At 48.7% G+C, this 140,241-nt stretch overlaps 7 protein-coding genes across 15 annotated transcripts; 4 read left to right on the forward strand and 3 right to left on the reverse strand.

Annotated features, from left to right (window-relative positions):
• Window positions 1-3,451: 3,451 nt before the first annotated feature.
• Window positions 3,452-8,304, reverse strand: DBNDD2 (dysbindin domain containing 2). Of its 6 annotated transcripts, none has more exons than XM_032605649.1 (5): window positions 8,196-8,250; window positions 6,107-6,239; window positions 5,817-5,963; window positions 5,487-5,624; window positions 3,452-4,123 (listed from the first exon to the last, which is right to left on the reverse strand). In XM_032605649.1, exons 3-5 carry the CDS (start codon window positions 5,953-5,955, stop codon window positions 3,918-3,920), a joined length of 483 nt encoding a protein of 160 aa, XP_032461540.1. In that variant the 5' UTR covers window positions 5,956-5,963; window positions 6,107-6,239; window positions 8,196-8,250; the 3' UTR covers window positions 3,452-3,917. The 6 variants fall into 6 exon arrangements, with proteins under 6 accessions (XP_032461540.1, XP_032461537.1, XP_032461541.1 ...); XM_032605646.1 differs by lacking the exon at window positions 8,196-8,250 and adding an exon at window positions 7,622-7,761; XM_032605650.1 differs by lacking the exon at window positions 8,196-8,250 and adding an exon at window positions 6,617-7,630.
• Window positions 8,305-28,122: 19,818 nt separating this feature from the next.
• On the forward strand, window positions 28,123-31,614 carry TP53TG5 (TP53 target 5). The gene is made up of 6 exons (XM_032606062.1): window positions 28,123-28,287; window positions 28,488-28,618; window positions 29,292-29,298; window positions 30,103-30,665; window positions 30,882-31,003; window positions 31,382-31,614. Exons 1-6 carry the CDS (start codon window positions 28,213-28,215, stop codon window positions 31,477-31,479), a joined length of 996 nt encoding a protein of 331 aa, XP_032461953.1. The 5' UTR covers window positions 28,123-28,212; the 3' UTR covers window positions 31,480-31,614.
• A 4,775-nt stretch (window positions 31,615-36,389) lies between these two features.
• Window positions 36,390-41,554, reverse strand: SYS1 (SYS1 golgi trafficking protein). 2 transcript variants are annotated; one of them, XM_032605644.1, is made up of 6 exons: window positions 41,494-41,554; window positions 40,644-40,883; window positions 40,185-40,426; window positions 39,642-39,772; window positions 38,775-38,842; window positions 36,390-37,621 (listed from the first exon to the last, which is right to left on the reverse strand). In XM_032605644.1, exons 2-6 carry the CDS (start codon window positions 40,843-40,845, stop codon window positions 37,500-37,502), a joined length of 765 nt encoding a protein of 254 aa, XP_032461535.1. In that variant the 5' UTR covers window positions 40,846-40,883; window positions 41,494-41,554; the 3' UTR covers window positions 36,390-37,499. The 2 variants fall into 2 exon arrangements, with proteins under 2 accessions (XP_032461535.1, XP_032461534.1); XM_032605643.1 differs by lacking the exon at window positions 39,642-39,772 and having other exon boundaries at window positions 40,185-40,447; window positions 41,494-41,544.
• Window positions 41,555-54,058: 12,504 nt separating this feature from the next.
• SDC4 (syndecan 4) lies at window positions 54,059-74,573 on the forward strand. Its single transcript, XM_032606057.1, is given in 7 exon segments — window positions 54,059-54,173; window positions 66,955-67,093; window positions 68,196-68,216; window positions 68,219-68,241; window positions 69,059-69,257; window positions 72,526-72,570; window positions 72,573-74,573. Coding segments are annotated over 7 exon segments (600 nt in total). The 5' UTR covers window positions 54,059-54,104; the 3' UTR covers window positions 72,677-74,573.
• Window positions 74,574-79,875: 5,302 nt separating this feature from the next.
• Window positions 79,876-91,430, reverse strand: RBPJL (recombination signal binding protein for immunoglobulin kappa J region like). Its single transcript, XM_032607228.1, has 13 exons — window positions 91,412-91,430; window positions 90,074-90,182; window positions 88,680-88,805; window positions 87,415-87,485; window positions 87,130-87,245; window positions 86,686-86,860; window positions 84,324-84,461; window positions 83,800-83,909; window positions 83,393-83,545; window positions 82,511-82,666; window positions 82,275-82,378; window positions 81,888-82,164; window positions 79,876-79,957 (listed from the first exon to the last, which is right to left on the reverse strand). Exons 1-12 carry the CDS (start codon window positions 91,428-91,430, stop codon window positions 81,891-81,893), a joined length of 1,551 nt encoding a protein of 516 aa, XP_032463119.1. The 3' UTR covers window positions 79,876-79,957; window positions 81,888-81,890.
• On the forward strand, window positions 87,520-102,352 carry MATN4 (matrilin 4). Of its 3 annotated transcripts, XM_032607227.1 has the most exons (11): window positions 90,048-90,150; window positions 92,826-92,939; window positions 93,684-94,253; window positions 94,990-95,112; window positions 96,925-97,047; window positions 97,137-97,259; window positions 97,353-97,475; window positions 99,101-99,514; window positions 99,615-99,767; window positions 101,840-101,947; window positions 102,027-102,352. In XM_032607227.1, exons 2-11 carry the CDS (start codon window positions 92,861-92,863, stop codon window positions 102,083-102,085), a joined length of 1,875 nt encoding a protein of 624 aa, XP_032463118.1. In that variant the 5' UTR covers window positions 90,048-90,150; window positions 92,826-92,860; the 3' UTR covers window positions 102,086-102,352. The 3 variants fall into 3 exon arrangements, with proteins under 3 accessions (XP_032463117.1, XP_032463118.1, XP_032463116.1); XM_032607226.1 differs by lacking the exon at window positions 90,048-90,150 and adding an exon at window positions 87,520-87,554 and having other exon boundaries at window positions 101,840-102,260; XM_032607225.1 differs by having other exon boundaries at window positions 101,840-102,260.
• Window positions 102,353-114,430: 12,078 nt separating this feature from the next.
• On the forward strand, window positions 114,431-117,628 carry LOC116740407 (antileukoproteinase-like). Its single transcript, XM_032606063.1, has 5 exons — window positions 114,431-114,512; window positions 115,188-115,346; window positions 115,596-115,742; window positions 116,740-116,886; window positions 117,609-117,628. The coding sequence occupies exons 1-5, from the start codon at window positions 114,431-114,433 to the stop codon at window positions 117,626-117,628; spliced, it is 555 nt and encodes a 184-aa protein (XP_032461954.1).
• The last annotated feature ends 22,613 nt before the right edge of the window (window positions 117,629-140,241 follow it).

Here is a 140,241-nt window from a genome sequence, read left to right on the forward strand (position 1 = left end):
GGAAGAGCTCTTGGCCACCTTAGTGTTTCTGTTGCGTAAGCAAGGAGGCTAGCACATAGTGGGGGCTCAGTAATGTCTGAATGAACAAACAACAAAACATCATAACACCGTCCCATGTTGTCCCCACACCGCCGTACTGTTCACAGTATCAAGTTCTGTGCACCCCTGGGGACTGCTGAAGTGTGAGCCGTCCTGGGAATCTTCCCCTGAGATGTGGTCCCTCTTATTTCCTCCATAGCACAGGATTCTACAGGAGGAGTCTGTCTTCTTCCCTCCTCTCCAGAGTCTATGACAAGTCTATGCAATGGACAGAAGACACCACACTGTGGCTTGGAGACTGATAGCTGGGCTGCTTGCCTCGGAGTTGGAGCCAAATCATCCCCCATCTCCAAGGGCCCTGTGTGGCCTCAAATAAAACAGTCAGTTGGAGATGCTGGCTCTGGCTCTGAAGGCCAGCCAAGCCCCTGTGGTTTGGCAGAAGAAGAGGTCATTGTCCAAACAGGAAGTGGTCCTGGGGTCTCAGCTGACCCTAGATTTTCCCAGGCAGGGCTGGGGCTCATAGCAGCTGAACTGGAGGCTCCCCGTAGGCTCACAAACAATTCCACCTCTCCAGAGGGCTGCAGATCCCTCTCCCCGGACAGGCTCCCTGCCCCAGACCCCACAGATCTTAGCATTGTGTGCCTGGGGTTGTTGACATGCTGACAGCAACCAAGCTAGGCTAGCTTCCCATCATTCACCTTGGAGGAGAATGGGGAGATCCCAGGAGCTGAGAAGCCCTCAGAGCTGAGCTGTGGATATTATGGGGTGCACCCCAGGAGAAGGCTCAGCCGCAGTCAGACAGGAGGCTGAGCCTCGCTACTCCAAAGGAAGGGACAAAGAACAAGAGGACAGAGACCATGTCTTCTGTGTGCAGCAAAGTCATCGGCAACCCAGAAAACCCACAAAATTTAACATGAGGCTGGGCCCTGGCCCAGCTTAGTGGATGATCTCAACTTGGACACAGACACTTTTAGACAACAGGAACACAGAACTCCCACAAGTTTTTCAGTAGCGCTAGGAAAAGCACTTAAGAACTGTCACTTACAATGGCCTCCTACAGGGGTAGAAGCAAAATGGGGCTATTGGGAAGACTGCACCCCTGTCACTCAGCCTGGATGGTACAAAGAGCTTTGGGATTTAGGCCGAAGGTCACTGACTCCATGGATGGTTTGATGTATGAAGGGAGGTGGAATGATTTATTTTTTCTAATATGAAAAATGACTTGATGTTCCTTAAGGCTAGGTCCTATAACCCTCCCTTTATTCCAGTCTCTTCCTGGGCAAGCTCACTTGCACCCATTCCTAAACTTACCTCCTATGCACTGATAACCCACCTACTGATTTTCCAGCCCAATCCTCTGATCTAAATTCCACTCTCATGGGTCCAAGTGCCTACTCAAAATGTCCTCTTGGTCTCAAAAGCAACTCGAACTCAACATGTCCAAAACCCAATTTATGGCCTCTTCCCCAAACCTAGTGCTCTCCTAAACTCCCCATCTGGATGAAGAACCCTCCAAATTATCCTGCTACACAGGGCAGAAGCAAGGATGGCACCCCTGAGCCCTTCCTCTCTCACACCCACCTATGAAGATAGTTTGAAATTTGCCTCCCCAATATCTCTCCATTCCTTCCACTTTCCTACAACCACCCCACCTCCACCCTATTCCATTTTTACCTAGATGGCTACAATCATCTCCTGGCTTCCAGGCATCCATTCTGGTCCCCTCCAATCAGTACATCTCTACCAGGAGTCCTTGCACCCATTCTCCCCCTAAACTACTCCTACTCCACTTTCAGATCTCAGCTCAAAACCACTTCCTCCAGGCAAACACCTCTTGACCTCTCTTAATAGGCTATTAACTCCTTCCTAGCACTAGTCCTGGTTGCAGTTTTACATTTGGGTCCCCAATAGACCCTGAAATCCATAAGAGCAGGATGGGGTCTTTTTTTTTTTCCTTTTTTTGTGCCACTACCACATTCCCAAGGCCAAGCTCAGTGTCTTACACATGTTAACACTGACATTTAATATTTATTGAATGAATGTCATTTATTTGCTCATACCCTGCCTCAACCCAGTTAAGCTAATCATCACCACTATCTTCTAGGCCACCGTTGTCTCTTGCCTGGATTACTGTGTTACGTCTGTCTGGAGCCTGTCCTCTTCCAGTATGTTCTCTACACTGCAGCCAGAATTATCTTTTTAGGAAGCAACATCAACCACTTGTAATCCTTCATTACTCCCAATAAAGTTCAAAGTCGTAACGTGTAAACTGCTAGTTATCTACCCAATGACTGCTGTCCCCTTGTTTCTCAGTAACATAACCCTGATTTTATCAAGACAGCAGGGTGTCCTACCAAAGGACTATCCCAGCCTCTGCAGTAGCCAGGGTGCTTCTGAGAGGTCTGACAGGAAGTATAGGAATCAGACGCATTGGTAATTGAAACTTGAAGGGTTATTGTCTTTCCAAACGCCAGAATTTCCTTTCTTCTAGATAATGTTGTGTCCCTAAGTCTATAAAACATCTGTAAATGAAACATCCCTCAGGTTACCAAGTTCTGGCCAATGAGATGTAAGTGGACGCTATTGGTTAGAACTTCCAGAAATGCTGGTCGAGGTGGGACTCGGCAGCAGGCCGGGCCTTTTTTGCCCATCCTTAATCTCTTCTCCTTCTTTCTACCAGCTTCAGAGACATGATGGCTGGGGCCTCAACAGTCATTTCAGCCATAAGGTATCAATGAGAATTCCAGCCATGGGCCTTAGATGGCTGCGCAAAAAGAGCCAAGAAGGACCCTGGTGTCCAATAACTGTGGAGCGACCACATCACCCTGTGCTTTGGACTTCCTTTACATGAGGAAACCAGGTTTATACCTTAAGTCACTGATATTTTACTAGCAAACTGAAACTTGATACAGGCTTCAAAGCGTTCCACGACCTGAACTTTGTCAATCTTGCCTCTCCCTTCATCTGCTCAAATTCAACAATTCAGTCAAGCTGAATGTTTTTCAGTTCCTCGGGACTTTTCTCTCCATTTAAAGTCTTTCCAAGCTGCTCTTTCTGCCTGGGTTACAGCCCCACCTGGCTAACTCCTCCTCATCCTCTGCAACCCAGCTTAAAAGTCACCTCTTCAACGACCATAAAAACCAGGCTAAGATGCGCATTTTCTGGGAACAGAACAGTTCCTCGGCACGCTACTTATTACGCTGTGAACTGTGGTGTTGACTTGATTTTCTCCTCCATGAAGGCAGGCAGCCTGTCTTGTTCAAAACTGTATTCCAAATCGGCAGCTAATTCCAAATAACGACTTTTTGAATACATGGAGTAAATGAGTCATGGGAATATGGTATTGGTTAGAGAGCTAAAGAAATGTGTCGGGTTTGATATCTGTACAATGTGAACAGATGAAGTGGAATGGTTGGCATATTATTATCTGTTTATTATTCATACCGTGCCCTGTTCCGAAAAGGATGTAAGGAAGCAGGATGGCTGGAGTACTATCTCACTGGGAGTGTTAAGGAGTTCACGTCCATTTAGAGACACTGGTTTAGGAGACGCTATCAGGAGACTGCAGGATAGTTTGGAGGAGGGAAGAGTGCTAAGAAAGGCAGTGGCATCTTGTCCTATCTCATCTTCCATCTCCTCACTTGCAGGCCCTACCTCAGGAGTAAGCCAAAACCTGGCAGGGAGGTTGCAGCAGGGAAAGGTTAGCAGTAAAGCAGGAGCGGGTTAATTCCCAGAAAGGTACACCACCCACCGTCCTTTCCCCCCTCTGGTGCCTACTGCAGGTAAAGAGTCTGGTCTTCTCCGAAGCGCTCTGGCTGGGCCTGCGGTCTCAAGTGGAGAATAGGCAGCTCAATCAGTCTGTAGCTGGGGGCCCACTGCTAGCTGCAGGCTCCAGGCTCTGCCCCGCCATCTCCCCCATCCTCCTCCTCGTCAGACTGTGCCAAGGGCGTGTCTGCTCCGCCATCACTGACATCCGGGCTGTGCGGATTGGTGGAGGAGTCAGAGGACGAGGAGAAAGTGCGGGATGTGGTCCTGTCTGCCGTGGGCATTGGCAGGCTCGGCTCCTCGGGACGGTCGTCCACCCCTGCTCAGAGAGAAGAGCCCGTCAGGGCCACGAACAGGGCTTCAGAGGACTCTTAGAGGTGCTCTGGCCAGGAGACACTGAGGCCCAGAGGGGAGCAGGGACTTGACCAGTCACCCGGCCAGGCTCCTGACTCCCAGTTCCTTCCACTTCACCGCACCACATCTGGGATCTAGAGTCTCGTCAATCAAGTCAAGAGTTCAAATTCTACCTACGTCACTTCCTTGCTACTGAGTAGTTTTGGGCAAGTCACTTACTTTCCCTCTCAAGGACTCTGCCCCTCCTCCGTAATAAAGGGACCCCGAAATTCCAGAGGGTTTGAGGATGAAATCTGAGAATGCTCATAAACTGTCTGGCACATAGACCACCAATAAATAGTAGGTTTTCTTTTTTGTTTTGTTTTTGTTTTGTTTGCGGTACGCGGGCCTCTCCCTGCTGTGGCCTCTCCCGTCGCGGAGCACAGGCTCCGGACGCGCAGGCTCGACGGCCATGGCTCACGGGCCCAGCCGCTTCGCGGCATGTGGGATCTTCCCGGACAGGGGCATGAACCTGTGTCCCCTGCATCGGCAGGCGGACTCTCAACCACTGCGCCACCAGGGAAGCCCAATAGCAGTTTTAAGTAAGAGAATATCTATCTTATAGGTTAAGGATGTGGGCTTTGGAGTCAGATAGCTCTGGTTCGAATCCAGCTTTTCCACTTTCTGGCTATGTGACAACAATATCTCTGAGTCTAATGTCCCTCTTTTATATATATATATATATATATATATATATATATATATTTTTTTTTTTTTTTTGGCCGCATGCCATGTGGGAACTTAGTTTCCTGACCAGGGATCGAGCCCACGCCCCTTGCATTGGAAGCTTGGAGTCTTGACCACTGGACCACCAGGGAAGTCCCTCTAACGTCCTTCTTTATAACATGGGAATAATCCCACCTGCCCTCATAGGACATTGTAAGGACTGAGATAACACATGTAAAATAGCTTAGCACAGTATTAGAAACCTAATAAAGTGCAAAATAAATATTAAGATGACTAAAACTGCTTAAGTTGTCTAATATAAAAATCATATTTTTATGTAATTTTAATTATGTTAATTAACTACATTAATTTCACAAATATAAAATTGACAAAGGCTAAAGGGGTTGGGCCTTCCTAGAGTTTTGGATTAGGAATCTGTAACCCAGCTTCCCTCAAGGTCAACTTCCCTGAAATCAGAACAGACAGCTGTTTCATGGGTGGAAATGCCCACTCCCAGCCCCTACATGCATACTTCCCCAGTCCAGCCCTGCAACCTCACTTCAGAGCCCTGATATCCGACTCTGGCTAACCGGTGCCCAAGTGCCCGAAGTAAAGGGGCATACCAGATGTCTGGGGGGTCGGTGGAGGATCTTCGCAAGGCAAGAACACGTCAGCTCCGTCCTGATCCCCAAGGTCGATAAGTTCCACTTGCTCAAGTGTGTCCACATTCACCTCCATGGATGAGATACTACCTATGGGGGCTGCAGATCAAGAAGGGGGCAAGTCAGGAGAAGCCAGGCCAGAGCTGACAGGATGGTCAGAGACATATGTCAGGTCTGGAGATAAGACGTTTAGAGGGCCAAGAAAACCAGGGGGGAGGTATCAAGATTCAGGACCTATAGGACTTCCTCCCTGCCCCACCCTAGTCCCTCTCCCCAGGATTCAGAACTTACGTCTGTGTGACTCGAGATGCAGGTGGGACAGGGGGAAGACAAACTCTGTCTCAGGCTGTAAAATGTCCTCAAAGAATTTCTGCCGTTCCCGGAGGCGGAGCTGCTGGCGCTCCAGGGCTGCCCGCGGATTTGGGTCCATGTCAGCTCCTGGAAGAGCAAGTACAGCTATGAAGTTGAGAGGGGATTCCGTGGGGGCCTGGGCTTGGGGAGCCCCCCTGCAGCCAGCATCCCAGCACTGGGGCCTCTGGACTTGACAACCTCCTCCCCTTTCCTAAAACAAAGTCCATTACCACAAACTTCAAGTCTCACGCAGAGGCGGGGCTGACCCTAGCTCCACAAAGGGGATGCCAGTTCCAGGCACAGCAAAAGAGGCTCCTCTGTATTCAGGGAACGCAGTCAATGGCCAAGTCTCTGCATCATGCCCTTCGGAGAGGGGTTGGAAGGGCTGGTTCAGCTCAAATGGGGGAGGCACGTTTTCCTCTCAATGGACCCAGCCTCTCCTCAGAAGGCTGGGGAAGAGGACAGAGAAAAAGGTCCCTTCCTCCAGGCTGCAGCTCTGGTTCCTGGCCATTCTTCAAAACCCAGACGAAAGCTAAAGTACCCCCTCCCCTACTCTCCCTCTCTATACACACACACACACACACACACACACACGCACACACACACACACCCCACCACCAGCATCCCCTCCAAATCCTGCTCTTTAATCACAGACGTGACTTCTAGGCTTGGCTCTGCCCCTAAGGAAGTCAGCTTTCCAGCCTCAGTCTCCACATCTGAAAATGGCATCATACTCCTACCTGCCTCCAGCACAAGACACAGGCGGTGAAGGTGCTCTGGTCCCCGTGCTATTTAGAGGACACCATCTCTGCTCTGCCCCCCACAGCTCTTTCTTTGAGCTCCTCTCCTCTGACACATCTCAATGTCTGCTCTCCCCACTAGGCATCGAGTAGCAATCGGAAGGTCTGCAGTTCAGACCAGGCCTTCCGGCCCCCAGTGCTGAGAGCTTTCCAGAACGCCATTCACTCGGATTCGCTCCATTCCGTTCCTGAGCCCATCACCGGAGGCAAGGGAGTATCAAGCTTGAGGACCAGGTCATCATCCTCCGCCTACTGCCTTCCTTCCCCACCTCATCTGCACTCGGCATATCTGAGACCCTGGCCGGCTCCACCGGCGCTGGGGTGGGCCGCGAGAGACCCAAACCCAAGTGGGCCAGGCAGGGCCAAGGAAGTGTGGGCAGACCATGTGGCCGGGGCTGGGAGCGGAGGAGGGAGGCGCTGACGCCGATTCCTGGGAAAGGCTCTTAGCGCTGCCGCCCAGGTCACAATACTAAAAATACCCAGGGCCTCTGGGGCTGTCTGGGGGCGGGGAAGGGCGACAAAGAGGGTCGGGGTCGGGGAGCTGGAGGGGACCACGGGCTCCGGGACGCCCCCTCTCTTTCCCCCTCACCCCATCAACCTCAGGAAACTGGAGGGGCTGCCCCCTGGGGAGGTGCGGAGCTAAGCGCTGGGGAGAGGAAGGGTGTTGTTTACATAACTGAAGGTGCAGGGGAGAGGGGTGGAGAGAGCTGTAGAGATTTGGGTGGCCGGAGGCGGCCAGGGGCCCGGCCAGTGGAATGGAGCGCTCCCTCTTCGTCCTGCCCCACCCGCACTGGAGTCAGCGAGAGCGAAAGAATTCCCTAAAAGGGGACACGCCGCGACCGCAGGGGAAGAGGGGGAAGGCGGAGGGGTCCCCCGGCCGTTCCGCTCGCGCTCCGGTCCCCCCGGCCTCCCGCTGCACCTGCGCCCGCCCAGCGGAGCCCCTACCTGCCGCGCCCAGAGCCCCCGCTGACTCAGGCTGTCCGCTGCGGCGCGACGGCGGTGGGGGCGTGGTACCGGGCAGCGCCGGCCGGGGGTGGGGCTGCGCCTCCGGGTCTCCCCCGGGACGGACTGGCCCTGGGAGCCGGGAACGAGGAAGCGGCGGGAGGCGGAAGTGGGGGAGGGGCGGCGGCGGGCACACCACGCTTCTGCCGGTCGCCCGGCGGCCGCGAGGAGCCCCTGCGGGCGCGAATCGTTCGCAGTTCCAGGGCGGGGCAAAAAGTTCCCGGCACGCATCCCTCCTCCCCGCGACCCGTCGGGCCCCTCGGCGCTCCGCCCGGCTCCGCGCGCTCCCATACGCGGGCTCTCAGCCCCTACTCCCGGCTGCTCCCCGACTCCCGGGCAGCCCCGACGCAAGCTCCACGCGCCGGTACCCGGACTCCCCAGCACCCTCGGCCACGTTCGGCACGCTTAGACGCACACCCCTCGAGAAGGCGTATGCAGGGTCAGAGGGGCTGGGGACTCGCTGCCGCCCATCAGGGCAGGTGCACTGCGGCGGAGGCCCCCTGACCCTGGGACTCACCCCGCAGCCCCCGGTTCCCGGCTCCGGGATGGGCAGGGCCGCCGTCCAGCCTTCCAGCGCACTGGGCGGGGTGGGCGCGGGGACGGGGCGGGGTGGGGGGTGGACGCCGGCGGGGAGCCAACTCCTCCGGGGTGCCAAGAGGGGCGCTGCGCGTCCCGCCTGGCGGGGGTGGAGGAGCGAAGCGGAAACTGTGGGCCCAGAGGGGAAACGCTTGCCCCTCTCGCAGTGCCTCCTGGCTCAGACCAGGGCCACAAGTCTCCCGGACCGAGCACTGTGCTCATTTTCCTCCGCCCCCCTTCCACCCTGTGCCCGTACGTAGCTCCAGAAACCGCGGGGTGGCAGGGTAGGGGGGCGTCTGTCGGAGATGCTTCTGCCGTGGGGTCACTCGATCATTCATTCAACAAACATCCACGAGCAAGCCAGAAACTAGGAGTCATCCTTGGCATCTCCCTGTCTTTCAATGCCCACATTAAAACACATCTCCATTAACTGTCGATTCTCCTTCCTAAATATCTTTCCCATCCGCCGCTCCTCTCCCGTTTCCACCACCATCTCTCCCTTGGCTCCTACGGAAACCTTCTCTCTGATTTTCTTGTACTCTGGTCCTGCGGTGCTCCATCCCCACAGCAGTTAGTCGTCACTGTAGAATCGAGAGTGCTAACCATGGAACCCCACATCAGTCACTTCAAAAACGCAGGTCCGATGTGCCACCCCCTGCTTAAATCCCTCCTTTGTTAGAATGAAATCCGGGTGCTGATATCTGAGCTGAGTCTTAAAGAAATGAGTTCAACAAGCAGAGAAGAGGGGGAAGGGCATGTACAGAGGGACAGAGGTGTGAAAAGTCCGGACATATTCAGGCTTCCCTGTCAGGAGACCAGCACTCAGTACAAATACCTAAAGCTCTGCCTCTTCTATTGTTACTGAGATCCCTAAACAATCCTGTGAGATAAGTACAGCAAGCAGCTTTCCCATTATTTTACAAGCAAGGAAACCAGTTTGTGGGAGGCAAAAAGTGCAGTGGTTAGGAGCACAGGCCTGGGAGTCTCCTAGCAGTTTTAAGTAAGACAATATCTATCTTATAGGTTAAGGATGTGGGCTTTGGACCTGAATTCCTTGGGTGGTAAACCTAGCTCTGGTGTCTAGGCAGCTGTGTAAACAATTTCTCTGATCCTTGATTTCTTTGCCTATTAGGTAGGAATAATTAATCCCCACCTCCTATGAGATAATTCATATAAAATGCTTAGTACAGGACTTGGGCACTCTGGAGATGCTCAGTAAACAATAAACACTAGTTGATTTGACTGTAATCGATTCTGAGAAAGGGAGGAAACTGCTTTCTTCCATGAATTTCTGAAATTATAGGAAGTAGGCTCTAACCTTCTACAGAGCTTATTATATGCCTGTCACTGTTCTAAGTGCTTTGCATGTATTAACTCTTTTAATCCTCTTAATAATCCTGTGAGGTAAATACTATTTTTACTTCCATTTTACAGATACCGAAACTGAGATATAGAGAGGTGAAGGAACTTGTCCAAGGCCTTACAGCAACTAAGTGATGGAGCGGAAATTCAAACCCAAGTAGGCTGCTTCCAGAGACTGTGCTTATAACCATGGCTCCCAGCCTGCTCCGCTTTTATCCCGTTGCAGCTTTCATCTTCCGAGAAATGTTTTGGTCAGTCTGATTCTTATTCCTCATTAATGGATGGAGTAGATACTTGGTCCCGTTTTCTAGCACAGAGGAATGAGGCCAAGTCAAAAGTACGGTGGATGAGAGCTCAGCTCCCAAAGTCACCTCCCCCCTTTTCAGGCCTATCCCTGGGAACAGGACTGCATGGATTATTTTGAGCCGTCCCCAAGATGGTGACAGATCAGGAACCTCTCTGTCCCTTTGCCAGATATTTGCCACATACAAGGGTGGAAGGGGAAAAAGCATCCAAGTTAGAAATAATTCACAGGGCTAAGCTGGAAGGGTATTAGCCAAGAGAGAGGCCCAGGCAGCAGACCCAAGGGTGGATGGCAAAAGGAGTTGAAAGGATCAGTGAAAAAGTAGATGGCTTAGACTTCTGGGTTCCATCTAGGATGCCAAAGCTGGGGAGAGCATCATTACCACACTAATAATTTTTTTAAACTGTTAGGTAATTATAAAATTATTACTTTCGTCAAACCCAGCAGTGAGCTAAGGCTGCAGAGCAACCAATTAACCTGAATTCCAAAGAAGGACAGGCACCTCCAAGAAGAAATAGGATGTAGGCACGGCACACCTCTGAAGTAGGAGGAAGGCAAGGTTTCCGTGCAAACAGGTAAGAAGAGTTCAGCTACACTTTTTATTGCTAAAGGCCAGGTGTGGCTAACATGAGAGTATAGAATCCTTGGGAGTCACAGACACTAAAAGTAATCATAGAAACAACAAAACCAAACTTTGTTCAACTCCTGACAAGATTGGCTCAATTCTCAACACTAATGGCCTAAGAAAAGAAGAGATATGACAATTTCTAGGCAAAAATCATATTGACCTCAGCCTCTACTGTTCTACACATTATGTCCAGGAATCAAAAATTACAACACGCACATCAAAAGCAGTTTAAGAAAAACAAAAAAATGCTATTGTCAAGAGACAAAGCAATCAACAGAACCAGATAACTCTCTGGAGTTAACCTGCCAGAAAATTTAAAACAACTATAACAATATGTGAAAGGCTCTGTTGGAAAATATGGACAACATGCATAAACAGAAGGGGAGTTTTAGCAGAGAGATGGGGACTATAAAAAGGAATCATATGGAAAATGCTAGAAATTTTAAAAACCTGTAACAGAGATGAAGAATGCCTTTGACAGCCTCATCAGTAAACTCAACACAGCTGAGGAAAGAATCAGTGAACTTGAAGATAGGTCAACAGAGACTACCCAAACTGAAACAGAAAAGAGAAAAAAAGAGTGAAACAAAACAGAACAAAAACCCCAGAAGATCCAAAGCTAACATGTACATAATTTGAATCCCAGAAAGAGAAGAAATAGAGATAGGAACACACACACACACACACACACACAATTTGTAGAAATAATGGTCAACAATTTTCCAAAAATAATGAAAGAACCACAGAGCAAAGAAAATCATAGAATCAAAAAAAACTCCATTAAATACCAACAGGCACACACACACACACACACACACACACACACAATATGATCTATCATATTCAAACTGTTGAAAACCCAAGATAAAGAGAAAATCTTGAAGGCATCAAGAGGAAAATGACACAGTACCTACAGAGGAACAAACATAAGAATTACAGCAGATTTCTCATTAGAGAAGAAATTATATGACTAGAAGATAATAGAATGATATCTTTAAAATGCTGGAAGAAAAAAAAGACTGTCAACTTGCAATTCTATACTCAGCAAGAAACTCTCTCAAACATGAAGGTGATATAATAATTCTTTTCAGATGATCAGAAACAGAAAATTCATTACCAGCAGACCAGCATTACAAAAAATGGTAGAAGTTCTCGAGGCAGAAAGAATATGATACCAGAGAAAAACCTGGACCTACATAAAGAAATGAAGATCTCCAGAAATGGATGGAATAAAGGTAAATATGAGACTTTTGTTTTTTAATCATCTTAAAAGATAACTGGGCTTCCCTGGTGGCACAGTGGTTAGGAATCTGCCTGCCAATGCAGGGGACACAGGTTCGAGCCCTGGTCCCGGAAGATACCACATGCCGTGGAGCAACATGCCGTATGCCACAACTACTGAGCCTGCGAGCCACAACTACTGAAGCCTGCTTGCCACAACTACTGAAGCCCGCGTGCCTAGAGCCCATGCTCTGCAACAAGAGAAGCCATCGCAACGAGAAGCCTGCGCACCACAACAAAGAGTGGCCCCCACGGCCCCCACTTGCCGCAACTAGAGAAAGACCGCATGCAGCAACGAAGACCCAACGCAGACAAAAATAAAATAAATTTTAAAAATAAATAAATTTATTAAAAAAAAAAGATAAGTGTCTAAAGCAAAAGAGTAGCAATACGTGGTGGACGTAGAGCACATATTAAAGTAAAATGTATGACAATCACGGTAGTAAAAATGATGGGAATTGGAAACACTGTGAAAGAGTCCTTCTGCTATATAAGAAGTGGTATAATATTATTTGAAGATTGACTATGACTAATTGAAGATATATATTGTAAATGCAAGGGCAACCCACTAAAAAAATGTTTAAAGAGATAGATAACAAGCCAATAGTGGAGACAAAATAGAGTCATAAAAGTATTGGGAGGCATGCTCCCTGGGTCTCTTTGTGTTCAACATGTCAAGGTTGCAAGGATCTGACTTCTCTTTCACCTGGGCCCTTGCTCAGTATTAATACAGCTGGCAGCTCTGAGAAATAAGACCAGGTCTTTCTCAGACAAAGGCAGGCTTGCTGACTGCTCGCTATAAAAGTGCTGGGCCTGGGTTCCTCAGCCATGATGCAAAGCCACTGTGTGTGTACCGTGCATCTGGGACCGCTGTATCACTTGTTGAACTTCGGGCTGAAGGAATCAACACAAAACTATGCTGATGTTCATGTTGTTTGATGTTCTATGAGTAATAAACTGTCTTGATTGGATGCAGTAAGTCTTATTGTCTCTTTTTGGTACCCATGAGGTTTTTCTCTGACAAAGCATAATCAATTAATCCAAAGTAAGGGGGGAAAAAGAGGAAAAACCAAAAAAAAGCACAGATGAAAAAATAGAAAACAAATAGTGTGATGGAAGATTTTCATCCAATTGTGTGAATGAACAGCAACCAATTAAAAGACAGGTTAGTAGACTGGGGGAAAAAAAAGCAAGAGGCAATAATATGCTGTCTACAAGAAACCCAGTTTAACTATAAGGATATATATGAGGCAAAGGTAAACAGATGGAATAAGATACACCATGCAAACACTAATCATAGTAAATTGGAATAGAGATATTAATATCAGAAAAAGTAGACTTCAAAAGAAGGACTATTACCAGGGATGAAGAGGGACATTACATAATGATAAAAGGTGGTTCATTTCACCAAGAAGACTTAACAATCATAAATGTGTATGTGTACATCTGTTAACAGAGCTTCAAAAACACGAGATAAAAATAGACCTAAAATAAGAGAGAAAAATCCATAATACAGTTAGAGGATTCAGCGCTTCTCTCTCAGTAATCAATAAAACAAGTAGAAAAAAAAAGTAAGGATACAGAAAACCTGAACACTACCAACTAGCTTGTTCTGACTGACACTTTTATAGCACTTTTACCAGCAGAATAAACATTCTTTTCAACTGCACATAAAACATTCACCAAGATACATCTTCTGGGCCATGAAACAAACCTCAACAAATTTAAAAGAACTTAAATCATACAAAATATGTTTTATGACTATAAAAGAACGAAAATACAAATAAAAACAGAAAGAGATCTGGAAAACACCCCAATACTTGGAAATAAAACACAACACTTCCAAATAACCCATGAGTCAAAGATGAAGTCCGAAAGGAAATTAGAGAAATATCTTGACTGAATAAAAGTGAAATGTAGCAACCAGCCACCAAAAAAGCTCCCAATGTTCCTTGCCTTCTGTTTATTCATACTTCTGTGTCGTCCTCTTCTGCAGGTTACTTTATGTGTCAATAAGACATGGCAGATGATGGTACATCACGTCCAAAATTAGGATTAAAAAAATTGGAAAACCCAGAGCTTCCATCTTGGGTGTGTGTTCTCTCTATTGCTTGGATCACTCACTCTGGGGGAAGCAGGCTATTATGTTGTCTACAGCCCTACAGAGAGGCCCACGTACCTAGGAACTGAAGGTTCCAGCCAACAGCCAGTGAAGAACAGAGGCCGGCCAGCAACCCCATGAGTGATCATGGAAACAGATTCACTGGCCCCAGTAGAGCCTTTGGAATGACTGCAGCCCAGGCCAGCAGCTTGAGTGCAACCTCGGGAGAGACTGCGGCAGAACCATCCAGCTAGAGCAGTCCTGGATTCCTGATGCTCAAAACCTTTGAGATGATAATACTTCTTTTTTTTAAACTGCTAAATTTGGGGATGATTTGCTATGCAGCAATAAATAACACACAGGGATTTTGGTATTGAACAGGGTGCCACTATCACAGCGCTCTGAAATATGGGACTGGCAGTGGACTGGCCATAGACTTGGGAAGAGTGTACTCAAAGCCCAAAATGCCTTGAAAAAGCTCTTAAAAGAAGCCTCGTGCCTTTGATAAGATTGCAGCCAGGGTATACAGGAAAGTCAGGTAAACACTATTGGGAACTGGGGAAAGAGGGATTCCTGTTATGCTGTAGCACAGTTTAGCAACCCTGTTGCCTGTGGCAAAGCGGAAAGCAGAAAACGTGCGCAATGAGTTGGGATCTGGCTAAGGATATTTCCAAATCAAGTGTTGAAGGTGCCACCTGGTGTCTTCTTGCTCCTTATAGTAAAACGCAAGAGGGGAGAGAGAAACTAAAGCAGCAGCTCTCAAATGAGAGAGATGGCGCCCGGGGCGGGGAGGCAGCGGGGTGGGGGGGAGCGCGGTTGTGTGTGTGTGTGTGTGTGTGTGTGTGTGTGTGTAGGGACATTTGGCAATGTCTGGAGACATTTCTGGTTGTCAAAACTGGAGAGGGGACTTCCCTGGCCGGTCCAGTGGTTAAGACTCCGTGGTTCCAATTCAGGGGGCGTGGGTTAGATCCCTGGTCAGGGAACTAAGATCCCACATGTCGCATGGCAAGGCCAAAAAAAAAAAAATCTGGAGAGGTTGCTACTGGCATCTAATTAGTAGAGGCTGGGGATGCTGCTAAACATTTTATAATGCACAAGACAAAACCCTCTTACCACCCACCACCTCCTCCCTCCACAAAAAAGAATTATCCTGCCTGAAATGTCAGTAGTGCTGAGGTTGAGAAATCCTGAACTAAGAGGAAGGACTGTTAAATATGAAGGAGCCAGGACTTCATGGTAGAAAATTCTCACTCTCTCTAAATGGCAAATGATAGTAAAGTTAAAAAATGGTTTCCTAAATTGAAAAAAGAGGGGATATATGTATATGTAGAGCTGATTCATTTTGCTGTACAGTAGAAAATAACACAACATTGTAAAGCAACTCTACTCCAATAAAAATTAATTTAAAAAAAAAAAGGTTTCCTGGCAAAGCTCAAATCCAGAGCATTACCAGAAGAACGTGGTCCGAGAATGTGACTATCAAATCTTTTGTTTGCATCTCAGGAAGGTTCAAGACAATGCATCAGAGTAGTCTTCTGTCAGATAAAAGACCCCTAAAGAAATGATGGGTGTGCCTCACAGATCCTTTGAATCAAGCAAGAAGGATTCTAGAAAGCTTAAGGGTGTTGCCCCTTAGCCAATTCAGCAGAAGCCTAATAGAGAGAAGGGCTTATCTCAGAGAAATTTGGGGCATGGCTTTTGTCTAATAGTGTGGATCTGAATAAGATTCAGAGTAACCCACAAGTTCTTAAAAGGATTCTATATCCAGAAACATCTCCACTTGGACTTAGAGGGATAAGGAGAGTATAAAGTGAAAAAAAAAGGATTTCTAGTTCTGAACAAGATGGAGTAGATGCCTTCCTCTCTTTCCCTCCCACTAAGTGCAGCTTAACATGCTGGGCATTATATATATAAAACAAACGTAAACATAGTTGACAGACGAGCTAGGAACCCAAGAACACAAATGACATAGCAGTGAGTCCCTGGGTTTTCTTTTTGCTAGAGCTCTGGAGAAGCCAAACAGGCACAGACAAAAATTGACCCCATGAAAAGCCTGCTCTCTCTTGTCAAAGGATTGGGAAAGAGGCACCCTAGCAAGACAGAAATCTTTTGACATGAAGTGACCCCTCCAGCAAAATACTAGAGGAGAAACCTCACTCCCAGTCTTTGTCTCATGGTAACAAGGCACCTCTCCCTCTCACCTCCAGATGGTGTTACGTGAGAGGAGGCGGAATGGGGAGGCTGGGCTTCATCATGCTCAGCAGTAACAAGTACCCCTCCCCACAATTTCCATGATGTCAGTGGAGGGCATGTGGGGAGGTAGGCTGCCCTCCCCATCCAACAGTAAGGAGGCACCGCTCCCTCCCCTCAACATAAAGGTGGCCAAGAGTGGAGCCTAGATGTTCACCTCCGCCCAGCAGTAATGAGGGAACCAACCTTCCAACCCTCCCCTCCCCCTACAGGGTGGTGTCATGTAGGGGTGTCAGGGGGGCCATGTGAGCAGCCTGGACTTTCTGCACTCCCACCTGGTGGTAAAAAGTTGGTGCCCCTATCTCACTGGCCCAGGACAATAGAGACCTACCAACACAGAAGAGTTAAATGAGATCCAGAGTCTCACCACATAACTTCTGAAATATCCAGGTCATAAATGAAAATAATTCACCATACCAAAAGCCAGGAAAATCTGAACTTCAACAAGTAAAGACAATCAACAGATGCTAGTGGATCACAGTGCTGTTGGAATGACCTGACAGGGATTTAAAACGAGTCATTATAAAAATGCTTCATCAAGCAATTGCAGGACTTCCCTGGTGGCACAGTGGTTAAGAGTCCATCTGCCAATACAGGGGACACGGGTTCAAGCCCTGGTCCAGGAAGATCCCACATGCTGCAGAGCAGCTTAGCCCGTGCACCACAACTACTGAGCCTGCGCTCTAGAGCCCGCGACACACAACTACTGAAGCCCGTGAGCCTAGAGCCTGTGCTCCGCAACAAGAGAAGCCATCGCAATGAGAAGCCTGCGCACTGCAACGAAGAGTAGCCCCCACTCGCCACAACTAGAGAAAGCCCGCGCACGGCAACAAAGACCCAACGCAGCCAAAAATAAATAAATAATAATTTTATTTATTTAAAACAAAAAAAAACAAGCAAATTGCAAACTTTTTGAAATACTGGATTGGCCAAAAAGATGTTATGGAAAAACACAAGTGAACTTTTTGGCCAACTCAATAAATGAAAAAATAAAAATCTCAGGGAAGCAAATAGAAGATACAAAGAAGAACCACATAGAAATATTAGCACTGAAGAAAAAGTAACTGTACTGGGTCGAATAGTGTCCTCCAAAAATTCATGACTACCTAATACCACAGATTGTGACCTTATTTGGAAATAGGGTCTTTGCAGATGTAATTAGTTAAGATGGTGTTGTACTGGATTAGGGTGGGCACTAAGTCCAATAACTGGTATCTTTATAAGACTATGTGAAAACATAAAAAGACACACAGGCGAAAACACCATGTGAAGATGGTGGCAGAGATCAAAATGATAGATCTCAAGCCAAGGAATGCCAAGGATCGCTGGCAATCACCAGACGCTAGGAAAGAGGTATGGAACAGATTCTCCCTTGGAGATTCCAGAAGGAAACAACACCTTGATTTTTGGACTTTTGGCTTCCAGTACTGTGTGAAAATAAACTTCTGTTGTTTTAAGCCATCAACTTTCTCGTAATTTGTTAGAGCAACCCTATGAAACTAACATAAATTAGTTTAAATTAAAAAAATTTTAATTTAAAATAAAAAAAAACCCTCACTGGATAGGCTCAATAGAAGAATGAAAATAACATATGAAAGGATTGGTGAATTTCAAGATAGAACAGTAGAAATTACCCAATCTGAAAAACAAGGAAAATTAGATTTTAAAGAAGAAGGAAGGAAGGAAAGAAGGGAGGGAGGGAGGAAGGGAAAAAGGAAGGACAGAGCCACAGCAACCTGTGAGACAATAACAAAAGATTTAACATTTGTGTCACTGGAGTCTCAAGTGGGGGGAAAAGAAGTGGAACTGAAAAAGCATTCAAAGAAATAATGGCTGAAATTTCCCAAAATTTAACAAAGACCTACACCTCCTCCCTATTTTTGAATTCTCCCTTTTGAAAAGATCAATAAAATTGACAAACCTCTGACAATACTAACAAAGAAAAAAGAAGAGAGTGACCTAAACTCTCAAAATCATGAGTGCAACAGAAGATATCCCTACAGACTCTGCAGATGTTGTAAAGATAATAAGGGACCAATAGGAACAGCTCTACACACATAAATTCGACAACTTAGATGAAAAGGACCAATTCCTCAAAAAGTACAAACTGCCAAAATTCATCCAACGTGAAACAGACAATTTAAATAACTCTATAACTATTACAGAAATTGAATTTGTAGTTAATTAAAAACAAAACACCAAAAAAACACAACATTCTTGAAAAAGAAATCCCCAGGCCCAGAGAGTTTCACTGGAGAAATCTACACAACATTTTTAGAAGAATTAATACCAATTTTATACAATCTTTTTCAGAAAATGGAATAGGAGGGAACACCTCTCCACTTGTTTTATAAAGGTAGTATTACCTTGATACCAAAACCAGACAAAGACAGTACTGAAATAAAACAAAACACAATAGACACATTTCATCTAAGTTAACAGATTTGAGGGCATAGAGTTATTCATGATGTTCCTTTATTATCCTTTAGATGTCCCTGAGATCAGTAGTGATGGCCCCTCTTAAATTTCTTTTTTAAAAAATATTTATTTAAAAAATAAATAAAATAAAATAATTATTTAAAATAAAAATAAAATAAAATTTAAAAGAATTTCTTTTTTTAAAAAAATGTATTTAGTTATTTATTTGACTGCATCGGGTCTTAGTTGCCGCACTTGGGATCTTTGCTGCCATGTGCACTGGCTCTAGAGTGCGCTGGCTTAGTTGCCCTGTGGCACGTGGGATCTTAGTTCCCCGACCAGGAATCGAACCTGGGTCCCCTGCATTGGAAGGTGGATTCTTAACCACTGGGGCACCAGGGAACTCCCTTAAATTTCGAATATTGGTAATTTGTGTCTTCTTTTTTTCTTGGTTAGTCTGGCCAGAGGTCTGTCAATTTTATTTATTTTTCCAAAGGATCCGTTTTTGGTTTCATTGATTTTCTCTATTGTTTTCCTATTTTCAATTTCACTGACTTCTCCTCTAATTTTTATTACTTCTTTTATTTTGCTTGCTTTAGGCTTAAATTGCTCTTCTTTCTCTAGTTTTATAAGGTGAAAGATCAGATTGATTTCTGATCTTTCTTCTTTTCTAATATATGCATTTAGTGCTATAAATTTCCCTCTAAGCACTGTTTTCACTGCATCCCACAAATTTTGATGAGCTGTATGTTCATACTGTTCAAAATATTTTTAAATTTCTCTTGAGATTTCTTCTTTGATCCATGTGTTATTTAGTAGTGTGTTGTTTCATCTCCAAATGTCTTGGAATTTCCAGCTATCTGTTATTGGTCTCTAGTTTGTTTCCATTTTGGCTTGAGAACACACTTTGTATGATTCCTACTTTTAAAAATCTGATCAGGTAGGCTTTATGGCCCAGAATGTGGTTTATCTTGAACGTTCCATATGAGCTTGAAAAGAATGGGTATTCTGCTGTTCTTGGATGAAGTATTCTATAAATTTTATAGAATCTTATAGTATAAAAGCCAATTAGATCAAGTTGACTGACGGTGGTGTTCAACTATATCCTCACTGATTTTCTGCCTGCTTGATTTATCAAGTATTGAAAGAGTGGTGTTGAAGTCTCCAACTGTAGTAGTGGATTTATCTATTTCTCTATGGCATTCCACCAGTTTTTTGGGGTGTTTTTTAAAAAATATTTATTTATTTATTTGTCTGCGACGGGTCTTAGTTGCAGCTCGTGGGATCTTCGTTGCCACGTGCAGGATCTTCGTTGCAGCATGCGGGATCTTTTAGTTGCAGCATGGGAAATCTTGGTTGTGGCATGTGGGATCTAGTTCCCTGACTAGGGATCGAACCTGGGCTCCCTGCATTGGGAGCACGGAGTCTTAGCCACTGGACCACCAGGGAAGTCTCCGGAGTTCCACCAGTTTTTACCTCACATATTTTGACACTCTGTTGTTAGGGACACACACATTAAAGATTGTTTGTCTTCATGGAGAATGGACTCCTTTATTATTATTTAATGCCCTTCATCCCCGATAACGTTCCTTGTTCTGAAGTCTGCTTTGACTGAAATTAAGATAGCTACTCCAGCTTTTTTTTTTTTGATTGGTGTTAGCATGGCACATCTTTCTCCATCCCTTTGCTTTTAAACTATCTGTGTCTTTTTATTTAAAGTGGGATTTTTTTAAAGACAGTATATAGTTGGGTCTTATTTTTTTATCTACTCTGACAGTCTCAGTCCTTCAATATTTAATATTTAGGCCAGTCACAAAGTGATTACTGATATACTTAGTATAAACATCTACCATGTTTATAACTTCTCTATTTGTTGCACTTGTTCTTTGTTTCTTTTTCTTTCTTTCCCTCTTTTTCTGCTTCTTTTGTTTTAATTAAGTATTTTATAAAATTCTATTTTCCTCTCCTTCCTTAGCTTATAAATTGTACTTCTTTTTAAAAATTTTTAGCTGTTTCCCTAGTCTGTAACATATGTTTACAATTAATTTAAGTCCACTCTCAAACTATAACAGTTCAAGGGTAGTACAGGTACCATATAAAAGGACCTATATCCATCATACAAATAGACATAAAAATCTTCAACAGGGCTTCCCTGGTGGCTCAGTGGTTGAGAGTCCGCCTGCCGATGCAGGGGACACAGGTTCGTGCCCCGGTCCGGGAATATCCCACATGCCGCGGAGCGGCCGGGCCCGTGAGTCATGGCCGCTGAGCCTGCGCGTCCGGAGCCTGTGCTCCGCAACGGGAGAGGCCACAACAGTGAGAGGCCCGCGTACCGAAAAAAAAGAAAAAAAAAATCTTCAACAAAATATGAGCAAATTGAGTCTAGCAAATATAAAAAGAATTAAACACCAAAACCAAGTGAGGTTTATTCAGAGATGCAAGCCTAGTTCAATATTCAAGTCAGTTAATGTAATCAACCATAGTAATTAACAAAAGAAAAAAAATCACATGATCATATCAACTGATGCAGAAAAATCATAAAATTCAATGGCTATTAATGATAAAAACTCAACAAACTAAGAATAGAGGGTAACTTTGAACTTAATAAAGACCACCTACAGAAAATCTACAGCTAACGTCATACTTAATGGTGAAAGATAAGATGCTTTCCCCTTAGCATCAAGAGCAAGGCAAGGATGTCTGCTTTCACCACTTTTATTCAAAATGGTACTGGAAGTCATAGCCAGAACAATAAAATAAGAAAAGGAAATTAAAGGTATACAGATGTGGGAAGAAAATATTTGCACGTCACACATCTTACAAAGGACTCATATCTAGAATATATAAAGAACTCTCAAAACTCAACAGTAAAAAAACAATCCAATTAGAAAATAAGCAAAAGATTTGAACAGATATTTCACCAAAGAGGACATAGAGATGGCAAATAAACACATTAAAATATGCTCAACATCAATAGCCAGTAGGGAAATGCAAATTAAAAGCATGATGATGTATCACTACACATCTATTTTATACCAGTTAATTAAAAATTAGTGACCATACTAAAAAGCAGGTCAGGATGCAAAGAAGCTAGATCATCCAAACATTGCTGGTGGAATGTAAAATGATACAGTCACTCTGGAAAACAGTTCGGCGGTTTCTTAGAAAACTAAACATATACTTACCACATAATCTAGCAATCATACTCCTTGGCATTGATTACAGAGAAATTAAAACTATGTCCATGTGAAACCTGTTCACGAGTGTTCACGTCAGCTTTATTTGTAATAGCCCTAAATGAGAAACAACCCAAATGTTCTTCAGTGGGTGAATGGTTAAACAAATTGTGGTACATCCATACTGTGTAATAATACTTGGCAAAAGAGGAACAAATTAGTGATACACACAACTGGATGGATATCAAGGGCATTATTCTGAGTACAAAAAAAAGCCAAGCCTGCAATGTTACATACTGTATGATTTCATACATGTAACATTCCTGAAATAAGAAAAATATAGAAATGGAGATGGGGGACTTCCCTGGTGGCTCAGTGGTTAAGAATCCGCCTGCCAATGCAGGGGACACGGGTTCAAGCCCTGGCCCGGGAAGATCCCACATGCCGCGTAGCAACTAAACCCGTGTGCCACAGTTACCGAGCCTGCGCTCTAGAGCCCGCGAGCCACAACTACTGAACCCCGCGTGCCTAGAGCCCATGCCTCAACAAGAGAAGCCACGGGGCAATGAGATGGCCACGCAACCCAACGAAGAGTAGCCCCCCGCTCACCGCAACTAGAGAAAGCCCACGTGCAGCCACAAAGACCCAATGCAGCCAAAGATAAATACAAAATTTATTTTTAAAAAAAGAAAAAAATTAAATATGTATCTCGCTTTGAAATATATATATATGTATATATATATATATATACCCCAATAAACCTAACTTTAAAGAAAGTAAAGTACAAACTATGAGATGAAACAAAATAAAACAATGACGAAAAAGAGTAGACCCTCACAGCCATCAGGATAGCTACTATAGAAAGAAAGAAAGAAAGAAAGGAGGGAGGGAGGAAAAATAACAAGTGTTGGTGAGGATGTGGCAAACTGAAACCCTGTGCACTGTTGGTGGGAATGTAAAATAGTGCAGCCACTATAGAAAACAGAATGGTGGTTCCTCCAAAAATTAAAAATAGAGGGACTTCCCTGGTAGTCCAGTGGGTAAGACTCCGAGCTCCCAATGCAGGAGGCCCAGGTTTGATCCCTGGTCAGGGAATTAGATCCCTCATGCCTCAACTAAGAGTCTGCATGCCACAACTAAGAAGTCCACATGCCGCAACTAAGACCCAGCGCAGGCTAAATAAATATTGAAAGAAATTAAAAATAGAATTACCATATGGCCCAGAAATTCCACTTGTGAGTGTACACTCAAAAGAATTTAAAGTAGGGTCTTAGAGATATTGGGGCTCCCCTGGTGGCACAGTGGTTAAGAATCCGCCTGCCAAAGTAGGGGACACGGGTTCGAGCCCTGGCCCGGGAAGATCCCACATGCCGCAGAGCAACTAAGCCCATGTGCCACAACTACTGAGCCTGCGCTCTAGAGCCCACGTGCCACAACTACGGAAGCCTGTGCACCTAGAGCCCATGGTCCACAACAAGAGAAGCCACCGCATGTGAAGCCCACACACCGCAACGAAGAGTAGCCCCTGCTCGCTGCAACTAGAGAAAGCCCACGCGTAGCAACGAAGACCCAACACAACCAAAAATAAATAAATTTAAAAAAAAAATTTAAAAAGAGAGGTATTTGTACACCCATGTTCATAGCAGCATTATTCATAGTAGCCAAAAAGGTGGAAGCAACCCAAGTGCCCACCAATGGATGAGTAGATAAGCAAAATATGGTCTATACGTACAACAGAATATTATTCAGCCTTAAAGGAAGGGAATTCTGCTATAATGTGATGACCCTTGAGGACATTGTGCTAAGTGAAATAAGCCATCACAGCAAGACAAATATTGTATGATTCCATTCACATGAGGTCCCTAGAGCAGTCAAATTCACAGAGACAGAAGGTAGAAGGGTGGTTGCTAGGGCTGAGGGGGAGTAGGGAATGGGGAGTTGTTATTTAGTATTGAGTTTCAGTTTTGCAAGATGAAAAGAGTTCTGGAGATGGATGGCGGTGATGGTTATGCAACAGTGTGAACGTACTGAACACTACTGAACTGCCCACTTAAAATGTTTAAGGTGGTAAATTTTGTTATGTGTATTTACCACAACTAAGAAAAACAGAGTGGCAGTTTCTCACTCAAGTGCCTTGGATTTGGTCCAAAAGGCTGACCAGCTGTGTGTCCTTGGGTGTCACTATTCCCATAAATGGTGTTTCCTGTGTAAACTGAAGAGACAAACAAGACAGAATATGGGAATTTGCTTTAGGAGCCATTGCTGGGGTACAATGTCTGGTCAGGGAGAATGCCCTGCCCCCTTGGGGATGAACTCCCTAAGCTTCCAAAGGGAGGGAAGTGAGTGACGATGAAAAGAACAGACTAGAACAGAACGGCAGAGGCGCGCGCCAGCCCCTGGAGCTCAATCAAGCCCCGTTGCCTCGGTTGCTGGAATGCTCCCAGGATGCTCTGACCCTCAGGACAAACTCCAAGCCCCTGAGCCTGTGATCAAGCCCTTAGCAGTCTGTGTCTTGCTCACTCCTCCGGGTTTGGTCACCGCCGCTCTGGGCTCCTACTTTCCACTCCAGCACATACACCAGTCCATAATTCCCTCCCACACCTGTACTTTTAAAATCCCCTCTTTTGAGAGTGCCCTGCCCAGCCCACAGCCCTCTGCCTGGAGGCCATACTCCTCCTTTGTTCCTCTCACCATCTCTTTGAAGAGTTCCCTGGCCTCCCCACACTGCTCCTCTGTGTTCTAGCGGCGCCCGGCCCCCAGCCCTTATCATAGGTGACGCCATTTATTTCACTTTTTCATGAAATACTTAGTGGGCACCTATTGTCAGCCAGGTACTATTCTAGGCTCTGAGGGGTTAGCAATGAAGAGAACAGCCAAAAGTCCCTGCCCCTGAGGAACCCATATTCTAGAAGGACCTCTTCCCTGGGCCTGTGTGCCATCTTTAGTGGGGAGCGCACAGCGGGGCCCCGGCCCTTGGTGCCCAGGTGCTGAGTGGCGGGGGTAGATGACCCTGATGCAGCCCACCAGAGTCCAGCAGGGTCCAGGAAGAGCTGAAATCGCGCAGAGGAGCCACGGAGAGTGCTGAGGCAGAGGGAGAGGGGCAGGGCTGTGCTCCGCGCCTTCCCTCCCAAGTCACCTCCTGGGTTTCTTCCTGGTCCACAGAGTGTTTTACCACCCGCTTATCTTTGCCCTAATAATAAAGGGCATGTACATGTAAGAAGCTGTTCGGTAGTCTGGTCTTGGTCCATCACCCCTAAAAGGCAGAGCTAAGCACCCCAGATGCACGCACGCCCCTCTGCCTGGGTATGGTGTGGATTTGGTACCAGATTGGCTGACTGAGTGAGGCGGTGCCCGAGAGGCTGGATCTCACCAGCTCTTCTGATTAATGATGCAGCCAGCTGGGCAGATTACTCAGAGCAGCCTGAGCTGTTAAAATCTCCCATGATCCGTCTCCAGCCCTTCACCACGACTCCGCCTCTGCCCTCATCTCCTGACGCCACTCCTTCCCCCTTCCCTCACCTCCTCCAGGTCTCTCCTCAAATCTCATCTTGTCGGTGAAATGGTCCCACTCCATCCTTTTTAATACAGCAAAGCTTCTACTTTTGTTCTCCCTTTCCGGCCCACACTGTTTACTTTTCTCCACACACTTACTCCCATCCAGCGTTAACAGAAGTGTGCTAGAACCGACTCTGAGGGCTTACAAAAGCCTATGACATTTTTAGGAACTTGGCTGGCTGGTTGTTAAGCAATGCCATCATTAAAAATTAAATTATACCAACTTCATTAAGTTAATGATATTAAAAACAAAGGTGAGGGGCTTCCCTGGTGGCGCAGTGGTTAAGAATCCACCTGCCAATGTAGGGGACACGGGTTCGAGCCCTGGTCTGGGAAGATCCCACATACCACAGAGCAACTAAGCCCGTGCACCGCAACTACTGAGCCCACGTGCCACAACTACCAAAGCCCGAGCACCTAGAGCCCGTGCTCTACAACAAGAGAAGCCACCACAATGAGAAGCCCACGCACTGCAACGAAGAGCAGCCCCCGCTCACCACAACTAGGGAAAGCCCGCGTGCAGCAACGAAGACCCAACACAGCCAAAAATAAATAAATAAAAAATAAATTAATTAAAAAAAAAAGATAAAAACAAAGGTGAAAAATGCTCAAACTCTAATTTTTAATACCTTTTGCTATTATCTATGATCTTGAGAATCTTTACAGCTGTAGAAATATGGTAGAAATATATACTATATAATGGCATGCTACTGTGCGTTTCTTTTCAACTCCGCATTCATTGACATCACACTGGTAGCTCGAAATCAGCCCTGGTAGGAGTATTTACACCACAGCAATAGGTAAGTATGATAACTCAGGTTTTGATTTATTGTTCTGTTGACTGTCTAGACCAGCAGTTGGCCATGGGCCGCATCCAGCCCACCAACTATTTCTGTAAATAAACTTTATTGCAACACAGCCAGGCCCACTCATTTCCATATCTGTGGCTGCTTTCACATCCCAAGAGCAGTTGAGTAGCTGCAACTACATGGCCTGCAAAGTCTAACATATTTACTATCTTGCTCCTTACAGAAGAAATTTGCCTACCCCCGGTCTAGCCTTAAGAAAGTAATGGAGGAAATGTTAATAATGTGATTAAATGTAAATATGTCCTGTCTATAGCTGCTACAGGCAGATCTCACTTTATTTCGCTTTGCTGCACTTCACAGATGGTGTGGTATTTACAAATTGGAGGTTTGTGGAAACCCTAGTTGAACAAGTCCATAGATGCCATTTTTTCAACAGCATTTGCTTGCTTCATGTCACTGTGTCACATTTTGGTAATTTTCACAATATTTCAAACTTTTTCACTATTATACTTGTTACGGCGATCTGTGACCTTTGATGTTGCTACTACAGTTTGCTGAAGGCTCAGATGATGATCAGTGTTTTTTAGCAATTAAGTATTTTTAAATTAAGGCATGTACTTTTTTTAGACATAATGCTATTATCGCACTCTTAATAGACTACAGTATAGTGTAAACATAACTTTCATATGCACTGGGAAACCAAAAGATTCAGGTAACTCGCTGTATTGCAGTGGTCTGGAACCGAACCTGCCATATCTCTGAGGTATGCCTGTACATTGTAAATAGCCACACACACGCAAAAAAAGCTGAGCAAATATACTCCCGGTATTTGAAAACTGCCATCTAATACAGCAAAGAAGTCGATCAGGTCATTGAGAAATGAGTTGAATTCCAACATCTTCGTTCTTTCACTTTTTCACTTTCTTACGTCAACATTCATGTTGGAACTACACTTGTTCATCAGTTATAACCATAGGTTGACTATGGATGCAAGAGTCAGACAAAATTCAAGAAAAGTATACTGTAAGAATAAACTGGCTGTACCGAATTCACAATAAAGAGTATTGTAGAATTTTATTAGGTTTCTTTCAGTAAAATTTATGATAAACACACATTCACACACACATATACACACTTTGTTTCAGAGAGCCTATTGTTAAACCTTTACAAGCACACACACTCTCCACTAGAATGTAGGTTCCTTGATGGCAGGAATTGTTTTTTTTTTAATCCAGCGCTTAGAACACACCTAACACGTAGCAGATACACAGTCAACATATGTGACATGAATGAACATTGAGCATAGTTGGGAACCCACGTTTCATGGGTTGACGGTCAGACCTTACATTTCCAGCTCCAACATTATCCAGCTGTGTGGATAAGTTATTTAATTTCTTTGAACCCTGGCTTCTTTATTAAAACAAACAAACAAGCAAACAAAAAGATGGGGGAATCTTCCTACCTCACAGGGAGATGGTGACAACATATGCCTCTGCCTGGCGCCTACCGGGTTTCTCCACAGACAGGAGTTTCCTCCTCACCCTCCACCCCTGCCATCCACATACTCCTCGGAGACTCAGCCCTGCCATTGTCACACATTTCAGTGATGTCACAGCCCCCTCCCTGGGAGCCACAGCACAATCATCCTGATGCCCAGCCTGAGCGCTGGCTGAGCTGAGAGAGGCAGGGGGCAGGCGGTGCCTTGCTCCATCTGTCTCTGAGGCCTCACAGCTCCAGCATGAGTCCATCAGCAAAGAAGAGGCTCAAGAATACAGTGGTTTCCAAGGTTGGATTTGGGACTGGACCCAGTGGGGGTCTCAACAAAGAGTCCAACCATGCCCAGGATGGGGGCCTTCCAGCCTGGGGGGAAGAGGGAGAGGTGAAGGGTGAAGGGAGGTCAGGAGAGTTAGAATGGGCTCCCTGTTTCCACCCCCAAACCAAGGTGACAAAACTCCCAGTCTAGGGTTGGTCACACCAAGCCCAGCCCAATGGAGAGGCATTATGGAGGCGTTCGGGGGGGTTCCTACTGTGTTAGCATTCCCTCTCTCTCTCTCTCTCTCTCTCTCTCTGTCAGATGCAAGATGAGGAACCACGGGACAAGATACAGCAGCCTGTCAGCAAAGTAATTGCGCGGAACCGACTTAAAGTGGTGAGGCGCCCCGTTTTGGTGTCTGCTTAGGAGAGCCTGAGCCCCCATGCAATGTTGCTCCTGGCTGCCAATTCGAGTGACCCGGGAGGAGTCACCTGGCCCTGCCCTGAGCTGAGCTGAGCCAAAGTCCAGGTAGCAGGGTGGGACGCTATCCCAGGAAAGCTGAAGCTTCAGTTTTTCTGGCTCCTCGCCCCTGGCAGGTGCTAAAAAACTTGTCGCTCTTGAAGCTGCTCGAGAGCTCGAACCCTCGGACCCAAGAACTGCATAACCTGGCCAAAAGGTGTTGGAATTCACTGCTCAGAGTTCCGAAGATCCGCAGGGTCTCCTCTGGGTGAGCATGGCCCACCCGCGGCCCCTATCATGGGCCCAATAGCCACCTTTACTAGGAACGGGCACCATGCTAAGGAATTTCGCAACCTGCATTTTGACTAGGCTCTGGCAGAAAGGTAGTTATTTATTAGCCCTATTTTACTGAGGAGCTGAGGCTCAAGAGACGTTGTAACTTGTCCCGTTAACTGGACTGGTAAGTGGCAGAGCTTTGAAGCCGTTCCCAGCTGATATCAGAGCTGTTGTCATGACCCTGGTCACAATAATCCAACCACGGGACTAACCACCACCTGGTGCTCTGAGCACGAGGGGCCACCCCTCCTGCTTCTCCCAAGTCAACATCACGCAGAGATCCACCTGCAAACCAGTCATTCTGCTGAGGCTCAGTTTCCTCACAAGTCACATCAGGATGCTAAGAAAGCTGACATGAGGCACCTGCTAAGTGCCGGGTACCATGCAAAGCATCTTCCCACTTAGTTTATTCTTCACAAAAATCCTATTAGGTAGAAGGAATTACCCCAGTTTTACAGATGAGGAAACTAAGGCTCTGACAGGTTACCTTTCTTGCCCCGAATCACACAGATGGTAAGAGGCAGAAGCAAATGTGAACCCCAGTTTGTCTCCAAAGCCTGTGCTCTCCAAGCCACTCTGCCTCTTCCCTGCCTCCTGCTTTGCAGGACTGTTGTGAGGGTCCTGGGCCTGACACCCAGTGGGCACCCAATCGGCAGTGGCCATTATTATCCATCCTCTGTATTGTCATTATCCTGAGCCTGAGGCCTCTCTCTCTCCACACACACTCAGCTAGGACGGGGGCTGCCACACTGCAGGGGACTCGGTCTACGACAGACACCCCTGGGGAAAGTCTCCTAACCCCTCTAGGTAACTCCACCCCTCTGGCTCCTCCCTCTGAGTTGGCGTCCTCCTCGATGCAGGTGCTCAGGAAACACTGAGCCAAAAGGGTCAGGATCATCTAGTCCCAGAGATTTCCAAGCCTTTTTAAAGCAGCAGAGCCTCTCTTCAAATTTCCGTCCCCAAGCCCCAACTGTGTCATTGGAGGGAAGCTATCCTGCCCCTCACCCTGCCCCTCCAGGGGTGGGGGGTGGTCATTTGAGATACTTTCTAAGATTTCTTGGAACACAATTTGAAAACAAAAAAAAAAAACCCAAAAACAAAACACTGGACCAGTCCACTCCATCAATTGAAATCCAAACAAAACACTGGACCAGTCCACTCCATCAATTGAAATCCAAAGAGGCAGAGCCCTAACCTAGTGGCCGAGGCAGGCAATGTATATTTCTAGGCGTCCTAACTACTAGCCATTGCCTCAGGCCTTTCCAACCTCTCACATCCCTTCTGCCAGGACTTATCACCACACCCCCTGCCCCCAGGAACAAGACCTCTGAGTGGTGGAGAAGCTTCTTTTCAGGCCCTCTCTAGCTTTCCTGACAGGCTCCCTGAGCTGACTGCAGAACCGCTGTCTCGGTCTAGCAGGAGGACCAGGACCTTGGTCTTGCTCTGTTGACTGCCGCTCCTCTCCCTGCCAGCCACGAAGACGTCTGGGATACAGTAGAACAAAATAACAAAGATCTTCAGGAGGCTGGGTGTCCCAACAAGAAACTGGACTCCAAGAAATCAGAGTCCCTGAGGGAGCCTGAGGACCCGGAGCAGTCAAGGCCCAAGGCGGCACTGCGGGAGGGGCACAGGGCACAGCAAGCAGTGCCGCACGAGGAGGAGTGGCCGGAGCCTGAGGTCCCCGTGACGTCAAAGGGTCGTGGCCGGCCCACTGGCCCTGGAGCCCAGGAGCGGCAATCACCCACTGCGGACCCCCGGATCGTCTTCCTGAAGACCCACCAGTACAGACCTCCCGTGGAGGACATGAAACAGCTGGACATAGCAGACCAGTGGATCTGGTGTGAGGGGCTGCCCACACGAGTCCACCTCCCAGGGCCCCGGGTGATGTGCAGACCATCCGCCCTGCGCTGGGTCAAGCGCTGCTGCACCCGCCTCTGCTCGGCATCACTTGAGCTGCCAATGGTCCGTCCATACAAGCTGTGACAATGCCACTGCCAGGCTAGGGTGAGACACAAGCCCCAAGCCAGGCCCTGAGCTGGGCCCAGAGTCAGAGGGCTTAGGATCCAGAGTCTTGGGGGCTGTGGCTGGCAGTGCTGGGAGGCCCTACCTTCATGCCCAGAGAGGGAAGCCCAGAGAGGCGGAAGCCATTGACCAAGTCCACACAGCAGGGCAGTGGCCAGGCTGGGTCCTCTCAGGACCCAAGTAGGGGCTCTGGGGAAGGAGGGCACTGGGAGTGTGGTTCTGAGGTGGGTCATCCACTGCCTGGAGGCCTCAGGAGGGGCCATCTGCTATGGCTCAGAATCTCACAGAAGTCCGAGTGAGTTTAGGGACTTCCAAATGTGGGGCTAAGGGGAGGGGGCGTGGTCAAGTAAGGCTCTTCTGCATCTCATCCCCTCTTAGATAAACTCTGCATTTGTTTTATTTATTCGTGCCTCAAATAAGACCTACTCTGAACAAAAGTTCCTTAGCAAAAGAAAAAGTAGAAATACTCCAGCCCCTCCACTGAGGTCCCAAGAAAGGAAGGGGGTGATGGGCCTGGGGGTCCAGCTGAATGGGAAGCTGCCCCTTCAGCAAACCGGGCATCGCCAATCTGCCAGACACCGCAGCGCCCTGGTCCCCGAGCCCTCTCCCTGGACGCCAGCGCCCTCTGGGGGCGGTCTTAGCTCCTAACTGACGCTGAGGTCTCTGCTCGCAGGTGTGAACTTGGGAGCCAGAGGTGTGCGGAGAGGGCGGAGATCGCGCAACCATCTCAACGGGAGGGATGGGCGGGAAAATTCGCGAGTCTACAAATAAAATCTCCCATATGGCGCTGAAGAATACTGCCGCTGGCTCTGCCTCTTTATCTGGGGCTGGAGGAAAGAGGCCCTCCGCGGAGGTAAGGTGGGGGAGTGGGGAAGAGTGTGAATCACGACTTCAGGTTAATTCCACTCCATCCCCAGGTCCCTACGGTCAGTGTAGAAGCCGTAACAAAGAAGCAAGCGGGCTGCTCCCCTCCCCCGCCTCTGCAAGCTGGCCTCCTGAGCGGTGCTCTCCATGAAGTCATAGAAGGGGGGCGTTGGTTGTGCGCTTCCTGGGTGCCAGGTGCCTCACAATGGCCCTGCAGGCCAAGGAGAGGAGGAAACCACCGCGGCGCCGAGAAGCTAAGGTCTTGCGCAGGCTCACGCCGCTGGGAAGTGGCACAGCAAGAACTCTAATCTAGGTCTCCTGGCTGCTCCCCGTTCCATTTCCCGAAGAAGGGGGAAAGGTGCAACTCAGCATCCAGCCCGTCACGCACGTGCATTGCGCCCTGATTATCACGGCTCCGGGTGTCAATAATAAATGCCAGCCGGAAATGTGAAATGTGTCCCGCCTGGGTCACGGAAAGCACCGAGTCAGGCGGGGAACTGGTACTTCGTCCTGCTGCTCCCGTGGGACACAGCGCGTCCATCCTCCAACCCCGAGTCCGGTAGGAGCCACAGGGCCCTGAATATGCAGTTGGGGAGAGGAAAACAGAGGGGGCCCAGGCTTTCTCTGCACAAAGACTATGATCCTGGTCCTCCGTATTCCCCTGGAGACAGGCTGTGTGCAGCGGGCGCCCGCGGGAGAGCAGCAGAGCCATCGAGGGGCGCAGAGCCTTCCACCCTCACTCCCAGGGAGCCAGGACACTGATGGAGATCCTCAGATTGGGAGGGAGAGAGAAGGATGGGAAAGGCTCCCGCTAAACCGGCCGGCTCGCACCCCTCCTCTCCACTGGGGCTCAGCACCCTGACTGAGCATCCGCCAGGAGGCCGCCAGCGGAAACCGGGCCGCGAGAACAGCCTGAGCGGGGCCTGGCGCTGGACCGCTCTGCACCGCACTGCTCAGCCTCGGGAATGGCGACCTAACGCCCCTCGCAGCGCGCTCCCTACTTGCGGCCACCCAGGCGCGGCGCTCCCGTCCCGAGCACCCCACCCCGCCCCCTCCGCGCAACCTCCACTCCCGTAACCTTCACTTCAAGCTGTCTTCCCGCGAAGCTTGCAATCCAGCCCATTTCCTGGGTAGTCTCCATTTCGGTTCCCTTGCTGGGCATCATCAATCACATCAACCTTCTACTCGATCTTTCCTCCCAAGCACCTTCCGTTCCATCAACCTTCAAGTAAAGTTCTGTCCAGCGTGCTCTAGCAGCGGGCGATTAGGGCAGGGCACTCCCAAACAAAAAGCCAAACCCTGTGTGTGTGGTGGTGGTGGGGGGCATGCACTAGTCTTCATGGGAACCTTCCCCGGGGAGCCCCAAGTGGGGGCCCGAATGGCCTGAGCCTAGGCGAGGTTGGCAACTTCTGCTTTGCCCAATTGGGAGCCAGAGCTGGGCCCCAGCTGCCCACGGGCAATGCCATCAAGTGAGCAGACAGAAGCCTGTGTGCCTAGGCTGGGACCCAGCGTGGCCAGGGTGCCGCTGGGGAAGCAAGGATGCAGGCCTCATGCATGTGAATGACTCCCAGCAGTGCGCTCCTTCCGGCCTTATCCCTTCCACCTGCTGGCATTAGGCTCAGGCAACCTGCCTCCCATAATCCCAGAACTAGGGTCTCCCCACTACCATTCTCCCATTGTTTAACCACTTCAACCCGAGGCCCCTCTTCAGGGCTCAGTCAGATCCTGATTTGGGCAGGATGCTGCAACCCATAATCTCAGACATAAGAGACCGCAGGGGAAGTGGCTCCCTAACAGTTAGCTGGGGGAAATTTTTTAATGTTTGAATTTTAACAAGTCACACGACCTCTCAGAGCCTATTCCATCTGTTTATTAAAAGAGGGATACTAATAGCCATTCCAGAGGGCTTTGGGCACATCAGGCTTGATGTAGTTGAAACCAGTTTGTGGGACGTTGAACATTCGGCCTTTCTTCCAGGCCTCCTTGCTGTAATAAAGCCAGTACTGGCGCTGTTTCTCACTTATGAGCAGCTGCCTAACTGCCCACCTTTCGGGAACCAGCTGCTTGTTTCAAAAGCCAATCTTATGTTCATTCACAAAACAGCATCTGGATCCCGGAGACTGTCCCTCTCCCAATCTGGGCCATGTACCACTTAAACATGATTGGTATATGAATGGGGATGAGGTTGCTGAGGCAGACAGGCCCAGCTTCTTATCAGCTGTTTGATGCTGGGGAAAGCTGTTTACTCCTAAGCCTCAGTTTCATTGTCTGCAAAATGGGGAAAACGGTGGTGCCTATCTCATTGGGTTAAGTTAGAAACATAAATCACTTTACAGTGCATGGCACGTAGGAGCTCAATGCTTGGTGGCTGTACCTAGGTCATGGGCAAGCCTGTCCCCCACCTAACAGTTGAGGCTTTGAAGAAAGGTATCTCCTCTGTAAAATGGGAAGGGGGCAGCCGTCCCATAATTCTAACTGCTTAGATTCATGGATCACTTTCTTACAGGTCAGGCACAGCACTAAATGCTTTACATTATGACATCTCACTGAATCCTCACAAAAACTCAGGGAAGTTCAACCCGGAAAAGGTTAAGTAGCTTATCCAAGGGCTCAGAGCTGGTAATGGGACTCCAGGACTTAACCTTGCACTCCATTGCAGCTCTCTAAAGCCTTCTAACATTGGGCCCCTAGAAGTCTCCCTGGCTTGGCCAGGTAGGCAGGTCAGGGATTAAAACTCTCAGCTCCCTCTACTCCCCTTGTTTCAATGTTGTTCTACCATCCTTTGCTACTTTCCTACAGAAAACCTCAAGCACGCAGTAGCTCTTAATTCCCTCTCCACAAAGAACCTCTCTTGTGCCCAGAACTGGCCTCTCCTTCCCCTGCCCCTGAGGCTGTAGTCCCTGGGTTACAGGCTGACTGCCCCCGGGGACTGCGAGAAGGAAGCTACCCTGATCTGGGAGTTGTTGAAGAGAGTCTAAGACTCTGCTTCCAGGGGAACTTAACCTGTTTGAGCTGTGCCTCACGTAAGACTCACGGGGACCTGGAGCTTCCCGCCTCACTGGTGCCTGCTGGCTGCCATTCTGACCCCCACGTGGCTCTGATCTGGACAGGCTTGCCTAGAACTACGGGTTAGAGGCACCCTCTGAGCTAGACATCCCTTTCTCCTTTCCCGTCCTTCTTGCGGGTTATAAACTATTCTGAGCACCAGCTATGCACTAGTCTCCACTTGTCTCTCCAAATGGTAGTGGACGGGATGGGGCGGGGCGGGGCAGGGGGGCGCGTCTAGACGTCAGACCCCTAGAAAGTCAAGAGCTACACCAACTCAGTGGTAGGGTGGCGGTAACTTTCGGATCTAGGTACTTTCCTTTAACCTTTGGAAATAAAAATATTTCCAGCATTCCTATGTTCACTTGGAAATCTGTGGCCATATTTAATGTACTGCCTATCGGTTTTTCTTGGAAAGCAAGTAATATTTACACAGTTTACATCCTTAGTATTTAAAACAATACAGTAGGATGAGAAAGTATGATTATAAGGTGCAGATTGTTTAACCACTAAGAACTTAAACATCTTTAACTATTAATCTCTTCAGAATGAGTTTATTAATGTCACTACCAGAACCCAAATCCTGGCTCTGCCAGCTCCTAACATGTAACCTTGGGCAAGTTCCTTAGTTTCCTCATCTGTAAGATACAGGTGATGCTATTTCCTACTTCAGAGGGTTGCTGTGAGGATTAAGTGAGCAAGGAGGTGCAGAGCACTCAGTCTACTGCTGGACATCTCTTTAGGAAGCACTCAGTGGATGTTATTTATCACTTCCATTGCCCAGTCCTCTCTGGAACTTGCCTCTAGACACTGCTTTGTCACTTCAGAATTCATAAAAATCTCAGGAAACTCACATATTTTTGACCCCCAACTGTCATTCAGCTTAGTCATGATATTATTAAAAAACAAAAAACCCCCACCTTGGCTCCCCTGACCTTTGGCAGTTTTCATAAATCCAGCTGACACTCAAGGGACAGAGATCTGTCACCGAAGATGTGCAGGACAGCACCAGCCTTTGTGGGAAACTCCCAAAGAGGTGTGCCAACACAGCTGGAGCTACCACCACCAGAGCTGGCCACGGGAGCCTGCGGCCCCACGACGTGAGTGCTCTGAGGCTTGCCTCAGAACAAAGTTAGTTACCTGCCTTAGAGTCTGGGGGGAAATCCATCCACCCGGGGGAAGCCATTTCAGCTGGTCATACCTCCTGGACCCCGCAGCCAGGATTAGAATCCCATTAACCACCTGCTTCCTCCCAGCTTGGCTAGAGTTCCCTGAGTTACTGAGGTGCCTCACCCGAGCATCTTCCCAGCCTCTGCCCAGGCATGTTCACTCTTAAACCTTCATCCTGTCGGCCTCAACTTCCTATTCTGCAGGGCTGGGAGCCAGGAGGCTAGAAAGGCTTCCTGGGGAGATGGCAAAAGTCCCCAACTGTGTAGCCCTAACACTGAAAGCTGAGCACTGACAGCTCTCTCAGGCAGGCTCTGGAGGACCCAAAGGGGAGCAGCAATGGTTTCCAGGCAGAAATGGGTCTAGACCAGGGCATTCCACTGGGCACGTTCAGAAGTCACTGGCAAATGGCAAGGGTACCCTGAGAGTCATGGCAGTTCACCCAAGGCGTGGCGGAGAAGGCCGCAGGCGGGGGTGGGACACAGGTGTCCCCGGCACTTAGTGTTTTAACCAGTTGGAGGAATACTCGGGTTCAGGAAAAAAAGAAGGTGGCCTAATCATTCTGTATAGCTCCCGAGCACAGCATTACAAAATAGGCACAGGCAGAACCGTGGAAAATACTGTATTCATGTACACGGGAAGGGCGGCTGTAAGCCCCTCACAGAGGACACTCCACCCCGAAGAAAACTCTTAGTAGCAAATCCCTATCTCCCTCGGCACTGTCAAGCGCACCTCAAGCTGGAAGGCTGGGCTTCCTGTGTCTGGGCGCCCACTGTACCCTTCGCACTGTGTAATTCCAAACAAGGCGGGAAAAGGGAACTATTGCCAGAACGGAGGTCCGTGGGAGCTGGGATGCCCGGTCATTCCTAGAGAACAGGCAGTGACTCTAGTTCGAGGGTTAGATGGGGAGCGACGCTAAGATTCTTCTCTGGGTCCTACGGCCTGCTATGTTGAAAGCTGGCAGCAGTGTGGAGGCCCAGTAGAGAGAACCGGAAGAAAGTCAGTCACGGGTTCACTGGTGTACACACACGTGTGTGTAGCAGGACACAGGTTGTGCGTTTTCTTTCTGCTTGATGCCTCCACCTGCCATCCTCTCACTGACAGCAGCCTGCTACTTTGCGCCTACATCTTTCTGTGGCTCTGGATCCAGAAACCCAGTGTTGCTCCAAACAGAACAGCTGCAGTCCAGCAGCACAGCAAAGCTAACAGCTGTCCCAGGGAGGTAAGACAGGTGGCTAGAAGAGTGGTGCGCTGTGATCAGATACCCTTGATTATTTTTTTTTTTTCCTTTTTAAAATAACAGGCTGGTGACAGGTATGGTGGCTCAAGAGTGGCATGGTTCTGATTCTGTTATTACCCTGAAAGAGGTCCCCCTTGCCGACCTCCCAGATACCAAGGCTTCAGTGAACGGAGGCCGTTCTTGCAGCTGTGATCCTGCCTGCTACCTGCCTTCTTGACGGGGCCTCACTGTCTCTCCCACACCAACAGAGACTTCACATTTCCCGGGTTCCTCTCAGGCCTGGGCTGGACCTCATCTCGACAGTCGGAGCAGCCCAAGGTGTCAAGTGCCCAGCTGGGTGTCCAAAGGACCTGACTCTAGACACTGGACTTCGGGGCTGAGTTGAGGGGGATCTCCTTGAGCTCCGACCGCATGCACAGGTACTCCCCGATGACAGCCATGAGTGCAATGCACACGGCCTGGACCAGCCACCAGGTCAGCGCCGAGGGGAAACGGGAGCTGTAGAACCAGCAGCCCAGGAGGTGAAAGAAATGGACAGTGACAGTGAAATCCAGACACTGCTTCCCTCGCCGGATGAAGTACAGCAAGCCCAGGGCACTGTGGGGAGAGGACAGCAGTGAGTTGTCACTGGGTTGTCCTGATCTTAGATTAGGTTATTTGGGGGAGCAGGAACAATTAGGATGACAGCATAGTGGTCAGAAGCGAGCGAGAGAAGCGGGAGGCAGGGGTTACATTATCAGATGCCCAGAGGAACCTGCCAGGTGATGCTGAGAGTGGATCAGGCTGGGGAGAAGTAAAAGTACGAGCTTGATGATCAATGCAGCTGCCACTCAAAGGGATCCCAGCGACTGGCAGACACTGTGGCAGCATGAAGCATACATGTTTCATCTAAAGTGGGGCCTGCAGCTAGGCAAGTCACCATGCTGGAATGCTGGCCTGGAATCAATCGATCATCCCATTTTTTAAGAGAAGCCAGAAATCTGTATTTTTTAACATAAAATATCCTGATTTTCAACTACGTGAAAAAAGTCTTAAGCACCCTGCATGGGTTGACAACTGTGTAAGCCAAACAGAACATATCTGGGAGCCAAATTCAGGTCGAAGTCACCCCACCAGTTTTCAACCTCCAGTGTAAGGTCAAGAACAGTAATGTGAAAGGCATCGTTCTAAGTACCTCCTGTGAATTAACTCATGTAACCCTTACCACCATGAGGTGGGTAATATTATTAGCCTGATTTTACTGATGAGGAAACTGGGGCTTAGACAGATTAACTTGTCCACAGTCACTAGACTAGTGGTAAAGCTGAGAGTCAAAGCCAAGTGAGTCGGCTTCCAGAGCCTAAGCTCTTAATCACTTCCCTAAACCACCTCTCAGACAAAGCCCTCAGGGTACAGATGAGGACCCAAGGCCTAGAGAGAAGGGAAGGAACTTGGCCAATGGCACATGGGCCAAGAACAGACTGACTCCCAGTGCAATCCTTTCCTCATCTGATTCCACATCAGGGAAGTGATCTGAGATGAAAGCTGTCCCAAGGCAGCATGCACAGAGTGACGTAAGAGCTTTCCAGCTAAGTTAAAACAGCGATCAAAGAAACCCTATAGTGGAGCCAGCCCCAGAACTGGCCTCTGCCACCCATTTTAGTCCACCACTGCCCAGGAACAAGTGCCAGCCTGTTTCATGTCCGAATTTAGGAAGTTAGTTCCAGTGCTAAGACCCCAAAAGCTGGATAGCAAAACTGGTGATACTCACCAGGTGAGGGCGTTGAGGACGAAGGACATCGTGGAGAGCCGGCCCGGAGGGGTGGAAAAGCCCAGGATCTGAGGGGGAATCACAAATGGAAATATGCTGGAGAAGTGACCTGGCAGAGCCCCAGGCTCCAGGACCCCAGCAGCCCCGCTCAGGAACAAACATCATTCCAGGACCACAGAAGCCAACAGGCCTCTTCATCTGCATGGCAGCCTACTTCCACCAAGCTGCTTTTACAGACATCCACCACTGTATCTCATCTGACCCCTCACAGCAGCCGGGAAGGGATCATTATCCTCATTTTACAAAGGAGGAATAAAAATTCAAAGAAGTTAAGTCACCTGCCCAAAGTGACAGGGTAAATAAACAGCAAAAAACAGTTAGAACGGGGTTCAGCAAGGCTCCTAAGAAGGTACTGCTAGGCACCTGGTGGGTGAGTGACCTCCACCACTGTCCATACGGTACTATCCGATACCAAACACCTGCACACTTTCAGCTTTCAAAGGCCTTGACGTTCACTATCTCATATCCTCACAACAACCTCATAAAGCTATTACTGTTGTTACTGTTACCTCTTTTTGGATAATAACTTGCTCATTATTACCTTTTTTTGGATAATAACCTGCCTAAGGGCTACATAGAGAATAAGCAGCAGGAGGAAAGATTCCATTCCAGATCTCCTGGCTCCAAGAACTGTGCTTATTACCATATACCACAGCTGCCTCTCTGAAGCAAAACACCTCTCCACCCTCCCGTTACACCTTATAAGGCACTTTCTTACTCCTAGGCCCCTCTGGCCCTCATAACATTTTGCTGAGAATTATTCTATTCCAGAAGAGGACACAGGCTCAGTAAGATAAAGCAACTTGCCCCAAATCCCACAGCTGGGTATGTTTCAGCATACATTGGACACGAAGCGTTTCTGAATCCAAAGCCAGGCTCTCTGTACTGCAGTCCACGACCTCTATGCCAGCGGTCTCATGATTTTGCAGACAGGAAAACTGAGGTTCAGAGAGATGACAACACTCGCCCCAGGTCACACAGCTAGTACATGGAACTTAGAGACCTGACTCCAAAGTCCAGGAAGTTCCCATTATACTCCGTGAATGCTCTTTTATCCATCCCCCCGTCCCCAGTTTGGCACCCGAGAATCTGGGGCTCAGAGAAGTGAAGTCACTTTTTCAGTGTCAGAAAGGAGATGTATCAGGTTGCCTGGAACGCAGGCCCCTTCCTTTGTACTAATCTGCCTCCCTGTCATTCCATTTTATGGATAGGGCAGCCGAGGCTCAGAAAGGTGATATCCCTTTCCCAGGGCCACAAAGCGAGAAGGTGGCCCAGCCAGGTCTAGAGCCCAGTAGTGTCAGACCACCCGGTGAGGCCGAGACGCCGCCCGCGCCGGCCCGGGGACCATACCTCGGCGTCGAACATCTGGTCCAGCGAGGGGCTGCTGCGCACCAGCCCGTCCACCAGCGCCAGCCACAGGCCCAGCGAGCCGTAATACACGGTCTGCATGAGGACGATCTGCGACAGGATCAGCAACGGGTCCCACACGTAGCTGCGGAACTGGCCCGCCATGCCGGCCCGCGGGGCCCGGCCGCCGCCCGGGCCTGGGTCAGCGCCACCGCCGCGCCATGGGCCCCGGGCCGCCCCGGCACCTGAGAGGACACACGCCGGGCCTCAGCCCGCCGGCCGTCACCATGGCAACGTCGCCCAGTCGGGAGGAGGGACTGGGACCGAGGGGGCGAGCCCATTCCGGGAGTTGGGGGGGAGGCCGGGGCGGACAGACCCATTCCCGGAGTGAGGGGAAATCCTGCCCGTTCCAGCAGCTGGTTGGGCCCCGCTCGTACTCGAGCTCCTGTGGGGTTCACTCACCGGGTGACGGACTCGAAGATCGAAGCTTCCGAGTGCAGCCCAGCCTCACCGACTGGCCCCCGGAACGGTGCTGACAGGCAGGACCATGGAGGAGAGGCCCTACCGGCCTAGAGAGGCAAAGCTCCAGCTGCTGCAGCGACTGTAGCCGCTGCGTAGGAAGGAAGCGTTTCCGGGGACAGCGGTGGAGGGGCGGGGCTGACATTGCGCCGGCGTAGCGGGTGCAGTCTTCGGTTGAGCCACCTAAATGAGAGTAGGGAAGCCCGAACGCGAAGTTTGCACATGCGCAGAAGTAAGAATGAAGGCGAACGGAAGTAGGGCACCAGAACGGTAGAGCTAGGGTGCCCTCTAGAGGGAAATCTTGAAGAAAAGGAGGACGGCTAGGGTAGAAGATAGACGAGGGGTCAAGGGCGAGGGAAAGATGTTTGGGAATTAACGAGGTGATAACGTCGACTCTGTTTTCAGCCTAGATTCCCAACGTTTTCTTTCTCCTAGTTAAATCCTGGGATAACTTGAAATGAACTTGCCAGCAATTCCACACATGATTTTGCCACTGTTTCTGGGTTACAGTTGGTAAAACTAAGGGCCAGAGAAGGAAAGGAATATACTGTCTCAAAGACATAGAATTAGTGGCAGTCAGAATTAGAGTTCAGGCATTTCCAATACCACAGCACTGATTTCGTGCCCTACTGAGTGCCAGGAAAATTTGCACACTTTCGAATGAGACAGCCCCTGCCCTCAGACACAACCTAACTGTATTAGAAGGCAGAGTAGTGGGTGTTTTATAATGTGGATATCCATTTATATATATATATTTAAAATGGGGTAAAAAGCCCAGGTTCTGAAGTCATACCTGGGAGCAGATCCCGATGCTGCCTGCCGCCATAGCTGTTTCTCTCTGCCTTCTCTTCTGAGTCCAAATAGTGTGGACAGTCAGTAAATATGTGCTGAATGAGTCAGGAATAGAGAAAGGGCAACAGCAAGTTGATGAGTCATTTCACTCCTGCCTCAGCCGACCGAAACCCATCGATTTCCTTGATCCTAGGTTCTCCTTCTCCGGAATGGAAAGAAGGGAAGTAACTGGTTCCAGGAAGAGTCCAGGTTTTCTAGCCTGCTCTACTAGCTGTGTGATTAGCAAGCCACTTTCTTCTTTAAACCTCAGCTTCCCTGTTTATGAAATGAGGAGTTAGACAAGATTAATGTTTTCCATCATTTAATCTACCCTCCACTAATTATTTTCCCATTAAAAAAAGCTTATCAAAGACCTATGTAACTTGCCAATCAGAACTTCTGAACAGCATGTGTTAGCCATGTTATCACCTTGAGTTGTTACAATTCCAGACAAAGGTAAAGAAACCTGAGACGCTATCAAGAGTAAGTGTGTGATTTCCCTTATCGTTTGGAAATATTATAAACAGTTCACTTGGACTCCAGCTTGGAAGTCATTAAGGCTCAAAGATTTCTGAGGTGATTTCCAGTTCAACTATTCTTTTAGGCACCTCATTTCAGCTCACCAAATCTCTCTGGTGTATTAATGACTCACATGATCTAGTGCTTCTGAGAAAACATCTTCTGTTTATTAAGTATCTATGTGATCTTGTTTCATCCTCATAATCAGAGAAGGTATGGGAACTCCCTGGTGGTCCAATGGTTAGGACTCTGCACTTTCACTGCCGAGGGCCTGGGTTCGATCCCTGGTCGGGGAACTAAGATCCCACAATGGCCAAAATCATCATCATCATCAGAGAAGATAGATATTATGCCCCACTTTAAAGGTGAGGAAACTGAGGCTCTGAGAGTAGGGCGTGACTCTACCTAGATCAGAGAGCTCATAGGAAGCTGAGCTGGGATCCAAACCCAGGACACCTGATTCCAAACACCAAGATACCATTCCAGAATTTTAAAAAAGAAAGAAAGGAAGAAGACAGTGAAGTATGTGTGGGATAGTGGGAAGTGGGAAAGGAGCAGTGAATCCCTAGGCTTAAGTGGTTCAGGGTGAGGGATTAAGGAGAGGTTGGAAGAGAGGCTCAGGAAAAGTGCTTGAGAGGTTCAACTTAGTTTCGGCAGGCAGCTTCCTTTCTTCCAGGTGCTAGATGGTGTGTCTCTTCCTGAGTTGGGCCCCCTCAAGTCACATCTGGGCCTTCTCCACCCCATCTCTCCCACAGGAGAAAGAGGAGGGAACACCTTCCTTCCTGGAAAATGCAGGTAGCCCTGAGGCGTTGGGACTGGTGGATAGCTGGTGTCTGAGTCATCCCTGGATCCTGGAGCTTGCCTTTGGGAAACCCCCATGGGCCTGCCAGACAGCAGTTTCATTTTCCCTGTAGAATTTCAGCTCTTGAATTCCTACCTTTCCAAGCCCCGGAAATGGGCAGTGTCCCAAGTCTTAATTTGGCTACAAGAAGGAAACTAAGATGAGGAAAACCACAGTAATACTCTTGGCCAGTCTTCGTGACCCATTTTGAGAATTTGACTACAGGTGGCCTGGAAAAGGAAAATGAGCTTTGAGTTCAGACCACAAAGCCTGTGCTAGGGCCCCGCCAACTTGCCATGTGACCTTGGGCAAGTCCCACGCTGGATCTTAGCATCCCAAACTATAAAATCAAAGAGGTTTGTTGGACTCCAACTTCCAAACGCAGTCCATGGCCCTGAGCCATCTGAGTCACCTAAGGAACATATACAGTCAGATTCTCAAGCCTTGCTGCAAACCGAAGTCTGAATCTCCAGGAGCAGAGTACAGAAATCTGTAAAGAGCTTCCCAAGTGATTCAGAGGAACATCCGCATTTGATAATTACAGAACAAGATGATCTGTAATTGACCTCAAACTAACTCTCCTGCTAACAGAAAGTTGTGCTGTGACCTTGCCATGTCCACGGCTCTCTTTGGGCCTCAGGGTTTTCTTCCCCTGTCTGTAATATGAGTGGGTTGGACTAAAATAGCTGATCTCCAAGGGCCTTTCCCACGCTGCCAAGTTTGTAGTTTTCAAACTTATGAATGAAACTTTAAACTTTGGGTCAGAGGCAGAATGACAAAAAGCCACAAGCTGGGACAAACTGTCCTCTCTGCGCAGAAGAGACTGCCTCTGGTCACTTGGTCATTGACGTCACTCTCACATTGGGCTCCCACTGTGAGCACGTAAAGACAACTCCTGCTGGGGGCACTTTCTAGATCCACCCCCGTAAATCCCTTGGGAAATGCCCTCTTAGAGGTCTATGGACTTTGGAACCCTTCTTGTCTTTGAACACTGGTTCTACTACTGTCTTACTGGGTGACCTTAGGGAAGTTACTTTATCTCTCTGAGTCTCAGTTTCCTCCTCTATGAAATGGGGGTCAGAATATTACCCATGTCCTGAGCTTTCCTGAGAATCAAAATGTGTGTCGGGCATTGTCTCACTGCCGGATATGTGGTCAGCATTATGTAAACATTAGCAAATTAATTACTGTTATTATTTCTTCCCTTGGAATGTGGGAGTGGTAATAGCTGTTCTCTCAGATTTATGGCAAGGATCTAAGTAGATAACAGACAGAGTGAGCTCCTCTTACCTGGCACATAATAGGAGCTCAGTAAATTTGGTACCTTCTCTTCCTAATCCCATCCCACCCCCGAGTTCTCCAACCCCCCGCCCCCCCGCACTTCTCCCTTCTTCCCTCCCAAGGCTGCCCTACAGCCTCTGCTCCGTGATCTTTTTCAGGGAAGGTTTGCAGGAAAACACTTAAGGGAGACACATGTCTCAGGTTATGCAACTCTGTGCTTACATTTTTTGGAAACTCCACGTGGGAGGCTAGCGTTTGGCTGCCTGTCCTCTGCATTGGTGATCATCCTGGGCTCTGGCCAGTGAGTCACTCTCTTAGAAGGGAAACCGGAGAGAGTTCATTCATTGCCTGCTTGTTTTTTCCTCTGGATTGAGAACCCTTTGTTACCTCCACTGTTTTAAGGGCTGCATGTGCCTCTGTTTCTGGGGAAGGATATTTGCTGAGCACCTACTGTGTGCCAGACACATATTATCACACTGAATCTTTTTTTTTTTTTGGCCACACTGCGCAGCCCGACCAGGGGTGGAACCCATGCTCCCTGCATTGGGAGCCAGCATCTTAAACACTGCACCGCCAGGGAAGTCCCCATTTAATCTTTATTTAATTTCCAAAACGAGCCTGTGAATTGTAGGTACAATGAATGGTGCTACTTAACAGATGAAGAACCTCGGCTGAGGAAAAGGACAGTTTACCCAAGACCACACTGCCAGTGAGTGGTAGAGCTTGAACTCCAACCCAGGTCAGCCTGACTCCACACATACCTCTTCCCAGCGCATAATAGAAAGTGCACTGGACTTTACAGTTTACATAGAGCTTTCAACTACATGATCTTATCATCCCAACAGCTCTGGGGAGGTGGGTATGTACATTTTCCCCATTTTACAGATGAAGAAACTGAGGCTCAGAGAAAGAAGTGACTCAGCTCAGTATACAGCTGAGGTGTGGTTGGTCTTGTCAGTTGGAATGATCAGAGTTAAGAAGCCTCTGGAGCTTTAATCTTTCCACTCCAGCCTCCCACTTCTTTACACCAGAGGGGGTCGAGGAACTGGTTTTCTGTGTTCTGTGCTCAGTGGTCAGTGGTTTCTACAAATCACCTCTCTGTGGAGGATGGACGATGCCAAGCATTCCAGTGGGTGGCTGGGCCTCTGAGCAGAGGGTGTTGTTTCTCTTGAATCAAGAACTCTTTTCCAGGGATTGGTTACCCAGGCCAAAGACACCCTGGAGAGAAGTGAGATTTTCTGAAACAGTTACCCCAGCCCCTCAGGTTTTCTGACCCCACCGTGTACTATACTTTCTGCCCCTCCCTAGAAATTACTCCTTACTCTGACTTTGAAGGATTCAGGGCTTTATTTTAAGAAGAAAAGATGTTTTCTTCACTTTCTTTTTCGTCTTCATTCGCTCAGTCAGTCATTCAATCATTCATTTGATAAATATTCATTCAGCATTTACTATGTGTCAAGAACCGGTCTGAGTATACAGATAGAGATGAATAAAATGGGGACCTCCCTGGTGGTCCAGCAGTTAGGACTCTGCCATTTCACTGCTGAGGGTGTGTGTTCAATCCCTGGTTGGGGAACTAAGATCTCGCAAGCCGTACGGCACAGCCAAAAAAGAATAAAGAGAAAATCTCTGCCCTCGTAGAATTTATTTTCTCATGGAGGAGAGAGACAATAAACAAGTCAACCAACAATGTAAAATTCATCAAGCAGTGAGAAGCACTATGAATAAAAATGAGGGTCAGGGGACAGAGGCAGTAGAGTATGGAGGGTGAGAGCTGTCACTTCAGAAATGGCAGTCAGCAAAGCCTTCCTGGAAGAGGTGGCATTGAAACAGAGATCTGACTGAAGCAAAGGATGAAGCCAACTGGATATCTGGGGAGAATATTCCAGATAGAGGGACCTCAAGGACAAAGCCCTCAGGCAGGAATGAGATTGGCATATTCACGGGAGAGCAAGGAGGCCAGTGTGGCAGGATCTGAGTGAACAGAGGGAGGAACGGAAGTTACCCCATCACCCTTGACCAAAAATGGACAGCTTACAGTTTATTTTTAACTTACAACACCCCTGGGAGGTGAGTGGGGTAGCTGGGTGGGGGTAGGTGGGAGGGATGGGAAGAGGGGGCAGAGTCACTCATTCACAAATATTTATTATTTTTTTAATAACAAAAAAATTGGGAGGTGGGCCGTGCCACACAGCTTGCGGGAACTTAGTTTGCTGACCAGGGATCAAACCCAGGCCCCCTGCAGTAGAAGCGTGGAGTCTTAACCACTGGACTGCCAGGGAAGTCCCCACAAATATTTATTGAGTGCTTACTATGTAGCAAGCGCTGTGTTAGCCTATAGGTATCCAAAAACAGACCTAGCTCCTCCCTTCAGGGATCTTCTGATCTAGCGGGGGAGATACACAATAAAGCAGGAAAATCAAGAAATAATTGAATAAAGATAAATTGCAGTGAATGTGATAAAAGAAACCATGTAAAAGAATTTGGGCAGGAACATAATTTGGCCTCAGGGGTAGGTCTGTTTGAGGAAGTAGTATGAAAGGAGTAGCCCTGAAAGATGAGTGGAGTTAGCCAGGACAAGGATGTGTCAGCGCATTTATACCAGTCCCTATGTCATCACACAAAGATTCTCGTTATTAAAGGAGAAAACAGACTTGAGACATGGGATGTCAATTGCCCATGTGATAAATCAAATGGCCAAGCCAGGCTTCCACCGAGGTTCTTTACCTCCCTGCCCTGTTGTCTTCTGTTGCACCAATAGCTTTTGCTGTTTGCAAAGAGCAGATTCTGATGGCTGTGGCATCTAGAAAATAATTGTGCTATCTCTGCCTTGACTAGATGTGGCTAGAGGCAGGGGAAAAAGACCTCATGGAAACAAGGGAAGATGGGAGAAAATTGTAAGCTGAGCTGAATGATCGGTGAAGGGAGGTGATGGGCTGAGGATGGAAGTGCCCTGCTCTGTGCGCTGCGCTCCAGCCCTTGGTGCTGCTGGGTGTGAATCACATGGCACTAAGCCAACCACATCTAAGTGCTCAGAGGATGCTCTCTATCAGGGACTCAGAAGCAATAGTGGAAAGAGCCCAGGGCTAGAAACCAAGGGATCTGGGTTTAGATGAAAGCTTCTTAACCTGGGAAACTCACTTCATCTCTCCGAGCTTTCGTTTTTAAATGGTTATAGTAACACCAGCCCTGGCTACCCTCTAGGACTGTTTGGGGTGTATAGATGCAATAACCTAGATGAAATCTCTTTGTAGAACTACATAGTACTCTGTGAATGGTTGGAATTACTAATATCTATGCCTTTCTCTAGCTGTCAGAGCAGGGGACTGCAGGGGAAGCAGTATGCAGGAGGTTCTCAGGGACCAATCTCTCAACCTCTTTTCTAGCATCTTCCTCTCTGCTCCCTTGGGGACAGTATACTTCAAAGATGTTTTTGAGGGGAGAACAGGAATGAGAGCTGCGAACTCAGTGGGACAACACAGTGAGACAGAATCAATGAAACCTGATTTCAATCCTGTATTAGTCAGCTGTTGCTGCATAACAAACAACCCCCAAATCTCAGGAGCAATCAGCATGTATTTCTCAATGGTGAGTTTGTAGGTCAGCCAGGGCAGCTTTGTTACAGCTTTGCTGTCATTTCTCCTCTCTGAGCCTGTTTTCTCATCTGTAAGATAGAAGTAATACTACATTACAGGGTCAGAGTGAGGATGATGTTCAACCTTCCCTTTTAACTAAACAAACCCTCTGTTCAGGATATGTTAGAAGCTAGATGACGTTCACCCTCTAGACCCACTAGTAATCCAAGAAGTGGTCTGACCTGAAAGCCCTCACTCTAGGAGACAATGAAGGCTACTGGCCAAGCCAATCAGACTGGCTGTCCCCCAAATTCAGACTAGAATAGAGAGCCAGTAAGTCAGTAAAAGAGACAGAGGCACACATCCAGGAAGAGGAGATACCCTCAAATAAAGATCAGGCAGGCTTCAAGAGCTGAAGATAAGTCTGCCAGCCCCTGGAATCACCTCAGCTATTGATATCTTCCTTTCAGTTTCAGTCTTTGGCCCCCCTATATCCCTCTAATAACCCCCAAGCCCTTTTTTCTTAAAGAGTCCTGAGTGAGACATTGCTCCCTGCACTTGGAAGCATTGCACTAACACGGAGAAGATGCATATAAAGTTTTCAGCCCTGAGCTTGGCATATAGTATGTTCTTGGCCCCTGGTAGCTACTGTTCACTAATCAGGGAGCTGCTTAAGAGCAGGAATGGGGTCTCATCCACCATGGTTTTTCAAAAGGCCTCTCACATAGAAGATGTTCATCAAGTGTTTATTACAGGACTTCTCTGGTGGTGCAGTGGTTAAGAATCTGCCTGCCAATGCAGGGGACAGGGGTTCGAGCCCTGGTCCGGGAAGATCCCACACACCACGGAGCAGCTAAGCCTGCGTGCCACAACTACGGAAGCCCACGCGCCTAGAGCCTGTGCGCCACAACAAGAGAAGCCACCTCAATGAGAAGGCCACGCGCCACAGCGAAGAATAGCCCCCGCTCGCCACAACTAGAGAACGCCTGTGCGCAGCAACAAAGACCCAATGCAGCCAAAAAAAGAAAAGAAAAGAAAAAAAAGTTTATTACTTAAATGACCAAATGAGTGAATTTCTATGTCTGAGCCCCTATGGAAAAACATTCAAATGGCATTTATCCATTTATCCACAGAGCAAAGAGCAAAGAGTCACCGAATATCCACTTGTGTCAGATCTTGGACAAGGTGTTAGGAATCTCTCCGTAGACAAGACAATATCCCTGCTCTCGTGAAGCTTATGTCTGAAGTTGAAGTGAATGATAAACAAGAAAAAGGATCAATATATGATGTCAGGTAAGAGAAGTGTTATGACAAAAAAAGTCAAGCAAAGGAAGGAAAAAGAGTGACTGAAAGAGGGGAGGGCTGTTTGGAGAATTCTTTAACATACCTTGTGGATGCTGACTTACTGTGTGGACCTTGGTTTGCCTGTCTCAATGGGAGTGCTGTTGGACTGAATGGGCTGGGAGAATCCTTCTGAGCCCAGTGTTCCCAGTTTCTGTGGTTATGCAAGGCAATGGCTGGACATTCCACAGCCTCTGGAAACCCCAGGTTGTCATTATCTGGAGCTGAAGAGAGATTTGCATGGAGCAAAGAAGACCAGAGAGGGTTGGTGCCATTCTGGGAGAGAGAAGGCCCCAGGACTCACTCTCTCAGATGTTCTGAAAATAGTGACATGATTTCCTGTTGTTTACTGTGTGTGAAGACCTGTTGGGGAGGGAGCTTCCCAACTCGAGACTGTCACAGGTAGACCTATGTTATCATAACAACGGGTAACATCTATGTGCAAGGTATGTGCTAAGAACCATACTCTCAACACTCATGATATGGGAACTATGACAACTCCCAAGTTACAAATGAGGAAACTGTGACACAGAGAGGTAAAGTATCCTGCCCCAGGTCACACAGCCAGGATTACAACCCAGATCTTTCTGACCCTGAAGACTGGGATCTTAATTTCTAACTCTGACACGAGTGAGAAAGGGATGTATGCCAAAGGAGAGGGACAAATGAAATACAAGTTATCTCAGGGGAAGGAGAGATGAGAGGTAGAAGGAAAGAATGAGGGATTTGCAAAGGCTTCCTGGAGGAGGAGGCCTTGGAGGTGGGTCATTAAGCACAGGATTTGTTGTAGCTTCTTGAGCTTGGTGTCTCAGTCTGGTGCAGGGAATTGGGGACTTCAATTCAGTTCTACAAACCTTGTACTACTGCATTTTGTTTTGTGAGAGCCAAGAAAAAACCTATTAGAACTTTTTAAAGGGGCCCAGGGTCCAGTCAAATTGTTTTTAACTCTTCCAGGGTCAGGACTTTGTGGATCTGAAGAGAGACTCAAATTTTATGCCCCAGAAAACTTTACATAGAGACACATACCCAACAGAAGTAGGGACCATCCACATACTTTTTTTTTTTTTTTTTTTTTTTATGCGTTACGCGGGCCTCTCACTGTTGCGGCCTCTCCCGTTGCGGAGGACAGGCTCCGGACGCGCAGGCTCAGCGGCCATGGCTCACGGGCCCAGCCGCTCCGCGGCATGTGGGATCCTCCCAGACCGGGGCACGAACCCGCGTCCCCTGCATCGGCAGGCGGACTCTCAACCACTGCGCCACCAGGGAAGCCCCATCCACATACTTTTATCCCCAATCCAAGGAGCACAGTTTAAAATCCCACAAATTCACAAATAACTACATTCAAACATGTTGGATGCCTTCAGAGAGATTCTCAGAACTTGGACAAGCAGAGATTAATTTCTTTCTTTCTTTTTTTTTTTCCGATGGTTAGCTGAGATTAATTTCTTAATTTCAGAAGGTTAGGATAGATTTATAGAAGAGCTTTCACTAACTGTCTTAACTTAGCACTCCTCAATCCTTTCTGCTAGTTACTCGCTAATGATTATTGAAAAACTATGTAGAACGGGCCTCATCAGAAAATCTGCAAACAACAAACGCTGGAGAGGGTGTGGAGAAAAGGGAACCCTCTTGCACTGTTGGTGGGAATGTAAATTGATACAGCCACTATGGAGAACAGTATGGAGGTTCCTTAAAAAACTAAAAACAGAATTACCATATGACCCAGCAATCCCACTACTGGGCATATACCCAGAGAAAACCATAATTCAAAAAGACACAGGCACCCCAATGTTCACTGCAGCACTATTTACAATAGCCAGGTCATGGAAGCAACCTAAATGCCCATCGACAGACGAATGGATAAATAAGATGTGGTACATATATACAATGGAATATTACTCAGCCATAGAAAGGAACGAAATTGGGTCATTTGTAGAGATATGGATGGATCTAGAGACTGTCATACAGAGTGAAGTAAGTCAGAAAGAGAAAAACAAATATTGTATATTAATGCATATATGTGGAACCTAGAAAAATGGTACAGATGAACCGGTGTGCAGGGCAGAAATTGAGACACAGATGTAGGGAGCAAACGTATGGACACCAAGGGGGAAAAGTGGCGGGGGAGGGGGGTGGTGGTGGTGGTGTGATGAATTGGGAGATTGGGATTGACATGTATACACTAATATGTATAAAATGGATAACTAATAAGAACCTGCTGTATAAAAAATAAATAAAATAAAATTCAAAAAAAGGTTTTACAAAAATTTTAGCTGTTTATAGAGATATAATTGACGTAAAATAAATGACATGTATTTAAAGCATACCGTTTGACATATGTATACACTTGGGAAACCTGTCTTACAAACTTAGATGATTATTAAGCAGAAAAAGTAAGGTTCCCCGCTCCATGAGTCACATATCCCTGAATGAATATTGCTTGTGCTAGAATGAGATAGGTTTTTAGCAATAATTTTGTGCCCATTTTTCTTTTTTTCTTGCGGTCAAACAGTGGTGTGCCAAAGCCAGCTTGTACTGGTTCAATTTGGGGAAATTTTGTGGGTAGTTGTAACACATAATGATTACAAAAAATTAAATTATATAAACTTACAGTTAAATGAACTGTATTTAAAACAAAGGAAATAAGTACTCAAAACTCATCACTTACTAATTATTTCCCTACATTTTACTGTTATCTATGCTCTTGATATTATCTGCAACTATTGTGTCTGTGCGGTAGAAATACTGCTCATCTCTAACCAACTCTGTGTTCAGTGACATCACATTGGTAGCTTGAAATCAGCCCTGGGGGAGTATTTACACCACAGAAATTGGCCAATGGTACAAATTAGCACTACCCGCCTCTCCCAACCTATTACACATTTACCAGCACAGGGCTGGCTGTAAGTGCTGAGAAACCTTCTTCAGTTAATGAAGTTGATGGGAACAAAAGGAGTGTTGTTACAATGACGTGATGACAGGTAACTGAAATTGCATAGTGACCTGTCATCAAAAATTATTTTTAATGATCTATCTACTGACAACTGGATTAGACCTTACTTCCATTCTGTGGAAATCAAGGATTGCAAAAACCATCTGACTTGCAAAAGGATTTCTTATTCTGACCTGAAATTCATTTATTTTCTGTTTATTTCCAAATCCTAAGGAAGAGTATTGAGAAGAGCTGAAATTGATTGCTCACTTTTAAACCTGTAGGGAAAAACATGATCAGGGTTGGAAGCTTGCTTTACTGTCAAAGGCTCTCTGCGTCAAAAGATTTTCATCCTTTGGGGCTTCCCTGGTGGCGCAGTGGTTGAGAGTCTGCCTGCCGATGCAGGGGACACGGGTTCGTGCCCCGGTCCAGGAAGATCCCACATGCCGCGGAGCGGCTGGGCCTGTGCGTCTGGAGTGTGTGCTCCGCAACGGGAGAGGCCACAGCAGTGAGAGGCCCGCGTACTGCAAAAAAAAAAAAAAAAAAAAGATTTTCATCCTTTGATAATAATTAAGGTATGGAAGAGGGAAAGTTACTCCCAAGTCTCCACTTTGTGTATGAATTCATAATGTGCCAACAGAGGCCAAATACCCTGGTTCTGAAGCCATGCTTCAGCCTTAGAAAGATAGATATATATGTGTATTATATGTACACATAACTTTATGGTATATATACAGGTCTGTGTGTGTGTGTGTGTATACATATATATATATATACAATCAATGCCCAAGTCTAGGCACTTTGGGCACTGATTGATTGTCATAGAATACTCCCCCCCTAATAATTCCAACAGTATTTGTACTTGGGGCCTCAGAGAATTTTACCAAACCCCTCCCCCCACACACACACACTCACACACACAAATATACGCTGTAAGGAGGATATTCAGGGGATAAGGAGAACATGAAACTATCTTTTACAAAGGGTGGGAGCAGATCTCAGAATTAAGATAAACTTGTCCACCGGTTCTCAAAGAGATCAAACTTTTTTTTTTGCGGTACGCGGGCCTCTCACTGTTGTGGCCTCTCCCGTTGCGGAGCACAGGCTCCGGATGCACAGGCTCAGCGGCCATGGCTCACGGGCCTAGCTGCTCCGCGGCATGTGGGATCTTCCCGGACCGGGACACGAACCCGTGTCCCCTGCATCGGCAGGCGGACTCTCAACAACTGCGCAACCAGGGAAGCCGGAGATCAAACTTTTTAAGAAGTTCAAAATCTGGAAAACAAATCCCTTAAAACAGAGGTCAGCCACCCTAAGACTAAAAAGTCTGCTCTGCAGCTTGTTTGTGTTCAGCCCACTAAGAATAGTTTTACATCTTTAAATGGTTGGGGGGAAAAAAAAATCAAAAGAAGTATGCTATCTCGTGACATGTGAAAATTATATGAAATTCAAATTTCAGAGTCCATAATAGTGTTTTATCAGGACACAGCCACTGTCCTTTGAAGTATTAACATTTAAGGCTGCCTTTGAGCTGCTGTGCTAGAGTTTGAGTAATTGTGACAGAGACCATCTGGCTTGCAAAGCCTAAAATATTTAGCTCTTTACAGAAAATGATGGCTGACCCCTGCCTTAAAACAACCCGCATTCACTGCCCATTTGGAAAGTCTTCTGTCCCTCAGAGGGCAGCGTACCCGGTTGGAAGGGCGCTAATCTAAATTCACGACCCTGGACAAGTCCTTCCTTTCCGTGGGCCTCAGTTTCCCCAGTTGCCCATCTGTAAAACGGGGTTAGGCACAGTGATCTCCCGTCACCTGCCTAGCAGGGGATCGGGGATCCGGGTTGCTGGAGGCCAGGGATTCGGGTGGACTAAGCGGCCCGGTCCACGGGGCGGGTCCCTCGGGTTTCCAGCTGGGCGGGCAGGCGTAGCGCCCCGGAGGCCCAGCTTTCGTTGGGGAATTCCTGGCGGGTGCGGGCGACGGGGGCGGGCTGGGGCGGGGCCGGGGCGGGACCGATCACCGCCTATAAGAGGGCACGCGCGCCAGCCCTGGCCACCAGCCTTCGCGCTCTCTCCGGACAGTGGTACGATGGCCCCCGCCCGCCTGCTCGCGCTGCTGTGGCTCCTCGTGGGCGCCCTTGCCGTCGCCGCCGAGTCGGTGGGTACTGGGAGATCCCCGGGGGGACGGACTGGTGCCGCCTTTGTTCCTGGGATCCTGCGATGCGGGGGCAATGGGGAGGGGGATGCGCCGCCCCCAGCTAGACGCAGAGGCCAGAGACACTTTGTTGGAAACTTGGCTCCAGGGTCCCACGGAGGCTCCGGGGAGAGGGGGGGTGGGGGCCTCCCTCGCGCGCCGTGCGCCCCCAGCCTGTTGCGCTTCCCGTCTCCCTCTGGCCTCAGTCCCGCCGCGGGCTCAAGGCTCGGACGTGACTAAGCTGGTGTCACCTCGTTTCCCCTCACCCTCTCGCCCCTTCCCTGGTGATCCTGGGGCAGGGTCGGAGCCCTGACTCCCCTTCTCGCCCTCTAGAATCCGAGATGGCCTGGGAGTGAAGAGGGCTGCCTGTAGTAGGAATGGGGAGGGGTTTAGGGTTCTGCAGGGCCTTGTTTCACACACCGGGGCAAGAAGTGAGCCCTGACCTCCGTTCTGGCCGCAGCCCTGCCACTGGCCTGTGGCTCCGGGCAAGGCCCTGCCCCTTCTGAGTCTCGATTTTCCCATCGGCCCAAAGCGTATGGGGGACTGGGACAGTAGGTGACCAGTGCTTCTTTAGGGTCCCTACAAAGTTGGGACGCTGATTTTTCAAGGGTGGACTGGAGGGGACGGTTTAGGCTCACCACTTGGCCAGGAGTCAAGTCTCTGCTCTCCGCCCCAAGAGCGTTTAGCGCTGGGGAAACCTAAAGCTCCCACTTTGGGGTGGGGTGAAGCGGGGCTGGGGGAAGAGAAGGTCTCAGTGAGCCCCGAGGAGCGTCCTTCTCACCGCTTACTGGTCCCTGCTGTAGTTTACAAAGTCTGGGGCCCACCAGAAGCTCCGTTCGTCCCAGCAGCCAGCTGGGAAGGAGTGAGCCAATCACATCTGGGAATTTGGGGTGCAGGAATTGCTGAGAGGCAATCTGACCCCCACCCCCCAAAAAAGCCTGGGCTTTGTGCTTCCTTGGTGCCCTTAAACCTCGGTTTTGGGGAGAGCAAGTCCAGTGACGTTTAATCATTAATGTCAATTCTTTATGGGGCTCCTATTCCTCTGGGATTACTTAGGGGTGCTCATTTCTGCCTGGCAGGCTTCATCTGAGGTATGGGTGAGACCCTGAGCTATACCCACCCCTGACCCCAGCCCCCCTTCGACCCCGTCCCCACGTACAACTGCAGCCCTGAGTGATGACAGCAAACATTTAGTGTTTATGGTACTGTTCTAATAGCTTTCTAATAGCTCTTGTAATGGCTCTATCGGCTAGTTTAATTCAGCCCTTCTGTTTACTGTTTTAAACTGGTCCTGAGGCTACAGAGGTCAACTAACCTGCCCAAGGTCACACAGCTGATAAGAGGCTGAGTCAGATGCAAATGAAGCAGACAGGCTTCCAGGTCCCTTTTTTTTCTCTTTTGCACGTATCTTGACGTGTAGTCTGATGCTACTCTGAGTGGCTGCTGTTATGTCTCATCCCTGGGTCACTCTTTAGAATCCATAAAAGATTTGGGGTGGGCCGGCCACAAGGAATTCTGGAGTAGAAGGAAACCGAGGGCCAGAGTGAGGTGATGACTTCCCCAAACTAAGAAGAGCAACCTTGCCAAAAGGTGAGTGGCTGAGTTAGGACTCGAACCCAAGCCTGCTGCTCCCCGTGCAGTGCTCTAAACTAGGCCGCTGAAGGATGTGTTGGCGTCACAGCTGTGGAGGCATCTGAAGGAATGGCATGGCATGTCGCATCGGCCTGGGTGGTGTGGGGAAAAGGGGAAGGACCCTGGTGGTTGAGAGGTAACATACCGGTATTGGTTCAGGGGCTGCCAAGCCTGCAGGCGCTTGGGGGGTCGGGGGAGGAGCAGGCAGCTGTGCCTGGGGGCAGTCAGAAGGATGTGGTTTGGGGGAGGGTATGTGGTGACCCATCAGCTGGAGAAGTGAGCCCTAGGCAGCTGCTTCCTGAGAGAGATGTCCGTCTCTCTCATCCTGACCTCAGCGCTCCCTTCCTGGCCAATGTTACGAGATCGTCCACCTTGAACTGGGTCCCAGGGCTTCCCCCCTTTCCCCCGCACCCTGCTCCTAGCACTTTTCCTCCCAAGGTTGTGGCCGGAAAAATCAGACCTAGTCACAGATGGATTAGAACCACAGAGATGATCCGGTCGACACTTTTCTTTTTGCAGGCGGAGAAAATTGAGGCCCAGAGAGAACGGTTTTGGTAATAACAGTTGTTGTTTATGGAGTGCTTTCCATATACCAGGTCTGGTGCATTTTATTCTCATAAAAACCCTAGCATGTGGGGATTATATTATGCCCACTTTACAAATGAGTTGAAATGGTACCATCTTGGGGTAGCAGAGAGCTCCCAGGCCATCAGAATCTCTTGTCCTGTAGTCCCCCTCCAATAATGCTATTGGGGCCACTGCCCAAAGTTTAGGTTTAAGCCAAAGGCCTGTCCTCCCCGTGCGTAGTGCCCTCCTTTCCGCCCCCTCAGTGCCACAGGTTTTGGGAAGGGAACCCAGGCTGAGCCAGACTCTTCTCTGTTTGGTGGGGCTTGCCGTCCTAAACCAGTTCTTCCTGTCCAGCTGGACGCATTCCCCCTGATCTGCCTTCCTGCCACTCCCTCCCTGGCCAATTAAAGGCAGCCTTGTTTTGGGAGCTGGACCCCCGCCCCGTGGTGTTGCTGCCCAGGGGCACAGACGTGGCACCAGGCCCAGTCAGTCCTGGGGAAGTGTCCCCCACGCACCCCGTGTACTTTAGCTAAGAGATGTTTCTGGTCTTCTTGAGAATTCTCTCCATGATCGCACAGAAGTAGCCGTGGGGACGGAAGCCCAGGGGGTCTAGGACCCTTGAGTGGCCAGAGAGAGTTCTTTGGAATTCTTAGAAGCACAGAGAGCTACCAAAGGAAAATATTTGGGCCATGCTTTGGAGGGCTCTGTGAGATTGGGTCCCTTTCTCTCTCTGGGTTGCCATCCCCCATCTGTAAAATGGAGTTTGAACTGAATAGAGAGCCCCTTCCAGCTCGGATATTCTATTAATAATTAAGTAGCTACTCTTTGAAAGGGTTGTGGAAACCATAAAGACATCTAAGGCATTCCCCCCCTTGAAGAAACTTATGGCTCATGAGGGTATTAACATACCCCATCAAATTCTGAGCCCTTCCTCCTCCGCCCCTCTTCCAGCCCCCAACACACCCAGGCCAGGAACTCTGCTCTGTTCACTTTCAGTGAAATACTTGGCCCGTAATTAGTACTCAGGAAATGTGTGTATGAATGAACAAATAAATGTATGCATGTAACTTCATTCTAACAGGTGCACTGAGGTTATTTATTACTAACGTGATTGCCTCCCTGTGATACTGTGAGGTAGGTATTATTGTCTCCATTTTTACAGGAAAGTGATGCTCAGAGGAATGTGGGGGCTTGCCAAGGTCAGAACCAGGTCTGTCAGGTAACACAAGGTGTCTGATTTGCAGGTCCTTGGAGAACATTCCAGATGAGGAAATTGGCTGGGTTTGATAGTAGATGCCTTGGGTCCTCCTTCTGAATTGCTGGGTGACCTTGAGCAAACATGCCCTCTCGGTCTCAGTGTCCCCAACTCTGGAATGAGGTGGTTGGACCAAAGCCCTCTAAAGGGTCCTTTCTGGTGGGGAGAGAGGAGCTTTCTTGGCATCCTTGGTTAAGAGTCTACGCAGGAAGCAACGGTGGGGAGGCGGGCGGTGGAGACATTCAGCTCCTGCCATCCCCAGCTCCTGGAAACAGGGCTTTTCCAAGTACTTGGAGTGCTGAGCTGGCCTGAATGAGGGGGTGGGAAGCCTGGCCTGGCTCCCCCGCCCCAGGTCCCTCTTGGGAGGAACTGGCTCCTAGCTGTCCTCGGCCTCCTGGACTGGTGGGTGTGATTTCCAAGTGACGACTTAGAATTGGGGGAAGGGGCTGGACAGGGCTCTGTGAGTCATTGGAGGAGAGTGGTAGCTGGCCTGCCTGAATCACCCATTTCCTTTCAACCTCTTGGCTAATAGGATGGCTCTGCAGTGGGCATGTTGGCATGGGCTCCAGAGTTTCACCTTGTCCTTTGGGGGCCTATTAGGGATAGTCAACTAGTGTCCAGGGCCTTGAAGGGACATATAGGAAATACTAGTACCAGGCCCCAGACCTTCACAGCACCTTGCCTGTGTGTGGCCTCTGATGGAATAGAGTTGACCTCTGCAACTGAATTGTGGTTGCCAAGGGGGAAAGGGGGTGGGGAAGGGATGGAGTGGGAGTCTGGGGTTAGCAGATGCAAACTATTACACATAGAATGGATAAACAACAAGGTCCTACTCTATAGCACAGGGAGCTATAGTCCATATGCTCTGATAAACCATAATGGAAAAGAGTATAAAAAAGATTGTATATATACGTATAACTGAATCACTTTGCTGTACAGCAGAAATCAACACAACATTGTAAATCAACTGTACTTCAAATAAAAACAAAAAAAGATTACGTAGAGCAAAAGAGAAGAAAAGAAGTGACCCCTGCAGAGCAGGTAGTTCTTCCCCACCCCACCGCCTCCCTTAAAGCAAAACTGAGGCTGCAATTGATATGAGTTTACAGAGCAAAGCTGGTCCAGTCCAGATTGATCCCAGGATTCTGATTTTTCTGACACTCTCTCTTGCTTCTTGGGATTGGAACATTGATTTGGATTTAGGCAGACCTGACTCCAGAGATGTGAAGCCCCCCCTCTTACTAGCCCCATGGCTTGGGACAGGCCACTGGGCCACTCCAAGCCTCTGCTTTCTGGTCTATAAGAAGATGGGGTTTGTGGGGAGGCTTGTAGGAGATGACAAGGCCGCAAGTGAAGCTCTTAGGATCCCGCCTGGTAGGCAGGAGGCCTTCTCAGTGAAAGTTCCCAGCTTTGCCCAGGCTGCCTTGATGCCAGATGGTCCTTTCCTTTAGAGGATCCCACCCTCACGGGCCCCAGGAGAGCTCTGTCCCCTCCCCCCAACAGCTGCAAGGTGGGAAGGGAGGAGTCTAGGGTGGGGCTGACAGAGCCCAAATCTCCTATTTGTTTGTCTTAGAAGTTTGTTAATTATCGGATGGGTTGATATTTAAACAAGAACCAGTTCCCGGCAGCCCTACCCCTCCTGCGGGGATCGGTAGGAATCCCCCTTCTGAGCAATTGTTCAGCCTGGAGAGAGACGGGGCAGGGGGACCGGACAACCGGGACACTGCCGAGGCCTCAGGGGTTGGCCTCCCGTGCTGGAGGAGCCTTGTGCAGTAGGGGGAGGGCCGGTGTTTCCAGTCCAGAGGCTGAGGGAATTGCAAAAAAAACCGCCCTGGGATCTGGGGGAGGGAGTGTGATGGTGGACAGAAAAGGTACAGTGTTCTGGAATGCCAGTTTTCAGATGTTTTCATCGTGTGATGCCTAGGGAGAGAGAGGAGAAAGGCTTGTGTCAACAGCTGGGGCCTGATTTAACCCGAAGAGTTCAAGCTACCTGACTTGGGCGGGTTTGTTATTAACTCACTGGTGATCTTTGGGCGTGGTCCCCTCTGGCCCTGTCCCCGGGAGGCTGGGAGACTGGAAAATGGGTACGTTTCACGTCAGAAAAACCTGAGTTCCCGTCTCAGCTCTACTGCTCAGCCAGGGACACGCAGTTAGTTAATAAGTCATTTGGCCCGTGTGAGCCCCAGCGTCCTCTATAAAACACCTGTGTCACTCCGGGGTCGTCATCAGTGTCTGGCAAACTTGTGAAGTTCTGGTTTAAGTTTAGTTTATTATTAGCGGCTAGACAAGGGTTCGTAACCTGGCCAGAGGTTGGCGTGCGGAGGTGGTTGTCCGTGTGCGCGCTGAGAAACGTAAACCAGTAGCTAATGGTTCTTGGGGTTCAGAACATTTTATCCCTCTCACAGGGCTCCAGGAGTCCCCAAAAAGACCACTCTGTGATCCTAACAGTTCTTAACAGCTTCAGCCTTCTGTGGTCCCCCCTACCCACCCCTGTGACTCCCTACCTCCCACCCCACCCCCAGGCCCTCCTACTCAGCCCCCTCCCCGCTGCTTTACTCTGCATCCCCCCCTCCCCCTCCTTCAGGCTTGGAGCTCGGCTGCCCCAGTTTTCTCTGGCACAGTACCAGAGGCTGCTAGTCAGGTGACACCTGGGGTAATGGAAAGGGGAGGCAGGGAGAGGCTGGTATGTGTGGAAACAGTGACTTGGTGGGGCCCGGCCGGTCGTGGCCAGGCCTGCGGGGGACTGGCTGTACTGTTCAACCTCGGGGCATGGGGGCAGTGGTGACCAATGGCTTGCCCTGGGGGAGCCCAGCCAAGAGACGTCTGTGGGACAGACCGACCCGATCTGGAGCTGTGGCTTCCCCGAGTGGCGGGGGAGGCTGGGAAGGGGCAGGAAGCCAGCACCCAGGGCTGATCTAATCGGCCGAGACAAGGCTATATCGACTCTGCCCTAGAGAACACGGGAGGCTTGTTTATACCCTGCCCTCCGATCCAGCAGGGACCTCGGATCCGCTGCCTAGATTACCAGCCCAGCTTCAATGCACCTCTGTCTCTGCGGCCCTGAGGGAACCAGCCCCCTCCCGGCTGTCTCCACCGGTAATCGGTAATCGGAGCAGTCCCCAGCTTGGTTACCAGGCCTCCAGACAGAGGAAGGCTTGTCTCTTTGAGAATTGCCTTTCATAGGTGGGGAAACCGAGGCCCAGAGAGAGAATCTCCCACGATTATCCGGGGTGTTAGTGACAAGGATGCCGCATCGGCTTCGGCCAGGGGGATGTCCAGAGGCTCCAGAAGCTCCCCCCACCCTTCCCCTTCCAGTCTCTATTACTAGCTGGCACCCCTGGGTCCTGGAGCTGCCCTGGATGGGCAGGGGGGATTGGTGAAAAGCTGCTGGCAATGCCAGGCCTGGCTTCTCTCCTGAGCGATTGTGTTCCTAGTAACCCGACCTTGGAGTGGGCAGGGCTGACATTCGAACCCCCATCCCCAGACCTGGCTTAACCCTTCCCATACCAGCACACCAGGTCCTGGATTTGTGTGTGGTTTCTTCTGGCCTTCTAGATATCTTTTTCATCCTCAAGGCAGGTCAGGAAATACTCTGGGGATACAGGTCCCCAAGTAGAGTTTCAAGTGTCTCTCTGGTCACTGCCGTTTGCTCTTTTTGGAAAAATGCAGTTGGTCTGTCCTCTGCCTCTATCTGCTTAGGACAGGTGCTCCAAGCTGTGTGACTTTGTGCGCAGATCTCTGCCCATCTCTGGGCCTTTCTCTCTTCTATCAGGGGGCCTGACTGGTTGTTAAAGAGTCTCTGGTCTCGGAAGCAAAATAAATACAAGTTATAGGGTATGTCCCTGCGCAGTTTGCAAAGCACCTCCCCACCCACCAACCGCTTTTCTAGCAATGCAACTGCTTCTACAACTTTTCCCAGGTCTCTCTGACCCTTTGAGCACTAATCCCCTTAGCCAGAAGGAAGGCAGATGGGGATTAATAATAGCTGCTACTCACTGAGCACCTGCTGTGTACCGGGCCACGTGCTGGGTCCCTTGCACACCCCAATGCGTTTCACTTAATCCTCATCCTTCAGCAAGGTGCTACTAGCCCTGGTTACAAAAAGAGGAAACTGAGGCTTTAAGATGTGAAATAAATGCCCAGGCTTGTATAGTTAGGGAGTGATAGGACTGTGGTTTGCTGGTGGAACTGCCTTTACAGGTCACCACTCTGGTGGTGGATCCTTCCATTTCTGCCAACATGCAGAGTCCTGATTGTGGCACCCAGGTTTTGCTCATTCTAGAGGATATCTGACCCTCCAGAAGGAGGATGGGGGAGGACCATGCCTGGATCAGTGGCCCTTTCTGGGGATCTCCTACCGGGACCACTGTGCTGGGTTCAGCAGTTAGGGCCCAGGGTACTCGGCATCCCAGCTTCCCCCCAAATTTGGCTTGCCCAATTGACCTTCTGGTCTCACCCCCGAAAGAAGGGTCGAGTGTGTCCCTGACCCCTGGGGGTGGCTTCCTCCCCTGGGGAAGGGCCAGGTGGGGGAAGGCTCGCCTCTCTTTTCCTCCCACCAGTTCTCTGACCCTGAACTTCTCCCCGGTGTCCCAGCCAAGTTTCTGTTCTTTTGTTCAAGCAATATCACTTTTACCTTTGTTTACTCCCTGACCAGGGGAAGGGGTGCCCTGGAGCCCTGGCCTAGAATTTGTATGCTCTGGGCTGTGGCACCGGTGTGGAGAGGTAAATTGTGGGTGGCAGTGAGAAGTCTGGTTGTGGCTAAGACATGGTCTTGAGAAAGATCTAGGTTTGAATCCCACCTCTGTCGCTTTCTAGCTCCGTGACTTTACATGAATGACTCAACTGAAGTTCTCTTTCCGGCAACATGGGTAGAGCACCTTACAAGGCTGTTGTGTGAATAAAAACAACTCATACGGAGAAAAACCCAGTTTGGTGCCTGGCATGCCGTGGGTACTAGTGCCTGGCCCCATGATTTTCCTGGGTGACTGAAGCTGTAGGACTTTGCAGTAGGGTTGGTGACGTTTCCTAGCTTCATGCCAATCGCCTAAGGATTGGATGTGGGTTATATCTGGAGTGACAGCTGCTGCCCGTGGATTTGCTGAGCCCTTTAGGGGCAGCCCAGACCCTAGAAGTGGGAAAGGAAGACAAGTCCAACCCAGGAGCCCAGAGACCTAGGTTCTTTTTTTTTTTTTTTTTTTTTTTGAATTTTTATTTATTTTTTATACAGCAGGTTCTTATTAGTTATCCATTTTATACATATTAGTATATATAAGTCAATCCCAATCTCCCAGTTCATCCCAACACCACCTCCCCACCCGCCACTTTCCCCCCTTGGTGCCCATATGTTTGTTCTCTACATCTGTGTCTCTATTTCTGCCCTAGGTTCTTTTTTTTTTTTTTAGGGACCTAAGTTCTAAGTCCAGTTCTGCTTGCGTGACCTTGGCAAAGGCCCTTATCTTTTAATCTGGGTAATAAAGTGAGATGGTTGGGCCTCAGACACCTTCTGTAGGTAGGCTTTAGTCTTTACAGCACAAAATAGCGCCTACCCCTCTTCTTTGCTATGGAGACTCTGGGGAAACATCCAGCATCCCTAAACCTCCAGGCAGCAACCCCAGGTGCCACCAGGGTCCTGCTTGTTCAGCTGCTGATTCCTGTTGTGTGTCTATGAGTAGGACAAAGATATAGAGACCTGAGGGCCCAGAGAGGGTGCCTGTGCGTGCACACACGTGTGACCACACGCTCCCCAGGCAGGGATGGGGTGAGCCAGGTGCAGGGTGGAGTCCCTCTCTGGTCAGGGCTCGGCCTGGCTGCTGGGGGGCCTGTTTCTTCAAAGCCATCGCAGACTGAATGGGCCTTGTCTGAAAAGAGGGTGGGGGAGGGGAGGGCTCTTGGCATCCCCCCATCCACACACAGACACAAAAGGGATAATTGCCCACAATCCCAGGGAGCCTGGTTGAGTCTTGCTGGTCTAGTCTTAGGGATTCTGCCCACTTGGGAATTTCCCTCTTGTCAGGGGTCTTGGGCAGAGAAGGGGCCATTTCTGTAGTTGGAGAGGATTTAATTTCCTGTGTCCTCCGTCAGTACGCTTCACAGAGCTCCTCCTAAGCCCTTTGACTTGCTGTAAGAGGGCACCTGGGCTCATCTAATGCAGCCTTTAGGGATCCCTGCCCATTTATTTATTTGTCTGTTTGTTTATGGCGCACCACACGCCATGCAGGTTCCTTTAGGGATCCCTGTCCACTTGCTTATTTATTTATTTATTTATGGCACACCACATGGCACGCAGGTTCTTACTTCCCTAACCAGGGATCGAACCCGTGCCCCCTACAGTGGAAGCTCGGAGTCCTAACCACTGGACCGCCAGGGAATTCCCAATCCCTGTCCTTTTAGAGCTGAGATAGGTGTCTGATGGGATCTAATCCTGGCTAATTCTGGCCATTCCTGACCTTAAGAAAAGTCATTTATGCTCTCAAGGAACCCGGTATAAAAATGAAGGGTTAGGGGCTTCCCTGGTGGCGCAGTGGTTGAGAGTCTTTCTGCCGATGCGGGGGATGCGGGTTCGTGCCCTGGTCCGGGAAGATCCCACATGCCGCAGAACGGCTAGGCCCGTGAGCCATGGCTGCTGAGCCCGCGCGTCCAGAGCCTGTGCTCCGCAACGGGAGAGGCCGCAACAGTGAGAGGCCCGCGTACCGCAGAAAAAAAACAACAAAAAAAACCAACAACAACAAAAAATGAAGGGTTAGGGATGACCTGGTGACCCCCAAGATGGCTGAACTAGGAATCAATCTAGTTTTCAGCCTGGGTTTTGCTGCAGACTTGGTCTTCATTTCCTGATGTAAAACAGAGCTGTTACCAACCAGTCAGTGTGCTGATCCCGTGGGTTGTTTTGAAACACTCCTCGGCACTTTCACCCACTAAAAGAAAGGCAGGATTCATAAATAACCAGTCGTGGCTCCTGGGAATGAGAAGGTAGGGGAAGGTCTCAGCCTGAAACAAGTGTTGGGACCCCAGCCCCCATCCTGAGGACTTTGCGCTCTGACTGGTCTCCAGGCCAGATAAGCAAGCGGCCAAAGTACCTTCTTTTCTCTTTCCCTCCTGGGCTGGGTTGACCTCCGCTTGACAGGGCTCCCCCTAACCGAGGTAGGCGGGCACTCTGTGTACACGTGTGTTCATGCATGTGTTTATCCGTATGTGGCTAAAGGCTCAGGTGACCCATGCCTGGGTTCTGGTCCAGTGTGGGCACTTTCTTGCCTGGGTGATCTCGGGGAAGTGACTAATTTTCTGAGCATCTCCCCGCCCCGCCCCCGCCCCCGCCCCCCCCCCCCCCACCCCCGCGCGCCTCTTAATACTTCTGCAAATAAGGGCTATGAGGTGGAGCTCATTCACGCTAAGTGCTTAGTCTGGTAAGCCGCCGGGGTCCTGCTGTTTCTGATTCTGGGCCCCAGGGGAATTTGCAGCAGGAGATGGGGGTAGAGCACAGGGACCCCACCCTAGGTACAGGCAGCTTGCGCAACCACGGAGGAGCCTTCCTCCAGTGCTGCCAAACTGAAGCCACAGGCATGGGGCTGTGCGGGGGCTGGAATTCCAGCGCCGGCAACCCCACAGCTCCTGATTCCCGAGTCATGAAGTCATCCCCCACCAGGGCTTAACCCCTTCTGGCTCCCCACCCCCACGTGTACCAAGCGTTCAGCAGAGATTCTCGCCTTGGCGGTGGGAGGGGGTTGCCTGCCCACTGCCTTCCTCCCGGCCTGACCCTGCTCCCTTCCGGGAATCCAGCTGCCCTTGACAGGGTGGAAGGGGACCTGATATGATAGTCCGGTTCCGCCCACCTCTCCCCGGAAGCCTGGGCCTCTCCCACAGATGGTAACCTCGTCTTAGGAACGGATGTTCCTTCTCAGGCTCTCCCCTGTGTTACTGGCAAGTCTCTGCTGGGTGAAGGACAGCTTGGGCAGTCAGAAGCACGCCCTGGCCTCTTTCCTGAGCTATGTAGCTAACTCACTGTGTGACCTTGGGCAACTCACTGCTGTGTCCGGGACTCATCTTGCAAATTCTGTGAAATGGGAGGACAGGGACCTCCCTGGGCTCCAGCTGGTGTTCCTGGTTCTGAGGAGACCTTCCACCCCCTGCAGTTAGGGGGTTGGGGAAAAGAGAATGTCTTGGGCAGGGGTGCATATTGAACGTATTCGAAACCCTGACGCTTCTGGGAAATAATAGGCATTTTAATATTTGAGTTCATTAGTGAAAGAATGAACTTTGCCCAGGACTGCTGTTCTGTGGGCTGAGGAAGGCTTAGCCCAGAAGCTAGGGGGAAGGGTGGTGCGCATCCCATATATTTCCCGACTCTCTTGAAGGAGCTTTGTTTTACACTCAGCTGAACTTGAGGGGATGGGAGCAGGGTAGCTGATGTTCTGTAGGACTTGGGGAAAGTTCTTCGCCTTCCTGGATCTTTCATACTTTCTTTTTGAAAGTTTCTCAGTGGGGATGGACCTAAGATTCTGCTGTGAACAGCTAGCCCCAATAGGTGGCAGCTGAGTGATACATATGGGTCCTGGAGTGGATGGTCTGTGAGGGCAGAGGCAGGGCTTACTTAGCACACCGCAGAATGACTCTGTGGGAGATGTTTGGAAGGCTGAATACACGAGTGTGCTCATGTACTCTTGAGTCCCTAGCTCCGGGCAGAGCCCTGACCCGAAGCTGTCCTGGGGTGTGGTAATCAGTAAGTCAGCCCAGTCCAACTCAGCTGGGAAAGTTGTCCTGGACAGGGCGAGACCAGCACCAGTGGCCCTCTCCCTGCCATGGGTGAATCAACTGTGATAGCATCATAGCGCCCTGGAGTGTGGATGGGGAACAGTGGCTCTGAAGGCGGACAGCCTATGGGAGTCCTCACTTCTCCATCTGCTACTCCCACCAAGAGAACATGATTTAATATCTTTGATACCCAGCTTCTTCAGTTATAAAATGGAGTTAAAGACTGGCCTTTAGAGTTATTAAGAACAGAGCCTGGCATATAGCAAGTGCCTCAGTACAGGGCACCTAAGATATTTATATTCTGTTTATGACCACCTTTATATTTTTATTAGCTCAGAATGGGAATGGGATTTGTCTAAGGTCACACAGCAAGTTAGGGGCCAGGAGGGGGCCAGGACCCAGGTCTCCAGGCTCTGGCCTGATCCTCTTCCAGCACTCCAGCTCACCTTCCTGAACGCCCACTTCACTGCCTCTCCAGGGTTCAGGGGGTGCTATAGAGCACTGGGAGGCGACTGACTGACGTGTCTCCTGTTTTTACCCTAGATCCGAGAAACTGAAGTCATCGACCCCCGAGACCTCCTAGAAGGCCGACACTTTTCCGGAGACTTACCGGACGACGAGGATGTTGGGGTACCTGGGCAGGAGCCCCATGACTTTGAGCTGTCTGGCTCTGGAGATCTGGGTACGGAGGGTGTGGTGGGCAGGCCGGGGCCCAGGGCTGGAGGGAACCCATCCTCTTCCTCCTACAAGGGTGACCCCACCTTGAAGTTGGATTTTCCTATCGTGCCCCTCCCCCTAAAAAGGGGGGAAACAAAAGTTGCCGGATCAACCCATCCCTGAAACCCTCTCTGGGCAAATGGTTTGTTGCTTTGAGTTCAATTTTAGTTCTATCTTTGCGCCAGCCCGAACCTGTCCACCTTCGGACAGGGTTGGGTGGGGTGGGTGGGGGGAGGAGGACTGTTGAGTGTTTTTTTCCTTTGAAAAGGAAAGGGAGCAGCTCAGAAGCCTGGGGGCAAGGTGATGAGAGGTGTGGGTGGGAACGGAGAGCAAACCCCCTGCTTCAGAGGGCGTGGGAGTAGTGAAGGGGCCCAGACCAGGGGCCGGTAACTCTCCTGGTCTGTGACTTCCTGGCTCCGGCTGCCGGGCTAGACAGAACTGCAAGAAGCATCCCTCCTATGTGTGAGGTGGTGTAATAATTTGAAGTTTGAGCTTTGGAGACACGTAGTCCTGAGTTCCAACTGCCACTCGGTGACCTCTAAGCCTTGGTTTCCTCATCTGTAAGATGGGAATAGAAATGACAGTGCATCGGTGTCTGTGTTGTGGAGTTGGGACTGAGTGAAAGCCCTCGGCATTTACCACACACTCAGGAAATACACAATATTGCAATTTCTAATATTTACTGGTTGCAATCTAGATTCTTCTCAAATGAATCCCCTGGAGATCTTGTTAAAATACAGATTTTGCTTTAGGTGGACCCTGAGATTCTGCATTTCTAACCGGCTACCGGGTGATGCTGTTGGTCCTGGGATCTATATGGAGCAAGAGTTTGGAGCTGACAAAAAATCTGCCCAGCTACCAGCTCAACATTCCTGTGAAAGAGCCAGGGAGGCAGGTCTCAGGAGCCCCATTTTACAGATGAGATGACTGCGGCTGGGGTGGGAATGATCACCTGCTGGACACTGTACATTTGGGGGCCGATTGTGACTTCGAACTCTCACCAGCCCTGGGTCATTGACCTGGGGGTAACCGACCTCACATTCACACGGCCTTTCTGTCCCTTACAGATGACTCAGAGGACACCCCTATCTTCCGGAAGTGATTCATCCCTCGGTAAGCAGCTACACACTTTTGCGTCTCCTGTTCTTAGTACCTCTTGAGGGGAGCAGAATAAGTAGGAGTCTGACCTCACTCTGCAAGAAGGCTTCTATTTGTGGCCCTGGACTCTTAGGACAGGCACAGCTATGGGTCATGGGCAAGCCATCCTCTCTGCAGGGGTAATCAGTAAGTGATAAACACTTAGATGTGTTTCCAGCCTATTTTTGGTGTGCGTTTCTAGGTATTTCCCAACATTAATATCGAATTATACATATAGTTCTATGTACTTCGTTTTTCACTTAAAGTGATCATGAGTATTTCCCCACATAATTAATGTTTTTCCTATTCATTTTTATGGCCTGCGTAATCAGAGTTCACCCAGTTTCCCTTATTGATGGAAAAGAGGTTTATGATTTTTTGATCCTTCAATGACAACACTACAGCAAGCATGTTTTACACAAATCTCTGATTAGCCCCTTAGGACAGAGTCCCAGAGGCAAAACTGCTGCATTAATGGAGAAGCTATTCCTGCAGTTTTGCCAAACCACCCTCAGAATAGAATGGTAATATTCTGTTACTCTAGAATATTCTAGAACACTTGCTTCCCTGTGCCCTTGGTCACATTATTCATTCCCTTTTGGGGACAGATTTACTAGAAAAGTTGACAGCATAATTGTTGAGAGGTTGTTGCTGATTTCTGCTCTAGGACCACGTGGTTTGGCCAGCGAGATGCAGAACCAGATTCCTCACCTGGCTGAATGTCCCCGTCCCCTGCCCTGGGTCCCTCCCCAAACCACGCTGAGTGTTGGTCTCTTTCCTTCCCTCTATCCAGGTGCCTCTAGATAACCACATCCCTGAGAAGACAGGGCTTGGGAGCCGGGTCCCCACCGAACCCAAGGAACTGGAGGAGAATGAGGTCATCCCCAAGAGGATGTCACCCTTTGGTGGGGACGAGGATGTGTCCAACAAGGTGTCCATGTCCAGCACAGCCCAGGGCAGCAACATCTTTGAGAGGACAGAGGTTCTGGCAGGTAAGGTCCCATGCTTCCCACAAGATACCCCAAAGGGGGAGAGGGCTTCAGGTGGGGGCAGAATAGAGCCGCAGGCAAGGATGCCTCTAGCCCATTAGGCAACTTGGTACCCCTTCCTTACAACCCCTGGGTGCCCTGGGGCCTTGAAGGATGACACTTCCCCAAAGAGGTGACCCTGACTCTGTGTGCAGCCTATTGCACAGAGAGGAAGAATTACATATCAAGGGCCAAAAATAAATAGATGTTGAGTCATTCACTTGCCATAAGTCCTTTTCTTATTTACAAAGCACTTTCCCAGCCTGAGTTTAGCACCTGGGGAGTCAATTATTAAAAGTTTAACCTACCTTGAAACTTCCCCTGAAGCCCAGAGGCTCCTTTGGGTTGGGCTGTCTTCCCCTCCCCCTCTGTCACTTGGCAGCCTTGTGACCCAGGCTGAGAAGCTTTCCAGCCTCGGTGGATGAAGTGACCCTCAATTTCCTCGTCTGCAAATGGGTAAACTGCTATCCCCTTGAGTTTCATGACTTCACGAAAAGTAGAATCTAAAATAACTTGGCAAACTGTAAAGGGCCGTTCTGGTTTGTCTGTATAGTTCGCAATAGTAGGACGGTACAGTATAGTAATACTACTAGTAGGTGGCACCCAGGGAAACTTCATGGGCCAGATTAAGAAACAGAGGCCTAGAGAGAGTACATGTTTGGCAAGAGTTGTAGCATTCTTGACTGTAATGTGCTGTGTGGCGAAAGCTCTGTCCCGGGGAGAGGCTTCAGGAGTGGCTCTGTGTAGCCCGGCTGTGGGGCCTTCAGCTGGGGTGGTATTTGGCTTCTTCTCTTCTTCCCTGGCAGCTGTGGGGGTCCCCAAAGCTGGGTGGGGGGCTTTGTCAGAGGGAACTCCCTTTCTGGCCAGGTTCTACAGGCCGAGGGCCAGCCTGGATGAACCAGCCTGGTGAAGGGGCACCCTGGGCCCAGGCTGGGTTTTTCCTGTCTTCTGGCAAGCAGCTGGGCTGGCAGCTCCGAGTAGGCTGGAGGTACAGGGAAAGAGCCCTGTGCGCTGCCTGCAACCAGGACAGATGAAGGATCTTGCCTGCATCTTGCCAGGGTATAACCCCTGGGGACATTGGGCCCAGCTCAGCACTGACCCTGGCCCACAGGTCCCAGAGTCAATGTTCTTTGAACTTTACGTGTGATGTGGGTGGGGTGAGGGATGCTGTCGAAACTAGAAGGGCCCTTAGAGACCTTTTAACCTTTGTAAGTTTCAAACTACTTGGTGGAAGTTCAGAGGTAAAGCCTGCCCCATCTTTCTTCACCCACAGAGTTTCACTTTTATCTGGTGGATGTGGGATAAGCGTAAGGTTTTGGCTTTTACCAACTAAGCATTCTACTGCTTTTAAAGAAAAACGTAAAAACCACTGATCTAGTCCAAACACCTGTTTCTTACACATAGAGAGACTCAGACCCAGAGAAAGCAAACCGCTTACTTTGGGTCATTTAGCAAGAGAGAACCGGGTCATCTCAATACTTCCAATGGAGAATTACACAAGTGTGAGATCTTCAGTTGAAAAGTTATATTGTTGAGCTAGCTGAGGTGGGACCCTCCATTCCAGTAGTTTTTAAAAAGCACCTGGGACTTTATCCAGTGCTTGTCATGTGCCATGTGATTAATGCACCTGCCTCATTGAGTCCCCATAACAACCATATCCGCCAGGTCTGGTTATCTATACTCTTACAGATAAGGAAACTGAAGCTTGGAGAAGCCTAGTCACTTGTCCAAAGGCACAAGACCAGACAGTGGTAGACCTGGCATTGGAACCTAGGACCACAGGCACTTCTGAGACTGTCCTTGAGCCTTGACCTTGTGGGGAATCCCAGCACAGACCAAGGGTCTAACAGAGGAGTCATCAGAGGGAAAGGCGATAGAAACGGGAAGGGGGTTGATACCTGAGAGTCCACGTCCTTTTTCTGTTATTTCCTGGGGGTACTTTGTTGCTGCTTTTTGGTCATTTTAGTCAAGAAAGAGCCCGATTTGGTTCTCTGCCACTCTGTCCCCATTCTGTGCGTGGATTTGGAGTGTGTGCAGGGGCAGAAAATTAATCTTCTTAGGTTAAGACTGAATTAGGGGACTCAATCTGCTACAGAAAGGATTCTGGGAGATATCCCTGCCCGCTCAACAAACAGGAGTGAGCCCTCCGGGCAGCCTGGTGTCATACAGAGAACATAACGTTCACCTGAAAAGCCCACACCTGCCTGACACTAACCAGGTGCCCTCGTCCAGTGCTCCTCTCTGAGCCAAACTGTGTCATATATTAAGCACCTACTGTTGTGCCAGAATGATTCAGGGTGCTAGGGACACAGATATAAACCACAAAGGTTCATCATTAATGAGTACTGAGCATATGCTATGCACTGTTCTGAGCTCTCTAAGTGGATTAATTTATTTAATCCTGGGGACAAACCTATGAGAAAGGCACTCTTGTGTCCATTTTGCAATGAGAGAGATGAAGGAATTTTATTATTTAGATCCCGCAGCCAGTTAAGTGGCAGAGATAGGAATGGAACGTAGGCCTTAAGCAATGAGTTCGTATGTAGGGACATAAACCACATGTACAATTATTTTTTTGGCCACACCGTGCGGCGTGTGGGATCTTAGGTCCCCGACCAGGGATCAAACCCGTGCCCCCTGCAGTGGAAGCATGGAGTCTTAACCACTGGACCTCCAGGGAAGTCCCAAACCACATATATAATTATCTATAACGTGGGAGTGTGGACACATTCGCACGTGGTAACTGTGTATGGCAGCATATACCTGCGTGTGTATAGAATGTATATACCAGTCTACAGAAATGTAGGTCTGCACAGGGATGCATGCACACGGGGTCAGCTAGAGAGCTCGCTGTGCTAAGGACCATGGGGTAAGTAGGTTTAAGGGGGATTTCCACAGCCTGCAGTTTCTCTTCTTCCTGGCTCAGGGCTGAGCTGGGAGTTGGCCTGGTGTTGAGAAAGAGCCCGGCTTTGGACTCAAGCAGATGTGGGTTGGAATGGTGCCTTTGTCACTCTGGTTCTATGGTTTTTTCGGTGACTTACAGTGACCCCCTTCTCATTAATGAGGTTGTGAGAATCAAATTCAGTAAGGCACCAGCACAGGCCACCCCAGGGGAGTGATGGCGAGGACGTCTAGTGGTAGGAGAACCGACCAGGGCGGAAGTGGCCAGTGTACCCCAAGGTCGCGACGGGCAGCCAGCTCTCACCTCACCGCTCCCCTCTCTCCTCTCCAGCTCTGATTGTGGGCGGTGGCGTGGGCATCCTCTTTGCCATCTTCCTGTCCTGCTGCTGGTGTACCGCATGAAGAAGAAGGACGAGGGCAGCTACGACCTGGGCAAGAAACCTATCTACAAAAAAGCCCCCACCAACGAGTTCTACGCCTGAAGCTTCCTCCTGAGCACCTGCTTGGACTTCACGGGGGAGGGCCGCTGAAGGATTTTGAAGGGTGGACACTAGGGGAGGGGGAGGGCAACCCAGTCCTGATCTATCAGCATCTCCAGCTCCGATTAGGGTTTCAGTGTCAGAAGAGACATTATCTTCTACTGTTCCTGCCTGCCTCTTCTTGATTCTCTGGGCCTCCATTGTCCCAGCAGAAAAACAAGGTTAAACTTGGCCTTTCTCAAGGCCAAGTCTGGGATTGGATCGTTTCTTCATCTTCCGGTTTAGAATCGAGGCCCAGCTGAGAGCCTGTACTGAACAGGCCTCATCCAGAGCCTTTCTAAGCTATTGTGTGAATCCTGCTGGAGGGGGGCCCCCACCCCCGGCCTTCGTCCCTCCCTCCCTTCCTTCCACAGCCTGGCCCCTCTGCCAGGAGCTGGGAGAAGGAACCAGAACCATCTATCTGCACCTGGAGATGTGTCCCTCAAAGGGCACCTGCAACCACACTATGAGAGTCTGTGGTACACCTTGGGCCATTCTAGGCTCTTCCAAGTGACTTTTGGAAATCAACCTTTTTTATTTGGGGAGGGTGGGGAGAAGAGCTGAAAGTTCATTGTGAAATGGACTTGTAGAATATTCATAAGTCTATTTTTAGTGGGATTTTTTTTTTAATGGTTCATTCCTTTGTACAGAGCCTCTCTACCTGGGCAAGAATACACAGAAGCCGAGGCATTCTCCTCCCTCTTGCACCTTTCCACAGTACTTGCTAAGCTTGTATTTAATGTTTTTTTTTTGTTACTCGAAAGAGAGAGGCAGAGTTGGAGATATAATTTTTATTAATTTTTTTTTTACTATTTATAGCTTCAGACAGGGCCTCTCCTTCCCTCTTGCCTCTTTTTCTTTAATCCCCTCCCCCGTGTTTTTTGTTTTTTAATTCTTCATACTTCCCTGCTTATGACCTTGGCCCTTTCTAAAGCTGCTTCCTCTAAGAAGCTTTTGCTGAAATATAGTTTTCTAGCAGATCCCAAAACATAACCTAGGGGATGGGATATTTGTGTCTCTTTTTCATGTAATATATTATTATTCTTCCTTGGTTCTAGCAAAATAGATAAATATATTTTTTCAGGAAATAGTGTGATATGATATGCCCATGTAAAGCTGGCTGGGTGGTTGAGTGAGTGAATTTTTGTGTGGCTGAGTGGATTTTTGCCTCTTTCTCTGGTCCTGTTCCTTGGTGCCTTCTCCTGATTGGGCTGGAAAACCTTCTCTCTAGCTTTTGCTTTGAGCCTAGCTGGGGTTCCTTCATTGCTGTCTCCTAATTTAAGAGAAAATTGGAGAGCAGTGCTATCCAATATGGCAGCCACTAGCCACGTTGAGATCAATTAAAAGTACACGAAGTTAAACGTTCGTTCCTCAGTTATAGTAACCACATTTCAAGTGCTCAGCAGCCACATGTGGCTGGTGGGCTGGTGTACCAAACATGTAGGCAGAGCCCACTGGTGTCTGTTGGACAGCACAGCTCGAGAACTAAGCTGGTTTAACAAGTCACAGCCCCAGTTCTGCTGAGATGACCTTTGTCTCCCTAGACAAAGGGGGATGGGGGAGGGCTGATCAGGCCCTGGCCCTGTTATCTGTGACCCTTCCTCTCCAGAGAGGAGAGGCCTGGAGAGGCCTAGTGGCTTAGCAGGCAGGGCGACATCTCCTGACCCCACTGGCTGGGGTTGGGGGGGATTACCCTTGCTTCCCTCACCTTTCATCACCATAACCCCAGGGTCCCAGCTGGCTGGGTCCTCTTCCTCCCCTGGTGTCCTTTTCCTCTGGCCATGTTGGGAGTGAGCACCTCACACTGTTGTCTGTTACTGATTTTTTGATAAAAAGATAATAAAACCTGGTACTTTCTAGATCGCCTGCCTCTATCATTTTTAAGTTCATCAGACGTCATCCTTTCGCTTGATCTCAGTGGAGCCTGAGGTGATTGCTGCCAGACACCAGAGGCAGAGATGTAAGACGCCAGGAAAGAGCCCGGAAAGGAGGGAGGAAAGTCAGAACACGCACACTGGCCTGTGGGTCATGTCTTGCCTACCTCGGACTTTTGTTTAGGTGGCACCGTGTTTCAAAAACAAACGCAGAAATCCTTGAATTAGTTGCCAACTATGGAAGTGAGGATGTTTCCCATAAAATCCAGACTGATTCCCTACTTCTCCCTGGGGAAAAAAATCAAGATTTGCAACTCTCAGGCTGCATGGCAACCGCTGGGAGTTGCTGATGGGCGGGTGCCCGTTTAGATGCAGGTTCTCTGCTTTGGCAGTCTGTCCACCTGCTTGGCCTCTGGGCGTCGAAGCTGGTAGGCTCTGGTCAGATACCATTGATGCCTCTCGATCCTCATAACAGCCCTCTGAGGTGGGTAAGATCCTTTTTTTAATTTTTAAATTTAATTTAATTTATCTCTTTATTTATTTTGGCTGTGCTGGGTCTTAGTTGTGGCACGTGAGATCTTCGCTGCGGCACGCGGACTTCTTAGCTGTGGCACGCAGACTCTTAGTTGCGGCATACGTGCAGGATCTAGTTCCCCGACCAGGGATGGAACCCAGGCCCCCTGCATTGAGAGCGCAGAGTCTTACCCACTGGACACCAGGGAAGTCCCAGTTCCTCCCATCTATTCGATCTGCATTATCCAATCCAGTGGCCACTAGTTACATGTGACTGTTTAAATTAAAATTAATTAAAAAAAAATTAATTAAAATTCAGTTCCTTAGTGGCACTAGCCACATTTCAAGTACTCAATAGCCACACGTGGCTGGTGCCTACTCTGTTGGATAGAGCAGATACAGAACATTATCGACTGCGGTAGGGCTAGGTTGGATAGTGTGAGATTAGCTCAGGATCCCAGGATTTGGATTTCAGCTTCATTAGCTGTTACTCTGGGCTCCAATGGGCTCCAGGGAGGTGGGTCAGAACTGGGTCCATAGGAAGTGTTCCATTAGTGTCACTTTATTCTCATCATAAACACATCTTTTGGGTGAGGTATTAGTTCCAGAAAGCCCTGTATCTTTTATTGCCGTGTAAAATTACCCCCAAACTTAGGGATTTATCACAATGTAAATATCTCACATAGTTTCCACGGGTCAGGAGTTAGCTAGGTGGTTCTGGAGTCTCATGGGATTGTAGTCAAAATGTTGGCCAGAGCTGCAGTCATCTGAAAGCTTGACTGGGCCGGAGGATCCACTCCCAAGATGGTGCACGTACATGGCAAGCGGTGCTGGCTGTCGGCAGGAGTCCTCAGTTCCTTGCCATGTGGACCCCCATAGGGCTGATTTGAGTGTCCTCATGACAAAGAGTGCTCTAAGAGAGACAGGTGGAAGCTATAATACCTTTTATGGCCGAACCTCAGAAGTCACACTGTCGTTTCTACTAAATCCCATTGATCAAAGGGGTCAACCCTATTCATTGTGAGAGGGGACTACAGAAGGCAGGAGGCAGGACTCGTCAGAAGCCATCTTAAAGGCTGGTTCTTACAGCACCACAGCTGGTCAACTCTGGACAGGGGTTAATTTATGTGGAATGCTAACTCTGAGTGGAGCTTGGTATAATCTTATTTCTGAGAGTTGGGCAGGGGATGCAGAGTGGTTTTGGACAATACTGGGCCAGTTTTGTTCATGATCCTGCCAATCTCCTGAAGGACCAGAAACACTGACCCCTGTATGGGGCAGTTCCTTCCTGGGGCAGAGGGAGGCCTACAGGCCAAACGGATTCCCCCTTGCCAATAATTTGCTATGTGGTTTTGGGGAATGGGATGGTCAGAATTCCAAGGTGACCCCCAAGATTTCTGCCCCCTGGAGTACATAACCTGTCTATTCCCTTCCCTTGAGTATGGGCAAGACCTCTAAATATGACGGATGTCACCCCCATGGTAAGGGCACATTGGGTAGCACAGGTGAAAGGATTTTGCAGATGTCATTAGGGTCCTGAGTTAGTCGGTTTTTGAGTTAGTAAAAAGGGAGATTATCCTGGGTGGGCCAGGCTTAATCAGTTGAAGGTGTGGATAAGAGGGTCTGGGACCTTCCTGATGAGAGTGACGCTCTCCTGTTGGCCCTGAAGAAGCAAGCTGCCATTGAGTTCTGCAGCTACCAGGACATGGATTTTGCCAACAACCATGTGAGCTTGGAAGAGGGCCCTGTGCCTCGGAGAGACTGCAGCCCTGGCTGACACCTTGATGACAGCCTTGGGAGCCCCTCATCAGAAGACCCAGCCAAGCTGTGTGTGGACTCCTGACCCATGGAAACTGTGGGACAGTAAGCCATGTTGTTTCAACCTGCTATGTTTGTGGTAATTAGTTATGTAACATGGAACACGAATACAGGAAGGTCACTTGTCTCCTCTGGACCATCAGATTCCTCATTTGTTGGAGGAAAATTGCAGTGTTTGGATCGTCTCTAAAAGTGCCTCTGGAGTAACAATGGCAACAACGGGCCCATATAAAGTGGTTAACTCTGGGCTTCTGTTGACCGTACTTCCCATGTATTATCTTATTCTTCGTGACATCTTATGAAACCAATCCTATTTTCCCCATTTACAGAAGAGGAAGCTGAGGCACAGAGAGGTTAAGTGCCTTGAACTAGACAAACTCACCCACCTAGTACATACAGCTTGGCTGTCGTCTGAAATGTCACTGTTAGCTCTGCATTCCTTCATTTTAAGGTGACTTCTCTGAAAATACATATGAGTCATTAGTGTGAGAAGAGAATGTATGTATATACATATAGTGTACGTATATACTTTCTCGACTTACAACGGGGCTATGTCCCGATAAACCCATCGTAAATTGAAAATATTATAAGTTGAAAATGCATTTAATCCACCTAACCTACCAAACATCCTAGCTTAGCCTAGCCCAACTTAAATGTACTCAGAACACTTCTATTAGCCTACAGTTGGGCAAAATCATCTAACACAAAGTTTATTTTATAATAAAGTGTTGAATCTCTCATGTAATTTATTGATACTGTACTGAAAGTGAGAAACAGAATGGTTGTCAGTGTATCAGCCGTTCACCCTCATGAACACGTGGCTGACTGGGAACTGAGGTTCATTGCCGCTGCCCAGCATCGGGAGAGAAAACCTGACTGCATCTCGCCAGCCTGGAAAAAGATCCAAATTCAAAGTACGGTTTCTACTGAACACGTATTGCTTTCGCACCATCGCAGAGTGAAAAGATTGTAATTTGAACCATGGTTAAGTTGGGGACCATCTGTATATGTATATACCAGGACACAACCAGCCGAGCCCAGGATACTCCCACCCTGGATGAGGGGCTCTTGTTGTACTTCCGGACCACAGCCAGGGTTGGGAGGAGGATACTTAGAACCAGATGGCGGCTTGGGGATGAGCTTGGCAGAGTGAGGCCCACTTCAATGCCCTATAACCAGAGTGAGTCCATAGAGAACTTGGTCACAAGGATCTGCCTTACCCCCTGCCCCCAGCCCTGAACTTTACCTGCCCCTCCCGTCCCCCCAGGAGGCGAACAGCCAGCCGTAACAGGTGTTTACCACTTAACCACAGAAATCATTATCGTAGCACCGCTGCCCGGCCTGCCTTTTGTCCCTTGGAGTCTGGAACAGAGCCAGGTCTGCCTGGGGGGCCCTTTTTGGGTGAATATGGTCAGGGCTGACGTTGCAAAACTTAGTATATATCATCTTACTGGTTTCGTTCCCCTTAAAGCTAATTCCTCTCTCCCTTGTCATCTTCACTGTCTGTGCCCACAGCTGTCAGCATCCTCAGGGAGGAGGGGTATGAGAATTTTACCCACACTGGTTATATAATGACTTTCTACTTGAGGAAACAACTGAAAAGAAACAGAACAGAGAGAGAAACCCAAAGGTCAATGCTTAAACCGGAAGATTAGCTTTTTCCCAGTGGGGTCTCAGGCAGCATAAGAGCTGGTAAATTGGGAGATTTTGGAACGGAGATTTTGACCTTATTCATAGTGAGAGTACACTATGTGCCCTACCCCATCCCCCCACCCCTACCCCTTGTAACACACACATTCTACCTACACGTAGCAGGGAATTAAGAGTATTAAGTAGAAAACTAAAAGAATCTCAAGAGCCCCAGACTTAGCATTAAAAGTATAGGATTCAAATCAGGTGCTGCCATCAACCTGCTCTCAGTTTCATGGACTTTCTCTCTCAGAGCCTCAGTTTCCCCATGTGTAAAATGAGGAGGAAATATGGACCACAGTAATGACTCTCAACCCTGTGGGGTTCTAATCCTGACAGCATGGAAGAGTTAAGATTATCTTTAAGGACCCCAACAGTTCTTCCAGCTATAAATGAAAACTCAATTCTTGGGCTTCCCTGGTGGCGCAGTGGTTGAGAGTCCGCCTGCCAATGCAGAAGATGCCGGTTCGTGCCCCGGTCCGGGAAGATCCCACATGCCGCAGACAGGCTGGTCCCGTGAGCCATGGCCGCTGAGCCTGCGCATCCGGAGCCTGTGCTCCGCAACGGGAGAGGGCACAACAGTGAGAGGCCCGCGTACCACAACAAAACAAAACAAAACAAAACAAACTCAATTCTTGAGAGGAGAACAGTGCCACCTGCTGGTTTCACTTTGCACTTGGAAAATCCAAATACCTGCCAACGCAATGCCATGCAATTTGGTATTTATTAAGCGCCGACTCTGTTCAAGGTGTTGTAATGCACCTCCCAAGACACACCAGAATGAGCTCCTTTCCATATGAAGGTCACAGTCTAGAGGGTACAACTGACGCATATATAAAGCCCTTTGATCCAAGGTGGGCTGTATATGGTCCCAGTGGGATTCTATGGGAAAAAGAGGCGGAAAGCCTGGGGCCAGGGCCAGCTTCGTGGGCTTGTGACCTTGAAAGTCACACAAGGCTCTGTGCTTAGCAGGGCCCTGCCTTGATTTCATGCTCTGCTATCGCTGTCTTGAAATTCTTAATAATTTTTGAACAAGGGACCATATATTTTCATTTTGCCCTGGGTCCTACAAATTATGTAGCCAGTCTTGCCTTGTGGAAATCTTGAAGAAGTTACTCTGTGAGCTGAGTTTGGAGAACAGGGCAGCAGTGGAGTAGAGGAAGAAAACTATTCTACCAAAGGGAAGGGGAGAGAGAGGGGCGTTTGATGTTAGATGGATTCAGGCTCGCGGCAGGGAAGACGTCCAAGGACAGTCCAGCAGCTGGAACTCAAAAGACAGGCCAGGGTTGGAGCTCTGAGGCCACAGACTTTCAGGTGGGTGCGTAGGTGGAACCAAGGGTCCTGGCGTGCCCTGAGGGGAGTGCAAAAAAAGACAGAGCTGCATGGCTGGGCCTGGGCTTTCAGGTCAACCTAGGTCCTTGGCTTCTAGGACTCCTGCCTTGTGGAGTGGTAGAGGAAGTTCTTGAGGGCAGGGCTGGAAAGGCCCTTGAGCCCTAACTCCCCGTGTGATGTGCTATGAAACTCCTCTTAGCCTCTTTACAAGTGGCTTCCTGTTTCAACATCTTCACGGGGCAGTGAGCTCAAACTCTCCTCGGGCAGGCACTCATGTCGAGGACATTTCCTATCAATTTGCTCTCTGCGTTCCTCAGCCAGGATCCACTCTCAGGGGCCATGCCAGGCTTTGAACAAGCTTCTCTTTTCCCATCATTATGGGTTTCAGCTTGCTGATGGCAGAGGACAGAACTTAGCCAAGACTTTGGGGAGCCTAAGAGCAAAGCCCATTTCACCCCCTTGGGAAATGTCAGCTTCTTCTTTTTCACGGGGGTTTCCATGTTCTAGGGGAAGAGTGTCACGGGAAACGAACTTAGAGTTCAAAGGAAGACCCAGAGGGGTGAGAGCTCTCAACCCACATTTCAGACCAGTTCTCCCCATTCAGCACCCCCAGGGGCTGGTACAAGTAGCTGGCACCTCTGAGATCTGCCTCATTGTTCCGAAAGCCCGAGCCAGGACCCTCCCTGTAGAGCGTGGACTTGGCAGAGGGTGGGAAGGCTGGGCAGGGATGAATTTTGATTTGGTCCCTGGGCTCCAAGCAAAGAAACTACTTTCTTGGCTGGCTTATCGCCCAGTCGATCCCAGGAGTTCTGCCTGGAGTTGTCTTCGGAAAGTTTTGTTTTGTGTCCTGTGGTTGCCCCTGGGCCTGGGGTGCACTTTGCTTGAGGTGGAGGGATAGTTAGTAGGGTAACTTATCCCCAGAGGCAACAGGTGGTCCCCAGGGCAGGGACAGGGACTCAGGGACGCTGGCTGCTTCTGAACCCCCATTCCTCCTCCAGAAAGGGTCACAAATGTAAGCTATCTTCTCCATCGCACGTGTGGTCCTTTCCTCTGTGTGTATGGGGGGCGAAGTACACTGGGGCACCTCCCTCTGTGTGGAGGTGGGTCATACGGATCAGACTCTGCCTTGGATAGGACAGCAGAGCAATCTCTGACCCTCAGGACTGCATTTTACTGGGCCTGTGAGAGAAATGCCTGGGTAGACAGTTTAGATGGCAAGACCTGACCACCACACCAGGGACCTAACCAGCCACCAGAGTTGTGGACCAGAGACCAAACAGCCCGCATGGGTACCGTGCCTGGCTCCAGCCATAGGAAGAATAAGGAGGGTTAGGGCTTTGTATCGCAGGCTGAAACCCAGTGCTCCAGGGCGGGGCCCCATGCTCCAGAAGGGACTCAGTGCTCTGAGTGGGATCCAGTGTTCCACGTAAGACCTGGTACATCAGGGCAAGCCGGCCATGCCTCAGGAGCCCACTGCCCCTTGCCCGGATGTGTGAAACTATGGATTTCCTCTTCTAGGGGAGACACAGCTGCCGGGAGGGGAAATGCTCCAGGCTTGGAATTTCGCACACTTTTCAGAGTGTGTGGAACTGTGTGCAAGACACAAGAGAGATGCAGAAAGACAAAGATGGAGGGATAGGGGTGCACAAATAGGAGGGATTTACAGAGGTACTGAGGGAGGGAGAGTGTGTGATTGATGTAGAGAGTGAAGCAAAGACAGGGAAAGCCACACTCCCGACTGGACACAAAGGGAGCGTCACTCAGGTCGTGTCTTCCTAGCTGGAAAAGGATGAGTGAGTGACCCGTGTTAGACCCACAGGGACGGGTTTCCAGGGCGAGAGGCTTCTGCTGCTCGGGCTGCAGCCTTCAATTCCGCAGCACAGGGGCAGAGGGCAGGGCCCAGGACCCAGAAAACCGGCCGGGGATCAGGGCCAGCCTCCAGGCCGCACCTACTACGTCTGGATGAAGAGGTGGAAGTTGGTGCGTGTAAATTCGTGATGGATGCTTTGCAGGAGCGCATCGGCATCGGCGGCGGGCGCAGAGGCACCCGGAGGCCCGGACCGCACGCTGTACTCCGGGGTGTAGGTGAAGGAGAAGGCGCTGGGGTAGAAGAGGCCGTCGGCACGCACGAGGCTCACGGGCACCGTGATGGGTGTGCGCAGCCAGCGCCAGTCGCTGCCGAAGGCGGCTATGTCTGGTACCACGCACACTAGGGACCGCGGGCTCCTGGGGGTGGGGCATCGAGGTCAGGGCTGCAGTGATAGTGATGACATGCATCCCCCCACCCCTAACCTGCTTCGTTCCCTGGGACCCATGGGAGTCCCCCCTCCTCATACCTGAACATGGTTTCGGCCTCCACTTCCCCGAACCAAACCTTGAGCCCCGCGTGGAGGTTTTCACCGTGGAGCTCCAGTGTTGCCACATCGCCCCCGCCACTCAGCTGGGGGAGGGTGAGACCAGGCTGTGTGGGAGAAGCGGTGGCCGAGAGCCCGCAGCCCTCCCTCACCTGCATTCCCACCCTCCAGCGCAGGCGGTATCCACGCCCGCCAGCGCCCCCCAGCGCCCGATTCACCTCGAGGGTGCTGATGAGGGGCACCGGAGTGACAGGCTCCCGGGTACACGCCAGGCTGGTGCTGAAGGAGAATTCCACTGACTCGGTGCCGATGATGGTCCAGCAAGAGCTGTCGTTGAGCACCGCCTTGTTCGCCTCCTTGGGGCAGGGCGAGGCCTGCGGGGAGATCCGAGGGGATGGGGCAGAAGCCGCGGATGGTGGCTGTCAGCGTGTCCATCCAGCGCAGTGCAGAGGCTTCCGCGTTCCTAGCGTTCCGGTCCTCGGCTCTGCGGTTTACCTGCCTTGTGAGCTTGGACAAAACGCTTAAGTTCTCTCTTTAGAGTTAAATCAGCTCGCTGGACTAGCTGGTTTCTAAAGGTGTACTTTCTTAGAATTCTAGAATTCCATGTTTTTAAACATTGTGCAATTCTGTGCCCTAACATTCCAAAATTTAAAAATTCTTTGGGAGGGATTATTGCTCAATAATAATGTTATTTTCTACATGTTATGGTTTTCTCTCTTATGATAATATAATCGTTTATTTATATTTATAGTAATATATTATTACTATGATAATAATAGTAATTTTCCACAATTCTGTCTGAACATTCTATAATAATAGAATACTATTACTTATTATTATTTTAACTTACATTCTACAAGTTTACATCACAACATTCTATGACTTTAATATCCTTTGGGAAGGAGTATTGCTCAACACCATTATCACTATTTTGTCTACATTCTCTGATTCTGTCCCGATAGTCTACGATTCTAACGTTCCACGGGAGGCAGTATTGCTCAGTAAGTAGCAGCCGTGATGCTGATGGTGACCTTACGTTCTACGTTCTCTGCATTCTGACTTTCTGGGACGCCTTGGTGCTGATATTCTCCGCTTCTCACCTGAAACTGCACCACCTTCTCTGTGGCGAGACATAAGTAGGTGCCACCCCCTCCTGGAGGACCACCTGGGAACTGGAATGCACACTTATGCAGCTGGGAGATGGGCTCATCCACGTCGAGGAGCGCACACTGTTTAGCTACTTTGCGGATGATCTACAGCAAAAGGGTGGGAGGAAGCGTGGCAGCAAGTTGCCTGGGTGCCCACAGGCTTCCCTTCTCTCTTTCTTCGATAGCCAGGCAGGACACTGGCATACTCCCCCCACGCCAGCCCACAAAGCACTGAGTATCCCAAGTGAGGATCGGTGTCATCATGCTTTGGGCTCTCACTCTGCAGCGCTGCGCTTGTGGGTCACACCTTCTGTGTGGATCTGGGGGGACCCCTCCAGCTGTGCCCTTCCTTCCCATACCATTGGAGGTAGTGTGATGCCCGTGACTGTGCAGATCAGCTGCACCAGGGAGCCGTAGTGGACATAGCCCTCTCGAGGCGGGAAGTCTCCCTGGGAACAGTGTTCATCAGCTGGGAGTAAAAAGAAGGAGGGAAGGAAGGGGGGTTTCAGGGGTTCCAAGCTTCTGCCGCAAATCCCACCCTTCTTGCCTCTAGCTCCACCTCACGTTGCGCATGGGTCTTATGGGCAAGGTTGGCACACAGGAAGGCAGCTAAGGCTGAAGATTCTCAGCCTGGAGATGTCATTTGTGGCCATCCTTGTGAATGTCTGCCCCCTGGGGTGGGGGCTGAGTTGAGGGAAGGGGCTGGACACTGGAGTCTGAATAGCTTGGATCAGTCACCAACTCACTGGGACCTTTGGCAAGTCTTTTTGTGTTTCTGAGCCTCTGTTCCATGGGGCAAATTTTACTTTCCTTGAGGAGTTGTGAAGATTTAAAAAGGGAATGCATGTGAAGTGCCCAGCCCCAGGCCTGCTGGTGGGATTACCCAGGTGGAGAGTGAAGGCAGCCCACTGGCGTGCACTGGCCACGAAGTCCCCATCCTCCACAGAGAGGTAGCGCGTGGAGACCGTCTGGGAGCGCAGGCGGTTGAAGAGGGAGACCTTTGAGCCCGAGGATATGCACACTGTGAGGGGAGGTGGAATCAGTGCCCCTGCCTGGCTTGGTCCCTTGGACTTGCCAGGTAAGTTCCCAACCTCTGTCCCCTGAGCCAGTCTGGCTCAAATTCCCAGACACACTGGGCATTCAAATGTCACCACTATTTATCTAGCACCTGCTGTAATCCTGCTTCTGTACCTTTGTCTGGTTCTTTTTGCTGCCTGGGCATCCTTCAGTTCAATAAACAGAATTTTATCAAGTAGTTACTAAGTGCCTACTTGGTGGCTGGCACTGTGCTGGGTACTGGGTGCCAAAGGGTGAATTAGACCCAGTTTTGCTCTAGAGGAGTTCACAGTCTCAGAGAGGAGACAGGGAATAAATATAAAATTTCCATATGATATAGTGAGGGCTGGCTGGGTTAAGGAGGGCTTCCTGGAGGAGGTTATACTCTCAGCTGGGAAGCATGAAGTAGGTAGGAGTTGCTCAGGGGGCTGCATAAGCAAAGGCTGCGTGGTGTGAAACAGCAGTACATTTCTAGGGCTTGACATTGATCTCGTCCAGCCTTCTAACACAGGCTCAGAGCAGCCACTTTGTTTTCTAATTGGATTTTGACCACCTGGGGAGAAAGCACTGGGTCATCGCCCTCTCTCCCCTCACAGCGCTAGGCATACTGTCGGTGCACAATGTATACTTAACCCAAGTTCCTGTCCATTGCATGATGATGCTAGCTAATGCTTATTGTGTTTCAGGTACTGTTTTAAATGCTTAAAATGTGTTAGCTCTTTTGCTTTTCTTAACAACCCTCAGAGGCAGATAATATTATCTCTACTCAAGAGAACAACTCCCTCTAGATCACACAGCTAGCCAGTGGCAGAGCCAGGATTGAAACCCAGGCCGCCGGGCTTCAGAATCTGCGCTCGAAACCATCACACTGTACCACTTTACTCCTCCCTGGCCCTTTCCTGACACCAAGGGCCAGCCAGAGCACTGCCTGGATCTGAGACATTCTTCAAGGTTTTTAACAGACAGTAAGGTGTAGGGGTGGGAGCTGGGCTTCACAGTCACATTGACTCAAGTTCAAACCCTGGGTGGGCCATTTTCTAGCTGGGAAAACTTAGGCAAGTCACCTGAAGGTGACAGGCCCAAATATTTCTTTTCCTCCTTCCTTCCTTCCTTCCTCCTTCCCTCCCTCTCTCTCTCTCTTTCTTTCTTTCTTCCTTTCTTTTCTGGCCACGCTGCATGGCATGTTGGATCTTAGTTCCCTGACCAGGGATTGTACCTGCGTGCCCTGCAGTGGAAGCGCTGAGTTTTAACCACTGGACCGTCAGGGAAGTCCCAGGCCCAGATATTTCTTAAATGAATGCATGAATGTTCCAAACCTCATTTTCCTCATGGACGACTCACCTTACAAGGATGAGCATCAAACAGGGTGATGTATGTATATACCTGCCAAGAAAGTCCCCCGTCCCCTACTTCTCCCTTCCATCTTCCAGCGAGGGTAGCAGTGATGTTGTCATTGTCATTCAGGCTTTGTTTCCTCGTATTTTCAAAACCATCAGCCCTGGGATCTGTCACTTGGCATCCAGGGCAGTACTTATCTCAAACTGTCTCTTTGATCAGCTGTGTGTGTGTCTCTCTCCTCTGCTAGACTGTCCATTCCTCCAGAACAGATACTTGCATATACATCAGGCACTGGATAAATATTTTTAACTGAATTTCCCCTGCCCTTTCATTATCACTTTTTTTTTTTTTTTTTTGCAGTACGCGGGCCTCTCACTGTTGCGGCCTCTCCCGTTGCGGAGCACAGGCTCCGGACGCGCAGGCCCAGCGGCCATGGCTCACGGGCCCAGCCGCTCCGCGGCATGTGGGATCTTCCCGGACCGGGGCACGAACCCGTGTCCCCTGCATCGGCAGGCGGACTCTCAACCACTGCGCCACCACGGAAGCCCTTATTATCACTTTTAATCCGTCTTTGGCTCAGCACCTGCCGGCCATTTTGGGGACCCCCCCAACCTCAAGTCGGCCTCTGTCCCCTTCCCTTTGCTCTTGCCTCTCCAACTTTTCCCATTCCCCGACCTAAGCCACACCTACTTACCCAGACCCCGCCCCCTTCCGGCTCAAACTCCACCTCTCCCACTCTGACCCCACCCCTACAATCCAGGCATCTCCCCCTCCCCCCTCCCAAACCTAGCAGCTTCCAGACCCGGGGCACCTCCCCGCCCCGCCCAGCGGCCAGGCTCCACCCCGCTCACGGTCGGTGTTTTTCAGCGACTGCTTCTTCTGCGAGGGCTTGGAGATGACCTTGATGAGGCGGCTGTGGAAAGTGCCCAGCTCTCGCCCCCCTCGGAGCACTAGCCGCAGCACCAGCCGGAAGTGCTTCCTCTTGTCTGCGTCCGAGATGTACAGGGTCTTGGCGCAACCGAATTCCTACAGGGTTGGCGGAGATGGGGTCGTCTCACCCCAGCCCTCAGTCCCTGGATGAACGGACTTTCCCCAGTTATCTGACGTCCGCCCCTTCGGACGTGACATGAAGCTGCACGTCCAAGCTCTTGGGCTCACCCTCAAGGCAGAACCCCGGTCTCTCGGCATCCTCACCTATCTTTTGGCTTCTGCAGGGGAGTAAAGGAGCCCCCCTGCACCAAAGAGAGAGGCAAGGATGGGAGCAAGAATCGAACCCCCTTCCCATGCGCTCTCACCCTGGAGTCCGGCTGCTCTTCGAAATTCAACTTCTGCGTCTCGGCAGCGCTGCCGGACGCGCCGTCCAGTCCCATGTAACCGCAGACGATGGGCCCGGTCTCCCCTGCCTGGTGGGCTGGAAAGGGACGCGAGCGGGCTCTGGAAGGACTCAAGTGTCAGGCAAGCTTAGTTCTCGCCGCCAGAGGGCGCATTGAGACTGCGACTGAGAACGGCCCCGCTCCCGAGCCCTACTGAGGGTCCCCTTACAGAGGGTGGCGCCCGGCATCCCTGGAGTCCGCCCTCACCTTGGCCCTGCACTGGCTTCACCCTCCATCCGGGACCTGCGAGGTAGACACAGGGCGGGGGGCAGAAGAACCTGCGGAGACATGTAAGCGCTGGACTCGTGTATCCATCTCCACTTGACTGTCCTGTAGGCGTCTCAAAGGTAGCAAAGACCAGACAGAATCCTTGATTCTCGCCCCCCCACATCTTTCTCACCGCTCTCCCCAGGCTTCTCCATGACTGTGAACCCCATGAACACCCGAATCTTTCTTTCTTTCACATTCCTCATTCAGTCCATCCGTAAGTCCTATCCACTCCCTTTAAAACATATCCAGAATCCGCTGACTTCTCACCACCTCCACCTTAGTCCCTACTGCCATGGCTTTTTGCCTGGACCTCTGCATCAGCCTTCCAACTGGTCTCTCTGCTTCCACTCCTACCCGCTTCAACCTGTTTTTCACACAGCAGCCAGAATGTGTTTTTAAAAAAATTTTTTTAGACTATGTTACTCATCTTCTTAAAATCCTCCAGCGGTTTAAATTCAAAGTCCTCACATGATCCAGCCCCTGCTTGCCTCTCCAACTTTACTTCCTGCAATGCCCACCTCTTTCTCTAATCCCAGCCACTCTGACTTCTTTTGTCCTGGAACAGGCCAAGCTAGCACTGTGTCAAGGTCTTTGTGTTTTCTGTTCCTTCTAATTGGAACACGCTTCCCTGTGATCTTCTCATGTCTGGCTCCATTTTCACATTCAAGTCTTAGTTCAGATGTCACCTCCTTAAAGGGTCTTTCTACCACCTTGACCTTGCTAGCTAAAGTACATCCCCGCTCCTCAGTTTCTATCACCTTTCCTGGTTCAATTTCCCTTCTAGCTCTCACCACAATCTGGAAGCCTCTTGTTTACTGATTTGTGAGGAGTTTATTGTCTGTCTCTCCCACACGACAGTGAAGATGCCAGGAGTGCAGGGACCATAGCTGTCTTGTTCAACTGTATGCCCGGTGCCCAGCAGTGCCAGAGAGCCTGACACATGATAAGCACTCAGTAGGTAGTTGTGGAATGAAAGAATGAATGAATGGGTGAATGAGGGAGTGAATGGGGACTAGAGATTCACAGGGAGGTTCTGCTATAAACCGAAGTCAGGGCTGATGGTGGCTGAAGGAAAAGGCCCCTGATTGGCCAATAGCTGAGCCCTGAGTCCTCTCCAGGTTCTAAAAGACACTAAAAAGGGAGGGGCACACAGGGCAGAAGGTCGGGTCGCAGGGAACTTGGAGGGCCACTGAGGGACCTACCGCTTCTCATTTCCATATGATTTCTGGGCCACCTTGGCGTGCAGGATCCGCACCGTCTGCTCGCACTGTTGCTGTAGGCACTGGCGCACACCTTCCCTCAGGACCGCGGCGGGCTCTGGGGATGACCTGGGAGTGGGGACAGACCGGCCGCCCGCAGCAGGGAGCGTCAAGGGGTGAGGTGGCATAGCGCGCCCGAAGGGGGCAGGTGGAATGCAATGAATGGGAGGAAGGGACCGTTCTAGGTCTGCCCCCTCGGGGTCAAAGAGAAGAAGCCTTAGGCAAGGGAGGGGACTTGGGTGCAAGCTGTGGGCTAAATATTTGGGTTGCGTGGTGCTCACTGAGGTCTGCCTGGAGCCCACCCGGGACCACCCAGGCGCCATTCCGCAGGTCTGGCTCCACTCCCATTGCAGCCTGGAGCACTGGGGAGAGGCCCCAGAGCCACAAAGGCCCCGCTTGTGCCGGTCTTGTGATGGAGGCAGAGTTTGTGAGGGCGCCTGGCTTCCCTGCACCCTAGGGGGACCCACCCCGGTGCAGTCTTGATGGGGGGGAGCTTTGCTGGACCCCTGGACCAGAGTGCTCTCTTGCCTACCTGCGGATGCCTGGGAAAATGGACGGGCCCCCAAACTGTGTGCCCAGGATCCTGGGGGAATATTTTCGTCTTTTCCAGGTTAAAGCAACACTCTCAGCCCCCTTTCTCCCAAGAGAAGGTGCCTGTTGCTGTCTTAGCTTTCCTTCTCCTGATTACAGGGCCTCCATCGGCCCTGTGGAGTGAGCCAGTTAGAGCCTAGGGGCCTGGTGGCGTCTCCGCCTGGGAGTTTTGATGGGTGAGGGTGATGGGCCCAAGACCTAAGTAATTGCAGAGACCGTGGAAAGGCGTCGGTGATGGCGGAATTTGAGGGACTACCAGGTGGGGCCTGGGAAGAGCAATGAACCCTGAGGCTACCCTCTTCGCAGGATCAGAGTGCGGGACCCTCTCCCCACGCCTGGTGGGGACGGCGGGGGATGAGAGCCGGGCCGCGCCCTCGGAAGCGGAGCCAAGCAGCCGGCGGCCGAGCCAGGCCCCGCTCCGCCCCTTGGGGCTCTCCCCGGGGAAGGGCATCGGAGGCTTCCAACGCATTCCAGCTGCGGAGAGCGTAGCCGCCCAGCCTCCAACCGTAGCCCGATTCCGGCCCCGCAGTTGGCGTCTGCGGCTCCAGGGGTGGCGGGAGCAGGGGGCGCCGCGCTGGCCCCGCCCCAGCCCTCGGAGGAAGGGGAGTCGCTCCCTACCAGTGGGAGGGGTCGCGGCCCGCGTTCCCCTCCCCACCCGCCAGCCCCCGGGTTAAATGCGGCCGCCGCCTCCGCTCGCTCCAGCTGCCTGGCCGTCCGCACCTCGGGCACGCTTCCTGCGCCGTTACCTGGTCCAACTGCCCGGGAGGCTCCGCCCGTCGGCTCCGCTCTGCGGCCGCGCCTCCGAGCTGTCCGGCAGGCTTAGGTGAGTCAGAGGGCCTGGGTGCGCTGAGGGGTCTGCGGGGAGCAGGCATCCAGCCAGACCAGGCGACCATATTTAAGCGCGGCTGCACCGCCTACGATGCCCCCGTCCGACCTGCTGTGCCCTTCCCCACCTATGTAGGGTCCTTTACAAATTGAGGCCCCACCAGCACGGCCGCCAAAATGGAGAGGGGGGGACTTTTTCCCTGACCTCCTCCCTCCAGGAACCTCCCCCCCGGCTCCCCCCCCCCCCGCCGCTCCCCGGAACGTCCTCAAAGTGTTTATTCTTCAGCCAACTCTTGAGGAATTATTCGCAGACCTCTCCTCCCTCAAGAGTCCACTTTCCCCACCCTAAGGGCATTTCTTCTTAAAGCTGTGATTAACCGCCTCAGAGGCGCTCCGGGTTCTAGTGTCAGCTTTGTCACCTTGCCACGTTGCTGTGTGACCTAGGCAAGACATTACCCTCTCTGGTCCTGCTTTCTTCCTCTGTAGAATGAGGGGTTGGAAAGGTGATGAACTTTGAGGCAAGGACTATTTCGACTTTCTAGGATTGGGTGGAGGTGGGGTGCCAGGCGAGATGTTGGCTCAGGCCAAGAGCAAGATAAGGGGAAACTTAATCAAGGTTTGGGGGCTCAGGCTTCTGCAGGTAGGAACGGATGGGAGGCAGCGAAGGCCCCTGTGCCTTTACCCTCATACTCCGCAAGGGTGCTCGCCTGCCTAGACTGTGGCCCAAGCTGGAGAAGGCATTCCACACCCTCCCACCTCCAGCTGGCACATCTGGCTTAGTCACCCTCCCACGATGGGTCCTGCCAGAGGGATTTTTGTTCCTCTACCAGGCCTGAAAGGCTAAGACGGTGAGGATCCAGGATGGGAAGGGCGCCTGTCGCTCCCTCCAGGCACCCGACCTTGCTCAGAATAGGACCATTCACGGAATTGGGGAGGGGGCGGGGCTGCGGTTGGATTAGGGTCAGCTGGCCCCCTCTGCCAAGAAACAGAAACAGAAAAATGGCTAACACAGCTTCAGCAGGGGGTGCGGGGGTGGGAGGGGGGTAGGGACCCCAGGGAGCGAATGGAAGGAAAAGAGGTGACGCCTAGGGGCCAGGTTGCCAGACAGCTCAGAAGGGAGAAGAGAAGCCAGGAGTCCTAGGTTCCTTTGCAGCTCGGCGGGACACCTTCTTGGGCCTCACTTTTCCCATCTGTATAATGGGAGTCCTTCATGACTCTCAAGGGGCGTCGCCAAGGGCCGCGGGAGAGTGAGCGCTCACCTGCCCCCACAGGGTCCATGGCTGCGCTCCGAGGGGCCGGCTCGCGTCCGGGGCCCGTCCAATGCCACTGTCCCCGGAACCCTGCGCACTTCTGATCTTTGGTCCTAGCGCCGGATATATTCTGCCCAGGCCTTATCTCCAAGGCCCTGGGGCTCCCAGCCCCCTATTTGCTTTGGGCAGGGGCACCTGCTGGGCAGATGTGGGCTTCCCACGGCCACCTAGCCAACACAGCCAGACGCGCGAAGGCGCCCCCTGGCGGCCTCTCCTGAGAGCTGGCGGGAAGGGGCGGCGCCAAGTCGCGACTTCATTTGCATGGAGGGTTTAGGCCAACGCGATGCAGGCCTGCATTGGGGCGGTGACTGTTTGGCTGTGGGGTGGGTTGGGGGGTGGGCGGGAGGACAGTCACACAGAGGCGCCTTGTGTGCAGAGAGGAGGGGGTGCGGTGGAGAATCGTTTCCCTCTGCAAAGGTTCACGCGGGCTGGTTCTCGGAACCCCGCAGGCGTAGGATTATATCCTGGTGCAGCCACTTTCTTGCCGCGCGACTTTGGGTACTAGCGCTGAAGTTTTCTGAGCCTGTTTCCTCATCTGTGCAATGGGGACAACAACAGCCTTAGACCCATAGAATTGTCGAGAGGGTTCAATGAATGCCACGATGCATGAAAAACGTTTAACATCGTGGCTGGCATTAAGGAAAGGCTTTTCCTTTTTATTTTATTTTATTTTTAATATTTATTTATATATTTAGCTGTACCGGGTCTTAGTTGTGGCATTCAGGATCTAGTTCCCTGACAAGGGATCAGACCCAGGCCCCCTGAATTGGGAGCGCGGAGTCTTACCCACTGGACCACCAGGGAAGTCCAAGGCTTTTCCTTTTTAAATTCTGTATCTTTTTTTTTTTTTTTTTTGTATGTGTTGGGTCTTCATTTCTGCGCGAGGGCTTTCTCCAGTTGTGGCGAGCGGGGGCCACTCTTCATCGCGGTGCGCGGGCCTCTCACTGTCCCGGCCTCTCGTTGCGGAGCACAGGCTCCAGACGCGCAGGCTCAGTAGTTTTGGCTCACGGGCCCAGTTGCTCCGCGGCATGTGGGATCCTCCCAGACCAGGGCTCGAACCCGTGTCCCCTGCATCGGCAGGCAGATTCTCAACCACTGTGCCACCAGGGAAGCCCTAAATTCTGTATCTTTTTAATCTACTTTCTATGTATTTACTATTCTGCAGTTCTGCAAAGCAGAATTCCTTGTGTTTCCAGCAATCTCACCGTGATGAATTTTTTTTATTATGAAAAATTTCAACATACACAAAACTAGAGAGATTAGTAAAATAAACCCATGACCCTCCTTCCCCTCAAAATGCCCATCACCTAGAATAAGAACTCTGCACATTCTACTGCTTTGCTATTTTCCTTCCTCCCTTCAGGCTCTGATACCCCTGTTCTCTGTTCCCCGAGGGCGATGAGGGGGCGTCTATGCTCGCAGCTGCCCATGTTCCTGCTCCTTCTCCAGCCCTGGGAAACCCAGCTCCAGTTCGCAGGTGAGCCAGAGCCCAGCCCTCAGAAGCAGGGGGAGGGGAGCAAAAGAGGTTCTCCATCTGCAGCCAACTGCCTGCTGGGGAGAGCAAAACAAGAGCTTTGGAACCATAGGGCTTGGGTTCGAGTTCACAGCTTCAACTCTCTGGGCCTCAGTTTTCCCATCTGTAGGATGTGGCTTGGAGGTACCCAAGTTGGGCTCATGCAGAACTGTCCAGTTGGTGTTTAATTTTTTTAAGTTAATTGAAAAAAATCAGGAGATTTCACATAAAAACCCTAATTTCGGGCTTCTCTTGAAAAGACCCAAGATCTGCCAACATGGGGTTGGCAGATCTCACGGCTGCAAGGCAACATTTGTCTGGAGCTGCCCACTTTATGAGCTATAGAGGCTCTCTGGGTCCTCCGTCCTAACCCATCCCATTCACTCATTTATTTATATTTATTTATATTGCCTGCCTAACTCCTGTAGGCATTTGAGTTTGCGACGTCCCCTCGCCCTCCTCCCAAGTGGATAACACCTCCTCAGTGTAGCCCTCAGAGCTGTAGGATAGAGATTTGGTGCAGTCTCCCAGTCCAGGCCCTCCTCAAACGCTGCGTGAGTGGATGGAGCTAACCTGCATTTGCTAGGTTAAGACTGTGCTGGGCGCTGTTACACCGTGAGAGCACCATTCCGCCCTGGGTTTCTGTGGGCTTCTCCCGGGAGGTGAGGCTTGGCTAACCTAGGAAAGTCCTCCCTGATCTCCTCGCAGGTCCCAGGTGCCGTACTGGGCCCCTGGATTTGGTGTTCGTGATTGACAGCTCGCGCAGTGTGCGCCCCTTCGAGTTCCAGACGATGCGGCAGTTCCTGGTGAGCCTCCTCCGCAGCTTGGACGTGGGGCCCAACGCCACGCGCGTCGGCGTGATCCAGTATTCGAGTCAAGTGCAGAGCGTCTTCCCGCTCGGAACCTTCTCACGCCGCAAGGATATGGAGCGCGCCATCCGCACTCTAGTGCCACTGGCGCAGGGCACCATGACCGGACTGGCAATCCAGTACGCCATGAACGTGGCCTTCAGTGTGGCCGAGGGCGCGCGCCCGCCGGAGGCGCGCGTGCCGCGCGTCGCTGTAATCGTGACCGACGGGCGGCCCCAGGATCGCGTGGCCGAAGTGGCGGCGCAGGCGCGCTCCCGCGGCATCGAGATCTACGCCGTGGGGGTTCAGCGCGCTGACGTGGCCTCCCTGCGCGCCATGGCGTCCCCCCCGCTGGACGAGCACGTCTTCCTCGTCGAGTCCTTCGACCGTATCCAGGAATTTGGCCTTCAGTTCCAGCGCCGGCTGTGTCGTGAGTGAGGGGAGCGCTGGAGCGAGACTCGAACTCTCCAACCGCTCCGATTCTCATTCCCACCACAGTGAATTCTATCCCCCTCCCGGCTGGCCCCGCCCACGCCATCTTTAGCCCCTCCCAACAGGCCGTGGAGTTGCCCTGGCCTACCGTGGGTTGTGTGGAATTCCAGCTCTGCCCATTTTTGCTCAAGGCTTCGCCCACAAGGAGCAACGTTTAGCGTGCCCGCGTACCTTGATGAGCTGTTGTGGTTTACCACAGGCTTAATGTCTAACTCCAAAACCGCCTCTCTACACAAGAAGCATCACCCCTCAAGGCTGAGAGCCATCGCCCACTCGGGCGTCAAGCCCCGCCCGCTTGGGGATGACCCCTCCCCCTCTCGTTTTAGCTCCTCCCATAATGCTGCAAGATCTGTTCTCGTCACACCTTGAGTTAATAATGCCGCTTACCTTGATTTAGCATCTCTCTTCTTCCTCTACTTTACACCGTGTAGTCCTCCCTTATCCCACTGACACCTCTGGCCCCGTGCTCCTGTCTTCCGAGCCTATTCACAGGGGCCACTGAGGACCTATACTTTCCCTAAGTCCTTCCACCTGTATTGGCCCCTCTCAACCAAGTCATATTCCATCTAAAGACATCCTTGAGCATGGGGTCTGCTCTGACCGCATTCAGCTCTCTCTTCTTGGAGGGTTCTCCCCATCTGTCCCCTGCTGATTCTACTCTTGTATGTCCTCAGGAAAGGACCTGTGTGCCGAGGGGGGACACGGCTGCCAGCACCAATGTGTCAGCTCCCCCGGCACGTTCCACTGTGCCTGCAACCCCGGCTACCGGCTAGCAGCAGATGACAAGAGCTGTTTGGGTGAGAGCTACCCCCACCCTCCAGTCTCACTGCTCCTGAGCCTTCTGTGGCTCCCCATTGGCCTAGCATCAGTACAATGAGTCTGGAAGGGCCTTTGGAGGTCAAAGTCCAGCTCCCTCACTTTACAAGTCTAGGAAAGGGAAGGTGTTGCTTGGGGTCATGTAAGTCCTTGGTGGGACCGGGGCTAGAAATCTTGACCTCACAGAGGTCATACAGTTAATACAGTTAAGTGTATTTTCTATAGCCTTGTCTCCCCCCTCTTTCAGGCTCATCTCCTACCTGGCTTCAAAACAGCTCCCAAACTTGTGTAATTTCACAGGCATATCCTTACTGTTTCTGTTACTTGACAGAGTTGGGGTCTCCATACATCTCCTACATTCCCCACCCCCATATACGCTGCTCATTCCTGCTTCTGCATCTCAGTTCTTTCCGGGCTGCTCACCTGGGCTGCTCTTGCCACTCCTCTTTGCAGCTGCAGATCTCTCAAGGCCTGGTTCTTCATTTTTGCTTTCTGAAAAGCTATGACACACAATGCCTTGCTTATACAGTTAGGATTTTTCCCCCTGTGTATATATGTCCAGTCCTTTGATCATGACGGCAGCTGCCATTTACTGTATGCCAGGTTAGCATCAGACATTAAGCTAGGAGCGTTACATGCATCATCTCTCAAGCTCACCACATTCTAGAAAAAGAGATCCTGTGTTTCCAATAACCCAGATGTCAGCTGGGGTCTTCTTGTTTCTGGGGCTTAGAAAAGGCTGGCGTGAAGGCCCATTTGATGACCTGTGAACATTCAAAAGCCTTCCCAAGATCTCCAGGAATTCCCCAAGTGCTTACATTCTGTGGTCACCTCTAGCTCTGAGCTTCTGCTGAATTCAATTTATGGGTCCTCGCGCAGTTTCTCAATCCACACACGCTGTTCTTGTCCTGGATGTAAATCAGCCTCTTCCTTGGTTGACACACTTGTGCACACAAGGGCATGTATATGTTAAGTCGTGCATACATCTATTTTACTAAAGATGGGGGGTGGACAGAGGTGTGACTTACATCTAAGTGAAGTCAAACATACACACAGAAAAGGAAACACCCATTATTTATAATTGAATATTAGGCACCCTTGATCCCGAAAGTCCTCAGTCACCCCTCTATAGGGGATTTTCCATTGGCAAACTCAACCCACAGTAAATCATCTCCACACCATCTCTCTTGTCCTTTTTTTCCTCTCTCCACTCCCCATCTCTTTTCTAGGAACCCCACATTCTCACACTTTTATGCAGGGCATCTCACCTCTCCAGCCCCTATTCCCCAGCTCAGCTCTAGGCCATATTTGCACATCAAAACCATGAAGATACTCAGCGGGGCAATAGTTCACCCTCCTCAGAAGGCAGTTGTAAATAACAACTGTTCTCTTCCATTATATTCCCATTTTGCAGATGGGGAAATAGAGGCTCAGACAGGTAAAGTGGCAGAGCCTCACTAACTCTGGTCCTCCTCTGTGAGTTAGTGAACATTTTGAGGGCAGGGGTCCTGTCTTCTACAACTGTGGACTCCCATTCTTATGCCTGGCTCAGTCATGGGCCCACTGGGATACATCTGGAGCTTGAATTGGGAGGGCCGCTTTGGCTCAGTAGGAAGGGGGCCTTTGCTTGGAGGAATTACAGAAGCCTGGGTACCACCCCAGACTTATTAAGTCAGGATTTTGGGGGGTTGGGGTCCAGGCATAGGTATTTTTAAAAAGCTCCCCAGGTGGTTGTGCTGTCAGGGCTGACAAGGGCAGCCCCAGGGCATAGCCTGACCTCACCTCTTCCTCAGCCCTCGATCTGTGCACTGAAGGGACCCATGGCTGTGAGCATCACTGCGTCAGCTCCCCGGGCTTCTATTTCTGTCGCTGCCGAGCTGGCTTTGTACTCCAGCAGGACCAGAGGAGCTGCAGGGGTGAGCGAACCCCCCAATTAGCACCTGGACCAAGGTCTCTGATGGCTCCAGTCAGCAGTGACATCTTGCTGTCTCTTCCTTCCCACCAGCCGTTGACCACTGCAGCTTTGGGAACCACAGCTGCCAGCATGAGTGTGTTAGCACGTTTGGTGGGCCACGGTGCCGCTGCAGAGGGGGCTACAACTTGCTGCCCGACGGCAGGAGCTGTCAGGGTGAGGAGGGGTCTCCTGCATTTGTGCAGAGTGACGAGGGATCTTAGCTGGTGGAGTCCACCCTGACTCGTTCTGTCTTGTCTCTCCTTTAAGCCCAGGACCTTTGCAATGGCGTAGACCATGGGTGCGAGTTCCAGTGCGTGAGTGAGGGCTTCTCCTACCGCTGCCTGTGCCCTGAGCGGTGGCAGCTCCAGGCAGATGGCAAGAGCTGCAGCCGTGAGTTATGGGTGGGAGGGGGTTCTGTCTGCCTCTGACCCACTGCCCACATTCTGAGTATCCTTGACTCTGTCCTGTCCTTGCTGTGGCCCAAGAATGTGGTATGAGTGTGTGTGTGTGCGCTGGTGGTGGTCGAGTTGGAGGGTGTGCCATGCCCTGCCTCCATGTCTTTCCCCTCAATCTTCTACCCTGCTGCCAAGGTTAACTTCAAAAATACATATTTGATCACATTTCTCCCTTGCTCGAAAGCCTTCTGTGGCTCACCAGTGCTTACAAAATAAAGATCAAATGCCTTACCCCTGAGGTTTTCAAATGGCGGGTGTAACCACAGTGGATACACAAATGGTGGGTGTAACCACAGTGGATAACAAAATCAAATTAGTGGGTTAAAAACTAGAAGTTTTTTTTTAAAAAGAGAGAGAGAAAATAGAGTTTACTGCATGGATGTAGAAAGAGTAAGTATTGTTTCACGAAACTTAATTTTAATTATATGTGAGTATAAGTGCATCATGATGTATTGTTACATTATTATTATTAATTATTATTATTTATTTATTTATTTATTTATTTTTTTATTATTATTATTTTTTTTTACTGTGGGTTGTGGTCAAATTTTTGAAACCACCGCCTTAGGTCATTATAATCTAGCTTGAGCCAACCCCATCAGCCTGTCTCCTGACAAACTTGAACATTTGAGCCATACTGGCCTGCCCATTCCCAAATGTGTCCAGGGCTCCCAGCTTCCATGCCTCCACACACATTGCCCCCAACATCTATAATGTCCCTTCATGCCTTGGAGAACTCCTACTCATCCCTGAAGATCAAATCGCATGACACCACCTCCATGCAGCCTTCCTCACTAACTCCAGGAAGAATGAATTACCCCTACCTTGCTCCCTGCAAGCCCCTCTATTCAAGCACTTTCCTTGATGGTAGCAAATGGCATGCCTCACTGCTCTGCTCTATCCTGATATCCTATGGGTCAGGATTATGTTTCATTTATTGGCGAACCTCCTTCAGGGCCTAGCAAGGTCCCTGTCTCAGAACAGGGGAGGCGATCTTGTAGAGTGATTAGGGGCTTGGGTTTTGGGGTCAGACAGACCTGGCTTCAAATCCTGGCTCAGCCACTACTAGTGGTGGAATCCAGAGCAAATAAATGACTTTATCCTTCAGAATCTCAGATTCTTAGAAAATGGGGATAATACCCAAGGTTATTGGGAGAATTGAGAAAAAATATATAAAGCACCTAGCCCAGTGCCTGGTACATGGTAAGCTGTCAAATAGTAATGTTTTTGTTTTTATTAATTATTGTTAGTAGTGGTAAAGTTTAGAATTCTGTCTGATACATAGTAGATGATCAATAAATGGTAGCTCTGGTGATGATGATGATTAAAAAGATGCTTTTAGCAGGCTTGTGGTAAGCGCTTAATAAATGGCAAAGATTATAACGACGCCACTGATGATAATAAATTATTATTAGTTAGCACAGTGCCTGGCATAGGGAGGACGTCACACATAGTATCTGTTAGACAATAAATGTTTGCGAGTGAATGAATGAGCAGGTGACTGCTGCCAGCCAAGGATCTGATCCCTTAATCCCAGCTCTTCTGCTCGGGTGGGTGTAGGGTGCCAGGAAGGCCACGTGGACCTGGTTCTGCTCGTCGATGGCTCCAAGAGCGTGCGTCCGCAGAACTTCGAGCTGGTGAAGCGCTTCGTGAACCAGATCGTGGACTTCCTGGACGTGTCCCCAGAAGGCACGCGCGTGGGGCTGGTGCAGTTCTCCAGCCGCGTGCGCACCGAGTTCCCACTGGGCCGCTACGGCACGGCGGCCGAGGTGAAGCAGGCGGTCCTGGCTGTGGAGTATATGGAGCGCGGCACCATGACCGGGCTTGCGCTGCGCCACATGGTGGAGCACAGCTTTTCAGAGGCGCAGGGCGCGCGGCCCCGGGCGCTCAACGTGCCCCGCGTGGGCCTGGTCTTCACCGACGGCCGCTCCCAGGATGACGTCTCAGTGTGGGCGGCGCGCGCCAAGGAGGAAGGTGGGCTTGGCGCGGGCCGCGCTGGCCTGAGGTTGGGTTGGATGCGGGGAGGCGGCTTTACTGAGGCTTAGGGTGCCCCCTGAGTCCCTCGACGCTACAGGCATCGTCATGTACGCCGTGGGCGTAGGCAAGGCGGTGGAGGACGAGCTGCGAGAGATCGCCTCGGAGCCAGCGGAGCTGCACGTGTCCTACTCCCCCGACTTCAGCACCATGACGCACCTGCTGGAGAACCTCAAAGGCAGCATCTGCCCGGGTGAGCACATCGGTCTCGGGACCCCTCCCCTTCTCTCACTGCCTATCCTCCGAGATCTCCCGGTCCTATTCGTTCCCGCCCCCTTCGTTGAGTGACAGCCAGGGGATGGGCTCGCTGGACAGAGCCTCTTTACTCAAAGTGTGGTCCGTGGACCGGCGGCAGGGCTGTCACCTAGTGGTTTGTTAAAACTACAGCATTTCCAGCGCTCTCCAGACCTACCGAATACAGTTTTCCACTTTGACGAGACCCTCAGGGGATTAGCATTATGTTAAAGTGTAAGAAGCCCTGGACTAAACCACCTGTTCCCCAAATTAGTGGGCGTTCAGAATAATTTGGGGGAAATTTTTTCAAAGGCACGCCCAACTCAGCATTGGTGAGGAGAGCTACATCATAAGCCCTTTACCTTGTTGGAATTCAACTTTACAGACCTGACAAAGTGGCAGGACTGGGTGTGTTTCAGGTACACAAAGATGTGTATTAAGTATATATATTTAATATATATTTATTTCCTTGATTTCCCCATCTGCAAAGTTAGGAGCCTTTCTGGAACTGTTATCAATACCATTGATAAACATGACATACAGACTAAGATATAACTTTTAAATCATAACAGCAACTCTGTATTGAAGGCCAAGTGCCAGGCATTGTTCTGTAATATTAAAAACGGCACACGTTTACAGAATTCAGTGAATCTAAGATACCATCCCTTGTGAGATTCGTTATTTTCTATACTGCTAAGAAAAAAAGGATGCCAAATTTAATTGTAAGGCAACTATTTGGATTTCAGAGATGTTGAAATGTATGAGGAAATAGACTCGGATCAGTGGGTCTTTTAAAAAATATTTATTTATTTTATTTTTTATTTTTGGCTACGTGGGGCTCATGGGATCTTTTGTTGCAGCGCACAGGCTCTGTAGTTGTGGCACACGGGCTTATTCCCCCCCCTGCCCTGCGACATGTGGGATCTTAGTTCCCCCACCAGGGATCTAACCCCATGTCCCCTGCGTTGGAAGGGGGATTCTTAACCACTGGACCACCAGGGATCTAACCCCATGTCCCCTGCGTTGGAAGGGGGATTCTTAACCACTGGACCACCAGGGATCTAACCCCATGTCCCCTGCGTTGGAAGGGGGATTCTTAACCACTGGACCACCAGGGAAGTCCCCTGGATCAGTGGTTCTTAAGCATTAGTATGCATCGGACTCACCTGGAAGGTTTGGTAAAACACAAATTGTTGGCTCCAACCCCAGAGTTTCTGACTCAGTAGGTCTGGGGTGGAATCTGATCATTTGCATTTCTAATAACTTCCTAGGCGTTGCTGATGCTGCCGGTTCAGGGACCACACCTGGAGAACCATTGGCCTAGTTGAAATACCCTATAAAGTGTTTCCTTGCATCAGGAAATGCTCTAGATCTGCACCCTCCAATAAGGTAGCCACTAGCTACATACGCCCATTTAAATTAAATTACATTAAATTAAATAATTTAGTTCCTCAGGTGCACTAGCCACATTTCAAGTGTTGAATAACCACCTGTGTCTTGTAGCTACCACACTGGACAAGGCAGATACAGAACATTTCCTTCAGTACATAAAGTTTCATCTGGACAGTGCTGCTGTGGACTCTTGCTACTCAAAGTGTGGTCCACAGACCAGCAGCAGCAGCATCACTTGGGAGTTTATTAGAGATGCAGTGTTTCAGCCCCTTCCCTGTTAAGAACAAGAATCTATATTTTAACAAGATCTGGTGATTCCAATGAGCATCAAGGTTTGAGAAACCTTCTAAGATGTGTACACACATACACACACGAAAATCACTCAATGCTGAGCACCGCCGGACGAAAAGGTGTTCTCATTGTATCCATTTTTACAGGTAAGGAAACTAAGGCTTAGAAAGGTTGAGGGGGTTTTCCAATATCTCACAGCTACCTAGCTGGTACTCATCCCAGGACTGTCCGAATCCCAAACCCGAACACTCAACCAGGCCGGGTGGAGGGATATCGGAGAGCCTCAGCCAGGGCTGGTTGGTCCTCCTCCAGCTTCTCACTCCCCCACTCTCTGTGCCCGGCTGCCAGAGGAGGGCATCAGCGCGGGGACAGAGCTTCGGAGCCCCTGCGAGTGCGAAAGTCTTGTGGAGTTCCAGGGCCGCACGCTGGGGGCGCTCGAGAGTCTGTCGCAGAACCATATCCTTTGGGTCCAGGGGCGCGGGCTGGAGGGGAGAAGGGACCCCCGCGAGCCCCAGCGGCTTCCTTAACCGCTCACTGGCCCAGCTGACGGCGCGCCTGGAGGATGTGGAGAACCAACTGGCCACCCAGAAGTGAGGGCCGCGGGTGGCCCGGACCCGGGCAAGGGGGGCGGCCCCGCGGACTGGGCCCCCTCGTGCGCCTTCCGGGTGCTGGGGCCGGGCAGAAGCTGGGTCCCCCAGGCTTGGGCTGTCGGGGAGGAGGCGCTGGCGGGCTCCCAGCGCTGCGCTCGAGCTGGCCTCGCCTGGACCAGAAGCCGGACTGCGGGGGATCGTGGGAGGGGATGTGGGGGACGCGTGCTGCGCTCAGTTCTTTGTAGGATTTCTTTTTTTGTTTTCTTTTTCTTACAAAAAAAAAGAACAAAAAAATCTGGTTTCCACGGGGTCGGTGTGCGTGTCTTGCTGTGCCGCCAGGCGGAGGGGAGGCCAGACGGAGCGCGCTCCGGCGGCGCCCGGGCGGCGTCTCCTCGGAGAAAGGCGCATTGTGCGGGGGTCGGGCCGGGGGGCAGGGGACCGGGAGCTGCTTCCCCCCGCTTGTTTATTCAGCTGAGAACAGATGGCTCCTTATGCGGGCTGCGGGAAGGGAGGGGGCTCCACGGGTACCCTGGGGGTCTGGGCAAGTCTGCGCCCCTCCATCCCCCAGCGGATCGGGCACCTCGCTCTCTGGCCGTGCCTATCTCCTGGTGTCCCCGAGTCTGGCTCAAAAACTGTTCGAACTGGGCGGGGCGGGGGCGGGGGTGTTGGCGAGGAGCGGGAGGCAGTAATCGAATCCCCTAAAGGGACGGGAGCGGGGAGGATAGGTGAGTTTCGCCTGGATTTTATCTCCCTGCACTAGATAGGAAAAGGAGGGGGTGTGAGCCAGGACCTCTGGCCCAGAGTAGCCTTCCCAGCCTGTGTTTTACCTCCAAAAAAACAAAATAAAAACGAACCCTCTTTAGGTAAAGAGCACAAACTGGTACAATTTCCCAAGTGCAGAGATGAAAATGCTTCCAGTCCTAGAGTGATTATGGGCAAATTACTCTGGGTTTGTTTCCTTATGTGTAAAATGGGGATTGAAATCGTTATGCTCAAGGGTGATGGTGAGAATGGAGGAAATTATTCTAAGGCATCTGACCTTGTGCCTGGTACTACGTATTAGGCTCTCAGATGGCAGCTTTTAACTATTAATAGCTAACATGTTTAGTCTTGGGCATTATTCAAAATGATTTGCAGGTATTTTCATTTTATCCTCACAACCTTGTGAGGTAGGAATTATTGCCTTTATCATTCCCTTTTACAGACAAGGAAACTGAGTCAAAGAGAGGTTAAGTTTCCCAGAGTCACATGACAAGTAAGAAGATGAACCAGGGCTTCCCTGGTAGCGCAATGGTTAGGAATCCGCCTGCCAATGCAGGGGACACGGGTTCGAGCCCTGGTCTGGGAAAATCCCACGTGCTGCGGAGCAACTAAGCCCGTGCACCGCAACTAGTGAGTCTGTGCTCTAGAGCCATGAGCCACAACTGATGAGCCCGTGTGCCACAACTACTGAAGCCCGTGCGCCTAGAGCCTGTGCTCCGCAACAAGACAAGCCACTGCAACGAGAAGCCCGTGCACCACAATTAAGAGTAGCCCCCGCTCGCCGCTCGCGCAGCAACAAAGACCCAACGCAGCCATAAATAAACAAATAAATAAAACAAATAAAAATGATTAAAAAAAAAGAAGCTGAACCCGTGTGTTTTCATTTCCTGTGGCTGCTGTAACATCACCACAAATTTAGTGGCTTAAAAAACACACAAATAGTTTTTGAGGTTAGCAGTCTCAAAGGGGCCGGCAAGGCTGCATTCCTTCTGGAAACAATTGTTTCCTTGCCCTTTCCAGCTTCTGGAGACTACCCGAATTCCTCTCATCACCTCAACCTCTGCTTCGGGCATCATACCGCCTTCTCTGACTCTGACCTTCCTGTCTCTCTTGCATAAGAACCCTTGTGATTATACTGGGCTGACCCAGATAATCCATGATAATCTCTCCATCTCAAGCTCTTCATCACATCTGCAAACGCTCTTTGCCATGTAAGGTAACATATTCACAGGTTCCAGAGATTAAGATGTGGACGTCTTTGGGTGTGTGTGTGCATTATTCTGCCTACTACACAGGGCTTGAAGACAGGAGGACAGAGCCCAGAGCAGGCACTGCTAAGCACGCATATGCCTGGCGCCTCACTGGCCATGGCGAGGAGGGTGCTGGGGGAGCCCAGGGCTGGAGGGGGTAAAGTCCACCTGACTATAACAGAAAGAGGACCCTTCAGGTGAAGGGATGGAGCAAAGGGCGGGTAAGGAGGGAGAAATCACAGAGGAGGTGACTTCCAGGCAAACCTTAACCTACAGGATGACAGGATGATTGAGGTCTCACCTGGACCTGAGGGTCAGATGAGAAAAAGTGCCCGTCCAACCCCTTTGTTTTGCGGCCGGGAAACCAGGCCTAGAGGGCAGAGTTGTCTGCCCAAGATCACAGTAAGAGAACCGGGGGTCTGACTGTAACAGGGACTTCAACGATGGGGGTGGCACTGAGGCAAAGGTGAGGCCTCCAGCCTGGAGCTGGCCAGGACTGTCTTCTGTGGGGTTTCTTTTCTCGCCTGCTCTTCTCCTGTAATCTCCACAGTAGCCACTGGATGGTGCCTGGAGCTCTGATTTGGAGTTGGGTCCCAGAGCCCTTACAGGCCTTGGGGGCTGGCACTTGTGCTGAGCCAGGTCTGCCCTTCTCCGAAAGACCCTCCTCCCCCTTCACACCCCTCCCCTGACTCTGGCGGACCCTACCACCCCAGCCTAGAAGCTGCTTCATTTCCTAGGCAGTGACCACACACTCCTGGATTGGAAGACCAGCCCTACTATTTACTAACTGTGTGTAGGTGTTGACAAGGGCTGGTTCCCTTGTCCATTTCCTGATTCTCTTTTGGGGAGGCTGCAGGAGGCAGAACTCCTTTATCCACTCTTTGGAAGCTAGAATGTGGGCATGAGGGCACAGTGCAGCTGTTAGGAGCACAGACATGGGAGCCAGACTGCCTATCCGAATCCCAGCTCTGCCATGAGCTGTGTGACCTTAGGCAAGTTTCTGAATTTCTCTGTGCTTCTGTCAAAGGAGACCCAGTTTTCTCATCTGTATAATGGAGATGATAGTATTCCCTATGCCACTGGGTTTTTGTGAGGATTGAATGAGATAATCCATTTTACATTCTTAGAACTCCGCTTGGTACACAGTATGTACAAAATGTAAAAAACAAAAATGCACAGCTGGGGTTTCATAAACTCGATGCTTTCTCCTTGGACTGTGAGTCTTGAGGGAACAAGGCAAAGGTTCAGGGACAGGTGGGAAGTCATTCAAGACAGTGCAGTGACAGTACAATAAGTCCCTACATATAAACCTTCAAGTTGCGAACTTTCAAAGATGCGAACGTGTGTTCGCATGTCCAATCACGTAAGTTGGTTCATGTGTCTGGCGTACATTGTCCACGCGTGCATCCCGTACAAGTGGTTGTGCTTTTGTGAACTTTATTGTACAGTACTGTGCAGTAGCCCAGGATGTCCGGAAGCAAGCGTAAAAGCAGCAGCGTTGTAGCTGGTACTGCTAAGAAGTGCCAAGGGATAATGATGGAAACCAAAGTGAAAATAATTGAGAGAGTGGAGCGACAAGAGGAAGAAGAAGTAACTGAAGAACCCCAGAGGTTCACAACACAGGAAGCGGCAAGGGAATTTTCTTTATTTGAGGAGGCACTGTTGTTGGTTTTTTTGTTTGTTTGTTTGTTTTATAAATTTACTTGTTTATTTTTGGCTGCGTTGGGTCTTTGTTGCTGTGCACGGGCTTTCTCCAGTTGCGGCGAGCAAGGGCTACTCTTCATGGTGGTACGCGGGCTTCTCATTGTGGTAGCTTCTCTTGTTGCAGAGCACGGGCTCTAGACACACGGGCTTCAGTAGTTGTGGCACATGGGCTCAGTAGCTGTGGCTTGTGGGCTCTACAGCACAGGCTCAGTAGTTGTGGCGCACGGGCTTAGTTGCTCTGCGGCATGTGGGGTCTTCCTGGACCAGGGCTTGAACCCGTGCCCCTGCATTGGGGACAGGCGGATTCTTAACCACTGAGCCACCAGGGAAGCCCGGCACTGTCAGTTTTTGAGTCACAGGACCCGAACGTAGAATGGTACACGAAGGTTACAGCAGCCATTCAGAATGCAATCCAGTGCTACCGTGTCATCTATGAAGAGAAAAAACGAGCTACCACCCAGACATCACTGGATCACTTTTTCAAGGGGGGAGATAGAATTGAATCCAGCAAGGAAGCAGAACCTCAGCCATCAACGTCAGGCGTGAGTGAAATGGCAGCTTGCCCTCCGTCTCCTGTTGCTGACGATCCTTCAGCTCTACCATCTCCCACCTCCTCTCCCTCCTCCAGTCAGTAACTTTTCTTGCCTGTTCACTCGATGCCAGCCCCTGGATGCCAGCTGTTGTACTGTACTACTGTACTTTTCAAGGTACTGGACTGTAAGATTAAAAATGTTTTCTTTATTTCTGTGTTTGTTTTTTATGTATTATTTGTGTGAAAAGTATTATAAACCTATTACAGTACAGTACTATACAACCGATCGTGTTAATTGGGTACCTAGTCTAACTTTGTTGGACTTACGAACAAATTGGACTTAGGAATGCACTCTCAGAACGGAACTTGTTCGTATGTATGGACTTACTGTATTGAGAGTCCGTTGATGGAGCCCTAACCAGATGATTCTTGCTGGTGACCTTGGCCGATTTGCTTGGTTTCTTTTATTTCCACAAACTACCTGATATCCTGGCAAGGCTTCCAAGTTGCACAGTTTCGAAAGTCTTGGTGGGAGAGAGGCGTATACTCAGAACACAGTGTGAATGGTGCCCCCTAGCGTTGTGAAATGGTCCTCTCGTTAGCCTTCCAATAGAGCCCTTTCTGCTTAGCGAGCCAGGCTTGGTGTGTCTGTTGCTTGCACCCAAGACCTCTGGCCATGCCCTGCTGCATTCTTTGTAAGGGCTGCATATAGTATTCCATTCTATGTAGGTGTCATATTTCATTTCAGCACCCCTTATTGGAGGATTCTGGGTAATTTACAGCTCTTTGACATTCCACAGACAGACACAATGACATGCTTCTTAGAACCTATTTTCCAGCCCTTGTAACCTCATCTCTGACTCTCCCTACCCCCACAGGCTCACAGTTGGGTGGGGAGTGACCTCATCCTCAGGGTCACACGGTGGCTGTGATCCTCTGCCTGTTTGATCAAGGCAGGATTGGCCAAACGTTTAGAAGAGCAGGGAGCTCAGTGGGCCAGGAAGGGAGTGACAGATGATTCTGGGAAGGCAGGTGTGTTTGGGCAGCCAGGCTGGGCCCCTCATGCCCAGACCCCTCCCCTCCCCGTGTTGGGCTTCATCATCTCAGTTCAGCATGGGAGGAAACATCTGCACAGCCTCTGATGCCTTGAGGGACCAGTGACTTCTGCGTCCCCCTCCCAGGGGCATGTGCACTTTAAAAGAAGCCTGGAAGGAAGGGAGTAAGGCTCCCCCACGGGCACACGGCTCACGGTGGGCTCTCAGGCAGCCAGGGTCACATACCTGAACAGAGACCATCCTGTGTTCCAGGGATGGTGATGGGCTCTTTATCCTATACGATCCCATGTCATTCTTATGGCAACATTGTGAGGTTGATATCACCAGTTCCATTTCACTGAAAAGGCAACTGAGGCCAGAGAGGGGAAGAGATGTTCCCAAAGCCATTCTGGGAGCACATCTATGTCCAGGGCTCTTTCCCCTTTATCAGTAATGGGGAGAATGTTTGGAGTGAAATTGGGAGGCTTTCCCCTGGCTTAGTACCAGCAGCCGAAAGGCAGAGGTCTGGGAGAAGAGAGGAGACCGGGGGAAGGGCTGGGGTGAGTGCTCTCAATTCAGCTGCTTTCCAGAAGCTTGCGTGTCCATGGCATTGATTGGAAGCCAACAGGCCAGAAGCTGACTAAGTTACAGGTTGTACCGGCAGGGCAGGTCCAACGTTGGCCAACAGTTGGGTTTCCCATGCCTGAAAGTAATCCTCAGGCTCTACTGCACCTATGGGAGTAGCTGGGTAGAAGCATAGTGATGGAGATCATCTGTGGCTTTGTGCTCCCCTGTTGTGATGCAAGCCTAGATGTATCCAGAGCCCAGTACGTGGTCCTCAAGCCCCCACACAATTGCAAGAGTGTGTATTTCCCATGTATCCCCATTGTGAAAGATCAAAGGAGGCTGACCTCACACAAAACCCATTTGTGAGCACAAGCGTCTGTTGCCCTGGGCCACGGATAAGAGATCACCTGCCCGTTCACCCTTAGGGAGAGCATCTACCTGACATTTCTAACTTCAACACCTTCTTCCATCACTTTAACAATTTTGTACGAGGGAGCTGTGGTGCAGGACTTCAAATTAGGATTCGATATGACGCGTTGCCTTGACATATGGTAAGATAGGAGGAGACCTGGGACGTCCTAACCTCAGGGTCCCCTATCCACTCTGCTCCCACCGTAAGATCTCCTAGCTGAACAACCCCTTATCAAGGACCAGGCGTGGTTCCTGCTTACCTCTGAGTAACGCCTTTCAGTTCCCTGCTGGCTCGTGGAATTATTTCAACAAGCCAGTCACATCCTCATATGGGAACCAGGGAACATCCCGCCCTCTTGACACTACTAACCCTGCCTCCCACGACCCTTGGTTGCTCGCTCTGTCCCCAAGTGCAACCTCACGTGGTCCTGTGTGGTGTGTGGCGTTCTCCCTCGAGCTGAGAACCGATAAACTGCTGTTGATCTCATCCAGTCAGTGCTGGGGATCATGGGTTTGGCTGTCCTCATACCCTAGGGTAGGAGTCACTCCCTCACAATGGGGTCTCCCTGAGAAGTGCTTTTACCCCGGTTACTTTTGATCAGGGTCCTGGAAGTGAGGGTTGCTTGAGAATGGAGAGCAGGAGTCCACATCCTAAAGAGTCTTGGGTTTGAACTTCAGCTCTGCCATCGACTGGCTGATTGACTACAGGCAAGCCCTGTATCTCTCTCATCCTTGATATTGGTTAAGCGTCAGTTGCAAAACCAGGAGTCACTCTAGCTAGCGTAAGCAGAAAGCTATTTATTATCATGAATTTGTATCCTATAAAATCGCTTGAAGGGCTGGAGAAGGAGGCTGTAAATTGAAGTTCTGGGATAAATTCCCCCCCACCCCCCAACACATCCCAAATCATGTTGCCTTGGCCACAGTTCAGGAATGCTGTTCTGCTACGGTCTGTGCCCTGCGTTTGGCTTCCTTCCAGACTAAGTTCTGGTTGGACACTTTAGAGAATGAACCTGATTGGTGAAACTCAAATCACATCCAGAGCCACAGCTCTGGGAGTGGGGCGGAGTGTTGGTCTCATAATTGTGGCTTTTAATTTTCCAGCCTCTGGTCTATATAGAGATACAGCAAAAAGGTTGAAACGGATGTTAGTAAGTCAATCCATAGATTCTGCTACAGCCTCTGGTCTCCATCTCTGAAATGGTTTGCTGGGATCCTCCCTGTTTGCTGGGATCTCTGGGTGGGTTGGAAATGGATGAGGGGTTGCTGCCTAGAGTCAAGCCCAAACTTGTACCATAGTCAGAGGCTCTCTGGAGATTATCTATATAAGTGATTTTCAACCCTATAGACCCTGATGCCTTTTTTATTTTAGTCATATCCCCTTTACTAATCTGAAATGAAATTAATATCTAATATAACTTTGCTATACATGCAATATCAAAAACAGGTTAATATGGTGTCCTGACTGTAATTATAGGAATGAAATAAAAGCAAAGGAAAAGTTGTAGTAAAGTGATATGTACCCCAATATTTAAACGTTCCATCAGGGCTACTGTAACGATGTAATCAAGCTATTCATAGGGAATATACACTGAAGTCCTCATGTATAAATGAGTGTGATGTATACAACTTGCTCTCAATGGTCAGAATAAACCGTTCTCTTTCACACACATGTGGAAGAAAGAGAATGATAAACATGGCAAAATATTAACATTTAGTGTGTCTGGGTGAAAGGAATATGATGATAATTCTTTGTACTATTCTTCCAATTTTTTCTATATGCTTGACATTATTTCAAAGTGACAAGTATAATAACATGTTAGGATGTTGAATTTCTCAGTGTGCTAAAAAACCTTGTAAATAGATAGGGTACATCCCAGGAGCTTAAGGGTAGTTCAAGAACCAGAAATTATCAATGTGATTAAGTAAATTAAAAGTTTAAAGAAAAAAATTCAAATGAATCTTTAAATTGATTCATAAAAATCATTCCATATTGTTCTATGTTCATTCATGATAAAAATACACACTATACTAGGAACAAAAGAGAATATTCTTCACCTGATGAAGGGTATTTACAAATACCTACAGCAAGTTTTCTTTAATTTTATTTATTTATTTATTTATGGCTGTGTTGGGTCTTCGTTTCTGTGCGAGGGCTTTCTCTAGTTGTGGCAAGTGGGGACCACTCTTCATCGCGGTGCGCGGGCCTCTCACTATTGCGGCCTCTCTTGTTGCGGAGCACAGGCTCCAGATGCGCAGGCTCAGTAGTTGTGGCTCAAGGGCTTAGTTGCTCCACGGCTTAGTTGCTCCGTGGCATGTGGGATCTTCCCAGACCAGGGCTTGAACCCGTGTCCCCTGCATTGGCAGGCAGATTCTCAACCACTGCGCCACCAGGGAAGCCCCTACAGCAAGTATTATACTCAGTGGTGAAACTCTAGAAGCAGCATCCTTAAAGTCAGTACAAGGCCAGACTGCCCTCTATCACCACTCTGATTCAATATCAAATTAGTGATCGTAGGCCAATGCAATAAAACTGGACATAAAAATAAAGAGGAATAGGGGTGGGAAAAGAAGAGATAGAATGGTTAATGCTTACAGATAATATGAATGTCTTCAGATGAAATTCAAGAGAGTCATGGGTAAACTATTAAAATTCATGAGAAAATATATTGAGTTTGCAATTACAAAAGTCAGTATACAGGGCTTTCCTGGTGGTGCAGTGGTTAAGAATCCACCTGCCAATGCAGGGGACACAGCTACAATCCCCGGTCCGGGAAGATCCCACATCCCATGGAGCGACTAAGCCCATGCACCACAACTAGTGTGCCTGCGCTCTAGAGTCGGGAGCCACACTACTGAGCCCATGTGCCACAACTACTGAAGCCCGCACGCCTAGAGCCCATGCTCTGCAACAAGAGAAGCCACCGCAATGAGAAGCCCGCTCACCACAACGAAGAGTAGCCCCTTCTCGCCGCAACTAGAGAAAGCCCGTGCCCAGCAACAAAGATTCAAAGCAGGCAAATATAAAATAAATAAATTTATTTTCAAAAGTCAATATACAAAAAACCAGCTGCATGCTTACACGCCAAAAACCATCAAATAAATTAAAGAGAGAAAAAGCTCCTATTCACAATGGTCATGAATTTTATTACTGCCTAAAAATAAACCAAGAAAGCGTTTGCAAGAATTACATGAAAAAATTAAAATTTATTATACGACTTGAAGAGGACTTGAATAGAGTGGTGCTCATTTTTTTATCTGTGAAGACTTAATAGGGTAAATATTTTGGTTCCACTCAGTAATTTATAGCTTTGATGTAATTGTAATAAAAATCTCAACAGATTTTTTTGAGGACCTTGAGAAATTGATCCTAAAATTTATGTAGTAGAGGAAAAGTGTAAGAATAGCCAAAACAATCCTGAATAAGTAAAACAGAAAAGACTTGTGCTGCAAAGCACCAAGGTATGTAAAACGGAGATGTTAATGCAAAGAGTGCCAAGGAAGACTGGTTTGAGAATAAATAAATTGAGTAATAATAAAACACAGAAACACATCCATCTATATACAAAAACTTGGTACAAAATAGATGTGGTTTTATAAATTAATAAGGGATCAATGATACGGGGGAACAACTGGCATTCCATATTAGGAAAAAATGGAAACAAGATCCCTAATTCAAACCATTCACAATAAATAAATTCCAGATGGATTAATGACTTGAATGTGGAAGACAAAACTTGTGAAAATATTTAAACAAAATGGAAAGGATTGTGTAAGGATAGTTTGATGTAAAAAGTACAATCCAGGGCTTCCCTGGTGGCGCAGTGGTTGAGAGTCCACCTGCCGATGCAGGGGACACAGGTTCGTGCCCCGGTCCGGGAAGATCCCACATGCCGCGGAGCTGCTGGGCCCGTGAGCCACGGCCGCTGGGCCTGCGCGTCCGGAGCCTGTGCTCCGCAACGGGAGAGGCCACAACAGTGAGAGGCCCGCGTACCGCAAAAAAAAAAAAGTACAATCCATAGAGGGACAGATGGGTAAAACTGACTGCATCAAAATAAAAATATATATCCTTTTTTTTTTTTTGGCCACGCCACACAGCTTTCAGGATCTCAGTTCCCCCATCAAGGATTGAACCCGGGCCATGGCAGTGAACGTGTCGAGTCCTAACCACTGGACCACCAGAGATTTCCCTATCCTTTTTAAAAGATGACACCAAACACAAAGTTTATGCTAACTGATGTTTCTCTCTGGAGCTCATTTATCACCTGCACATCTGGCACATGAATTGCACAAACTATAGATGTGAACCTCACAGGGGTTCTCTCCTCTGACCCCAGCTTTGGACTCACGGTACCTCTTGGCTGCTTTCCATGTCTCGGCAAGAAACATCAGTTCTTAGGCCGTCCCTGACCAACCTCACCCAAAGTATTTCCTCTTCCTCTCACCTTGTATGGCAGACCAAACTGGATGACTCATATTACCTACTTAATATATTGTTATGAGGTTTACGGGTGATAAATCACGCAAAGTATTCAGCACTGTGCTGAAACGTAACAAATTCTCAGTAATTATTAGCTGTAATTATGTAAAGGAACATTTATTAAGTGGGAGAGTCAGGATTTGAAACCTGTTCAGTGTAATTCCAAAGTCTGTGATTTTTTAATGACATGTTTTCTCCCTCAAAGAAATCATAGTCTTGTGTGGAAACAAATCAATAGGCAAAGAAGTAGGTAAAGCGAGGCCCAGAGAAGAGCATCTGACATAAAGGATGTCGGAGACCCCCTACTCTCCCTTCCCCCAACACCAGTGGATGGCAAGGCAGATGGTATTTGTGAGTGAAAGAGAGAGAGCCAATCAGAGGCATGACTGAGTCTTACAGCCAAGAACCAGAGATGAGGTATGGTAGCCTTCCTTAAGAAGGAACAGCCACCAGTCTTTCTCCTGGTCTCTCTTCCTACCCTCGATCTTAAGAGGCCATCTTGTGAGCATAGCCAAGACGGGCCTTGAGAATAGGAGAGCCTCTACCAGCAGTGCCCTCAGTCTGTGTGGGGCTGTTGAGTCATGGCAGTACCGGTTCTAGACGAGAACTTCACCTCGTAGTTTAACCCTCTCATTGTACAGATGGGGAAATTGAGGTTCAGAGAGCTGCAGTGTTCTGACCAAGGTCACACAGCGAGTCGGTGACAGAGCCTCTAGAATACAGAAGTAGATTACACAGTCAGTTGGACTAAGGATCTTTCGAGATATAATAAATAATCCGAGTTAGCAGAAGACTTGATAACTTTCTGTGAGCTCTGAGGTATGTGTGTGTGCGTACGTGCGTGGGCACACACATGTGTGTGTATCAGAGAGAGACTATTTTGTAATAATGATAATAATTATAATGGCTACCATTTTTAAGTGTCTACTATATCCCAGGCCTTGGGCCAGAGGCGCATTTACTCCCCATGCCAATTATAAGAAGAAAAAGTATAATGGTGCCTGCTTTACAGAAACTGACACTAGAAGGTCTTCTGACTTGTCCAAGGCAACGGATAGTAAGTTGTGGTACCAAGGTTTGAATCCAGATTAGGTTAACACGAACATTCATACATTTGTCTACTACGCTGTGTTGTATCTATGTGTCCCATTAACTTTTGTATCCCCAGGGCCTGGCATAGTGCCTCCAGGAGTGGGAGAACTAGGGGTGCATTGCCCAACGTCTCAGCTCAGAATCCAGGTCTAAATAGCGTTTTTGCATTTGACCTTTTACCCTCCATCTCCACTAACAAGGGTAAGGAGCCTGGGGCCCCTACAATGCTCAGGGCTCAGATGGACACCTGAAATGGTTTCCTTATCAGCCTGGCCACATCTCCCAGGCCAGCCTCTCCTATTTCTTCTCTGGCCTTTACTCTGTTGGCCTAGCAGTCTTGCTCGGGACAGGAAGGAGCCACTGTCTCTCCGGTATCAAGCTTCCTGGTCTCTGGCCAAGCTTCCTGCTTATGCCATTGAAGCTGGGAGGGGCCGAGGAAATGCTCGTGAGGCCACACCCACTAGGGAAGGTATATAATGGGGGCGGCTGGGCCAGCAGAGCCACCCCTGCCCTCACCATGACGTTCAGTGGTCTCTTCCCCTTCGTGCTTCTTGCCCTGGGAACCCTGGCACCTTGGGCTGTGGAAGGTGCTGGAAACGGTGAGTTGGAGTCACCCTGGTGTGATCCTGGCTGCAGGGTCAGAGATGGGGGCTCGAAGTGGTGTGTGGATGGCCCCTTCTCTAGACTGTAATCTCTCAGCTTAGTTTCAGGAGACGTCCCTGGGGGTGTGTTCATGTCCATCTGGGCTCCAAGGTCTCTGTGCAAGCTTCTGAGCATCTGGGTGTTTTACTCAGCCATCTGTCAGCCCAGGTCTCACTGCCTTTCTATTTTTACTCCTCTCTCTCTCTTTCTCTCTGCCTCATTTCCCGGTCAGTGGCTCTCCAATCATCAGTCGGACTCTTGCTGGTTCTTTCCGTTAATCTCTGTTTTCCTGTCTTTGGCTCTAGCTCTTCACCTGCTCTGTCGGTTCTATTTATCTCTGTTTATTTCCCTCCATCTCCATCATGCTCAGCCTGCCTCTCTGCCTGTGTAGAGCCTTGCTTCTCCCTGGGGAAAGAAACCTTGCCTGGGAAGCCTATGCCTTCCTCCTGACCACGTGTGTGATTTCATCAAGCCTGTCACTCTTCATGGAGATCAGACAGGGACTTCACTTTGGACTTTGTGGATGGTCACCTGAGTGAGGGTCACTCCTGGAAAGCGGTGCTTTGTCCAGGAGCCGTGATGGTTACTCAACACCCAGCCTCCTCCAAAACTCTTAAACTTCTCTTCCAAAGCTTTCAAAGCTGGAGACTGCCCTCCTACAAAACCTGCCCAGTGCCTTATATATGAGAAACCCAAGTGCAACAATGACTGGCAGTGTCCAGAGAAGAAGAAATGTTGCCCTGATACTTGCGGGATCACATGCCTGGATCCTGTCAACATCTTGAACCCAGGTGGGGAGGTGGGAGAGCCACCAGCCATGCAGCATTGGACAACTGGCCACCTGCATTGACTGGGGGCCCAATGTCAGAAGAGAGCCAGAGCCTACCTTCAGGGAGTATCCTGGCCTCAGGAGGGATGTTGTGGTCATGGGGATGGGAGGCTCAGGCTGGGGCAGGGCCTGGGGCAGGGGCTGGGGTCCAGAAGCAGGGGGCTAGTATGGAAGGTACAGGGTTTCTAACCCATGTCTCTACTCTCATCAGTTGAGAAGCCTGGGAAGTGTCCAGTGGTCCGCGCACGATGTATGATGCTTAACCCCCCCAATAAATGTGAGACAGACAGCCAGTGCGTGGGTGAATTAAAGTGCTGCGAGGGCTTTTGTGGGAAAGAATGCATGGTTCCTGTGAAAGGTAAGGAGGGGCTGGGGCAGGCTGACCTCCTTCCCCCCAGCTCTCTCAGTCTCAACCCTCTGGAGTTCCAGGCATATAAACAAGGGGACTCCTGATCTGGACCCCAAGGAAAGCCTCTGCCTGACTCCCTTGTCTTCCGAGAGCCCTGTTCCCCAGGCCTCAGGGCAAGGATTTCCATAGGATGGCTCATGGCTCTGATTATATCCCAGCCCTTCATCAGTCGGACTCTTGCTGGTTCTTTCCGTTAATCTCTGTTTTCCTGTCTTTGGCTCTAGCTCTTCACCTGCTCTGTCGGTTCTATTTATCTCTGTTTATTTCCCTCCATCTCCATCATGCTCAGCCTGCCTCTCTGCCTGTGTAGAGCCTTGCTTCTCCCTGGGGAAAGAAACCTTGCCTGGGAAGCCTATGCCTTCCTCCTGACCACGTGTGTGATTTCATCAAGCCTGTCACTCTTCATGGAGATCAGACAGGGACTTCACTTTGGACTTTGTGGATGGTCACCTGAGTGAGGGTCACTCCTGGAAAGCGGTGCTTTGTCCAGGAGCCGTGATGGTTACTCAACACCCAGCCTCCTCCAAAACTCTTAAACTTCTCTTCCAAAGCTTTCAAAGCTGGAGACTGCCCTCCTACAAAACCTGCCCAGTGCCTTATATATGAGAAACCCAAGTGCAACAATGACTGGCAGTGTCCAGAGAAGAAGAAATGTTGCCCTGATACTTGCGGGATCACATGCCTGGATCCTGTCAACATCTTGAACCCAGGTGGGGAGGTGGGAGAGCCACCAGCCATGCAGCATTGGACAACTGGCCACCTGCATTGACTGGGGGCCCAATGTCAGAAGAGAGCCAGAGCCTACCTTCAGGGGGTATCCCGGCCTCAGGAGGGATGTTGTGGTCATGGGGATGGGAGGCTCAGGCTGGGGCAGGGGCTGGGGTCCAGAGCAGGGGGCTAGTATGGAAGGTACAGGGTTTCTAACCCATGTCTCTACTCTCATCAGTTGAGAAGCCTGGGAAGTGTCCAGTGGTCCGCGCACGATGTATGATGTTTAACCCCCCCAATAAATGTGAGACAGACAGCCAGTGCGTGGGTGAATTAAAGTGCTGCGAGGGCTTTTGTGGGAAAGAATGCTTGGCCCCTGTGAAAGGTAAGGAGGGGCTGGGGCAGGCTGACCTCCTTCCCCCCAGCTCTCTCAGTCTCAACCCTCTGGAGTTCCAGGCATATAAACAGGGGGACTCCTGATCTGGACCCCAAGGAAAGCCTCTGCCTGACTCCCTTGTCTTCCGAGAGCCCTGTTCCCCAGGCCTCAGGGCAAGGATTTCCATAGGATGGCTCATGGCTCTGATTATATCCCAGCCCTTCTGAATAAGGGCCCCAGGGCAAGTGACTCTGAGTCTCAGTTTCCTTATCTGTAAAATGGACATAGTGAAGTTGAAAGTGCATTGTCAAAAGCACTGTGCACTAAGTATGTATTATTAAGGTTATTTCCAAGATGTTGTCTAGGGTCAAAGCCCAAAAGATCAGTGGATTTTGAGGATAATCTTGCTCAATGCTCCAACCTTAGAGTTTTCTAGTAAAATAGAGACTTGAAATCAGCCTCCTGATACCAAGACTCATACAACTGTATCAGAACCTTGCTATTTTCTCTATCACAAGGGGATTCTTGGGGAGAGAATGCGGAGATGACTTGGCTGGTTCCTGTATTGAAGTCCTGATCTCATTTTCTCTCACAGCCTGATTCCTGCCGCTTGGAAGTGGCTCTGGATTCCTACTCTGCGTGGTCTGGGAATTCCCTTCTACTCCCACGCTTGGGTCACTGGGGCACTCCGTGGTGAAGCCTTGGTCCTATCGCCAATATCTTCTTTGCAGAAAGGTTTGGCACCCGGTAGGCTGCCAGCAAATGCCTGTTGATTGGTCAATAAATAAATGAGCATCTCTCTCTCTGTACATCCTGCTTCTGTGGTTCATTGGGGATCAGTTTGGTGGGAGATGAGGAGGGAATGTCTGAATAAGAGGCCTCCCTCTTACAGATATGGAGCGGAAGGAAGAGGCTTAGGGGCTGGACAGACCAGAATTTACAACATGAGTCTGAAAAGCCTTGGCTCTGTGGTTTGGGACAAATGACTTTATCTCCTACATCTTAATCTCTTGACCTGCAAAGTGATGATAAAAATCAACTTCTCACAGTGTTTGGTGTTTGGAGCATTGGGGCATCCAATGCAAAATGAAGAGCAATGTTACAGGGCCATAGCAGGTTCTCAGAAAATGGTGGATACTTTCCTTCTGTGGTGATCATGACCCAAGACACTATTGCTTCTATCTTAAAATAAGTGTTGAACAGAACAACGTGTACCCGATTATCAGTCCCAAGGGAGGACTCCAAACACATACGTCTGTCCATTGTATACTGGTATCAGAGTCTCCAAGGAAAGCACAGCATGGATGAAACAACGCTTCACTTACACAGGAGGCTTCTGTAGCGGGCTTCGATTTCCCATGGCTAGGGAGTCTCTCCTGGCACCTGATACCGGGCAATTTACGTGTAGGCACTCCTCTCATGACACGGTAGAGGGACCCCATCCCTTCCCCACCGAGGGCAGATACAGCAGTGGGGTTAACCAGTTGCCAGAGGGCACACACACAAAACAAAGGAGCATGCGTTGAGCTTAAAACAGGGAAAGATATTTCCACTCATGACAATAAGCCTAGCACAGGTTGTATGGGCTCCTTACGTCTTGGTGAGTAAGTATTCCAGGTCCGAGGCCCATTCTTTTGTAGTGGGGGATGCATGCATGAGACTGCCTTTCCCAACACTAGGAGTATTGTCACGGTAGGTCATTTTGATGACATGTTCTTGGCCAGAACCACAGGACAGTGATATTGTTCTTGACTCAGTGGCGTGGAAAGAGTAACAAGAACCGGAATTCTGAGAGCTAGAGCCAAGTAGGGAACTTTGCTCTATGGATTCTAAAGGAAACAGAGAACTTAATTAGATTAATGATTAAAAAAAAGACAAAATAGGGCTTCCCTGGTGGCGCAGTGGTTGAGGGTCCGCCTGCCGATGCGGGGGACGCGGGTTCTTGCCTCGGTCCGGGAGGATCCCACATGCCGTGGAGCGGCTGGGCCCGTGAGCCATGGCCGCTGAGCCTGCGCATCCGGAGCCTGTGCTCCGCAACGGGAGAGGCCACAACAGTGAGAGACCTGCGTACTGTAAAAAAAAAAAAAAAAAAAAAAAAGCCAAAATAAAATTGTAATTCATTCCTTTCCTGGAAAATGTCACTGGTCTAAGAAAATATTCCATGCTATTTCAACCAATATTCCAAGAGTAACAACTGGGTGTATTAAGTTAACCATTTCAGAGGTGAGGGAAAAGGAGCAGAGCTGTTTAATTCATTTTATGAGCCATTCAATTCATTTTAATTTCATTCATTTTAGCCACCCTCCAAGTTGGCTCCCAGTCATCCTCATCTCTTGGTGTTCCCACCCTTGCACGGTCCCCTCCCACCTTTTTGCAAAGTTGGTCTATGTGACCAATAAAATATTGCAGAGTGACAGATCTTTATGCCCTTGTGAAATTAGATCATTAAAAGAGATTAGCTTCCATTTGGGGAGGTTGTTCTCTCCCCGATCATTTGCTCAAGCAGAACTCAGCTGCTATGTTGTGAGGACACTCAGCCTTTTGTGGAGTGGCCCCCAGGGTGAGGAACTAATGCCTCTGGCCAACAGCCTGTGTGGAGCTGAGGCCCTCCAACGATCACGTGAGAGACTTGGAAGTAGATTTTTCAGTCTCGGTCTAGTCTTGTCCTGGCAAACAGCTTGATTATAACCTGTGAGAGACCCCAGGCCAGAATCACCAGGCCAAGCTGTTCCGGGATTTTTTTTTTTCTGTTACCAAATACTTCATTGTTATCATCGTTTATCTACAATCTTAAATAAGGTGGGAGATGACAATGCTCGTTAATGTTAATGTTGGTGGTGGAATAACACTTCATCAATTACACATCAAGTTTTACACATTAAAAACCACCCAGTTTGGGGGAACTTTCCTGGCGGTCCAGTGGTTAAGACTCTGTGCTCCCACTGCAGGGGGCACGGGTTCGACCCCTGGTCGGGAAATTAAGATTCTGCATGCCACAAAATAGAAAAAATAAAAACCACTCAGTTTTATTAATTAACATATAGTAAGTCCACACAGAGTCTAAATGAAGCCTTCCCAAATCCACTCTATAATCCTCAATCAAAATACAAGTTACAAGCATTCAGACTTTTTTGTTCTTCTGATATAATGATCTGAGAAATGTGATTTCAATGGTTTACAAAATGGAAGGTAATTATTTATGGTTTACAAAATGCACAGATGTACATTAATTATATGACCTTTCAGGGAAGGGTTCCACATAGTTTTCTTGGGTATTTATGAAGATTTCTATATTTCAACCATGTCAACATATATTCATGACTTCTATCTATTTCTATTATGAAGACATATCAGAATCTCAATGAATAGTAACCCTCAGACGGTGAGATGATGTTTATGGTTTTAAGATGCTAAGCTTTGGTACAATTTGTTACGTAGCCATAAATAACAAATTTGCTGATGTTAGTAAAAATTTGATACTACAGCCAAATATTCTGGCCTGTAGAAGAAAAAATAATTATGTACCGATTTTGTCTTCTCTGAGCAAAGTTGGGAACATCTTAAATAGAATGTTAAACATTAGAATTCATGAGGGTTTTAAAAGCTCTCCTAAAAGTGAAATGTGAATCCTTTATTAAAATTAAGAATGGAAATGAAAGGATAGAAATTAATACATAAGAAAAGAAAAGAAAACAAACCTATCTGAAACTTTGTAGCAAAACCTATATTAAGTTGAATTTTCAGAGGTATTGTCATTAAAGTCATAAACAGAATAAGAGTCACCACTATTTTTCAGCAGTGTATGTGATATACAAAACTATGCAATGAGATAAAGGAATAAAATATGTAAGAATGAAAAGAAAGATTATTGTCATTATTTGCAGATGGTATCATTTCCTACATAACAAATTAAGACATTCAATACAGTGAATGAAATAAGTTTCATCAGAGTTGCTGGGTATAAGGTCTATACAAGATTCTACAGCATTTCTCCACATTACCCATAATCAGTCAGAAATAATAAAAGTAGACACAAATAATCAAAGAAACAAACCCTACAATATGCCTAGGAACAAACCTAAAAATTATGCCAGAGGGACTTCCCTGGTGGTCTAGTGGGTAAGACTCTGCGCTCCCAATGCAGGGAGCCCGGGTTCGATCCCTGGTCGGGGGACTAGATCCTGCATGCATGCCGCAACTAAGAGGCCCACATGCCACAACTAAAAGATCCCACGTGCTGAAACTAAGACCTGGCGCAGCATAAATAAATAAATATTTTAAAAAATTTTTTAATTAAAAAAAATAAAAATTATGCCAGAACTTTATGGATTAAAAAAAAAAGAATTTTATTGAAGGTCTGAAAGAAGAACTGAATAAATGGAGAAATAGTGTTTATGTTTGGAAAGACTCAATAAGGTAAAGATTGCAACTCTTTAAAAGATCATTTATAAATTCAATATAACTGCAATAAAATCCCCAACATTATTTTTTAAAACACCTTGGCAAAGTGATCCTACAGTTCCTATATTAGTATAAACGTTGCAGAAGAATCAAGAACATTTTTTAAAAGTACAAGAATGGGGCTTCCCTGGTGGCGCAGTGGTTGAGAGTCCTCCTGCCGATTCAGGGGACACGGGTTCGTGCCCCGGTCCGAGAAGATCCCACATGCCGCGGAGCGGCTAGGCCCGTGAGCCATGGCTGCTGAGCCTGCGCGTCCGGAGCCTGTGCTCCGCAACGCGAGAGGCCACAACAGTGAGAGGCCAGAGTACCGCAAAAAAATAAATAAATAAAAAATAAAAAGGAGTATTTGCGATTAAAAAAAAAAAAGTACAAGAATGGAGGCTAGCCAGACCACATATCAAAATATTATTAATTATATTATTTTTACATTATAATAATAAATGTAGTATGATGTTGGTACAGGAATAAACAAATAGTCTAATGGAATAGAATAGAACGTCTAAAAGGAAATCTGTGGAAATTGTTATATAAAAAGGAGGAATTTTTACAACTGGGTAGGGCAAAGCTCAAACTAGTAATGAAAACAATTGTTTTATTTTTTAAAGTTCACACTGACAACTTTTATTGAGTTTAATAGTAATTTTTAACATAGAGTATTAGGGTTCTACCCTAAGAGAAACAGAACTGGTAGGACCAGTAAGATATATATATATATATATATATATATATATATATATATATATATATATATATATATATCTCACAAATGTATTCATAGCAATGTATATATGTGTGTATTTATTTATTTATGTTTATCATGAGGAATTAGCTCACACAGTTATGGAGGCTGAGAAATCCCATAATCTGCCGTATGTAAACTGAAGACCCAAGAAAGTCAGTGGTATAATGCAGTTCAAGTCCGAAGACCTAAGAACCTAAGAGCTGGGACTTCCCTGGTGGTCCAGTGGTAAAGACTCTGCACTTCCACTGCAGGGGGCACGGGTTTGATCCCTGGTTGGGGAACTAAGATCCTACATGCTTCATGGCACAGCCAGAAAAAAAACCGTTAGAGCCGATGGTGTAAATTTTAGTCCAAGGGCAGGAGATAATGAGGTGAGATGTCCCAGCTCATGCAGAGAGGCAGGAGAAGAGGTGCAAATTCCTCCTCCCTTCACCTTTTGTTCTACTGGGCCCTCAACAGATTGGATGAGCCCACCACACTGGGGAGAGAAATTCACTTTACTGAGTCCACAGATTCAAATGCTAATCTCATCTGGACACATCCTCACAGGCAACCTAGCAATAATGTTTAACTCGAGCATTTCATGGCCAGTCAAGTTGACACATAAATGATTACAAGTCAACTCGGCACCTATATGGATCTTTTTAAACCATACTTAGTCTTCAAGTAAAGACAACGACAGGGTCATAATTCTGCCAGACAGCGTACCATTATCCTGTATACAAACCAAAACACATTCATTCCTTCCCCAGAAGAGGAAGTAAAGCTCTAGAGTGATGTTTACTCTCCTCCTTCATATCCAGTAACAAATTCTATGACGTAAAATTAGCGATACATAAATACTATGATATAAGGTCAATACATCTTATGTTACATGATAAGGTAATAAGAGAGGAAAGAAAATAAACACGCATACACATGTATTCATAGCAAAATAAGGAGGAAATGTCATGACTATTACAGTCCTCATTTCTGTAACTGGTCACATGGTTGTAGTTGGTATTTATAACTACCTTTTCCCACTGCCCATTCTATATATTCCTTTGTCTTCAGCAAGCACTTCAGCTGGTCATCGTTCTTTACCTGATGGGGTGACCCAAACTTTCATTCCTGAAGGGTCTGGGCCATTAGTGGCCTTGCCTGGATTGGGTCATTGTTTTCTGATGACTAATTACAGAGTATGATAATATTACCAGGTCCCTAAGGGATCTCCTGTATTCCAGACATACTCTTCCTTACCTCCAGTGTGGAGTAGGAGTCCAATTTCCCCTCGGTAGTCATGATCAATCATCCCAGCCAACACTGTAACTCTCTTCTTTGACTGTTGATTCAGAGGCAGGAGGTACCCAAAGTGGTAGGATGGTAGTTTAACTTCCAGTTCAATGGAATCATTGTTGTGTCTCCTGGTGGAAACAGTTATCCCTCCAGAACTAACCCCTCTAGGCCAACAGTGCACAAAGTCAAGGGGACAAGTAGCCAAAAATTTGCTCGTGGCTCCCTAGGGATAATAGTGGGTAGTACCCCTCCTGTCTCTACCTCTTGATTTCAGAACCCATGAATCCTGGTTATGGGGGAAACAGCATCATATATTGGACACCGACTGAAAGCATAGACAGCCTTCTGAAAAACCTTGTCCCAGCCCTGCAAAGTATTGTCAAACAGCTGGCACGCTACCTGAGTCTTCGAAAGGCCATTCCACTGTTCTGTAAAGCCAGCTGCTTCAGGATGGTGAGGAACCGGGTAAGACCAGTGACTCCATGAGCATGGGCCCATTGCCACACTTCTTTTGCTGCGAAGTGAGTTCCTTGATCAGAGCAGTGTTGTAAGGAATACCATGACAGGTGGATAAGGTATCCTATAAGTACATGTTCGGTAGTTTTGGCAGAAACATTGCATACAGGGAAGGCAAATTCATATCCAGAGTGTCTATTCCCCTTCCATGATGGAAGTGGTCCAATGTAATCAACCTGCCACCAGGTAGCTGGCTGATCACCCCAGGGAACGGCTCTATATTGAGCATGAATGTTGGTCTCTGATGCTGATAGATCAGGCACTCAGCAGTAAACAGTGAATTATACTTCTATATCCCAGAAAGAAACAATTAAAGGTGAAACTTTTTATAGTAGTATAAAAAAATCAAATAGCTATAAATAAAATTAAGAAAAGATGCGCAGAATCTTTATGTAGTAAATGGTAAAACTTTTTGAGAAAAATTAAAGAATATCTAAATAGAAAGAGATATAGCATATTCATAGATTGCAAACCCTAACATTGTAAAGATGTGTTTTCTCCCTAGATTTATTTATAGATTCATTGCCACCCTGGATGAAAATCCCAATAGGTTGTTGTTGCTTTGTTTATTTGCATGTGTATGTATCTTGCAGAAGCTATTTAAAACTTTATTTGGAAAAAAAATTTATTTGGAAAAGCAAAGGGACAAGAATAGCAAGGACATAAGTGAAGAAGAATATAAGAATGAGACAGAAAGGGGCTTCCCTGGTGGCGCAGTGGTTAAGAATATGCTGCCAATGTAGGGGACACGGGTTCAAACCCTGGTCTGGGAAGATCCCACATGCCGCGGAGCAACTAAGCCCGTGCACCACAACTACTGAGCCTGAGCTCTAGAGCCCACGAGCCACAACTATTGAGCCTGCGCACCACAACTACTGAAGCCCGTGCGCTTAGAGCCCGTGCTCCGCAACAAGAGAAGCCACCGCAATGAGAAGCCCGCGCACCGCAAGGAAGAGCAGCCCCCGCTCGCCGCAACTAGAGAAAGCCCGCGTGCAGCAACGAAGACCCAAAGCAGCCAAAAATAAATAAATTTTTAAAAAACATTAAAAAAATAATAAGGCAGAAAAACTTATGCTACAAATTATTAAGGTTTATTATAAAGTTAGAGTAAATAAAATATCGCGATATTGGCCAAGGATAGATTCATAGACCTTTAGTGTATAAGCATTGAATGAGAAGACAGAAAGAACTCAGTAACGTGAACAGGGCAGGTTTAATATGAAAATGATTAGTGGTTACAAGGGATTAACTAAAAAGGAAAGAAAGAAAACCCTAGGGCTGAACGAGAGTAGTCAGGGAAAGAACAAAATGCAGGAGAGCGAATCCTCTCCAAGGTTAGGATTTAGACTCATTGGAGAGGATGTGGTGGCAGCCCACTGGTTGGCAGAGAAGTTGGCTGGGTCGTCCCAAGCCAGAGCTGGTCCACAGTCCGAGGGGTGCTGGAGGAAAGCTCTGGGAAGCTGCCTGCTATCATCATCTCACATTGGTCAGAATGACCATCATCAAAAAATCTACAAACAATAAATGCAAGAGAGGGTGTAGAGAAAAGGGAACCGTCTTGAACTGTTGGTGGGAATGTAAATTGATACAGCCACTATGGAGAACAGTATAGAGGTTCCTTAAAAAACTACAAATAGAACTACCATACGACCCAGCAATCCCACTACTGGGCATATACCCTGAGAAAAACCATAATTCAAAAAGAGTCATGTACCAAAATGTCCATTGCAGCCCTATTTACAATAGCCAGGACATGGAAGCAACCTAAGTGTTCATCGACAGATGAACGGATAAAGAAGATGTGGCACATATATACAATGGAATATTACTCAGCCATAAAAAGAAATGAAATTGAGTTATTTGTAGTGAGGTGGATGGACCTAGAGACTGTCATACAGAGTGAAGTAAGTCAGAAAGAGAAAAACAAATACCGTATGCTAACACATATATATGGAATCTAAAAAAAACAAAATGAAAAGAAATGGTCAGAAGAACCTAGGGGCAAGACAGGAATAAAGATGCAGACCTACTAGAGAATGGACTTGAGGACACGGGGAGGGCGAAGGGTAAGCTGGGACGAAGTGAGAGAGTGGCATGGACACATATGCACTACCAAATGTGAAATAGCTAGCTAGTGGGAAGCAGTCGCGTAGCACAGGGAGATCAGCTAGGTGCTTTGTGACCACCTAGAGGGGTGGGATAGGGAGGGAGACGCAAGAGGGAAGAGATGTGGGGATATATGTATATGTATAACTGATTCACTTTGTTATAAAGCAGAAACTAGCACACCATTGTAAAGCGATTATACTCCAATACAGTTGTTAAAAAAAAAAACCGATGCAGCCAAAATAAATTAAATAAATAAATGAATTTATTAAAAAAAAGTACATGCACATACGTGTTCTTGTCGGCACTATTTATAGTATCCAGCGCAAATGGCCATTGGTGAGTGAATAGACAAAATGTTGTGTATCCCTATGATGGAATATTGTTCAGCCATAAAAAGGACTAAAATACTGATACATGCTCTGACATGGATAAAGAAGCCGGACAGAAAAGGTCATGTATGGTATGTCTGCATTTATATGAAAAGTCCAGAGTTGGAACACAGACTGGAGGTGGCCAGGGGCTGGGGGTGGGGGAATTACTGCTTAATGGTAAGGGGGTTTCCTTTGGAGTGATGGAAATGTTTGGGAACTAGATAGAGGTGGCAGTTACATAGCACTGTGAATGTAGTAAATGGTACTGAACTGTTCACTTTAAATGATTGGCTGAAAAAAATAAACAAATAAGGCTCTTTCTTGTCATTACCCCCCACCCCAAATTAAAATTCTGTTTAACAAAAGATACTGTTAGGAAAAGGAAAAGGAAAAGGTGAACCACAAGTTCACCGGATACTCCCTGCTTTTCTGACCCTGGGGAAGCTGGGGCAGATGAAGGAGATTGCTGCTACCACAGGGGAAGTGAAGGCTTCCAGGTACCAAAGAGGTCTAGATTGGACAGTTTAGGAGGACTCCAAGCCCCCATTTCATGGGAGCAGCACTTACTTCAGGGACAGACTGTCCTGTCCTGTCCTTTTCTGTCCCACCCCACTCTAGCACTGCCCTAGCACTCCCAGAGCCTAACTTTTCTTAGGTTCTGGACAGAGGCCAACAGATCAAATTTTTCCCATGAAATGTGGGTCCATGCCCTTGGAGATCCGACTCCTATTACCTAGAGTCTTTCTGAGAAATTGCAAATTCATGTGCGTATGTGGGTTTTCACTTATGCCTGCATATGTGTTTCTATGTGCCTATTGTGTCTTTGTGGCACACCTGCTTGCTACTCAAGGCGTGGTCCACAGACCAGCAGCGTTGGCGTACCAGAGAGCTGGAGAAATACAGCATCTCTGGCCCCATCTAAGACCTATTGAATCAGAATATGCATTTATGGTTCTCATTCACAGTCAAGTTTGACTGGTCTGGCATACCTGTTTGTAGCTGCCCAGGAGAGCTTATACTTTATTTAGGAGAGAGGGCCAGTACTCACAGGCTGGGCGCATTGGATCGCAGACCTGTATGTTTACAAGCACATCTATGCGTGTCTTTACATGTGTGATGAGGGGAGTATTTCCTGAGGGCTGACTATATTCCAGGCACCCTGTAAATTCTTAACACAATCATTTGTATCCTCCGTCTCATTTGATTTTGTTGAAGGCCTTGGGAGGAGCAGAGAGTAGGGATGATTTGTGTTGAAAGCCTTAAAAATATCCAAATGCTTTGATTCGATACATTCCAACTCTAGGCATCTGACCCAGCAGAGAAATCTGAATTAAAGAAAAAATGATTCATGCACAAGGATTTACATATACACATAATCTATAAAAGAAACCAAGAACTGGAAATGACTGGTTTGTCCAGTGGAGTTACAGAAATGATGACAAAGCCTTGAAGTGGACAACAATGTAGTCATTAGCTGAGTTCAGCTAAACAATTGTTTCCTGAGTGGCCTTTCCCAGCCAAACACATGTTGTACCTGAGGTTGATAGAGCTGACGCCCCCGCTCTCATGAAGGTCAAGGTGTTGATGCAGTTTGTACGACATTGGGAAATTGTGTTATAACATAAACCAGAAAAGAGGATAGGAAATTACATATACAGTGTAATCACAGTCAAGGAAAAAACGCACTTGAATCAGAAAGAACAAGCCACACCTTCCCTCTAGACAAAGCGTGGGGAGGAGGCAAGAGGCCCGCCTGAGACCTCGGGCGAGCCTGGACACGTGGTCCTGTGAAAGCCTTGGCTTGTCTTCTGTATAAAGTGTTTCTTATTCCCCATCGATTGCAAGAGCCACAGTTCAAAAGGAGCAAAAGGGCTGCTTCGTGAAATAACGTCAATACTTGGCTGGGAGGATGGCTTTGCAAATTACAGGCAGTTTCGGAAAATGTTTCTCTTCGTGTAGATTTAGACTGCACGCGATCTGAGAATTGTTTATCCTTCAGTCTGTCTCTCATCTCATCCACCCAATATTCACCTGACCTGTGGACAAATAAAGAAAATTGTCTGCAATTCACAGCAGGTGCCCTAACCATGTTGTGTCAATGCCCACTCTGGATTGCTTTGGGAAACATGGAATGCCAAAGACCTCCAGATCATCTTGCTGTATTCTTCCCTTACCTCCAGCAAGGGTTATTCCAGACTAAGGACCCCGGGCTCAGGAAAATACAGTCCAGCCCATGTATCACCTTGCAGCAGGGGGAGGAGGCCAAGCCCTGAGAGGAGATAAACTCCTAGGTTACACACATGCTGAAGAAGTGGTGATAGGGTTCTTTTTTTCTACTTCTCCAATTTTTTGACAATGATCACTTTTTTAAAATGAAACTCTTATCAATGAGTTTAATAATATTTAAGGAGTCCAGAAATTCCTTGTTTCTCCAATTCTTTTTTTAAAGACTTAACATTTTTAGACCAGTTTCAGGTTCACAGCAAAATTAACAAGGTAGAGAGATTTCCCATACACCCCCTGCCACCACACATGCATAGTCTCCCCTATTACCAACATCCCTCACCAGAGTGGTGCACCTGTTACAGTCAATGAACCTACACTGACACATCATAATCACCCAAAGTCCATCATTTACAGTAGGGCTCCCTCCTGGTGTTGTACATTCTATGGGTTTGGACAAATGTATAATGACATATATCCATCATTATAATATCATACAGAGTATTCACTGCCCTAAAAATCCTCTGTACTCTGCCCATTCATCTCCCCCTTCCCAATCTCTGGCAACCACTGATCTTTTTACTGTCTCCATAGTTTTGCCTTTTCCAGAATGTCGTATAGCTGGAATCACACAGCATTTAGCCTTTTCAGATTGGCTTCTTTCACTTAGTAGTAATTCATAGGTGTTTAAGTTTCCTCCATGTCTTTCCATGGCTTGATAGCTTCTTTCTTTTTAGAGCCAAATAATATTCCATTGTCTGGATGCACCACAATTTATTTATCCATTCGCTTACTAAAGAACATTTTGGTTGCGTGCAAGTATTGGCAATTATGAATAAAGCTGTTATACACATCTGTGTGCAGTTTTTTGTGTAGACATATGTTTCCTATTGTCTGGATGCACCACAATTTATTTATCCATTCGCTTACTAAAGAACATTTTGGTTGCGTGCAAGTATTGGCAATTATGAATAAAGCTGTTATACACATCTGTGTGCAGTTTTTTGTGTAGACATATGTTTCCTACTCCTTTGGGTAAATGCCAAGGAGCATGATTGCTGGATTGTGTGGTAAGTGTATGTTTAGTTTTGTAAGAAACTACCAAATTGTCTTCTAAAGTGGCTGTACAATTTTGCATTCCCGCCAGTGATGTATGGGAGTTCCTGTTGCTCCACATCCTTGTCAGCATTTGGTGTTGTCAGTGTTCCAGATTTTGGTCATTCTAATAGGTGTGTAGTGGTATCTCACTGTTTTTCCTGTTTGCATTTCCCTGATGACGTGCGAGGTGGAGCATCTTTTTATATGCTTATTTGCCATCTGTCTTCTTTGGTGAGATGTCTATTAAGGTCTTTGGCGCATTTTAATTTTATTTTTTTTTAATTTAAATTTATGTATTTATTTTTGGGTCTTTGTTGCTGCATGCGGGCTTTCTCTAGTTACGGCGAGCAGGGGCTACTCTTCCTTGAGGTACACAGGCTTCTCATTGTGGTGGCTTCTCTTGTTGCGGAGCACAGGCTCTAGGCGTGCGGGCTTCAGTAGTTGTGGTGCATGGGCTCAGTAGTCGTGGCTCACAGGCTCTAGAGCACAAGCTCAGTAGTTGTGGTGCGAGGGCTTAGTTGCCCTGAGGCATGTGAGATCATCCCAGACCAGGGCTCGAACCCATGTCCCCTGCACTGGCAGGCGAATTCTTAACCACTGCGCCACCAGGGAAGTCCGGCACATTTTTAAAGTGAGTTGCTTGTTTCTTTTCTTATTGTTGAGTTTTAAGAGTCCTTTGTTTATTTTGGATAACAGTCCTTTATCATGTGTGTTTTTTTGCAAACATTTGTCCCCAGTCTGTGGCTTGTCTTCTCATTCTCTTAACATTGTCTCTTGCAGAGTAGTTTTTCATATTAATATTGTTTTTTGGCAATGATTACCTTGTATAATCTTCCTTAGGTCACATTTCCTGGGAAACGGTCTTAGGGGCAGATGTTTATGTGTAGGTTTTCTGGGGAGTATTCTGAGAAGCAACACCTGTGAGAAGTAAGAGAAACACAGCTGGGGAGAAAAAGAAGTGGAATTGTGATTCATTGAAACAAAGGCTCAGCCAATCCCCTGGGGAGCTCTGGAGCTGGGAGGGTCCTTCAGAGGTGCCCCTAATCGAACTACGGAGCTGAGCCTTTGTACCCCAACATCAGCCAGTCTGTGGATACAGGTTGCCCCTGGGAATTGGTGTAACCTTGGTTGAAACAGCTCACTATGGCCCAGGGAAATTCCCAGGGAGGGACTCAGCTCTCAGTGTCAGCAGCCAGCAACACCCCAGCAACTGATGGCTCAGCGGCCTTCATCCTAAAGGGATCTGACAGCCGACTACAGTATCCACTATGTAATCTGAAAACAATTAACTCGAAATAAAGAAAAAGAATATGGGGCTTGGAGATAAAGATATTGAGATCTACCAGCGACTTACTCTACAATCTTGGGCACATCTTCGCTTTGGGCCTAAGTTTTCCCATCTGTACACTGAGACGGTGTTATTAGACTCATTGGGACCCTCATAAGTCACGATCACCAGGTAAGGAGGTGCCCTGGAAGCTGACCACAACAGCTGGAGAAGATGAGGCTGAAAGATAAAGAGGGGAACCTGTAGACACAGGGAGTTCATCAAACTCAAGAACGTGGCCCATACCACTGGGGCTTTCCCTCAAAGGTGCTTCTATGAATCATTAATTCGTAAAACAGCAGAGCAAAGCGGAATCTTAAAGTTCAACTGGATCATCCCTTTATTATACAAAGGAGTCAGGGAACATGGCCAATGTCACAGAATGAGTCAGCAGCAAAATTGGGAATCAACCTCTGTTCCTGAAACCTGATCAAGTGGTTTCTCAACACCCACGTTGCCTGTTCTTTGAGAGACTGAGTCAAGGCTTGTTTTGGTTCGAAGTAAGACATACCCCCTCAAGCTAACTTCCCTGAAAGAAGAGCTATTTGAAGAGTCAGGATGAAAGAAAAAACCCCCCTCCCCCAATCTTCTTAAAAAGGGAGAAACGAACGGACTAGGAAGAAGCGATTTGAGCACAGAACTCCGTCAGTCAGTGAAGGATGGGTTCAAAACTTACCAAGAGGATTGGAAGGGCAGAGGCTCTTATTTTTTTTTTTTGCGGTATGCGGGGCTCTCACTGTTGTGGCCTCTCCCGTTGCGGAGCATAGGCTCCGGACGCGCAGGCTCAGTGGCCGTGGCTCACGGGCCCAGCCGCTCCGCGGCATGTGAGATCTTCCCGGATCGCGACACGAACCCGTGTCCCCTGCATCGGCAGGCGGACTCTCAACCACTGCGCCACCAGGGAAGCCCGGGCAGACGCTCTTTTAAAACAATAAGGCAGAATTAATGGACCACATGTAATAAGATGGGATTCCTCCATATAGACCTTGGGAGGGCCTCAGAGCAAAATTAACTTTGTCGTCCAAATATTTGATTTTAGATAAGCTAGTTGACAGTAAGTTCTAGCCAGAGTGGAAGGCTGCTGGGAGACCTAACTATTCACAAGAGCTTTTCGATCCTTCTCATTCTCAGCACCATGTCTCAGTTCCTTCCCTGTGCCAGGGATGGCTGAACCCAGGGTTCCTCCCTTTCAATTTCTACAGAGACCAAAGCCTCTAACTTCTTTAGGAGTTGCCCAAGGTGTGGGCATAGACCTGGGAGTCTAATTGTTCTTTGTGCAGGTATTAAAACAGCACACCTCCCTTGAAACAATCTCCCTCTCTTTCCCACTCTTAATTTCAGAGCCTTTTAAACATTCTGCAGGGCTTCCCATAAATATCTCCTGGTGCAAACCATTAGCTTTCACCTTTCTGCAATTTAAGAATTTGATTTCCAGCTCTATATTGTAGCCAGTGGGTACAAATGATTTCTAGTTTCACCCAAGGTGGTTTTTGAGTTTTCATTTTTTGCTCTCCACGTTGTTGGGTGTGGCTTTTGGAAGAAAAAAAAAGAGAGAAAGGTTTTTTTGTTTGTTTGTTTTGGGTTTTTTGAGAAAGATATGTTTTATCCTAGAAGTACCTAGAGTGGGGACGTTATATATTCATTTTGTTTTCAAGTATTAAATCCTTTTTTTATTAATTAATTTTTTATTAGAGAATAGTTGATTTACAATGTTGTGTTAGTTCCTGCTGTACAGCAAAGTCAGTTATATCAATACATACACATATATCCACTCTTTTTTAGATTCTATTCCCATATAGGTCTTTACAGAGTATTGAATAGAGTTCCCTGTGCTATACAGTAGGTTCTTATTAGTTATCTATTTTATATACAGTAGTGTGTATATGTCAGTCCCAACCTCCCAACTTATCCCTCCCCCGCCCTTTCCCCCTTGGTAACCATAAGTTTGTTTCCTACATCTGTGACTCAATTTCTGTTTTGTAAATAAGTTTGTTTGTACCCTTTTCTTAGATTCCACATATAAGCGATATCGTATGGTATTTGTCTTTGTCTGACTTACTTCACTCAGTATGACAATCTCCAGGTCCATCCATGTTGCTGCAAATGGCATTATTTTGTTCAAGTATTAAATCTTGAAGATCAATCATCACTTTCCATATTCAGCGCTACCGGTCCCATTTTTAATTCCTCTTCTAGGTAGGAAGGCGCCGTCCTGCATTTGGTGTGTATTCTTTGGTATATGCCCATAACCAGCTTGATATTTTATGTGTAATTTTAGAACGTATATGAATACTTCATACTACACATTTATATCACCAGTCTGATTTTCCCAATAAGTTTTCTGTGATATGTCTCCATGTTGATTCATATAAATTTATTTTTATTTTTCTATAGCATAGCAAGCGTATCAAAGTATGAAAATTTAACCATTTCACAAATGAGAGCCATCTTGCCTGGTCTCGATTTCTGACTCTTTGGAACAATCTTATACTAAACACCCTAATACATGTATTAGGTTCCCATTGGCAGGTATTTTGTCTTTCCTATGTCTCTGGAAAGATAATTGCTAAATGATATCTTATGTGAATCTTCAGTTTTATTAGGCATAACCAAATCACTCTTCTAAGTGGTTGTACCCATTTACACTTCCATCAGCAAACTATTAAGAGTCTCTGAGTGTTTATATTGTAGACTTTTAATTCTTGCCATTCTGACCAATGAAAAATGGCGTTTGGTTGTTTTAACTGGCTTTTTCCTTGTAACTAATGAGGATGAAGCTCTTTATACGTCTATATACCATCTGTTATAATAATAATCTCTTATTTGATTGTCCATTCTATTCATAGTTCATTTATTCTAAGAGGTAGGTTGTTTTTCTTACTTATTTGCAAAAATTCTTCACATAGTTTTCATTATGTTTATTTGTCTGTGATAATCATTCCAAATATTTACCTCTAAGCTATCATTTATCTTTCAACTCTTGTGTTTGTCGGTTTTGATACGGACGTCATCAAATTCAACCATTTTCTTAACTCCTTGTGCCTTGCTTACCCTGAGGTAAGTCTAGCATTTATTGAACCCCTAGTATGTGACAATCACTGAGCTATTCCTTTCACATGCTATCACCTCTAATCCTCATAACTTTATGGAATTGGCATTGTTGTTATCGTTTCCATTTATAGATGACAAAAGTAAGGCTCAGTGGAACGAAGTCATTGCCCAGAATTACACAGCCAGTAATCTATGGACGCAGGATTTAAACCCATATCTGCTTAGATCCAAAAAATTACACAGCCAGTAATCTATGGATGCAGGATTTAAACCCATATCTGCTTAGATCCAAAAAATTACACAGCCAGTAATCTATGGACGCAGGATTTAAACCCATATCTGCTTAGATCCAAAAAATTACACAGCCAGTAATCTATGGATGCAGGATTTAAACCCATATCTGCTTAGATCCAAAAAATTACACAGCCAGTAATCTATGGACGCAGGATTTAAACCCATATCTGCTTAGATCCAAAGCACTTTCTTTTTTCTACTTTATAGGTTTGGGGAGAAATCCCACACATGCAGAGATTTTATTCTTCATCTCACACCTCATATCCTAGACCAGACTCAATGAGTCGCGGAAGATAGAAACGCAGAGAAAACTTGGTACATTTATTTATTTACTAATCAGCAGACATTTCCTGTCGTGTGCCAAGCTTCACGTTGGATGCTGGGGAAACATAGATAAAACAGGCCAAATCTTGGCCCCCAAGGAGGTATTGGTCACAAAACCACATCTTCACCAAGGTGCTCTCATTTTTTTCCAGGCTTGGGGGAAAAAGGAAATCCCCAGATCACACAGACCAGGAAGTGCTAATTGTATAGACCTGGCCCTGCTGGGTATAACTCTGTGGAAAGAAAATAAAGCAGAGCCTCAGCACAGGAACAATTTAAGTGACCCTTATATCCTTCCTACCAAGAGGGTCCTTCTGCCACCAGGCCCTAAGTCCTTTGGGATACGTAAAGAGAGAGCATAGTGCTGGAGTAGTCGAAACAGTGCCTGTCTTTGATCTAGGAATCAAGAAAAGAATCCAGGCTTTTCACTGGCTCTCTGCTGCAGTCTCCCCTCTGGTAAAATCAGGGCATTGGGCCAGATCTACATCTATGCATCTTATTAGACTCTCCTTTGGTTCCAGATAACCCAGCCAATCGAAGCCATAACCATAGCAACACTCTCTCAATGCACACAGCACTTTAAGTCTTAAAAAGCACTTTTACATTTAGTATCTCAGTAGATATAATTGTGTCCATTTTACAGATGGGGAAACTGAGGCTAAGAAAGATACAGTCAATTGCTCATAGGCACACAGTCAGTCAGAGGCAGAGATGATATTAAAAGATAGAACCTTTGCCCCTTGTAACATGCTCCTTCCTCCTGGCTTATTCCAAGAAGCCTTCCTTCCCAAGACCCAGCATTACCCGACACAGGTGACCCCTGGCACTTCTTGTCTAAGGAACTCTAAGGGGTGAAGGGTGTTGAAGGGCAGAGGATCTGCTTGGGGGCGGGGGCAGTATTGGGGCACCTCAAACATCCTCCTTCACATGCAAGGGCACCAGGAGGTTGAGACCATATTAGGATACAGGGGGGTGTGGATCTTGCCAGGTCTTCTCCTTATCTTTTTTTTTTTTTTTTTTTTTTTTTTTTTTTTTTTTTTGCTGTACGTGGGCCTCTCACTGTTGTGGCCTCTCCCGTTGCGGAGCATAGGCTCCGGACGCGCAGGCCCGGCGGCCATGGCTCACGGGCCCAGCCGCTCTGCGGCATGTGGGATCTTCCCGGACCGGGGCACGAACCCGTTTCCCCTGCATCAGCAGGCGGACTCTCAACCACTGCGCCACCAGGGAAGCCCTTCTCCTTATCTTTAACTGGCTGTACACATGAATTCCCACACACACCCCTGCAACACTGGAGACCCTTTGGGCAGTGGCTGTCATTCAGGCAGTTGTTTATGAGGGTTGGGTCTCTTACACTGGCCAGTAACCACTGGACACTTCCCAGGAGTGAACTTAACTGGTAAAAACAAAGTCACAACTCAGAGGCTTCACCCCTTAGCACATCACCCAAACTCCCAACCCCATCTCCACCCTGTGCATGGAAATCAGTTCTTCCCCAACCTCAGGACCAAAACTGAGGCCGGTGTATGTCCTAAAGGAGACTCCTTCCCACCAAGGGGACCCTAACCAGTGTTGTATGTGTCTGACAGACAGACTGATTCATTAACTGATTGGCCAGCTGGCTGACTGGCTCACGAATTGACCCACTGTCTACCTGAGCGTACAGAGCTGGGGGTGGAGGATCCCTGGCTCTGTCCCAGCCTCCATCCCAGTTCGGAGGAGCGCTCTCTACTTCCTCCAGATGCGTGTCCTCAAGCTCAAATCTCCGTGGTCCCCGTTTCCAAGACTCTACTTCCTCACCTGACTCTTGCTCGAATACAGGATCCATGCATTTGCGGCCACAATAGTCGTAGCAGCATTTTTGCCTTCGTGGACACTGCCAGTCATCCTGGCATTCAGTGGGTTCATATCCAATGCACTTCCCAGGGCGTACGAAGGGGCAGACTCCAGGTTTACATTTTTCTGAAAGGTAAGAACAAAGGAGGAAGAAGAAGCTGATGCTGAGTCATGACCACAATCCTGGAGAAGGAATCAGCTTCCCAGGAGAGGAGAGAAAACCTAACCCAGGTGGCTGACCCCAAAGGAATAAAGGGAACTATTACAATTCTAGTTTCAAGGCAGGTGTGGGGCAGTGCCTAGCTCAGCCAGCCACTCAGCCAAGAGGGAGTCAATGGCACAAGAAAGAAGGTATAGATGGTGGTGTGTTACTAGATGTGTTAAGAGGGACACTTTGTAGAGTTTGCCAATTTCCATGGTGTAAATATTCCCATCATGGCTAATTTCAAGCTACCAATGTGCCATCAACTAGCTCCCAAAAGTCTTGAAGATTTTACAATCAGCCATTGCAAGTCGGTATAGGCCAGGTCCAGTAAGTGCTAACTAGAGCTCATGGTCAGGTAGCCCTTGCCCAGGTTTGCCTGGGAGGGAGGCAGGACAGGACAGTGATACCAGGAGAGGCCACTCATCAGAGATTAAGTAAAAGAGAACAGATCTACTGGGAAGGAGATAGAGAAAGAGAGAATGACTGTTAAAATAAGAAACATTAAGAGAAAAAGAGACCAATTTGGAAAATTAAAAAAGATAGTGACCAAAATCATGTGACAGAGAAAAAGAGAGATAAAAAAACAAACAAACAGGGCTTCCCTGGTGGCGCAGTGGTTGAGAGTCCGCCTGCCGATGCAGGGGACACGGGTTCGTGCCCCGGTCTGGGAGGATCCCACATGCCGCGGAGCGGCTGGGCCCGTGAGCCATGGCCGCTGAGCCTGTGCGTCCGGAGCCTGTCCTCCGCAACGGGAGAGGCCACAACAGTGAGAGGCCCGCGTAACGCATAAAAAAAAAAAAAAAAAAAAAAAAACAAACAAACAAAACAGTGAAGAAGGAGTTATAGAGAAAGAAAAATAAGAAATACAGGGGCTGGGGTAAACAGGTCCATCTAGTGAAAGGTAAATTTCTGGATGTGCAGAAACTCCCTTAGTTGAAGTCCTCAGAGAGATGCTTGAAATTAGGGGCCATAGGCCCGACCATTGGAATGGTGACTTCAAGGTCAGCCCCCAGGCTACAAGGAAGAGGCTATTCCCACTCTGAGCTATCACTGACTCAGGCACCTGCGTATGGCCTGAGAGAGTCCACCTCACCTTTGAAACCACCTTCCACAACCCAGGGCATCAGGAATCCAAAGGCAAATATCACCAGGAAGACAGTAAGGCTGCTAGGCTTCATCCTGAGGGCAGGTGGAGCTGTGGTAGCCAGTGCTGGCTTCACCCTTTATACCCGCTCCTACGAGTGTGGTCCCGCCAGAACCGCCCTGAGCCTTCCCAGCTGCTATTTCATAAGCCCAACATTCAGGTGAGGACAGGGACCAAGTCATCCCGAGTGTTGCTGGCTGTTTCTGCCCTTAGGCAAGAGTGTGAGGCCTAGGAAGGGAAATGCAGGACTTGGAGGGGGAGGTGTCACCAGGCTGGTCAGGAAGCCATTCAGGAACAAGCTAGAGGACCACCCACTTTTAGGGTGGAGTAGGGGAGGGGGCAAAGAGGGCCGAACAGGGCATTACAAAGGAGCTTCTTAGGGGCTTCCCTGATGGCACAGTGGTTAAGAATCTGCCTGCCAATGCAGGGGACATGGGTTCGAGCCCTGGGCCGGGAAGATCCCACATGCTGCGGAGCAACTAAGCCCTTGCGCCACAGCTACTGAAGCCTACGCGCCTAGAGCCCGTGCTCTGCAACAAGAGAAGCCACCGCAATGAGAAGCCCAAGCACTGCAATGAAGAGTAGCCCCCCACAACTAGAGAAAGCCCACGCTGCAACGAAGACCCAACGCGGCCAAAAATAAGATAAATAAATTAAAAAAAAAAAAAAAAAGGAGCTTCTTAGAAACCTGAAGCAATCAGCTAGCTGGGACGTCTCTAAGTGCCCTGACTTTCCCACACTCTGGGACTCTTGGGCGTTGCCACATTTGTTGCAACGAAGACCTAACGCAGCCAAAAAGAAGATAAATTAAATAAAAAAAAAAAAAAGGAGCTTCTTAGAAGCCTGAAGCAATGGGCTAGCTGGGACGTCTCTAAGTGCCCTGACTTTCCCACACTCTGGGACTCTTGGGCGTTGCCACATTTGTTGCCAGATTACCCAGCGTCACTCTCTTCCCTGAATGGCAGGTGACATTTTCTCTTGCTTTCTCCTGACTTGTTTCGATGTAATACCTGCAGTGCCAGCCACACAGAGAATCCTTGCTGAATGACAGGTGAAGAGGAGACAGCAAGCAAAACCTCTTTGGGCCTCAGCCTTCCCAGCTGTGAAGTAGGAATAATAGTAACTGACTAGATCACAGAGGGGGACTTGAGTTGAAAAGGGTGGAAGGACACTGAAGGGTGAACACACTACCCCTTAGCACTGTGGTTGGAAGTGAAATTAATGTGAAGCCAATCACATTTAAGCCACATTTCCTGAGATAAACCAACAGGGCTCTTCTCAGCAGTCAGCTGAATAGCAAGTTAAAAAAGGAGTGTTAGGGCTTCCCTGGTGGTGCAGTGGTTGAGAGTCCGCCTGCCGATGCAGGGGACGCGGGTTCGTGCCCCGGTGCGGGAAGATCCCACGTGCCGCGGAGCGGCTGGGTCCGTGAGCTATGGCCGCTGAGCCTGCGCGTCCGGAGCCTGTGCTCCGCAACGGGAGGGGCCGCAGCAGTGAGAGGCCCGCGTACCGCAAAATAAAAAAGGAGTGTTAGTTAACATGCTCAAAAAATTCTCCCACACCCTAGAATTACCCCCACTCCTTTTTCATGATTATAATGGACATTTATTGGACATTGGCTACATGCCGAGAAATTCATATGGGACAATTCTAAACAGCAAAAGAAAGCCTATTAAGATGAAACCAAGGAAAAAATGGATGAAATACAGAAAATAGAACGTAGGAGCAGAAAAGAAGAGCGCCCCCATGATGATGGTGACAGAAGATAACAGCATGACAGTTGAGTGCCAGAAATACGGACAGAACAAGCTAGAGGTTACCAGTGGAGAGAAGGGAGGGGGGAGGGGCAATATAGGGGGAGGGGACTAAGAGGTACAAACTATTATGCATAAAATAAGCTACAAGGATATACTGTACAACCTGGGGAATATAGCCAATATTTTACAATAACTATGAATGAAGTATAAACCTTAAAAATTCTGAATCCCTATATTATACACCTGTAAATTATATAATATTGTACATCAATGCTACTTCAACAACAAAAAAATTTTTTAAAGAAATTTAAGGAGAAAAAATAAAAGCATTACAAATTTGCTATTTAAAAAAGGAAAAAAAGGGACTTGCCTGGTGGTGCAGTTGTTGAGAGTCCGCCTGCCAATGCAGGGGACACGTGTTCGAGCCCTGGTCCGGGAGGATCCCACATGCTGCGGAGCGGCTGGGCCCGTGTGCCACAATTGCTGAAGCCCGTGTGCCATAGCTACTGGGGCCTGCGAGCCTGGAGCCCATGCTCCGCAGCGGGAGGGGCCCGCGTGCTGCGGTGAGGGTTGGCCCCTGCTTGCTGCAACTGGAGGGGGCCCGCGCACAGCAACGAAGACCCAGTGCAGCCAAAAA

Source organism: Phocoena sinus, chromosome 15, assembly GCF_008692025.1.
Source record: "Phocoena sinus isolate mPhoSin1 chromosome 15, mPhoSin1.pri, whole genome shotgun sequence".
Lineage (NCBI taxonomy): Eukaryota > Metazoa > Chordata > Mammalia > Artiodactyla > Phocoenidae > Phocoena > Phocoena sinus.

Bases quoted from the DNA above. Each gene is read 5' to 3' on its own strand.
- DBNDD2 (XM_032605651.1), bottom strand. From the start codon at position 5,955: ATGGACCCAAATCCGCGGGCAGCCCTGGAGCGCCAGCAGCTCCGCCTC. The intron at 5,625-5,816 runs GTAAGTTCTGAA...CTTGATCTGCAG, and splicing joins GCATCTCGAGTCACACAGAC to CCCCCATAGGTAGTATCTCA. The intron at 4,124-5,486 runs GTATGCCCCTTT...CTCTCTGAGCAG, and splicing joins ACCGACCCCCCAGACATCTG to GGGTGGACGACCGTCCCGAG.
- MATN4 (XM_032607226.1), top strand. From the start codon at position 92,861: ATGAGGGGGCGTCTATGCTCGCAGCTGCCCATGTTCCTGCTCCTTCTC. The intron at 92,940-93,683 runs GTGAGCCAGAGC...ATCTCCTCGCAG, and splicing joins AACCCAGCTCCAGTTCGCAG to GTCCCAGGTGCCGTACTGGG. The intron at 99,515-99,614 runs GTGGGCTTGGCG...TCGACGCTACAG, and splicing joins GGCGCGCGCCAAGGAGGAAG to GCATCGTCATGTACGCCGTG.
- RBPJL (XM_032607228.1), bottom strand. The intron at 87,246-87,414 runs GTGAGGGCGGAC...GTCCCTTTCCAG, and splicing joins GAAGCCAGTGCAGGGCCAAG to CCCACCAGGCAGGGGAGACC. The intron at 82,379-82,510 runs GTGAATCGGGCG...ACCCTCCCCCAG, and splicing joins CCCTCATCAGCACCCTCGAG to CTGAGTGGCGGGGGCGATGT.
- SYS1 (XM_032605643.1), bottom strand. From the start codon at position 40,845: ATGTCAGCCCCGCCCCTCCACCGCTGTCCCCGGAAACGCTTCCTTCCT. The intron at 40,448-40,643 runs GTGAGTGAACCC...CGGCGGGCTGAG, and splicing joins ATCTTCGAGTCCGTCACCCG to GCCCGGCGTGTGTCCTCTCA. The intron at 38,843-40,184 runs GTATGGTCCCCG...ATTCCCCCTCAG, and splicing joins ACCAGATGTTCGACGCCGAG to ATCCTGGGCTTTTCCACCCC.
- LOC116740407 (XM_032606063.1), top strand. From the start codon at position 114,431: ATGACGTTCAGTGGTCTCTTCCCCTTCGTGCTTCTTGCCCTGGGAACC. The intron at 114,513-115,187 runs GTGAGTTGGAGT...TCTCTTCCAAAG, and splicing joins TGTGGAAGGTGCTGGAAACG to CTTTCAAAGCTGGAGACTGC. The intron at 115,743-116,739 runs GTAAGGAGGGGC...TACTCTCATCAG, and splicing joins ATGCATGGTTCCTGTGAAAG to TTGAGAAGCCTGGGAAGTGT.
- TP53TG5 (XM_032606062.1), top strand. From the start codon at position 28,213: ATGCAAGATGAGGAACCACGGGACAAGATACAGCAGCCTGTCAGCAAA. The intron at 28,288-28,487 runs GTGAGGCGCCCC...CGCCCCTGGCAG, and splicing joins CGCGGAACCGACTTAAAGTG to GTGCTAAAAAACTTGTCGCT. The intron at 30,666-30,881 runs GTGACAATGCCA...GGGTCCTCTCAG, and splicing joins ATGGTCCGTCCATACAAGCT to GACCCAAGTAGGGGCTCTGG.